At 36.6% G+C, this 144,179-nt stretch overlaps 4 protein-coding genes and 1 long non-coding RNA gene across 9 annotated transcripts; 3 read left to right on the top strand and 2 right to left on the bottom strand.

Annotated features, from left to right (window-relative positions):
- Positions 1-12,918: 12,918 nt before the first annotated feature.
- On the top strand, positions 12,919-20,348 carry LOC107794356 (uncharacterized). 2 transcript variants are annotated; one of them, XM_016616836.2, is made up of 12 exons: positions 12,919-13,611; positions 13,705-13,879; positions 14,731-14,814; positions 14,992-15,233; positions 15,996-16,227; positions 16,388-16,552; positions 16,839-16,970; positions 17,295-17,408; positions 17,947-17,994; positions 18,387-18,465; positions 19,474-19,530; positions 20,051-20,348. In XM_016616836.2, exons 1-12 carry the CDS (start codon positions 13,409-13,411, stop codon positions 20,107-20,109), a joined length of 1,590 nt encoding a protein of 529 aa, XP_016472322.1. In that variant the 5' UTR covers positions 12,919-13,408; the 3' UTR covers positions 20,110-20,348. The 2 variants fall into 2 exon arrangements, with proteins under 2 accessions (XP_016472322.1, XP_075088698.1); XM_075232597.1 differs by lacking the exons at positions 19,474-19,530; positions 20,051-20,348 and adding an exon at positions 18,651-18,837 and having other exon boundaries at positions 12,931-13,611.
- A 27,676-nt stretch (positions 20,349-48,024) lies between these two features.
- LOC107794357 (cold-regulated protein 27) lies at positions 48,025-50,729 on the top strand. 3 transcript variants are annotated; one of them, XM_075232596.1, is made up of 5 exons: positions 48,025-48,291; positions 49,285-49,473; positions 49,590-49,827; positions 49,914-50,029; positions 50,109-50,729. In XM_075232596.1, exons 1-5 carry the CDS (start codon positions 48,214-48,216, stop codon positions 50,193-50,195), a joined length of 708 nt encoding a protein of 235 aa, XP_075088697.1. In that variant the 5' UTR covers positions 48,025-48,213; the 3' UTR covers positions 50,196-50,729. The 3 variants fall into 3 exon arrangements, with proteins under 3 accessions (XP_075088697.1, XP_016472324.1, XP_016472323.1); XM_016616838.2 differs by having other exon boundaries at positions 48,026-48,291; positions 49,914-50,012; positions 50,127-50,729; XM_016616837.2 differs by having other exon boundaries at positions 48,027-48,291; positions 50,127-50,729.
- A 15,512-nt stretch (positions 50,730-66,241) lies between these two features.
- On the top strand, positions 66,242-78,254 carry LOC107817733 (uncharacterized). Of its 2 annotated transcripts, none has more exons than XM_016643602.2 (5): positions 66,242-66,412; positions 66,527-67,004; positions 69,681-69,876; positions 71,696-71,827; positions 77,839-78,254. In XM_016643602.2, the coding sequence occupies exons 2-5, from the start codon at positions 66,682-66,684 to the stop codon at positions 77,959-77,961; spliced, it is 774 nt and encodes a 257-aa protein (XP_016499088.1). In that variant the 5' UTR covers positions 66,242-66,412; positions 66,527-66,681; the 3' UTR covers positions 77,962-78,254. The 2 variants fall into 2 exon arrangements, with proteins under 2 accessions (XP_016499088.1, XP_016499093.1); XM_016643607.2 differs by having other exon boundaries at positions 66,301-66,439.
- A 16,398-nt stretch (positions 78,255-94,652) lies between these two features.
- Positions 94,653-98,107, bottom strand: LOC142170526 (uncharacterized). Its single transcript, XM_075232456.1, has 8 exons — positions 97,837-98,107; positions 97,506-97,745; positions 97,193-97,426; positions 96,951-97,097; positions 96,451-96,520; positions 95,761-95,890; positions 95,146-95,657; positions 94,653-95,065 (listed from the first exon to the last, which is right to left on the bottom strand). The coding sequence occupies exons 3-7, from the start codon at positions 97,212-97,214 to the stop codon at positions 95,616-95,618; spliced, it is 411 nt and encodes a 136-aa protein (XP_075088557.1). The 5' UTR covers positions 97,215-97,426; positions 97,506-97,745; positions 97,837-98,107; the 3' UTR covers positions 94,653-95,065; positions 95,146-95,615.
- A 526-nt stretch (positions 98,108-98,633) lies between these two features.
- On the bottom strand, positions 98,634-105,760 carry LOC107799950 (uncharacterized). The gene is made up of 3 exons (XR_012699753.1): positions 105,557-105,760; positions 101,045-101,160; positions 98,634-98,952 (listed from the first exon to the last, which is right to left on the bottom strand). It is a non-coding gene; the product is annotated as an uncharacterized LOC107799950 (long non-coding RNA).
- Between the last annotated feature and the right edge of the window lie 38,419 nt (positions 105,761-144,179).

The raw sequence follows: 144,179 nt of genomic DNA, 5'->3' as shown, positions 1-144,179 counted from the left end.
GCGATGAAGTTGTCGCAATTCCCATGCGACCAGTTGTTCGCAAATGCGAAGATCCAGCTTTCCTGAAGGGTTCGCAAATGTGAACCTTGTTTCACAATTCCCAACTTAGCAGAGGTCGGGGTTCGCAATTGCGAACCCTGTTCGCATTTCCCATACCTGCGACCTGCAACTTTTATACTTAGACGATTTTAAACTCATTTTCCACATCTTTTAAAAACACAAACTCCTTTGGGCGATTTTTCAAGAACAACTCTTCTTCCAAATCGATTGTAAGTTAATTTTTAACTCATTTCCTTCAATCATTAACATCTTTTAACATGATTTCAACTCAAAATCAATGATTTTCATGGGGGAAATTGGGTGTTTTTGGTAGAACCTAGGGTTTTCAAAAATTGGGGATTTGGACCTCGATTTGAGGTCCGATTTCAAAATAAATTATATATTTGGGTTCATAGGGGAATGGGTAATCTGATTTTGGTTCGAACCTCTGGTTTTGACCATGTGGGCCCGGGGGCGATTTTTGACTTTTTGGGTAAAACTTTAGAAAACTCATTTTCATGCATTGGGGTTTTTTCATTTAGTGTTTATTGATGTAATTAAGTAACTTGTGGCTAGATTCGAGCGAATTGGTGGTGAAATCAAGGGATAAAGATATAATTGAATCGTGAATTGTGTTCGAAGCATCGAGGTAAGTGTTTGGTTTAACCTTAGCTTGCGGGATTAGGAGTTGTGTCTATTTGCTATGTGTTAATGGTGACGAGTATCTATACGTCGGTGTCAAGCATGCCCGTGAGTCTTGTGTTATAAATTATTATGACTCTGTTGTGGTTTATTATGCCTCATATGCTATTATCGTCATTGTTCCCCTGCCGGGATGTTTGCTTTGATGTTAATGTTCCCTTGCCGGGATGTTTATTTGATAGTATTGTTCCCTTGTCGGGATGTTGTTGAAATATCATTGTTCCCTTGTTGGGAAGTTATTATGTTGATTTTGTTCCCTTGTCGGGATTCCTTGTGATTATTGTTGGCTTATAAATGGGAGCGGATGGTACGCCTACCACAAGATATAATGAAATGGGAGCGAGTGGTACGCCTACCACAAGAGTTAATGAAATGTGGTACGCCTACCACAAGATATAATACAATAGGAGCGGGTGGTACGCCTACCACAAGAGTTAATGAAATGGGAGCGGGTGGTACGCCTACCACAAGATACATGAAATGGGAGCGGGTGGTACGCCTACCATGAGATAAATGAAATGGGAGCGGGTGGTACGCCTACCACAAGATATGAGAAATGGAATCAAGTTGCACGCCTGCAACAAGATTGTCACACCTCCTTTTTCCGCACCCGAGGGGGCGCAGGGGGAGTTTTTTCCAATTAAAGGACAATCGAAACGGGATTGGTTTATTAATTTCAGAGTCGCCACTTGGGAGATTTAGGGTGTCCCAAGTCACCAATTTTAATCCCGACTCGAGGAAAAGAATGACTCCATACTACAGTCTGCGTACCAGAAATCCGGATAAGGAATTCTGTTAACCCGGGAGAAGGTGTTAGGCATTCCCGAGTTTCATGGTTCTAGCACGGTCGCTCAACTGTTATATTCGGCTTGATTATCTGATTTTATACAAATATGAACTTATGTGCAAATTTTAACTTTTTACCGCTTTTATAATTATTATTTTTAAAAGAATGTGAACATCATTTAAAACACGTCTTTGGACTACGTCACATGAAATGCACCCATAATCCGGAACACATTTTATTTGATGTTTTGGGATCGGGATTTGGGTCGCATGAAATGCACGCCCATGTTTAAGAAAGTAAATTATTAAACACGTGCCTAAAGAGACTATCGCGTTATTATTTTGGGAAGGCCACGAAATTCACTAAGCGGCCCTCCTGAATTCTAAGTAATTTAAAACAAGTATTTACTAAGGGCCCCGCAATTTGTATTTTTATTCAGCGAGGCTCATCTCATTCTTATTTTTTAAAGGGATTTGCAACGTCATGGAAATGTATCTCGGACACGCCACAATCAATGTGCCCGTGATTAGAGGCGTATTTCGATCCCGTTGAGATTTGGATTTGGGTCACATAAATGTGCACCCGAGTTTAGGGAGATAACATTATTAAAGGCGCGCCTAAAGCAACTAGCGCATTATTATTTTGGGTAGGGCCGTGAAATTTGCTAAATGGCCCGTCCCGGAATCTAAGTATTTAACGCATATATTTTTGTCAGGGTTCCGCAATCTGTACATTTTTTTTTATTTTTGGCGAAGCTTGTCCCGTTTTTTTTTATTTATTATTATTTATTTTTATTTTTATATTTTAAAAGGATGCCATTTTTACGCCTTTTGGCAATACTAAACCTTACGGCTTCTTTACAACTACAATCTCATAACTTGTCAAGATTTAATAAAAGAAGTTAAGCGAATGAGTGTTTCGGGCGTAGTAACAACAGGTACTAATACTAATTTTGTCCAAATAAACTAAGACAATGAAGGGACGAGCGAATCAACGTCAAACTGTGTCTTAGGACTACTAATACAACTAAATCAAATGACATCAAGTAAACAATAATAACATAACACAAAAATGAACTAAAATGCATACGGTGAAACATAAGCAGAAAATTATCATATCAATTGATATATTGCAACTTCGAACATTGAACGTAAAATTTCTTTATCCAATACATCGAGGCTTACTAACCTGAATAAACAGAAACACATAGAGCCATGGACCAAACCTCAACATCGACTTCAACGAACAAACTCGACGCGCCGGACCTCGACGAACAAAGACGACCTCAACGGACTGCACGACGACAGTGAAAGAACAACGATAACATGGCTGGTTGGTTGTCGCGTTTGGATAGTATAGCTGAAGCAGTGGTGTTTGGACGGTGTTCAGTGGTCGTTTGATCCACTGCTGGGCGTGAGGAAACGACGGGGAGACTGGTGGTGGCGTGAGGTCGAGCTGGAGGTTTGGTGATGTACGCCGGTGGTCGACGAGGGGTCAGCGGGATGGAGGTGGGCGATGGAGCCGGTGGTTTTGCTGGACGTGAGGAGGAGGGGGTTCGACTGGATGGGTTGTTGTCATTGGTCGTGGTCGCGGTGGACTGCTTGGGCAGTGATGACGAGGGTGGCGTTCGGACGGTGTCGAGGGGGCAGTGGTTGTTTGACGACAAGGGGGGGAGCTGTTTGGGGTGGTGGTTATGGCGTTTGTGAAGGGACTGAGGGAAGGTTTTTTCTTTAGGGTTTCTGCTTCTTCTTCTTTAAGAAGAAGAAGCGTGAACAGTACTTTTTCTCCAAAAAATTCCAAAAGTTCCCCTGTCCAAATGTTTTCATCCGTGTATTGTAATGGGTTTGCCCAGAAAAATGAGCCCCACGCGTGGTGGGGTTCGAGACTTATGTCCCCCACGCGTGGTGGGGTTCCCCATGTGTCCTGGACTCGGTTTATTATGGGCTAGGTCCGAAAATTAGGCCTAAAACCGGGTAGTTTGAACCCGAATATTATTCTTTTGCCCGGACCCGAGAAATAGGAACATGTTGCTTAACTAGTCCTATGTAAGCAAAATAACTACCAAAAATAAGACTAGTATTTAAACAAAACTATATCTTTTTAAATATTTTTCAAGATTTAAAATAGCTACAAAATATTAATGGAACTATTTTTTGTAATTTTCGTTTTTATATAAAGATAAAATATAAAGTAATATTTTTGCATTTTTTCCCAAATTAAAATGACTACAAAACCTTAATAGAATTATATTTTTTGTAATTTTCGAAATTATATAAAGTACAAAAATAAAGTGCAATTTTTTATTTTTTCAAGTTTATGAGGGATACATAAACTAAAATTTATATATATATTTTTTGTAATTTTTTCTTTTGCGAGAAAAATAAAGTAAAATTAGTCAAAATAGCTATATTAGTCCTAAATTAAATATTTAAGCTAAGAACGTAAAAATTCCCGGGGAGGGTCAAAAATCACGTGCTTACAAAGATGTGAACTGAAAGTGAAATCTGCCTTTGTTTTCCTTATCCTTGTTAGTAGTTGGATTTTGGTTCCCTATAATTCTCTTTATATTATGTTTTTACCTATTATTCCCCGAAGCATGTTTTCCCCCTCTCATCTTTACTTGTTTATTCCTATTTTACTTTCCATTGTATATTATATAACTGCACAGGTTTATTTGGTAGTCTGGTCCTAGCCTCGTCACTACTTCGCCGAGGTTAGGCTAGACACTTACCATGCACATGGGGTCGGTTGTGTTGATGCTACACTCTGCACTATGTGCAAATCTCGGAGCAGCTCTTGGACCATATCTTGGAGGCTTCCTTCAGTCCACCCGAAGATCCAAGGTAAACCTGCAGGTGTCCGCAGGCCCTGGCGTCTCCCTCTACCCCTATTTTCTGTTTCATTTTCTTTATATTTCGGAACAGTGTATTGTTGTTTTTCTTCAGACCCTGTATGTAGTTAATCCTAGATCGTATGTGACATTGTGGCACCAGGTTTTGGGTAATTGAGGTTTAAACATTTCTAATAGATACAGAGTTCAGCTATTTCGTTGTGTTCTTATGCTAAAATTAAATTTTCGCTGTTATTACGTTATCACTTTATGTTTGCTAAAAGGAAATAATTTGATAATGAAGAAAGTAGTTAAAATATAGGCTTGCCTAGCTCTTAGTATGCGCCATCACAACTCCCGAGGGTGGAAAATTCGGATCGTGACAATGTGAATCAGGCAGCTTTTGTTCGTAGGGCCCTCGACTCTTTAAGGTCCGACGGGAGCTTTCCGTTTTTCAAGTACTCGATATATTTATTCCTCCAATCCCAAGTTAAGCTTGTGGAGTTTATCTTAGCGTGACCTTCTTCGATCACGGATCTCGAGAGTTGAACGATAGTCCCCGAGCTGATTTCATCCTCCTCGATTGCGATCCCAGATTTGCGGGAGCATCGACTTCACTGTTCTGCTCGTGAGGTACGTGGTACAAGGTCCATTCTTTAAAATGGTGCAAAGACACATGTAGCTTATCCAAATACCTTTGCATTCTGTCCTCTCGAGCCTCGAAGGTTTTGTTTACTTAGTTTACTACCAGCATAGAGTCGCACTTGGCTTCAATGACTTCTGCCCCCAAGCTTTTAGCTAGTTCGAGACCTGCAATCATGACCTCATATTTGGCCTAATTGTTATTCAGCTTAGAAGTTCTAATGGATTGTCTAATAGTGTTGCCCGTGGGCGGCTTCAAAATGATGCCTAGACTGGACCCCTTCACATTTGAGGCACCGTCTGTGAAAAGGGTCCACACCCCCGATGATGTACCTGATTTTAACAAGAGTACCTTCTCGACTTCGGGTACGAGGGTTAGCGTGAAATCGGCCACAAAGTCTGCTAAAATTTGAGACTTGATGGTCGTTCGGGGTTGATATTCGATATCGTATCCACTGAGTTTGACGACCCATTTAGCTAATCGGCCTGATAGCTCGGGCTTATGCAAAACATTATGAAGTGGGTAAGTGGTTAATACATATATGGTGTGACATTGAAAATATGGTTTTAGCATCCTAGATGCGCTTATCAATGCAAGTGCCAATTTCTCTAAGTGTGGATATCTAGTTTTTGTTTCTCCTAAAGTTCGACTTACATAATAAACAGAAAATTGCGTACCTTGCTCTTCTCGAACCAGGACACCACTTACAGCGATTTCCGAGACTGCCAAGTATAAGTAGAGTTCTACCTTTGGAGTGTGAAGCAATGGTGGGCTCGAGAGATATCGCTTTAATTCTTCTAATGCCTGTTGGCATTCCGGGGTCCAGGCGAAATCGTTCTTCTTTATGAGTAGAGAGAAAAATTTATTACTATGGTCCGATGATCTCAAGATGAATCGGCCTAAGGCAGTTATCCGCCCTGTCAGCTTTTGCACGGCTTTAACGCTGTCTACGACGGTGATGCCTTTGATAGCCTTGATTTTATCGGGGTTGATCGCGATTCCCCGATTTGACACCATGAAGCCAAGGAATTTGCCTGAACCGACCCCGAAAATGCATTTCTCGGGGTGAAGCTTCATGTTGTATTTTCTCAGTATATTGAATGTTTCCTGCAAATGTGTCAAATGGTCCTTTGCATGCAGGGACTTAACTAGCATGTCATCAATATATACTTCCATTGATTTACCTATCTGTTCTTCTAACATTTTATTTACTAGGTGTTGGTAGGAAGCTCCTACATTTTTTAGACCGAAGGGCATTACATTATAACAATATATTCCATACTTGGTGATAAATGAAGTTTTTTCTTTGTCTTCCGGGTTCATTTAAATTTGATTGTACCCGAAATAGGCATCGAGAAAACTAAGGATCTCGTGGTCGGCCGTGATGTCGATCATGCGATCGATGTTAGGCAGTGGAAAAAAATCTTTGGATCATGCCTTGTTTCAATCCTTATAATCTACACACATCCTAAGTTTGTTTCCTGTTTTAGGAACTGCGACTACATTAAATAACCATTCAGGATACTTTACTTCCCAAATGGACCCTATTTTGAAAAATTTAGTTACCCCGTCCTTTATGAATGCGTGTTTTCCTTGGATTGGGGCCTTCTCTTTTATTTCACCGATCTAAACTTTAGGTCCAGGCTTAATCGATGTATTGTTATTTTCGGTGGGATCCATGTCATGTCTAAGTGGGACCAAGCAAAACAATCTATGTTATCAATAAGAAAATGAATAAGCCTTTTCCTGAGTTCGGGGGTTAACTCCATTCTCAGGTATACCGTTCGCTCGGGCACGTGCTTGATCAATATAACCTATTCTAACTTTTTGACCATTGATTTGGTGGCGTTGGAATCTTCGGGAACAATAAAAGTTCGAGGGGTAAAAAAATCTTCCTCTTCATCTTCCATTTCCTGCTTCTCCGATTCGGTCGAGGCTAGTGGCGGTGATTGCTATTTGGCTTCTTGTTTACCCTTGATGCTCGATCCTTCCAATATTGATAATGCCGAAATCGGTATTACTTCATTGACCACGAATATTTCTTTTGTAGCATGTTGTTCCCCGTACACTATTTTTACCCCGTCCGACGTCGGGAATTTCATTATTTGGTGGAGAATTGAAGGGGCTGCCCTCATGTTATGGATCCAAAGCCTCCCGATTAGGGCGTTGTACCTCATGTCGCTCTCGATCACGTGAAACTTGGTATCTTGGATAGTTCCAGCCACGTTCACCGGTAGGATAATCTCTCATTTAGTTGTTTCACTAGCCATATTAAAACCTTTCAAGACCCGAGCTGCGGGCACGATCTGTCTTGTAGGCTGAATTGCTCCACGACCCTCGATCGGATGATATTTGTTGAGATACCTGAATCCACTAAAACGCGGTTAACTTGAACTTTATTTAATAAGATAGAGATTACCAGAGCGTCGTTGTCCCTCTAAAACACGGTTGATATTGGTCTTTGTTCGATCTTGGCTCTCTGTCAATGTCCCTCTAATTTTTTGCGGCTAACCTGTTTGGGTGCAATGAACCGGATGGAGTTCATAATTAGTCATCCTCAACCCTGATCTTTGATTGGTATCGATTGTGTACATCTGCCCAAGTTACAACCGAATATTCGATCAGATTTTTCTTCAGCTGATGTGATGCTACCAAACTTCGTTCATTCAATCCTTCAGTGAAAGATTGAACGGCCCAATCATCTGTGACCAGTGGCAACTCCATGCACTCAATTTGAAATCGGGATACAAACTCCCTCAACATCTCATTATCCCTCATTCTTACTTTGAAAAGGTCCGATTTCCTTGTCGCAACCTTTATGGCTTCGGCATGTGCCATTACGAAAGAGTCTGCCAACATGGCAAATGAGTCTATGGAATTTGGTAGTAGATTGTGGTACCAAATCATTGCTCCCTTCGATAGGATTTCCCCGAACTTCTTCAATAAAATAGATTCGATTTCGTCATCTTCCAAATCGTTACCCTTGATGGCGCATGTGTAGGAGGTGACATGCTCGTTGGGATCGGTGGTCTCATTGTATTTAGGTATGTCCAGCATATGAAACTTCTTTGGAATGGGTTTCAGAGTCGCACTCGAAGGGAACGACTTTTGTACAAATTTCTTTGAATCCATCCTTTTCAAGATTGGTGGTGCCCCCGATATCTTATCTACTCGGGAGTTGTATGTTTCCATTTTTTTATCATTAGCTTTGAATTTCTTCTCTCCTGACTCAATTCTCTTGGTGAGCTCCTCGGGCATTTTCATTATTGCAGGATCAGTCCCCGATTCGTTACCATTCGACCTCTCTGGCACTGGCACGGTACGGCGAGTGATTTCTAGCTTGACCCTACTCAGAGTTCAATGTTGATTTTGTAGCTGAGCAATAGCGGCCTGCTGAGCTTGTAGCATCTCGAATATCACTTGGAGACTAACTCATCCGTCTCCTCTGCCTTGTGTATCTTGGCCACCAGATTGGCCTTCTTTGCGGACACTCCCTTCGGGGTCTGCGCGTAGGTCCGAATTTAAAGCAACGTGCGAACTGACATCGACTAGATTGGCAACAGGTGCTCCCCTGAGATTAGCTTGTGGCATCTCGGCTCCTAGGGCAATTACATTGACGTTTTCCCCATGAAACTCGAGACCATCGTCACCATGTGTGGGTGCGTTTTGTGAGTTTGACATGTTTTAACCTGAGAGCAAAGATACTTGACAAGAACAAGCGTAAAATAATGTGTGTTATCGGAATCAGCACCGAACAATCACTATTATCCTTAGCCCCACGGTGGGAGCCAAATGGTTTACCCTCAAATTCGGATAACAATTAAACTTATATTGTGGTTTTAAGGATATGTAATTTCATCCAATACCAATTAATAAGCAAGAAAATAAATGAATAAATTAGAGAATAAAATAAATCAAACCAGTATGCTAGCCAGGTCTCGACCTCGACTTGGGATAGTCTCGAGGTGAGATAGTAAGAATAGTAAATGATAAAGCAACTCTGATGAACAGTAAGTGAAACAGCAGGAAAGTAATGAATGTATATATTCTTATCAGTGAACAATGATGATGCTTACAAATGAATGGGGTCTCTCTTTATATAATAGAGGAGTCCTAAATAAGGTACACTTCTAATTATAGTAGGAAACCATATTATCATCTGATTAACCGCTGTAGATTGATCCGTTCCGAGATTCACGCCACGATCCTCGACCAATTGAGGATATCTCGCCTTTTTCGTTATCAAGCTATACCGATGTCACTCGAAGTCTGTCTTTTTTTGGCCGCAATCGATGTTGACCTCGGTCCGGACTCGACGTCCTAGCTCTTTGAGGTGACATTCCTATGTCGACCAAAGAATGAAATCGGGTAGCCCGATTTCTACCGTACACAGTATCAAAGTTTTTATTTTCATTTGTAAAAGCCTGAAAATTCAATCCCGAGTTGTTTTTGTCAGGTGAAGAACTGGCAAGACAAAAGTTTTGAGTATTCAAATCTGAGTTGTTTTTGTAAACAGTATACAATTGACACCCTCCAATTGTATTTTAAAAGTAAAAAATGAATGGTTTCTAGAAATTCATTTCTTGTTATTTGTGATCCTTATATTTAGCCTTTTTCTAGCAAACAATAATTAATCTATCCATTAATTTATAATTTTAAAGCATCAAAATCACAGTCAAATTATAAAACTAAAGAAATACAAGTTGGCAATACAAGCCACGTACGTTACAGATATAATAGAAAAGCAAAGTTGAAGCACGGAAGCTGGATAACAGAAAATATATAAATATGACAATACATCACAATCAAAACTCTAAGCTTTCCTAATTTAGCCAATTCACGTAAGGAAAAAGAGTCCGTATGGAGAGGTATATCGGTGTGTGTATATATGTATCATATGATAAATTACTTATCCGCATTTGGACATGGTAAATCAAACATCAAAAGCATTTAATAATTTGGTACAAATATTATAAGCGGATAGGTTTTATATAATACATGTATATACGTATATAAGAATAGGGCCTAATTATCAGTTATCGCAAAAGGAATAATTTCAGTTATAAAAAGATGGATCGAATTTAATTCAACTCTAAAAAGTAACTCATAAATTGAATATTTTTCAAGATCATATAAAAATACAATGGCTCACTATGTTAAATAATACGAGATATTCTAAAATACGCACGCCCAAAAAGAAGGAGACAATAGCTTAATTTTTCCACCGCATGAGACGCTCTTAACAATCCCACACACTTCAACACTCCTATTAAAAAAATATATATATATTAAATGAGTCATATTAAGATCTAACCCCTTGAGTCCATCTCTAGTTTTCACACAATCCATGATGTCCATTTTATGTCTCGGCATAAAGAGCTTCAACTCTTTTGCTTTGAGAGCTTGTTCTAACCCTTTAATATTCCAAGTGCACACAACTATGGAGGATCTGCCATCCTATGTACACATACAAGCCCTCCTCCCTGTAGTGCTAGGCTTTTCAATTCTTAGGACATCTCCGACCTTTATTTCATTTTTGGTTTTTATAATGGGAATTTTTCCATTTTAGGGACAACTTACTCCAATCATTCCCTCATTTTTCCGTCAAAAGAAAATATTCTTTTCTATATTTTTCTCTCTCTTCTATATTATATTATTATCTTTCATTTCAATTTACTTTTTAATTTCATTAAACAAGTTCCATCTTTTATTTTCATTAATTTGTAATTTTCATTAAAACAATTCCATAAAATTTTAAATAATATTATTTAATTTAATACTATAATGATTTTGGTGTATCTGGAAATGACATATCTCCCTACTAAGTTATTATGCTATTTACCGTTGTTTCAATTTTAATGCATTTTAATTTAATGTATTTTCGATTTTCATGTATTTCCAATTTTAATGTATTTTCAATTTTTACTTTTTAATTTTAGCAACATCTAATATTTTATATTCGAGCCATTCATTTTTTGAGATGATTATATATTTTTTGTACAATTATAACTTATAATAAAATTAACTTACAATTTTACATAAAAATAATAAATGCACGAAAATTAATTCATCAAAATTATACGCCAAAGTTAGGATGTAAAATTAATATTATAAAGATATTACATAAATATAATTAGGTATATATAAAGAGATAAATTAAAAGAGTTAAATAATAAAATATACATGAACAGTAATGGGAGAGATGAATTGTGTACCCCCATATTTGAGGGAACACTATTCATCTCCCATTTTGGGGGCAAAAATGAGGGAGGGTTGGAGCTTCATTACCCTTAAAAGTTGCCCCATTATGGGAAAATAGGGAAAGGTTGGAGATGGCCTTAGAGAAGTAAATGTGTTGGCATTCTGCTATTAGGATCTCTATGTGTGGTATCTTGAGCAACTATGGTTTTGCCTTTTATCCCTTTGCTATTCTGCCTTAACTCATTCTACTGTTAAGGAAAAGCTTCTTTTGCAGGCAAGGAAACATGTTGATGTGCCTCAAGCTGGGTAGTCCTAGAATCAGATCCTCTCAGCTATTTTTCCTGATCATTGCCTGGCACCTTTGCTTGCCAGACTAGTCCCTTCTTTCTATTTCTTCTTCTTTTCCTCTTAGCCACTTCCTGGTAAGGTTCTTCCTTAGTCTCTTAAGTTTTCTTCTGTAATTATCTGAATTATGGCCAAATTTTATACATTCTACACAAAACTTTAGTCTCCAATCATATGCCACCTGTTGTTAAAAGACACCAAAGGATGTATAGATTTTAATACACTCCGATATGGGCTGAGAGACATCTGTTTCAACCAATACTCGAGCATATGAGATCTTCTCCAATTCTGCAGTGAATATGTCTGTATACAATGATTTTCTTACTCCACTAGCCAGTTTGCTTAAAGCTTCAGGGGACCAATAGCCCATTGGTAGACCTGGAAACTTAACCCACAGTGGAATGGTGCTAAGGCACTCCGGATCAAAGTAGAAATTTATTTCCCTATTCTTCAATATGAAAGGTTTATTGTGGTATGTGTATGGGCCAGTATGCATAACTATACCTCTATCCTCTATCGTATAGAATTTGAAGATATAGTACCCTTCACCATGATATAATATTTTAGACTTTGTGACAAAGTTCCATACCGTTGTTACATAGTTGTCCATTGATCGAGTATATGGTGTATCACCAAGTACATATCCAATCAGGGCTGAATTCCAGAATTCCTCCTGATATCTGATGTCTTTTGCTATAATCTTAATCACCAGCTTACCATCCCTCATCGATAGAGGAACAGAGGTTTCCTCATTTGCAATCCACGATTTATTGACATGGCTCTCATTTGTCTCAATTTTATCCCTCACCTCCATAGGTGGTGGATGTGTAGCAGTATCAATTTTAGAGAACTGCAGTTGGCGAGGTGCATGGATTCCCTTCTTCACTTGCTCGTTCTTACCTCCCCTAAAAGGAGAATTCTGTTTGTTAATCTCAAGCTCCGCCTCAATTTCATTCTCCTCCTCAATTGATTGGAATTTCGAAGGGAGAAAGCTGCCAAACGTCAAGTGAAATTCTCCTCTATTGAATGCCAGTTGCCGGTGTTACCATCATCTTCATCAGTGTCGCATGACGGGTCCCCCTGGAGGCGGTGTTGGGTCATCTCTTCAGTAGACGGTATAGCAAAAAAAGAGACCTATTTCAACTTTTCGTATATGCCAGGTTTGGAAGATTCACACTTAGTTTTTTGTTGTTATTGTACATGATGTTAGGTATCCACTCTAGAGTCCCGACTAATTTAGTTGGTGTATGTAAGGTTTACGGAAAAGAATTTCCTATCAAGACCTCTCTTTAAAGGCGATAGTATCGGTCATGCTACAACCTCGATAGTGACTTTCTTGAATCAACGTGACTCATATGTTGAAGCGGAATGAAAGAAAGACTCATTCATCCGAGGTTGTAACACTACTGTACTAGAGAACTTTTATCATTGCCGTCTCTATCACTTTTTTCATTCCCAACAAATCTCATCTAACCCAATCCCCTTTAACAGCTAAGCCTCTGCTCATAACCCTCCCCCTCTTTTCTTTCTTCTTTCCTTCCTTGTATCGCCAGTTCATAGCCCACCAATTCTCTCTGATCTCTCATTGGGATTTTCACAAAACACAACTCTTTAACTCCTATACATACATCACCTGCTGACACTGACAGCTTTCCATTTCATTATATCTTCCTTTCTTTTACCCCCACCACCCCCAAAAAACCCAACTTTATATAACTGTCTGACACCATTCTTGTTCTACTACTACTATGAAACTTATACAAGAAACCCACCAATCATTTGGCTTTCTTTTTGCTTGGGTCTAGTTTTTTTGTCCTTCTATTTTGGATCTGGGGTAAATCTTGATTTTTTTATTAAATCAATGGAGGGTACTACTACTGCTGCTGATGGTACTGTAAAAATGGGAGCTTTACCCATGAATAAGCCTGATCGAGTTTTCAATAATTTGGAGCCTGAATTCACTGTTTCTTCACCTGTTACACGTCAGAAAGCTGCTGCTGCTAAGCAATTCATTGAAAATCATTACAAGAATTATCTTCAAGGCTTGCAAGATCGTAAAGAAAGGTTCTTTTTTTTTTAACAATTTACGTGCCACAGTTTACAAAATGTGTCTTTTGTTGCTTTTGTTTGACCCCTTTTTTTATTTTTTATTTTCAGGCGATGGACACTGCAGAGGAGGGCACAAGAAGCGCAGATACCGAGTGAGGAGCAAGAGAAGATGTTAAGGAATTTGGAGAAGAGGGAGACTGAGTTTATGAGATTGCAAAGGCATAAAGTTGGGATTGATGATTTTGAACAGTTGACTGTCATTGGTAGAGGTGCCTTTGGTGAGGTAAATTTTTTTTTTTTACAACTCCCAATTCTTGGATTTTACTTTAAAAGTGGCTTGATTCTGATCTTGTTTGATTAGAGTTACTTAGAGTATGCATTGGTTTTTCTATAAATGATTATTGAGGCTAAAGTTTGTATCTTTGTAAGTTTTCTCACCAAATTACCTTTAAAAAGTTAACTTGGCAGTTTCGTGATTTAATAAGATGATTCTATTAGTTGTACATCTTGATACTGAATATTCAACTTTTAAGGTTGTATCGTTTTTGAATGCAAAAGAATGCTTTTGCCTGAATTTTAATGGATTAAAATAGATCATTTTTCTGGTAAAATGAGAATCATGGAGTTATCCTCTGTAAAATCTGCATCAAACATTTCTTGGTAGTATGTTTTTTCAAGGCTTACACTTTGATAATGTAGCAGAGAAGTGTTAGTCCTGCTCATAGTGCTTATCTTCCAATGTTTCTTGATGCTACCAATTGGGAAATATTTGCTATGAGAACCTATTTTTTTCAATCTAATATTTATACTGCATCAGCCACTTATTTTAGCACTTGAATGTCGCTTTTTCAGCAATGGTCTCTGGTTTATTATAAGCTTTATATGTTTCTCCCTTACATTGCAAAGTTTGTGAAGGGGTGGAAGTCGGTCTTTTCCTTTAAGCTTAATGTCAAACGAAGAAGAACCATGCTTGTGTCAAATGTGCACTTTACATATTTAAAAAGTTCTATTTTCAATTAGAGTGCTCTTGCCTTTTGATAGCCACATACATGACACAGTCAATGTTCGTATTGGACATTGATGGAGCAGATTTCAGTAGAGTGATTTCTTAAGTTATCCAGTTCGTTAATGCAGGTTAGGTTGTGTAGATTCAAAAGTACTGGAGAAATCTTTGCCATGAAGAAATTGAAGAAATCAGACATGCTTAGCCGTGGACAGGTAACAAGTTAGAGACTGTTTTCTTCTCTTAGGGTTTATGAATATCTTGTGCTCATCAGCAATTATCAGTTGCCACTTAGTTGGACCAAAGGCCAATTGTGAGTTCCATGGTTAAATTCTATGTGTAAATTACTATGTTCATTTTTTTAATTTATGAAAGTTATACTGCAATTTTAGGTTGAGCATGTCAGATCTGAGAGGAATTTGCTTGTGGAAGTTGATAGTCGGTGCATAGTGAAGCTCTTTTATTCTTTCCAAGACTCAGATTTCTTGTACCTGATAATGGAATATTTACCTGGTGGTGACATTATGACCTTACTTATGAGAGAAGATGTTCTTTCTGAAGATGTCGCACGGTTCTATATTGCTGAGAGTATTTTGGCTATTCAGTCTATTCATCAGCACAATTATGTACATAGGTATTTGAACAATGCATTAAATAGTTTGCTTTATTGTTAAATCTTGCATGTTACGTGATTGTATTGCTATATCCTATAGGAGTGCCAGTAATACATAGGTACTTTTTGTAGGTCAAATAAAATGATAATGTGTTAATTTTTTATTTTTTTTGGTTAAAATGATAATGTATTAATTACTATTGTCAGAAAAGCGCCATGCTACTGTTGATATAGAATTTTCTTTTTCCAAATATCATCAAGTGGAGATGTCTAAATAAGCTTCTAATTTTCAAAAGCATTTCTCCTACTATGGCACTTATGTTAAAGTGACGTTTTAAGGTGTGTTCAGACACCCCAGCTTGGAAGTAGCACCTGCAGTTAGAACAGCCTTACATTTCCTCTTCCGCTATTCTCGTTCTTTAACTCAAGGGGTTGCTGAGAAAGCTTAGTGTAGTACAATTTTTTTCATTAGTTGAAAAATGACAACTTTCAATCTCCAGATTAATATATGTATTTATTTGACTGTACTCTGATTGTTGCGAGTTGTTTAGTTTCCCTTAAGTAGCCTTTGAGGACTTTTGTCCTGTCTTCATTTTCTTTAGGGATGTCAGGAATCAATGATCAAGCAAACATTATCATATTTGATTTAAATGTCTTGATCTTGCAATTTGGTGCTACAGTTTTTTGTTTGCTATCTGTTCTTTTGCATGTGCATACAGTATAAAGGTCACTCCACAATCATCCTCCAACATGCCGCTGATTCAGAATTTTTTTTGCTTTCAGGGACATAAAACCGGATAACCTTATACTGGATAGAAATGGCCATTTAAAGCTTTCAGATTTTGGCTTATGTAAACCCCTGGAAAATAAATACTCATCAATATTGTTGGAAGATGAAGACCTTACTAATGCGGAGTCCATTAACGGGACTGAAGGGAATTCTGGTGGTGATAGAGCTTCATGGCCAATGCCAAAGGAACAAATACAGCAGTGGAAGCGCAACCGCCGTGCCTTGGTATTCACGTACTCACATTCTAGTGCTGCACTTTTCCTGATTTTCAAGTTATAATTGTGTCAGCTTGCAAAATTAACATTCTTTCATTTTGCTCCTTTCAAATCGATTAATCCAGTCATTATTTAATTCAATTAACCTATGTGTGAAATATCTTCTGTAGGCATATTCTACCGTTGGAACTCTTGATTACATGGCACCAGAGGTTTTGTTGAAAAAAGGATATGGAATTGAATGTGATTGGTGGTCATTGGGAGCAATCCTGTTTGAGATGGTTGTTGGGTATCCTCCCTTCTGTTCAGAGCATCCAAGAATGACGGCACGCAAGGTAACTCTTCTATTTGTTGTTATGATGAAAATAAGAGACAGCGGGGGGCCTCTAGAATGATCTCCAAACTGGATTCAGACAGAACTCTGTAAACCAAGATTCCAAAAAAATCCTTTTTCAATGCAATCGGAAAAGATTGAAAATGAAATGCTTATTTTCTGATACTAATTGGACTTCATTTTCTGCAAAATGATTGTTTCCAAATTTTGCGCTACAGCATCTTTTTAGGTTTCACAAAGTATATTCATTTTGACGGGGTATTTCATATTTGTTTTTGTTGTATCAGATAATCAGTTGGAGAACATGCCTTAAATTCCCAGAAGAACCAAAAGTATCAGATGAGGCTAAGGATCTGATCTGTCGTTTATTGTGTGATGTTGAATCAAGATTGGGGACCGGGGGAGTGGAAGAAATAAAGGTACGTAACACTACTAAAGGAATGAAGTAAAGCCCGCCGAAAAATATGCCCCTTAAGTCTAGTATTTTTGTTTCACTTAAACGGATTGCGTACCTCCCTAAGATAGGGGTAAGGGGTAAGGTCTGCGTACACATTACCCTCCCCAGACCACTTATGAGATTTCACTGGGTATGTTGTTGTTAACGGATTGCATACAGTTGTTTTCCTATATCATTGATGAGATTAGTGTACTTTGTGTGAAATATCTGTTATGAGTATGGTGAGTGGTTATGCTTGGCTCCATGTTTGTGTCTGCTTACTACTAAAACTTGTGTCTGGTTTCAGGCTCATCCCTGGTTCAAAGGAGTCAATTGGGACATACTTTATGAAATGGAGGCTGCCTATAAACCTATCGTTACCGGAGAGTTAGATACTCAAAATTTTGAGAAGTTTCCTGAGGTGAGTACTTTTATAGATCACTAGTTGTACTAATTTGACTTTTGTAGGAAACATCTGGAGTAGTAGTTAGTAAAATCACTCTAACTCTCGTGACATTGTGTACTGCTAGAAACCAACTGTTTACCCTTTTGAACCAGAACGCCATATATAAGCTGGATATAATCTTCCTATCTTTATCTTTCACCTTTGGAGTATCTCTATTTTCTCTACATTTACCACATATCATGGACATGCTCTCCACCTCTCTTTCATTAGTAACTTCAGTATGACAATTTGATGTCACTTATGAACTAGGTCCTTAGAATTTTGGCATTTCTCAGTACCATTGAATATCTATAGACTCCTTTCGGCTTATTTATCAAAGCATGCATTTTCATTTCAATTCAGTCTACCATTTGTTCTTTTTATTCATCTGCAGTAATTCTCCAATTTTCCTCATCTCAATATTTCCATGTTTTTCTTTAAACATTGCTTCACTTTTATGTTAAAAAACATGCTTGCTTTGTTCTATGACTGTACTAACTTTTTCACTTTGTAGGTAGAAGATCCTTCATCAACAGCACCAAGAGTTGGACCTTGGAGGAAGGTAATGATTACTTGTTGGCAATGCATACTTCATCTCCCCCAAACTCCCGATCTCTTGAAAAATAGAACATTCAGGCGAGAAAATAAAACAAGAAGTTACAATATGATTGCTGTAGTGGATGTGATGCATTTCAATATGTGGAAGTTTTCTTCCGTGAGAATATAGTTGATGTGAATGTCCAAGTTCCTGTTGTATAGTGCATCCTGTAGGTGGGAGTAAATAATTTCTGGGGGTTCTCCTGTTTGCAATTTTAGCAAGTATTTTTCTTAATTATATCCTCTTCCAGTGTTTTGGTTCCCCATTTATTTCCCAATGCCATACATAGGAGATCCTATTTATATGGTTCCTTATGTAAAGATAAGTGATATATTTTGATTGATTCCATCATGTAGATGCTGACATCAAAAGATTCCAATTTCATTGGATTTACTTTCAAGAAATCGGATATCCTCAAATCAGCTGAAGCTTCAGGTGTGCTGCTGCTTTAAATCTTTAATTTTTTGGCTGCATCATCTCTGCATATTATCACTGCATATACACCATCTTTCTGTAGTACATAAGGGGTTTGAATTTACTTTAATACGATGAAGAAATACACTTAGCATACACTTCTTTTTTCCTGGCTCACACTGTATCTAAGAAGATTAAGTTTATAGAAGCAGATGTTGGTGCAGTATGCTTCCCCAGCCTTCCAAATTATTGCTAGCTTGGGCAAGAACAATTAGGTATCTGTATGCTAGGACGTGATGCTCTGTTGCGGATCTGTGGGAAAGGGCTCTTGGAAGGGGAACTTGAATTAGACATAGGAAAGCATGGAACACTAATGAACATCCCTTCATAAGAAAGGAAACTCCATATGGTATTTGGGATATCAATAATTGATATTGATGCATATAAAAGCCTAGAATGAGATTGATCATTTGTTGCTCTTTTGGCCATGGCATATTTTGGCAAAATAATTCCCAACGTCATTATTGAAATGGATATGACACGGTGAGTAGTTAACTGATATTTATCTGTTCACTTTTTTTTCTGGGTCAAAAAGGCAAGTCGATCATTCATTACTACGATCCAGCACTAATCAGTAAATAAGAATGGATATACCCCCGTACAAAGGTAGTGAAACAACTAGCCAGCAGTTAACTGAGAATTAATTGTTCACCAAGTACTGAAAGAAGTGAAGTTATAGGGACGGTGTATTAGTGGTTAGTAACTTAGGAATCCAATGGCAGTCTTGCCCCCGCCCCTCCCTGCAAATCTGAAATGTCTTTAGTATTGGTATCAGCTCGAACATGTGATAGAAGAGCTTAAGTTATGGACAATTTGTGCTAGAAGATAGTCAAACTTTTCGTGCCTGGTCTTTCAGGTGTAAGTTGGTGTCAGCATTTTATCTAAATGCTTTTTGTCAGAAATGCAAAACTTTTCTGTAACTCTTATTTATTTGCCTCGAATTTTCATAGACACATCTTAATTATGCAGGTATAGATATGAGTTCAAATGGACATTCAAAGCCTCCCTCATTGGTGTCCTTATTTGGTATGATAAATTTTCTTGCATATCATGATTTTCATAACATTGGATGAGATCTGAACCATTACAAGCATCTGTTAAACCCAAGTTTTCTACCTGAAAGGTTTTTGATCTAGATAGTTTCATTTTGTAAGCAAACAAAAGGTTAAGGACTAATTTTGAGGAATATCTCTGAGGAACAAATAGAAGGGTACTATCATATCTTCGTTTAGGTTGATCTTGATGCTCAACAGTCTCTTGCAGCAATGCAGGATAAGGCTGCGTACAATAGACCCTTGTGGGCGCAGGAGCTTAGTGCACCTAGCTGCCCTTTTTTTTTCTTTTTTTTTTTTATCAAGCTTGAACTGTAAATGCAACATTTTTAGTTAGACTAAGTGATGATAATCACCCGACACCTTTTTCACTAAGTAGTAATTTTTACCTTGCAAAGTGGTCTACGTATCAGGAATAGTGGTATATTCATGTCTCATCGTGTACAAATACAAATACACGTAGTCATTCTGCCTTGCTTATTGCATTATTGCAGGTCGGATAGATTTGGAAGATACAATAGAAGAGGACCAAAAAGGAGAACAGATTTTATGAGTCCAATTGCTTGTCCTCCTCCTCACTGACAAGATCCGGCAAATTTCCTTTGTACAAAAAGAGAATAAACAATAAGCTTTAATTTTTTACATAATTTTGTGTTTTTTTATTCTTCTCTAATTTCGGCTTTACTAATCTGATTATTATGTAGTGGTAAATGTTTAATGTACATACACTGTAACAGATACATTCCTTGATTTCTATCAGATTATATTAATGGGGAATTATCAGTTTGCTAAGACTACTTCAATTATAGTGTTGTGAACTAAGATCCTTTTATTTTTTTAATCGTTTTTTCCTAACAAATATATTGTTGGTAAATGATTTCTCCTGTTCTGATTGATGAGATAATTAATATTTGGATTAAAACAACAATTAAATCAAATTATTTGTCTCTCTGATTGGATCTGCAATTTCTACTGTATAGTTCAAATCTTATGCCTGTGGTGGTCTTCTTTATTTTCACATATCCATATTGCTAAGGGGTGGTTTGGTTGGAAATAAGTTATCTCAGGATTAATTATTTAGAAATTAGTTATTTCACCCTCCCATAGGGATAAGAAAAACACTACAATCACGGGATAACTAATTTTGGGATTAGTTATATTACTATCTAACTAAATATGGGATAAACTCATCTCAAATTTAATCCCAAAATTAATTATCTTTTATCCCTAGTACCAACCGAGACCTAAAGAAATTAAGACGGAGGCAAAAATATCTATGTTAAAAAGAGGAATAATATCTAACTCATAAAATCCAGGATATTTATGGAGGCACTCAACAAGTAATAGTAGCTGAGATATATATATTCTGAAGATCGGAATATGCTTTACTTCCTTTCACATGGCCCATCGTGCCTGACATTGACTCTTTAATCACATTATCATTACGTTTCTAACTTCTTGTCTTAAAACTTAGGCAATTTTTATTTATTGCATCATTGGATATTTTAGTGGATATTTACCAACAGTTTTGATTGCACAAAAAGAGAATTCCTCTTTCTCCTAGTGATACGAAAGAACAAATTCTATTTCCGTATTTCTTTTTTAAAGCTGTTGTGATTTTGTTTTTCTTGATTCAATGATCTATCGGAAATGGTTAAGAGATATTTGCGTACACACTATTCTTATACATTACAGCTCCTACTGCTCATGCAACCTGTAGCTAAGACCCAATTCCAGCCCAATCTCACGGAAATAGTTGAGAGAACTTCATTTATAGTCCATCGGGCAAAACAAATAGCATCCGGTAGCCCAAAATTTCAATATGCATTTTATAGCCCAAAAATAATTCTAGTGGTTAGCCATCGAACTATGTATCTGCACCACATGCCTTCAAAGCTCTTCATCAATGGCCCTAGGTTTGTCCCTAGCCTACAACTCCAATGGGAAACCCTTTTCTCCAACAAATTCCAGCTTCAGTTTGTCAGCTCAGCAATCAAATCTTTTCTTTCCTTTGAGAAAAGTAGCTTCCTTTTCACAACTCCAATTCTTACTTTCTCAATTTTCAATTAATCATAATGTAGATTTTCCTCTCTTTTCTTGTAGAAATATAGGCGGCAGAGTCGGGCCCTATTTATCGTTGGTGGGTTAGATTCCGGCAAAAGTAATATTCAAGGTATCCCATAACCTCCAGCATAACAAGTTCATAGTAACAACAATACACAAACAAACACAGGTTCACTGGAGAAATAATTTCCGGCCCGAAATGGTTTAGCCGGAAAACTTCACGGTCGTTGGAAAAGCTATATACCGACCAGATCTGCCGAAATTCAAATTAGCAAGCAAACCATCTTTCAGATCTAGATTTTTATAATATCAAAATCCCCGAAACAGTAACTAAAACAAGAAGAAAGAGTCGCCAGATTTAATGGAGGGTCGTCGGTGTTTGAGTTTTCGTCCAGATCTAAAATCAACGAGATCGAGCACAATGGGTTAGACTGACTGGGTTTTGATTTCAATTTCACGATAAAGTTCGGTTCTTCCATCCAAGATAAAGCGTCCCTTTTATGTTTTTACAAAGGTGCAAGTCGTTGGGTTTCTACTTGGGTTCAATCTGATGGCTTTCCTTCTCTCCTTCTTCCTATTTATTTACCTTTTTATGTTTTTGAATCCATTAATAGAAAATCATTCTCAATTGTGTTATTTTGTCCAATGTAGAGATAGACCATGTATTAAATTTTTAGATTGTATTAGACCGGAGAGCAATTTTTTTTTTTTGAATATTGGAAAGAAAATCTGTCACTATACAAAATATATACAAAATTTGTCACTATACAAAATTCATACAAAATTTGTCACTATACAAAATACAAAAAAGATACAAGATAGACTGTCACTATACAAAAAATATACAAAATAGACTGTCACTATACAAAAAATATACAAATAGACTGTCACTATACAAAAAATATACAAAATAGACTGTCACTATACAAAAAATATACAAATAGATTGTCACTATACAAAAAATATACAAAATAGACTGTCACTATACAAAAAATATACAAATAGACTGTCACTATACAAAAAATATAGTATAAAATAAACTGTCACTATACCAAAAATATACAAAATAAATGTAACTATACAAAATATATACAAAATAGATGAAACTATACAAAATATGTACAAAAAAGACTGTCACTATACAAAAATACATGATACACTCCAAATACACAGTGTGCACACATTACACATACAAAATTGTATATAATTTATATACACTATGTTTACATATTAGAAAATACACATTATATACAATTTTGATACATTGTTCAAACAGATTATACATTCACGATACAAAATACATTTGGGGTACACAAATATATACACTTTAGATACACAAGCACACTCGAGATAGGCTCAATATACACCAAGGATACACTATCGTACTAGGATACAATATTTATACATTGCAAAATAAATATTTATACATTGCGCCAGGCAGGGGTCGAACCTACGACCTTCAGCTTAGGAAACAGGCGCTCTATCCACTAAGCTACAGGTGCTTATGTTGTCATACTCATTCCTTTCGGCTACTATATGCAATACTTTTGGGCTGAAGGGCCATTTTTTGTAAGTAGGACAAAATATGGGCTATTAAAATTTTCAGGAGCTATAGAGGGTAGTTTTCCCAATATTAATAGATGACTTGTTATTATAGGTTGGAATTCACTAACAATGAAAAAAAATTAACGTATTAAATATGCATAAGTTTTTTAGTATTAACTCGGTTCTGTAGTCGCCATTTCTTGTAAAAAATAACACGGTATAGCAGTTTTCGGATTGGTCATTCAAAAATAGCCAGCGTTTACCAAGTCAATGAAAAATAGCCACTATTTTGCTGCAACAGAGACCGGTCCAGCATAATATACTGGAGTTCGGTGCACCTGTGTATGAACTCCAGCATATTATGCTGGACCGGTATACTTTGCTGGCTCCAGTATAATATACTGGAGACTGGAGCACCGGTGCTCCAAACTCCAGTATATTATGCTGGACCAGTATACTTGCTGGAACTCCAGTATATTATGCTGGAGTTCTAGTGTACTTATGCTGGAACTCCATCATATTATGCTGGAGTTCCAGCATACTTATCCTGGAACTCCAGTATAATATGTTGGAGTTCAAGTATACTTATGCTGGAACTCCAGCATAATATACTGGCGTATTTTCCGGTTTTTGAATAGTGTTTTCACTCAGATTTATCTTTACATGAAAAGTGGCTAAATTTCGATTACTTTTGAAACTGGGCTATTTTTGAACGATCGTTGTAAATCTGGCTATTTTTGAATTTCACCCCCATTTCTTATTAGAATCTCATAGGCACAATTGTTGAATTAACAAAAATTCAATGTCAACCTACATTTTAAAGAACATTATGAAGTGCAATGCAGTTTAAGGTATTGTAGTTGTAGCAGATTATCTATACCTTTTTTTAGGTTATTCACCCCATGCTTTAGTAGAAATAACATGCCTTCAGCGTACGTTAGTCAGACGTACGCCCACCATGGTTATGGCTCGAGGGAGAGGACGAGCTCGCGGAAGACCTAGGTTGCAACCTTTAGCTGGTATCAATAAACCAGTTGAAGCTCTCATGCAACTAGAGAAAACACCAACAACTGAAATAGTAAAATCTCTTGTTCCATTGGATGATGCAGGGATGAAACAACATGAAAGTGAAGTGATGATACAACGGTCTGCTAAGAGGTTGGATCTGAGTATTAGTCCAACATTAAGCAGCCAAAAAGACAAATCAACTAGGAAATTTGAAGATCTAGCGAGTACAAGCAAATCTATACCAGATGTATAACCAGTAATTGAGAAGAAAGGGACAACAGAAATACGGACCTTGCTATTTGCAGGTAATTGTAGCTCTGAGAATGGGTTAAGGTTGTCTTACATTCCCCCTAAAATTGTTGATGAAAAAATGGTGTGCAACTAGAAAAAGAGGATGTTGATAGGGAAATTCTGAGATGGAGATGTGCTTTAATTGTGTAAGTAATTGGGGAAACTCCGGGATATAACTATATGCATAGATTTGTAAAGTAGAGCTGGAATAAAGTTGCAGAGCCAGTGGTGTTTTACCATGAAGAAGGCTACTATGTAATCAAATTCCAGTCCATATATGATATGCATGAAGTCCTCTATTCCGGTCCCTATACAGTTAATAACAAGCCTCTTATCCTGAAACCATGGACTGTGAATTTTGACTTTATAAAGGAATTCCTCACTGAAATTTCTCTGTGGGTGGTGTTATCAAACCTTCCTATGAATTGTTGGGGGCTCAATCACTGAGCACAATTGCAAGTGCAATAGGAAAACCTTTGTATGCAGATGAATGCACTTCCAAGCAAAAGAGAATCTCCTATGCACGTATGCTAATTGAAATCAATGTTACTCGTCCACTTTCCTCTAGTGTCACTGTGTGGGAACCTGATGGGAGACAGTTTGATCAGGTGATAGAGTATGACTGGAAACCAGAATTTTGTGAAGTATATTTAAAAATTGGCCACTCTTGCAAGCAAATTAAGGCAGAGCAACACCAATTTGAGCAGCTTAGAAGGAGAAGGAGACCAAATGACAATGCATAGCCGGCTCCACAAACAGGACCACAACCAGTGGTAAAGGTGATCTAAGAATGGAGAACAAAGAAGACTGCTGAGGTTAGGGAACAATCTATTGAACTATCAGAAGCAAATAAACCAACTGTAGAGACGTATGATAAACAAGTGCTTGAGCAAGGACAATAACCTCTACCAAGATGTGAAGAGCAGACAATGGTAAGGAGCAAGAAGACTTACAAGGAGGACCAGATACCTCAAAGAAGCCCTAAACTGAGCTGTATCAGGGAGTTTCCAACTTTGACTACCAGTGTGCAAAGAGGGAGTACAACAATAGGGAAATCGGGTGGGAATGAGACTCAGAAATGCTTGCCTACAGCAGATAGTGGACCTCCTATAATAGCATAATGACCTAGGTAATGTAGAATGTTAGAGGAATTAATAAGAGATATAAGCAAAAAGAGCTAAGGTTATACTTAAAGAATAAATACATAAAACTAGTTGGTCTACTGGAAACTAGAGTTAAAGAAACCAGAGTCAATAGGGTTTTCAAAAATATAGTACTAGGGTGGGCAATTCAGTGCAATTACCAAAGTGCAGCGAATGGAAGAATATGGATTACCTGGGATCCTAGTGTGTACTGTGTGGATATTGACAGAGTAGAATCTCAGCTAATCCACTGCCTAATTAAGGGTCGGATGGATGGTTTTGAAATATATTTTACATTAGTATATGGCTTTAATACAATGGAATAGAGGAAGGCTCTATGGACAAGTTTAAATAATATTTCTGTACATATGACCAAGCCTTGGATAATAAGTGGAGATTTCAAGGCAATGTTATACACACAGGATAGGTTGTATGGGAATCCAGTCACAATGAATGAAATGGTTGACTTCTCAAAGTGCATTCATAACCTTTTTTTGAATGAGTTGCCATGGAAAAGAGAATACTATACTTGGTCGAATAAACAATAATGAGCTGACAGGATACTTAGCATGATTGATAGAGTACGTGGCAATGATATGTGGATGATGAACTGGGGCAATGTGTGCACTAAGTATGGCAATCCATTGATATCTGATCACTCACTTATGTTACTCAATATAAAATCCATAAGGCTCAATATTAAATCACCTTTTAGATTCTTTAATGTGTGGGCAACTCATAAGAATTTTGAAGCAATGGAGGAGAACATATGGAAGAGGAGGGTGGCTGAGGATAAAATGAAGGACATCTGGAAAAAACTCAAAGCCCTTAAACCATTGTTCAGAAGGCTTAACACTGAAGAATATAAGGGCATAGCACAAAGAATTGAGAATTCTAGGTTAGAGCTCATCACAGTATAGGAAAAGATGCAACAACACTACGCTGACAACCTACTAGAACAAGAGAAGCACACACTACAACAGTTAGAGAAATGGTCTTTAATTGAAGAGAGCATTCTGAAACAAAAGTCAAGGGTAAAATGGATCACTCTAGGTGATGCTAACACTAAGTATTTCTCTGCTGTTATGAAAGAAAGAAGCCACAGGAAACAGATTCTGGAGATTACAACTATAAATGGATAGAAGCTAACTACTCTTGATAGCATGAAAGAAGAAGGTGGCTGAGGATAAAATGAAAGACATCTGGAAAAAACTCAAAGCCTTTAAACCATTGTTCAGAAGGCTTAACACTGAAGAATATAGGGGCATAACATAGAGAATTAAGAATGCTAGGTTGGAGCTCATCACAGTACAGGAAAAGATGCAACAAGACTACACTAACAACCTACCGGAACAAGAGAAGGACACACTACAGTAGTTAGAGAAATGGTCTTTAATTGAAGAGAACATTTTGAAACAAAAGTCAAGGGTAAAATGGATCACTCTAGGTAATGCTAACACTAAGTATTTCTCTGCTATTATGAAAGAAAGAATCCACAGGAAACAGACTCTGGAGATTACAACTATGGATGGATAGAAGCTAACTACTCTTGATAAAATCAAAGAAGAGTTTGTCAACTTTTATAAATATCTGATGGGCTTTTCTGCTAGTTCCTTGCCAGCAATCAATAAAGAAATTATGCAAAATGGTCCCAAGCTCAATCATGATCAACAGCTCAACTTAATTGCAGAAGTCTCAGATGAGAAGATATATGAAAGTCTATGTGACATACATGAGGACAAGGCTCCTGGGGTTGATGGCTATAATTCATGCTTCTTTAAAAAGGCATAGCCTAAATTAAACAAGAGATAGTGCAAGTAGTCTAGGAGTTTTTCATTATTGGTAGGCTCTACAAAGCTATTGTTAGTTTGTATGAGTCTACCAAATAGTAGAGTACCTGGTTCTCTATGGTTGTACTGAGAATGCTAATAAAACAGTAAGTAAATAAGACACGGAATTTTTATGTGGAAAAATCCCAACTCAAGGGGACAAAAACCACGACCTACACCTGTAGGCTTTCAACTTCACTAACTTATAAACACCTATTACAAGACACCTTGTAATGACTCCATTACAAAGAATTCAACTCAACTAACTTGTGATACTCTTACCACAAGCCACTTTGTCATTCTTTAGTTACAAAGACTTTGACTTATGACTAAACCTAATCACAACATAAACTCAGAGAGTTTGCGAATTTTACAAGAGGGTTCCTAATCAACGCTTCTGGCTAAGCAATTTACAAGCTACAATAAGAACAATCAAATTTACAACTCAACTAAGGACAATAAAATACTAACTTTAGGAACTGGTCCGTAGTAGCGTTTAATTGTTCTTCAAGCTCGTGAGAATTAATTTCTCAGTTTTGCAAAAGGCTTGAATGAGAAATTAAAGTGTTCAAGTGATGTTTTGATATAAACTCATTGTTGATATACCTTGATGACATCACTTGAAATGATGTAAGCACTTTAGTTGGTCAAGGAATAAGTGGCCATTGGAAACAGTGTAGTGCAGGCAGAAATAGTACAGGCAGTCACGTCGCTTCCAGCTGTGTCCAATTGACTTCATACTGCTATTAGGGAACCACAAGGGTATCAGGTCCTTGTTTGGTTTTCTATCTCCTGAAGCTATAGTAGTTCACATTTAGCTGGACTCCATTAACTTGCAGTGTAGCCCAAGTGTGTCAGGTTCCCTGTCTGGTCCTTGTCAGTAAGCTTGTTAGATCATCAAAATATAAGACAAAGACATTGAAAACTTATCAATTTTCCCCTTTTTGATGATGACAAACTTACATATTGATAGTGTGTATTTAGAGAAGGAGAACCAGATAAAGTAACAGGAGCTCACAAGTTCCCCCTGACTTTATGCCTTCTTTGAAACTTATTTATTTAAGAACCAGATAAAGTAACAGGAGCTCAAAAGTTCCCCCTGACTTTATGCCTTCTTTGAAACTTATTTATTTACTCCCCCTTTTGGCATCATTAAAAAGACACAAGCAGGCAAACAACATAAAGAAGTCTAGCCGAGCTAACTCATGCCACATATGTGCATACAACATGATAGAGAATAAAATTTAAAATTCAAGCAATGAGATAATAAAAGAGGATAGATTTTATATAGATAAAGATTTTATATGCCTTTGCTTAAAAAGCAAAGGCAATATTGGACTGTTAAGACGGGAGCAGTACTATTTCATCCCAAACACATAAAAAAAACATCTGCCAAAAAAAGCTTAGAAGAACATTCTAGAAACTGGTCACTAAAGGGGTATTTAGGGGGTGATAAGTTATGGTACTTTGAGTTTTGATGATTTGCCAAACAGTCTTGAGGAACCAGTTATGATCAGCTCCTTAGGTTCGGTTCTCATGGGGAATATGGTTGATTCGTAGGGGAACAATGTGGAGATCTGGTTCTTATGGGGAATATCAATTCTAAGTTTGTCGTCATAAAAAAAGGGGAAATTGATAGGTTACAAGTACCTTCGGTATAAGTACTTTACTTTATGTTTTTATGATCTAACAAACTTACCATCCAAAACCAGATACAGAACCTGTTACACATCTACAAGACCTTGAGATCACAAATTTCCAAGTTGGGATCTAGCGTGGGATATAACTCAACTCTTCATAGAGGAAGGAACAGCTGAGGAAAGTTACTGCCTGCACACGCTACTGTACAGGAACAGTGCAGTAGTCAATTTTCTATGGAAGACTTTTTACCTACCTTTCTTACATCATTGTAAGTGATGTCACACACATATAAATACCATCAAGGAAGGTAAAACAACTTACTTCATGAGAGAACCAAATAAAGGACCTGAAGCATGCCTGGTACAATCATTCAAGTTAATCGACTCAAGATAATCTGGACAGTGTGCTTTAGATTTACAAGAACCAAATTAGGGACCTGATACCTTGGTGTTCCCCTGACAGAAGTATAAGTCAACAGTACAGCTGGAAAGCAATTGCAGAAAGTGACTGCCTGCAACAGTGCCGCAGACAGTGCAACAGTCACTTCCCATTGAGAAAAGGCATGTACTAATCAAGATTTGACATCACTAAGGTGATGTATTTTGTAACATAAACCTGGTGCAAGACACAAGGCATCCCTCTCCAAGACTTGCAAAATCAGAAACGAAAATATTCTCTCAAGTGCAAGAACAACCTCTCTCAAGAACAAAACTGCTTCAACCTCAAGGACCGGATCCAAGATTGAAGATATCTGAAGTCCTTAGGTTTGTTGAGTCTTTGTTATTTGTTCTTCATTGTAACTCCTATCTTGCTTTTTAAAAACTGTTCTCTCGAGTTTATGTTGTGACTAGGTTTAGTCATAAGTTAAAGTCTTTGTAACTAGAGAGTTATAAAGTAGCTTGTAATAGTTTATTACAAGTTAGAGTGATTGAAGTCTTTGTAATAGAGTTATTACAAAGTGGCTTGTGGTGAGAGTACCACAAGTTAGTTGAGTTGAATCCTTTGTAATAGAGTCATTACAAAGTGGCTTGTAATAAGGGTTTACAAGTTAGTGAAGTTGAAAGCCTACAAGTGTAGGTCATGGTTTTTGTCCCCTTGAGTTCGGATTTTTCCATGTAAAAATCCTCTGTGTTCTTTACTTACTGTCGAGCTATTGCGAGAAGGATTAGAGAACCTGATTTCCTATACTGGTTGATTTTACAGTCTATTACTTACAGTGGGAGATTATAGAGAATCTAGTTCTCTATACAGTGAACTTATCTTGTGTCTCATTTACATACTGGTTCAGTAGTTAGCACTATGGGAACTGATATAGGACCAGATCGCTATACAGTTTAGTTTATTAGTGTTTTCAGTGGAAACTCATAAAGAACCCAATTCTCTAAACAGTCTGGTGGATGCTTAGTTTCGAACAATTGGTATCAAAGCAGGTTCTTTCTAAAAGGTTAACACCTAGAAAGGATCTACATGGATGCTCCACCAAACCTTGAGGAAAGTTAATCAACCAATAGACCACAAAGATTTCAGAAGACGGTTCGCAAAAATAGTGGGATCCCAAAGAAAGGAAGTTCGAACAGGAATTTCAAAGGAAATGATTGTTGTCACATGTGCAGAAAACTAGGGCATTTCATTAAAGACTGCCCATTTCTGAAACAAGAGCATTGCAAAAACAACGCTAACAAAGTAGCAAAAAGGGACCTGGTTCCTAAGAAATGATTCAGCCGAAAAATGCAGTTGACAATGTTGTGAAGCAAGCTCTTGCTGCATGGGGAGACTCCTCCAATGAATCAGAAGAGGAACCAGATGCAAGAAGCAGCTCCATGATGGCAGTACAAAATGAAGCAAAGAAATATGATTCGTTGTTTGCATTGATGTCTTATTCCGATGAGGATGAAGAGGATGACAATGATGAGGAAAATTTCAGGGATGTATAGAGAAATCTGAAGTCCTACTCTTCGAAGAAATTGATGTCAGTTGCAAATGTTCTAATTAATACATATTATAGTTTTGTTAATAATAATGATGCCCTAATCATAGAGCTAGTAGATGCTGAACAATCTAGAGATGAATTGATGGCAGTGGTTGTTGACTTGAAAGAAACAATAGAGAACCTTAGCAAAGAAAAGAATACTCTAGTAGAGAAAATTGCACCTACTGAGCAAGAAAGGGATGATAAGGAAGTTTCCATTGAAGATTTAAGGCAACAAGTGGAAGAAGTAACTAGAGAACACAACTTGTTGAAAAAGCAAACAAAAAATGGATGGACAACACTAAGAGAGAGGAAGTGGCTAGAGAGGCTCAACTTGAGCTTGAGAGTGAGCTTAAGGAAGTTAAAACAAGTCTTGTTGTTGAGCTTGAAAAGAATAGACAACTTCAGGAGGATTTAAAAAGGATTAAAAATGATCTTGATAAGTCACTTAAATGGACCTGGTCCCCTAATGTAATAATGTCTATGTACAGAAGTAATGGTGGAAATAGGAAAGACATCGGGTTCCAAAAGGCTAAAACCTCCTATAATACCCATAGGAAGTATGTAACTGTGGCTGATAAGTTGTGCACTCACTATGGTCAAACTAGTCATTACAAGGACTCTTGTAAAGTTAAAAAATAGTCTTTGCAGAAAAACAAAGTTTTTGTTAAAAAAAAGCGTACTAATGAGGAACCTGGTTCCCTGAAAAGAAAATATGTGCTGCCTGCATGGGCAAAAAAAAGTTTGATCCGCCCATTCTATCATTACAAGGGACCCAAGCTGGCTTGGGTTCCTAACTCTAATCATTGACTTAAGTGTACAGGGAACAGTGAAAGGGAGCAGTCAATAGTGGCACATGGATAGCGACTGCTCGAAGCTCATAACTGAAGAACAAATGATTTCCTTTCACTAAAGGCCCTGCAAGGAAGGAGCGTATCCTTTGAAAATAGCAAGAAGGGATACATTCTGGGAGTTGGAAGGATCGGGAACAGTATGAATCCATTGAACAGTAGAGTACTTGGTCCTCTATGAGATTTTGCTGGGTATTTCCCAAGTTTGTGACAAGGGGATCTTGGCTGTCTGAGGGTTGTTAATGATAATGTTGAGCTATGGCACAGAAGTCTGGGTCATGCAAGTTTAACGCTGCCGAACAAATTAGACAAGAAGTACCTGGTTCATGGTTTGCTCAAATCAAGCTTCAAGGATCACAGGGTGTGAGATGCATGTGTAAAAGGAATGCCAATCAGATCCTCTTTCAAGCCCAAAGAGGAAGTTAGTATCTCAAGGACACTTGATCTCCTCCATATGGATCTATGTGGACCTATGGGGATGCCAAGTAGAGGAGCAAATAGGTACATATTCTCATCAGTATGGATGATTACTCCAGATTTACATAGGCCTTGTTCCTCATAATCGAAGATGAGACTCCAGCCGACATAGAGGAACCTAGTCCCTCAATCATATTATCTGAAGCAGAAAACAAAGTTGTGGATGCTGTACATGGAACTCCAGCTGCTAAGAAATTAAAACCAGATCAAAGACAAGAAACTCATTTGCCTTCTCAGCCTTTCTCTCTCAAATAGAGCCTAAGAATATCAAGGAAGCACTGAAAGATGTTGACTGGATTACAGCTATGCAAGAAAAACTCCGTCAACTTGAGAGGAACAGTATGTGGAACCCGGTTCCACGACCTGCTGACAGAAATGTTATAGGAGCTAGGCTCCCCGTGCTTGGTGTGAAAGATCTATGTTGATGGAATCATCTTTGGAGCAACAGTTGACTCCCAATGTGAAGAATGTGCATAACTCATGGGAAGTGAGTTAGAAATGAGTACGATGGGGGAACTGAATTTCTTCTTAGATTTACAAGTGAAGCAAGAAGCTGCTAAAGAGATTTGACATGGAGACATCAAAAATCATTGACACTCCCATCGCCACAGCTACTTGTCTAGACTGGATGAACCTGGTTCCCCTGTAAATTATACCATGTATAGAGGTATCATAGGGTCACTTCTGTAGCAGACCATATATGGTTTTTAGTGTGGGTTTGTGTGTCGGGTTTCAATCCAATCCAAAGGAATCTCATCTGAAAGCTACCAAGAGAACCCTAAGATATCTCAAAGGGATGCAGGACCTGGTACTCTACTATCCCTCAGTTGATAACTTTGACTTGGTTGGATATGCTGATGCTAATTATGTTGAATATCTGGTGGATTGAAACAACACATCTGGAACAACACATTTTCTGGGTCATGCTTGATCTCATGGGGTATAAAGAAACAAACAGTGTGACTCTTTTTATTGCTGAAGTTGAATATGCGGTTGATGCTTCGTGTTGTGCTCAATTATTACAGATCAAGCATCATCTTGAAGACTTTGGTGCATTTATAGCTTGAACCCGGTACAACACAAGAGGACAAAGTGCATTGACGTGCACATCACTTTTGAGGGATAATGTTGAAAAGGTTCCGATTTGTGAGAAGTTCAGGAAGATGAAGGATCAGGTAGCAGATATCTTCACCAAGGCATGGAGCAGGGAACATTTTGAAAGAAATCGTCTGGAGTTGGGTTGATCAAACTCAACTGAGGACCTGGTCCCTCGATGATTAGCTATGTTAAGAAGGAAAGGTATAATGCTAAAAAGTGTTTTTCGGCGATATCTAACTCAAATCTATATTGTTACATGTATACACATATGGCAGTTTCAAGATAAAAACAAGTAAGAGTGACATTGCACTTCTAGGAGTCTTTGCTCATAATTTTCAAAAACCGTACACATTTGGTACTTCAGTTGTTTAAATTGTCATATTATGTATTGTTGAAACTACTGTGCCGTTATTATAATTACTCCACTAATTTGGTACTACACCTATATGTTGTTCTTGTTATTATTTATGCTGTGTTGCCCAAGTGGCCTGAGTTAATGTTGCTGAACTTCTTTTTGGTTGTGATTCTTCTGTTATTCTTTTCGATGATTCCAAAAGGGAGAAGTTATATAGGTGTGTCAACATATAGGTGTGTCAACATGGGGGAGGAACAAAATCGAATTGATATGTTGTGTTGTGCATGAAAGATGGCTCTGCTTCGCAGGGGGAACGTGCTGATAATATGTTAATTCTAGCTATGATTCGCAGGGAAACATATGAGGAATCTGGTTCCCAAGAGGAATATTAATTTTGGGTTTGTCATCATCAAAAAGGGGAAAATTTCTCTAAGTTACACTATGTCATGTTTTGATGATGACAAACATTCTTAACGTACTGGATACGGACCAGATGTGATCAGTGCAGATAAGGAACCTGATTCTTATGGGGAATCATTCTGGGTTTGTCATTCATCAAAAAGGAGGAAATTGATAAGTTATGGTACTTTGAGTTTTGATGATTTTCCAAACAGTCTTAAGGAACCAGTTATGATCAGCTCCTTAGGTTCGGTTCTCATTGGGAATATGGCTAATTCGTAGGGGGAACAATGTGGAGATATGGTTCTCAGAGGGAATATCAATTCTAAGTTTGTTGTCATCGAAAGGGGGGAAATCGATAGGTTACAAGTAACTTGGGCATAAGTACTTTACTTTATGTTTTGATGATCTAACAAACTTACCATCCAGAACTAGATATGGAACCTGTTACATATCTACAAGACCTTGATATCACAAAGTTCCAGGTTGGGATCCATCGTGGGATATTACTTAACTTTTCAGAGAGGAAGGAACAACTGAGGAAATAGGTCCCTACTAGTTCCCGAGGAGACTGCATGAAGTCAACTCTCCAGCAGGAAAGTTACTGTCTGCACACGCTACTGCACAGGAACAGTGCAGCAGTCAACTTTCTATGGAAGGCTTTTTACCTACCTTGCTTACATCATTGTAAGTGATGTCACACACATATAAATACCATCAAGGAAGGTAAAACAACTTACTTCATGAGAGAACCAAATAAAGGACCTAAAGCATGCCTGGTACAATCATTCAAGTTAATCGACTCAAGATAATTTGGGTAGTATGCTTTAGATTCACAGAAACCAGATTAGGGACTTGACACCTTGGTATTCCCCTGACAGAAGTATAAGTCAACAGTACAGCTGGAAAGCAACTGCAGAAAGTGACTGCCTGCAACAGTGTAGCAGATAGTGCAGCAGTCACTTCCTATTGAGAAGAGTCATGTACTAACCAAGATTTGACATCACTAAGGTGATGTCTTTTGTAATATAAACCTGGTGCAAGACACAAGGCATCCCTCTCCAAGACTTGCAAAATAAGAAACGAAAATATTCTCTCAAGTGCAAGAACAACCTCTCTCAAGAACAAAGCTGCTTCAACCTCAAGGATCAGATCCAAGATTGAAGATATCTTAAGTCCTTAGGTTTGTTAAGTCTTTGTTATTTGTTCTTCATTGTAACTCCTATCTTGCTTTTTAGAAGTTGTTTTTAGGAAACCCAAAATCCGTAAACTCTCGAGTTTATGTTGTGACTAGGTTTAGTCATAAGTTAAAGTCTTTGTAACTAGACAGCTATAAAGTGGCTTGCAATAGTATTATTACAAGTTAGAGTGATTGAAGTCTTTGTAATAGAGTTATTACAAAGTGGCTTGTGGTGAGAGTATCACAAGTTAATCAAAGTCTTTGTAACTAGAGAGTCACAAAGTAGCTTGTAGTGAGAGTACCACAAGTTAGTTGAGTTGAATCCTTTGTAATAGAGTCATTACAAAGTGGCTTGTAATAGGGGTTTACAAGTTAGTGAAATTGAAAGCCTACAAGTGTAGGTCGTGGTTTTGTCCCCTTGAGTTGGGATTTTTTCACGTAAAAACCCTCTGTGTTCTTTACTTACTACCGAGCTACTGTGAGAACAATTAGAGAACATGATTCCCTATACTGGTTGGTTTTACAGTCTGTTGCTTACAATGGGAACTTATAGAGAATCTGGTTCTCTATACATAGGGAACTTATCATGTGTCTCATTTACATACTAGTTCAGTAGTTAGCACTATGAGAACTGATATAGGACCAGATCGCTATACAGTTTGGTTCATTAGTGTTTTTAGTGAAAACTCATAGAGAACCCGGTTCTCTATATAGTCTGGTGGACGCTTAGTTTCTAATAGGGGGCACTAGGTGTAGAGGGCTTGGAGGCTGCAGCAAGTGTTTGAGAACTAGGTCTATTCGGGCATTGGCCGACTTTTGCTCATTGAGCAGTTTTGCTTTCAGGTTCTCTACTTGCGCCCTGAGAAAAGCATTCTCTTTTGTCAAACGAGTTACTTCATCATTTGACACCGGAACCCCTTGGGTTTGCTGACCTTCTAGGATTGCATTCCTAGCCTTCAACCAGCGAATCTCCTTAGTTGCACTATTTTGAGCATTAATGAGTTGTGTGACGGTTGATGTGCTTCCTACCCCCCATTCTTTTCTATGAACTTGCATTCTTCCAATATTGTCTATGAGAAAGTCTGCTTCTTAGTTCCTACCTTTCTTTGCCCCAACGGCACCTCGAAGAACTTAAACACTCGCATAAGTAGAAACCCGTAAGGAAGGCTATGATTACCATCCTTTAAGGTTGATACTTTTTGCATATGTTTAATCATAATAGCAAGCAGGCTTATAGGAGTAAAGTTATCCAGTTAATCCATCAAAAATAGGTTAGACTTAGAAGTCATGGACCTCATCTCAGCACGAGGCAAAAGAACTTTGTTTACCAATGCGAAAAGCAGTTGATAAAGAGGGAGTAATGCCTTCTTGTGGATCTGGTACCTCTTTTGGTTCGCATTGTCCTTCACCACGGCATTTCGGAAATTACATTGACACACATCCTTTACACTAGACATACCAACTGTAGGGACTTTAAGAATTTCCCCAAGCAACTTTACGTCGAACACGATATCTACTCCATTCACCAAAGCACAAATGTTGGTCTTAACGGGAAAGAGGCTAGCAAAGAAGCTTTGAACTTCATCCTCATACACCTTAGGTTAATCTATTTGGAATAGATTCCCCCATCGTTGAAACTCAACCATTTCAAGAACTTGTCGCATACCAGCCATCTCAGAGATTGCTGGGTCAAACATACGACCCAGCATAACCTTTTGGTGCCTTAGGCATTCTGAAATGGAACTGCCTTCACTCCTCAGTCTCTTCACAAAACCAGGTTCCTGAACAGTTTCAGACTTGCGTTTGCCGAACTTCCCACCACTTGATTTCTCTTTTCCCTTAGACTTGATTAACACATCCTCATCGGACATCAAGGACTCACTCACAACATCCTTCACCTTGGAACTGGGGGTTGAAACTCTCTCTACTGAAGCAGGCTTCTTCTTCTTCTTCTGGGACCATCTCACCAATGAACTAGGTTCCTCTGGTGTTTCCTCTTCCACTTCTACCACAGGGACTACTTCATCACATACGGGCACATTCTCTTTCACCAACCTCCTCCTTTGCTTCTTACTACTTTTTCTGCTCTTTTGAAGGGTAGAGTCGTAAGCCACCTTAGCTTGCAACCTGGTAGTAGGTCTCTTGGTGGAAGACTCAGGAGTGGACACCACCCTTCGCTTAATTATGAACGCATCAAGAGACAAGTTGTCTAAATCCTCCTCATCACTGGACCTCATCTCATGAGCTTGAATATCTAGAGGCGCAACAACAAATGTAGGAGCAAAACTGTCCTGGGAATGAGAACCCTGACCTGGGTCCTCCGGAGAGGGATCAGGTGCCTCATGTGAGGGCCCAGTAGTTTCTGCTAGTGCAGCGTTCTCAACAGTCACTATGGCTCATTCTTCCCCATACCCTGTACCTCATTTTTCTGAGAAATTATCTTATGAAGGACACCGTCAGTAGATACCACAAAGATAGTTACATCAGTTACATTTTCTTCCTCAATCGGCACCACTGCCACTATGGAATCTATAGTAACAATGGCAGAACCCTCTACGACCTCATGGCTTTGACCTTGTTCTCCACTTGTTCTTTGATTAGCGGGAACCTCAGAAGATAAAGAGGATGGATCAACAATTTTAGGGGTTTCTGAGATGGAGAGAGACGGGGAATCTAGGTGAGAAGTGATTTCAGCGGGGAGAGTAGGAGTGGTTATAAAAGACTCATAAGGGATGGAAGACTCCATAGGTTTTTCAATACCATGGATGACTGAGGCAGGGATGTCGGAGTTTGTATCAACCATTGAAAAGATGGAGTGAAGGTACTCTAGGAAGTTCTAATGGAAGACTTATGGTTTATGGAGAAAAGAAGAGGGTTTTATTAAGGATGGATAATTATGAAGAGAGATAGGGATTGGTTATGAAATGGTGGTTGTGCGCGGAGAAGTGAAACGTTTCAGAGGGACATAGAATGATTTGACGTGAAGAGACATGACCGCTGGATCTGAAAAGGTGGATGACATGGCAGTTGTGTTTTGTACCTTTTTAAGACGTGTATTAAAGAATGTACAGAACTACTCACCTTTGGTACAAGAACCAGGTTCTTGACTTGTTATTTGAAAGTATCAATCCTCTTTTATCATCCATGTACTGCATTTACAACTTCTATACTCATCATGCGTGTTTACCTGCAACAATATTGAAGTGAGTTAGACTTGGCCAGAAAACACTTTTAGCTAATTTTACCTGAAGGTAATTTTCATAGCTAAATGATGAGGAATTAGGTCCTTAATTGGGCTTTAGCATCCCCAGCTTCACTCTGTTTCTTTCAAAATGTTCCCTACTTAATGCTTTGGTGAAGATATCCTCAATTTGGTCTTCTATGCTACAAAATTTCATACAGATCAACCATTTCTCCACATTATCCCTCAGAAAGTGATGCCTCACATCAATATGCTTGGTCCTTTTGTGTTGAACTAGATTCTTTGCCATGTTGAGTGCACTGGTGTTGTCATATAGAAGGGGCACACTCTCAGTAAGTACCCCAAAATTTTCCAATTACTGCTTAATCCATAGAAGTTGAGCACAACATGATGCTACAACTACATATTCTGCTCCAGTTGTTGAAAGAGCCACTGAATTTTGCTTCCTTGTTCCTCAAGAGATGAGACATGATCCTAGAAAGTGAGCCATTCCAGAAGTGCTTCTCTTGTCCACAAGATAACCTACATAGTCTGCATTAGCATATCCAATGAGATTAAAACTGTCGCCTAAGGGATAATAAAGAACCAGGTCCTGTGTTCCTTTAAGGTATCTCAGAATTCGTTTGGCAGCCTTCAAATGAGATTCCTTGGGATTTGTTGAAACCTTGCACATAGTCCCATACTGAAGACAATATTAGGTCTACTGGCAGTAAGATAGAGAAGAGATCCAATGATGCCTCTATACATGGTTTGATTCATAGGAGATCCAGTTTCATCCATGTCCAGTCAAGTGGCCGTCGCAATGAGAGTATCTATCACCTTTGATGCTTCTATGTCAAACCTCTTCAAGAGCTACCTGATGTATTTTTGCTGACAAATGAATGTACCCTTTGAGGACTGTTTTACATGAACACCCAAGAAGAAGTTCAGTTCCCCCATCATGCTCATTTCAAACTCACTTCCCATGAATTTTGCAAATTCTTCACATAGAGACTCAACTGTTGCCCCAAAAATAATATCATCAACATAGACCTGAACAATGAGCAGGTTCCTTTCTCGTTTCTTTAGGAACAAGGTGTTGTAAATTTTTCCTCTTTTAAAACCATTTTCCAAGAGGAACTTTGACAGCCTTTCATACCAAGCTCGAGGAGCCTGTTTCAACCCATACAATGCTTTGTCCAGTTTAAACACATAATCAGGGTGTTCATGACATTCAAACCCTGGAGGTTACTTCACATAGACTTCTTCCTTAAGAAGTCCATTCAGAAAAGCACTTTTGACATACATTTGGAACAAGGTGAACTCCATATGAGATGCAAAAGTTATTAGAATTCTAATAGCTTCCATGCAAGCGACCAGAGCAAACATTTCATTATAATCAATCCCTTCCTCTTGATTGTAGCCTTGAACCACTAGTCTGGCCTTGTTCCTTGTGGTATTTTCATGTTCATCAAGCTTGTTCCTGAATACCCACCTGATTCCTATAATGGTTCAATCTAAGGGTATAGGTACCAGGTGCCAGACATTGTTCCTTTCAAACTAATGTAACTCATCTTGCATGGATGTCATCCAATCTGCATCTTTCAAGGCTTCCTTGATATTCTTAGGTTTTATTTGGGAGAGAAAGGCTGAGAAGGCAAGTGAATTTCTGGCTTTTGACCTGGTTTGTACTCCGGAATCTAAAGGGGTAATTATGTTGTCAAGGGGATGAGAGCTTTTGTGTCTCCAGTTAGACGTCTGAGGTTCATTTGTAGAGAATGTGGGTACATTTGACTAGCTTTCCTGTGTTCTTCTCTCGGGTGCTAGTGGAGTACCCTGAACTGCGTCAACCACTCTTTATTCAGCTTCAGTAGTTGTAATTGAAGTACCTGGTTCCATTGAAGATGAGGCAGTATTGTCTTCACTCAGCTCTTTTACTTGGCTTATCATATCTGCCTTTTTCATTTGTCATGTCAATGACTTCACCAGGGACTAGCAAGGGTTCTCCATCTTGATCTTCTTCAACACTCTTCTCAAAGGATGGATAAGACTCATCAAAAATAACATGAACATTTTCCTCAACAGATTGAGTCCACTTATTGTACATCTTGTACGCTTTGCTTTGAGAAGAGTAGCCCAGAAATATTCCTTCATACCTTTTGGCATCAAATTTACCAAGCTGATCGTTTCCATTATTGAGAACATAACATTTGCATTCAAATGTTCTTAGGTGAGTCAGCTTGGGTTTCCTTCCATTCAGCAACTCATATGGGGTTTTGTTCAGGGGTGATCTGATCATGCACCTGTTCACCAAGTAGCAGGCAGTGACCACTTCAACCCAGAAATTTTTTGCAATTCCACTATCGATTAGCATTGTTCTTGCCATCTCTTCAAGAGTTTTGTTCTTCCTTCCACTACTCCATTTTGCTGGGGAGTTCTGGGAGCTGAGAAGTTGTGAGTGATGCCATTTTCATTGCAGAACTCATCAAATTTGGCATTGTCAAATTCTGTTCCATGATCTGATCTAATGCATGCGACTCTAGACTCCATCTTCACCCGATTTTCTTCACAAAGGCCACAAACACCTCAAAGGTTTGATCTTTAGTTCTAAGAAACAGAGTCCATGTGAATCTGAAGTAGTCATCCACTATCACAAATGTATCTTTTTCCTCCCCTGTTTTGTACTCTCATAGGACCACATAGGTCCATATACAAAAGCTCGAGTGTCTTTGAGATGCTCACATCCCTTTTAGACTTAAAAGAGGACTTCACATGTTTTTCTCTAGCACATGCATCACAAACTGTTTGCACCTTGAACTTTGACATGGGCAGACCATGGACCAGGTCCTTCTGAATTAGTTTGTTTAGAAGAGAAAAGCTTGTGTGCCCCAATCTTCTGTGCCACAGTTCAGCATCATCATCAACAACTTTCAGATAACTTAGATCACCACTTTGTAAGGACTCAAAATTAGAAACATAGATGTTCTTGTATCTCTTGTCCACAAGTACCACTTCACTAGTTACCAGATCAGTAACTGTATATACCTTGGACAAGAATTCCACCTTGTTTCCTTTATCACAGATCTGAGAGACCCTCAAGAGACTGTACTTAAGTCCATTGACATAGTACACATTTTCAATAGAATGAGTGAGTGACTTCCCAGCTTTTCCAACTCCAAGAATGTGCCCCTTTTTCCCATTGCCAAAGGATACACTCCCTCCTTGCAGGGCTTTTAGTGAAAGAAAGTCCATGGTGTTCCCAGTCATGTGCTTTGAACACCCACTATCCATGAACCATTGTTGACCGCTTCCTTTCACTATTCCCTCTTTGTCGTCATCATCTTCATCATCATCTGATTGGGCCATCAAAACAAAAGTTGAGTCGTATTCATTTTACTCACTTTCAACTCCCATCATGGAACTGTTGCCAGCATCAGTTTCATCTTCAGACTCACCAGAGGAATCCCCCTATGCTGCAAGAGCCTGTTTCACCATATGGTCAGCAGATCTCTTTCTTTTGAAGTCCTTGAGAGGAATCGGGTTCCTCTTAGCTGCTTTCTCAGGGTTGTACTTGGAAAATTCTTACTTCAAGAGAGGACAGTCTTTGATAAAGTGTCCAAGCTTTCCACACTTATGACAGAGATCATAGTTTTTTTGGTTTGCTAGAGCTGCCCCTTTTTAACATTTCTCCATTTCTTCTGACCATCTTCTGAAATCTTTTGGTTAAGTAAGACATGTCATTGTTTTCCTCAATTGAGTCATTGATATCATCTTTGAGTACCAGGTTCTTTTCTTTCACTGTCTATCTTCCTTTTCATCTCGAGGTCTTTAAATTTCCAACCAGCTCTTCTATGGTCAGCTCTTGCAAGTCCTTTGATTCAGTAATAGCATTCACCTTGCTTTCCCATGGGCTAGGCAGAATACTGAGGATTTTCCTCACTAGCTTATTCCTAGGAATGGTTTCACCAAGTGAGTGTAATCATTTATGATGAAAGTGAATCTTGTGTGCATATCTTGAATAGATTCATCGTCTTTCATCCTGAAGAGTTCATACTCAGTAGTGAGCAAATCGATCTTAGATTGTTTTATTTGGGTGGTTCCCTCATGAGCTGTTTGCAAAGCTTCCCATATCTCCTTAGCAGTGTCATAAGTGGAGATTCTATTGTATTCTTCAGATCCTATTCCACATACCAGAATCTTCTTGGCACGGAAATTCTTCTCCACAGCTTTCCTGTCTGCGTCAGTGTATTCTTTACTAGTTTTTGGCATTGAAAATGGAAGTTCTTCCAGTACCTTTGTTGGAACATAGGGACCGTCACATATGACATCCCATTACTCAGAATCCTCAGCCATAATAAAACCATGCATTCTTATTTTCCACCATCCATAGTATTGTCCATTGAACCTGGGTGGTCGGTATGTAGATTGACCTTCTTCAAAATTTGGTGGAGCAGCCATAAGGATCCTTCCTAGGTGTTAGCCTGATAGGAGGAACCTGCTCTGATACCAATTGTTAGTTTGTATGAGTCCACCAAACAGTAGAGTACCTGGTCCTCTATGAGGTTGTACTGAGAATGCTAATAAAATAGTAAGTTAATAAGACACGGGATTTTTACGTGGAAAAATCCCAACTCAAAGGGACAAAAACCACGACCTACACCTGTAGGTTTTCAACTTCACTAACTTGTAAACACCTATTACAAGCCACTTTGTAATGACTCAATTACAAAGAATTCAACTCAACTAACTTGTGATATTCTTACCACAAGCGACTTTGTCACTCTCTAGTTATAAAGACTTTGACTTATGACTAAACCTAGTCACAACATAAACTCAAAGAGTTTAAGAATTTTACAAGAGGGTTCCTAATCAATGCTTCTGGCTAAGCAATTTAGGAGATACAATAAGAACAATCAAAGTTACAACTCAACTAAGGACAACAAAATACTAATTTTAGGAACTAGTCCGTAGTAGCGTTTAATTGTTCTTCAAGCTCGTGAGAATTAATTTCTCAGTTTTGCAAAAGGCTTGAATGAGAAACTGAAGTGTTCAAGTGATGTTTTGATATAAACTCATTATTGATACACCTTGATGACATCACTTGAAATAATGTAAGCATTTTAGTTGGTCAAGGAATAAGTGGCCACTGGAAATAGTGCAGTACAGGAGAAATAGTGCAGGCAGTCACGTCGCTTCCAGCTTTGTCCAATTGACTTCGTACTGCTATGAGGGAACCACAAGGGTATCAGGTCCTTGTTTGGTTTTCTATCTCCTGAAGCTATAGTAGTTCACATTTAGCTGGACTCCGTTAACTTATAGTGTAGCCCAAGTGTGTCAGGTTCCCTATCTGATCCTTATCAGTAAGTTTGTTAGATCATCAAAACATAAGACAAAGACATTAAAAACCTATCAGCTATAAATTGCACAGCAATCACCCTTGTCCGTAAAGTGAGTAACCCAACAACAGCAAAGGAATTCAAACCTATTGCTTGATGCACTGTCCTATATAAGATCATATCTAAAATACTATTAAATAGATTGCAAAGAGTAATTGCTAGTGTTATAAGTGAAGCTCAAGCAGGATTCATTCCTGGGAGGAAAATAACAGACAACATAATTCTATCCCATGAGCTTGTTAAGGCATATACAAGGAAGAACTTCTCTCCAAGATGTATGATCAAAATTGACCTAACAAAAGCATATGACTCTGTGGAATGGATTTTTTTAGAGCATGTGATGGTAGAACTGGGATTTCCTAGTAGGTTTCAACAGTGGGTGCTAGCTTGTGTGAAAACAGTGAGCTACTCTATAATTATAAATAAGGAACCTTCAGAGCCATTCCCATCAGCTAAAGGGTTGAGGTAGGGAGATCTTGTGCCTCCTTTCCTTTTTGCAAAAGGGAAATCAAGGAATGCAACTGTCTTCAAAATGGTATATGCTAAGACAATACACATGATTTGGAATGAGAGTAATCTCAGAATCTTTGAGAAACGTAGCAGGGAAGTAGAAGAGTTAGCTAGAACTATTGCATATGTCTGTAATGTGAGGGCTTCTACTCAAACTAGAACACTCCTACAAAAGCTTAAATTTTGAGATAGAAGTAGACTAGCACATAGGACTTAAGGATTATCAATGTATGTACAGGTGTAGATAGGCATTTTAGATGAGACAGGGGGCTGAGATAAAAGCCAATTGTGGTTTTGTATAACCAATTGTGGTTTTGTAAAGTTACATTGGTGATTAATGGAAAATGTTTAATTACCAAAAAAAGAAAGGTACTTGTAAGTTTCTTAAATATTGGTGGTAGGGGTAGGCCCGTGGAAGGGTGGACGCTAGCAATAACAACAACATACTCAGTTTAATCCCACATATTTGAGGAGGAAAATGTGCATGCAAACTTTTGAAGATAGAGAGATTTTTTGCAATAAATCTTGGTGATATTTAAATCTTGTACCACCACAAAATAAAGTTGCAGCTAAAACTGTGACTTTTTATATTTGTAATTACCATTTAGTTAATTTAACTGTACATTGTTCTTAATTATGCACCAAGAGTACAAGCAATGTGGAGGAAAAAGTGAAACTAGCACGGGCTAGTCAGTTTCTGGACTGGTAATTAAAAAATAGCCAGTGTTTGTCAACTCATTGAAAAATAGCCACTATTTTACTAAAACACGAAAAATTCCAGTATAATATGTGAGATTATATAGCTTTTGCGTATAAACTTCCAGCATATTATGTTGGAACTCTAGCACACGGAAAGTTTCAACCTAATATGCTGGATTATGGAGTTGTTGCAATATTTTCTATTTAGTCGGCACTCTTGTCTGTCGAGTACTTTTAGTAGTCTTGCTCTTCCTTCCTCCATTGCTGAGGTTAGCTCTATATTTTTGTCATGTACTTTTTCTCTCTTTCTAATTCTAAGGATTAAGTATTCTGCTAACATAACAAAAAAGAAATGAAAGTAGGGAATAGGACTAAGCTCTAACCCTTTTGTTCGAAATTTCTTCGTTTGTACTGAACCGCTTGCAGAATCAAATCCTCTTCCACAAATTCGAATAGAAGCCCTTAGTGAGGGAGTTGAAAAGAGCCGAGGAGTCCTCTGTTTTCGGGGGCAAACAACACTCCTCCAAGAAGAATTGTGCTATGCCCCCCCGATCCCTATAGAGCGAAAGAGCTGTCTGGTGATTCCCGTTTGCCCTACACTTCAGAAAAAGTAAAATCCCTGGAATTCTCTAATGCCGAGGATTATGTCTGAAAAACTTCGTATTGCGATCTCCGCTGACGATCCCTTTTGACAGGTATTCTTTTATTTATTTGTAGGTTTCTCTACTTCAGGCTCTTCCGAGGGCCTTTGTTTGAGGTGAGGTTCTATAATTTGATATAAACTTCTCGCATATTATGTTAGAACTCCAACACAACATAAAATTTTGACACATTATACTGGAAGCTCATATGTACAAAGTTCGAATTCCAGCATAACATTTTCAGATTTTAAAGGATGTTTTTGTTCAGATTTTATTTTTATATAAAAAAAGTAACTAAATTTTGATTATATCTGAAACTATAATTATTTTTCAATTAACAATTGTAAATCTGACATTTTTTATTTTTTGTACGAACAATGAATGAAGGGCTATGAGACGAGGGAAAGAGACTCTTCAAGCAGTAAATGCATTCAGGGATAAAGAGATGTAGTTGATATACATATGGTGCATAGACTTTTAAATACTACCAAATAGGCGTAATACATACGGAGACACTTAAAGTTGGCACGATCTTTCATTTAGACACCTGAACTTAAGAGAGTTCCTATTGAGCACGTACGTTACATGAACTTTGTTCCAATTAAACACTTCTTGCTGAGTTGGCACATAAAGTGAGTTTCACCCAATATGAGCGCGTGAAAAGCCCAAAAAACAGATTTTTTTTTGTTTTTTTATTTCCTTCTTCTTCTTTATGTCCACCACCATTTCCACCATTGCCTCCTCCACTTTCCGTCATCTTCTCCGACTCATTTTCCTCTTCTTCTTTCGAATCCCATACCAGATTCAAATTCAGCCGAAAACGAAAAGGTGAGTATTTGTGATTGGAAGAAAACAAAAAGGATAAAGTGAAGAAGAAGAAACCTAACCCAGCTGCCAGAACTGAAATGAAGAAGAAGCAGAGAACTGAGACTAAAATGAAGAAGAAGAAGAAGCAAAATGAATGGAAATAGCTTGAACTTTTCCAGTGAAAGCCAAGAATATCATTGTGCTTCAGCAAACCCAAAATGAACCAATTTCACTCAAATCTTCACCAAATGATTTAAAACTTGAAATGAAAACTCTAAACAACATCAATACCAAACCCCAGTGATCAATTCAAACAAACAACCGCAAAATCAAAAGACCTAAGTTCGTCTTCTTCGTCGAACAATCAGTTCAAGTTTCGAAGATGTTGGTTGCTTCTTTGACGGCAAAAACGGAAGCATTTTTGATGAATTTTGTGCTGAAACTAACGATCTTAGCCCGACCTTCATCATCGGGTATGTACTGATCCAGCTCCTGTATGTCGTTAACTCTAATGACGTCGTCGATCTTTCTAACGGCAGCATCACTGTAATAATAGGTAGTATTATACACCTTCTTCACCGGATCCGGTGTGTATCCTTTCACCGTTTCTTTGCCGGAATTAATGAAATCCCAGATTCCCATTTTTCCTTCTTGCTACTTACCTCGGAAACTAGGGAAGACTAGAAAAATGGTAATGGTAGTACTACACTGGAAAGGGGAGCCAACTTTTGTGCTTTTTCTGGCAATGTGGCCTAGAATTAAGCCAAGCCATGGTTATGGGAGTACTTTGTTTTGCAGATGAGATGGAAAGAAAGGGGTGGGGGTCGTTGGGGAAGATGACGGAGGGGAGGGGTGGGTTGGTAATATGTTTAGATCGTTTGTTTAGGGCTAGTTATTTGTATTTTAGTGGAAATAACACTATATAGCTGAGGTGGACAAATAAAATGATGTGACACGATTTATAATGGCTACTTTTGCCACGTAGACGGAGATTGCAGAACACGCGCTTGATTAATTAATAAGCCAGCAAAAAACGTGTCTTATTGGTATGAGAATTGCCTAGGAAACATGTCTAATTGGAAAGAGGTCTAGTTTAAGTGTCTAAGTGAAAGATAGTACCAACTTTAGGTGTCTCCGTATGTATCACGCGCCCTACCAAATAAGAAAGAAGGAATCACATGGTCAAAAGATAGGAGTAAAACTACGTCGTTTAAGTGAGAACAGGTTCCCTACTATGGTATGGGCAGTTGAGAATAACTCCAGGAATTGAATAAAGACAAAAGATATTTTCTGGTTGATGTATACCCTGTTGATATTTTAGTACTTTAAAAAAATATCTCATGGACCGTCTCTGAAATACTTTAAGTTGACGTGTTCAGTTTGACACATGTAAAAAGCGGTGACAACTGAGCCTCTCTTTTTTGTAGCAAAAGTTCCTCCCTTTTTTCCCCTCATTTCATTCACAATATCACAATATAAATACTAATAACTGCAATTTTTTTTTCTGTAATAAATTCTCTTGTAAAAGATTAAGGTATAGGTTCTTTTTTTTTTGGGTCCTCAAATAACAGATAATGGAAACTTCAAGAAAAGATATGAGTCATAAGATTTCAAGAAAGATTGATGAACATGAAGATATTTTGGCTATGGAGGTATATCTTCTGTTTGATCTAAGCTCAAAGAACTTTAATTTGGGTTTTTATTTATGTGATTATTATGAGTAGGTTTTCTGTCTTTTTATCAACTGTATGTATATATTGTGTTAATCTGGTGAGTTGATATTTACTATTTTTTGATTCAAGGGTTTATTTAGTTAGTAATTAGATCATTTTCTAGAGACAGGGACAGTAAAATGAATTTTAGTTATTTTCGCATTATATCCCTTATTAGGGATAATATATGTTTTATCTTTTTATTCTCTTTTTTTCCTCCTTGGATGGACAGTGCCCATAAAGATATATCAGTTAGCTTAATCAATTGATATATCTGTAGTAAGGCCAGATAAAAGCATGATTTTGCATCAAGTTCAAATCGAATTGTTAAATGGAGACAATAACTAGATTGTAAAAAGTTAATTTTGTGCGCTTAATACAAGCATGTTAAATTGAGGAAAATGAATATTAAGTAGTACTCCCTCCATTCCGGACTAGGCACGAAGTTTAAAAAATAAAGAAATTTGTTTGAAACTTATGGTCCAAAACAAATCATAGAAAATTGTGTTGCTAGAAATGATTTCACTAAGAGTAAAAAGGCGATATTTTAAGTTAAATTGTTACGAAATGTAGAAAGACCGATAAAAAAAACATGAAGTAAACTGAATCTACCTCCTACCTGCCTTTCTTGTGTGATTGCCTTGTCTTTTATCAATTGACAATGATATTATTATATGCTAATTGTGCACTTAGAATATGGGAATGAGTAGAAATAATGTTAAGCATATGCTTTTCCAATTTATCTCAGCCCTCATTATCATGTTATATGTGCCTTTAGTGCTAATTGCATGATTACATTATGTGATCATTCTTGAGAGTTCAAAATAAGGACGTACACGCCCCCTCCTTGGTTGTAGAAGGCAATGTACAAAATTAACAAGCAAAGTTGGGCTGGAAAATATGATTCATTAAGTATTCGGTTTCTCATTTCAGGAATCTCAGCATCCTCGACCAAAGAGCATAGAATGGACCGATGAGAAGCATAGTTCGTATCTCAAGTCAATGGAAGCATCCTTTGTCGACCAATTATATGGTTCACTAGACTTAGTTGGTTGGCATTCCCAAAATGACTTGTCAAAGTCTAAATCCTCAAGGCAAAAGCATGCCAATCCTTTAGGCCAGGTTCGATTTCATTGAATGTCAATTCTATTTAATCAGCTTTTTCGTTCTTAGTTTGTTCTGCTGCTCTCAGTATCTGATTTCATTCCTCTCGTTTATGCCCTTTTTTTCTGTATCAGTATAAGGTGTTTCAAGATGGTTGTTGGACCAAAATTGACTTCGGGAAAGACGAGCCACAGCTAAATAAAACAAATGAATCTGGTACCGTATTAGCAAGCCCCTGGATTAAACATTACAAATCTCAAGGCACACATCAAATGAGAGTAAATTCAAATCTCCAGGGGAACACTACCTTAGTGAAACAGAATCAATCGCCTGCATCTGACTTTGGTTCGTCCCGTAAAAATTATGTTACAGGTAGCTGAGATTTTCAACCCCAGCACATGTGATTAATTCTCCGCTCTCTTTGTCAAGTCATTAATATTATTCTTGTATCATTTCAGAGGTCATGGATCAAAACTTTGTTGATGAAGATATCGAAGAAGGAAACTCTAGCAGCAGGGAGCACAGCACAAAGCGGACAAAAATTTCATTACGTGCTGGTACGAGCAGCGATCAAGTAATGAGTTGGACCAGCTAATTTGAAGTTCTAAATTACTCGGTGACATTATACAACATTATTTATCGACTAATCATAGCTTAAACGGATCATTCAGGTAGTTCCATCTCACGCGTTCTCAATGACTGATGATCATATTGCGGATCTTCTGGATTCAACGGAGTAAGTCTTTGACTTTCAGAGACTGTGATGACACTAACCTCTCTAACCAAGAATGACGAATGGAACTTGAAAGAAGAGCATTTCCCTATTTTCGGACTTTAGGAGTATTAATGAATAATACTGTTAAAGTGATTCTGAAAGCATTTTGTTGGTTGGGATTGAATTGAGATGTGCTTTTCTTTAATAGTTACATCAAGAATGTCTGCCATTGGCCTCTTTAGAATTATTTAGGTTCCAACTTTTACCTGAAGAACAAGCTGGCTACCAGGTGGCTAGCAGGCTAGGCATCGCGTTTCAAAGCGTTGCAATAGGTTGATCAACATTTTGCTATTTTGTGCCTGAAGGCTAGTGTTCAGGTGGTCTTTATTTGTTTATTTTTATCTAGATGTTGGCAATAGTAGCCGTAGAATCTCTATAATCCTTGTACAGATTTTGGGAAAAAATGTTTGAAACATTTATTACTTCTCAATTTCTCATTGACCACTTTGATTGATATAGCATTGCAAGAATATTAAAGCAGAGCTTATTGTTTGTTTGACTCTGTTAATTGGTTCTAAATTAAGTCAAAGCCTTGTTGCTAACTTGCTATATCTTGTTGATGCTCTTACATGCTTTGCCTGGTTCTTCTAGCTACAATAGTCAACAGCAACAACATACCCAGTGGGATTTTACACGTCGGGATACAATGTATGTTGTCTTTACTCTTACCTTGTGTGAGCTAGAGAGGTTGCCGATAGGCCCTCGGTTCAAGAAAAGAATATTTTGAACAAGTTTGAAAAATGGAGCTACAATAGTCAGGTTCATGAAAAATGCAGGTTGATGTTAAGAATGGTTATCAAGCTAAAATACTATTACAGTAAAGTCGTGAAACTAAACACAAAAATAATTTTTTTCTCCTATATTTTTATAATCGTTGGAAATTCATCATCTCAGCAGCTCAGAGAATTGCAATAAGCTGCCACATAAGATAAACTTACCCAATAGGCTACAATATAATCATGTCAACAATACAACAAATTCTTACCAATGAACAGTATACGTCTAATCACCGCCACATTTTCTCCCATTTCTTACAGTCATTTAACAAATATTTCTCCATTTTTACTCCATTTAAACTGGAAGCTGAAGTTTATTAGCAGAGACAAAAGTGTTTAAGTTGAATATAACTATGTGTTGATTACGTGTCGATGTGCTTAGAGTCCGAAACTTTTTTGATGCTTTTTTGGACAAAAAACACATTTTTAATGTTAAAAAAAAGTTACATAATACTGCGAATTATTAAAAAAAAAAATCTTTTTACCTAATTCGCAGTACAATACTGCGAATTACTAAAAAAAATAAAATTTACCTAACTTAATCGCAGTACTGTACTGCGATTTCTTTATTAACTTGGCCCCACCATTTCTGTATTGCGAGTTCCTTAAAAGGAAGAAATGATAGAGTAGTAAACCTGAAAGCTTAAGATTTGAAAAGGAAAAAAAGGATCTTCCCCATTATTATATATGACTTAGAGGGAAGATTATAATATGAGTTTAAAAGGTATTATCCTTTCACAGTAATGCTCATGTTAATGGGATAAGATTTGAAATAGATTTGGTTTGAGGAAAGTAGGAAAAATAATTTTGTGAGTAAATTTCTAATGAGTTTTGGAGAACATCTATTATTATTTTTTTAGTCAAAATCTAGACTTTGATTGTTTCCATTTTTATTTTTATAAAATATGGTGAAAGGGTGACCCCCCTATTTTTGGGATTTTTTTACTGTATAACTACCTACCAAGAAAAAATAGCCGACAAATTAATAATATATATATATATATACAAACTATCAAATATAAATATTTTTAACGGAACAGTCAATTGTATAATGTACTAACTATACAATATTGGGAACTTTGGGACAGTCAATTGTATAATAACTAACTATACCATATTGGGAACAGTTCCCAATAATGAATACGTTCCCAATAAAGAGGTGGAAGATTGTGCCATTTAGGTAAAAAAAATTTTTTTTTACTAATTCGCAGTATTGTACTGCGAATTAAGTAATTTTTTTTTTATAATAATTCACAGTATAATACTGCAAATTGCCTGGGTATATGCTTTTTGTCCAAATAAGCATCAAAAAAGTTTCGGATTCGATGTGCTTACTTATCATAATACGTGGCAGCTTAGTTGTTACTTCGGCGCAGAGTTGATGAATATTCAGCAATTTACATTTAGGCCTAAGAATAATTAATATGTTTTCTCTTTTACACCCTCTAGTTTTATTAATTCCTTAATTATATGAACATTCCTAAAATTAACTCTAATTAGAGCTCCTCACGCCTACTTCTAGCCGCGTTTCACACGTTTGAATCTTTTTTTTTTTTTTGGTTGATAAACTAGGAATTTATTTCATAGGAAATTACAAACTACAATAGTTTTGATCCTGTGGATCATTACAAAAGGAGGATAACCCATGCATAGCATGCTGGTTATCAAGTTTGCTAGGTGCCTACAACCATGTATAGAAACAGTTTTAACATGAACATCTCCCACTTTGTTCGCCAGCATTCTGGTCATGACGTAAGTTGGAGGATTAACTAGACGACAGAGTTTATTGATACTAGGAAGCATGGAAGCATGCTTTGCCAAAAGGTGAGCCACTTCATTGCCTTGACGGAAGTTATGCTGGATCACTACCGTATCCATTCTAGAGATTAACAACCTGCATGAATTAATGATAGTCATAAGTTATGCAGTCGTTGTTAATATAAATAATTACCTGTATGGCGTCTGTTTCCACTTCTAACGGTTGCAGCTTCATTTCATGAGCAAGATATAGTCCTTGATAGAGGGCTTGTAATTCGATTTGGATGGGTGAATTTGCATAAGATTTCATTTGAAATCCTAGGACCCAATCCCCACTAGAGTTTCTAAATACTCCACCTACTCATCCATGTGTACCCCTCTCTTTGAAGGCCCCGTCTATATTTAATCTATACCAACCTCTACGTGGTGCTAACCAACCAAATTTTACGTGAACCTGTCTATCTAGATTAATCTCACGGCCAGTTAATAGTTTGTATTAGATGACTTGATTTAATATAAAGGTTATAGATAATTCTTTTGATGTGTTATTTATGTTATTGTTGTTTCTATTTAGCCAGATATTTCAAATGACGAATGGGAATATGTTAGACCAAGAGATGTGGTTATTGGATATGATTGGAGCTAATTCTTTAAGGTAGTTTAGCCAGTTAATGTTGTTTGGGCAATTAATTACTATACCTAATTGTTGCCACAAGTTTTTTGCCATGAAGCATTTCATAAATATATGGTTAATATCTTCAGTATCCTTTCGGCAAATTATACACAGATTGTTAATATTCATTCCTATACGTGCCAGATGATATCTGCAAGGTAATCTATTATGGTGATAAAGCCACATGAAGTATTTGATTTTGTTAGAACAATTAAGTTTCCAGATCCAATTAAAATTATTTTGTGTAGAGGGTTTTTTGTCAATGAGGTCATAGCACGAAATTGTTGTGAAGGTGCCTTTATTGTTCATATCCCATGTTAAGGTATCCTTCTTAGCTCTCGGGTCAATAAAGATGGATATAATCTTTTCTTGTATATCAGTATGAATATTTAAGGATATTTTTCCCAAGTCCCACATGTTGTTAGAAAAAATATTCATAACTGTTAGTTCAACTTCATGTTTGTTGAGGGGCCCCCTGACATAACTCCTAAGATTATTACAGTTGGGAATCCACTTAGTTTCCCAAATGTTTAGGGAAGAACTTTGGTGGATAGACCATGCTAATCCTTGTTGGCAGATTGACCAGCCTATTATAATGCTCTTCAAGATAAAGGAAGTGTTGAATTTAGAGTGGTTACCATATTTGTTGATGATAACGTTAGCCCAAAGGTTTAGTGGATTATTTGTTAATCTCCATGCTAGTTCAGCTAGTAGGGCTAAGTTTTTTGTTTTATCTTTTTTTTATACCCAATCAATTATAATCCTTTTTATTAGTGACCATATCCCAACTAAGAAGATGTAATTTCTTTTTAGTGTTAGTAACCCCATTGGAAATTCCTTTGTATTTTATCAATTGTTTTGAGTATTTTTAGGGTAGGAGAGCATATTGCATGTAATCGGTTGGAAGGCTTGATAGGGTGGATGAAATGAGAGTGGCTCTCCCTGCTAAGTCCATACAATTTATTTTTCAGCCTGAAAGTCTAGCACTCATGTTATCAATGATGTGTTGGTAGTCATTATGTGTATGATTCTCATTAATTATCGGAAAACCTAAGTATTTCCCAAAGGAAGTATTACTTTTGATACCTAAGCCAATGGAGATGTTAGCAATACAGTCTTTAGTACAATTTTTGGAGAAAATAATTCTAGATTTATTGTAATTGATATTTTGCCCAGATATTTCACTAAAAAAGTCAAGACCTTTACGGATCGTGGAGCATGTTTTACTATTTGTTTTCCCCATTAGAACTAGGTCATCTACAAAGAATAAATGTGACAAGGGAGGCCCTTTGGGACTTATGGTATTCCATTACGTGATGTCAACTTGGTGGTTTATATACCTAGATAACATTTTCATAGATAGTATAAAAAGATATAGTGACATTGGTTCACCTTGCTTGATACCTCTACTAGGGGAGAAGTAGTTTATTTTTGACCCATTTGGTAGACTCCTAGAGTACTTGTGGTAATGCCATTATTAGCTTTGATATCTTGGTAGGGAACTTAAAGTATAATAATGTTCGGTAGATAAAGGACTATTCCAATTTGTTGAAAGCTTTTTCTAAATCGATTTTAACTAACATATTTCCAACCTTTCCACTATTTTTTTAAAAATGGTTAATGACGTCCTGAATAATAATAGTATTATCACTAGCTCTTCTATTTTTAATGAAACTTGATTGGAGTTGACTAATTAGTTTGTCTAGGAAAGGTTTTAATCTATTTATAACTATTTTAGTGATAATTTTATAAATAGTACTGCACAGGCCTATTGGTCGGAAGTTATTTAGATTATTTGCTTTGGGAAATTTTGGGATTAGATACAAGTATGTGGTATTTATTTCAGCGGGGATTATGTTTTCAGAGAATACTTTGTGGCAGAAGGTTCGGACTGAATTACATACAATATGCCAATATTTCTGATAAAAAAGGGTGCAAACCATCTGGTCCAGGTGACTATAGGGCTTATAGGTCTATGTTGTCAAAGCTAGTGGTACTTAGTCTAATATTAGTCCAATTTGTTAAAGAGTGGTTTGTAGTGACACGACATTGAAATAGCCATGTGTATAAGCTGGAAAATCTTTTTGGTTGTCGATCCAATTACCTTGAGCATTTTTAAAAATGCTGATATGGTTTTGTCTTTTCCTATTGGATGTTAATATATGGAAAAAATTGGTGTTTGCATCCCACCGTTAAGCCAGTTAATACGAGATTTAAGTTTCTAGTAATCTTCAAATTTCAGGATACAATCGTCTTCATTTGTTAGGGATTGTTCTAGATCTTTGTAAGAAATGGTTATGTCCATAATTAATGGAATTTTGGATACCTACTAGTCGTGCTAGGATCCTTTTTTTATTTTTGAAAATGCTTCCAAAAGTTGATTTCCCCCGTACTATAATATTTTTTATGAAAGCATTTGTAGCGTCTAGGAGATCTTTATTGATCCAGTTTGCGGCTACCATACTGGGGAATTCAGGATAGGTACATCAAATATTTTTCAACCTAAAGGGCCAGTTAGAATTGTTGTAAGGGTTAATTAGTTTAACTAGTATAGGGTTATGGTCGGAGTATGTTTTAGGAAGGTGGCTGACTGTGGCATTTTGGGAATGTTTGTAGCCATTTTTCATTGGCAAAAACTCGATCAAGTCTTTCTATAATAAGGCCTTTTTTTCTTCTCCTATGGTTAGACCATGTAAACTTGCATCCCTTAAAACCTATATCAATAAGGTTACACTTATTAACGTAGTTCCAAATTTTGGATGATCTAGCTAATTTCATAGGTCTACCTCCTATCTTTTTACTACTATTAAAAATATCATTAAAATCTCCACCTATCATCTAAGACCCCTTGTAGTTTTTAGAGATGGAAATACGGTTCTCCCACATTGTATCCCTATAGTTAGACTTAGTGCTGGCATATATCGAACTAAATAGCCATTGAGATTTGGTAGGTCGTACCTGAAGCATTGAATGGATTTCTTGTCCTCTTCTAGTAAAGTGATGCACATAATGAGGTTATGATTATAGAGGATAGCCATATCACCTGCTTGACCCTCTATTGGTACCTCTATTAACTCCGAGAAATTAAAATTATTGAGTAATGTTGCATGGGTTGTCATCCTGGTTTCTAGTAAGGCTACCATGCATGGTCTATAAGTATCGATGAGTTCCCTGAAATTCCTACGGAAATCATCATTTCTTGCTCCCCTTACATTCCAGAAAATTATACTAGTGAGCCTATTCATTTTTGTTGGTTGATGCTGGTTGGTGTTGACTTCTAATTCCACAAAGTTGTGGTTTCTTCTCCTTGATGGCACTAGTACCACTGCTTATTTCCTTGCAGTTGGATCTTGTGGAGGTCGTATGTGCATTGAGCCTTTGTACATCATGCTGGGGCATCTGAAGATGTACTTCTTGCTCCACAGATCTAGGAAGAGAAGTATTTTTACTTCGTTTAGGCTTGAAATCTCCACAATCGATTCCATACCTTGTTGTGGGAGTTCTTCCTTTTCCCCTATTAGATTCTGATTTGGTTCTTGTGCGTTGTGTATGGCATCGGGGTGCATGTTGATTGGGCTGTTGTTCACTGGATATGCTTCTTCCTTATTTGCATGCATGTTCCAGACCATAAATATTGGGTTTAGGGTCGTGTTCTCCTCCGGTGAAAAGAAGGGGAGGTTTATTGGTAGGTTCATTAGAAAGTGTTGGTTGGTAACTTGTGGGATATTCCACTGAGATTGCATAGTTTGTATCAGTTTGTGGTTCATATTGGGGGCTAAGGGATTGAGTATGTTGTTGATCACATTTGGTTTGTGTAATTGTTCATGGCTAGATGCTTTCCCTCCGAGATAAGTTGGGCCAGATAACGTATTTTTTGGATTATTATCACCATTTCTTGTCCATTGATTTGGATGTTAAAGGTGATGGCATGGCCCAGAAGCCCCACTTCTAACCATGATGTTGGTTGGTAATTCTGTGGTTGAGAGGGATATGTGAAGAAGAGTGGTTGATTTGGTAGGTGAGGCGGGAGTGGTGGAAGATTGTCCATTGTTTGATTCCATTGTTGATGAAGGATATGGACTAATCCGAATCTCCGTCTCGCAGTGAATGATAGTCTTGGCATTTTTAGTGATAATGGAGTCTATATTTTGGTTTTTGATAGTAGGTGATGATGATGAGGTTATAGGATTACTATTATCCTTAGTAGGATCAATTTGCATGGAAGATGAGTGGAGTAGCGTATGGATTTTAAGGAGATCATTAATAGATTTATCTTTTGCCACATGTTGAATTTTTTCTTCCATTTGGCAGTGGGTTTGTATATGCATGGCCAAGTATTTTTTGGACTCATTATGGTTTGGGTTGTTGCTAGTATTGTTAAGAAGTATGCTGGATAAGTTAGTAGGAGAAATTAGTTTTTTAATATTAGAAGAGTTGGTAGTAACATTTTGGTTTAATAATTTTTGTTCCAATGATTGAGTTCCAATTTCCAATGTTTCTCTAGTTGGCTCACGTGTAAGGAATTATCTTTTGAAGGTGTTTATCTCCGTTTGCACGAATTGGTTGTCATTTAAACCATTTGTTACTGAAACAGTGGTTTCATCACAAACTATGTGTAAGTCTACAAGGTGGCCAAATTTGTTAGACATATCTATGTCTGTTTGGTTGGATTAACAGGTTTGGAAGGAGCATTTTTTTTATCAGAGTAAGGAATAATAGCAGGTTTTTTCAATGTACCTAAGTTTTTGGGTATTAAAATACTTACCTGTGCCAGCATCAAATATTTTTACATTTATACCTGTTGTAGCAGGGTTGGTTGGTGATTTTGAACGTGTATTGAACACCTTCCTTTTGGTAAAGGATACTGTCTTCCAATCCCCTTTGTCTATGTCCCGTGCACTGGAGGCTCGAACGTCTTTTTGTGAGTTGGACTTGGTAGCTTGCAATTTTGAATATTCACACTTGATGAGATCGTGACCTAATCTTCTACAATTTTTGCACAAAAAATTTTCTCCTTCGTATAGGATTTGTTATTTATAGGATCCAATAAAGATGAAAAGTTTGACAGGTGTGTTGCGGAAGCCAAATGTATAGAGTGTGAATAAGTCACAACTACTATACCAAAAATTATGACAACCACCAAATAATAAATAAGACAATAAAGCAATAATAAAGGGAACACCAGAATTTACGAGGTTCGGCTAATTTTGCCTACTCCTCGGACACAACCAAATATTTTATTCCACTCCAAAAATACAAGTGAAATAATACTAAAGAGAGAAGATACAAATGCCTTAAACAGATGAGAAGGCAAATGAGAGGTGTTTTTCAATCCTAAACATTAGGCCTTCTTTTATAGGGGAAAAATCCCCCCAAACTTAACTCCCAACCAATGTGGGACTTTGGCATTTTGCCAAACTTCAACAAATCTCCACCTTGGCAAAATTCCACATTTTCAATTCTCTCTCAATAACAAATTTTGGTTGTGTCTTCATCTTCAATCTTCAGTGTTCAACAATGTTGATCAAATCCAAACAATGTTGAAACTTGACCGCAGTCACCACCTTTGTCAGCATATCAGCAGGATTCTCTGTAGTATGAATTTTCTTCACCGTGACTCCACCTTCTTCTATGATTTCTCGTACGAAATGATACCGAACATCAATGTGCTTCGTCCTTGCATGATAAACTTGGTTCTTCGCTAATTGAATAGCACTTTGACTATCACAAAAAATTGTGATACCTTTTTGTTCAACACCAAGCTCCTTTAGCAATCCTTGAAGCCAAATTGCCTCTTTCACAGCATCTGTAATAGCCATGTACTCTGCCTCTGTTGTAGACAAAGCAACTGTTGACTGCAAAGTAGACTTCCAACTAACTGGTGCCTTTGCAAAAGTAAACACATAACCAGTAGTTGATCTTCGTTTGTCCATATCACCCGCAAAATCTGAGTCACAATATCCAACTACAAACTGATTGTCTTCCTGCTCAAAAACTAACCCGACATCTACAGTATTATGAATATACCGTAGAATCCACTTCACAGCTTGCCAATGCTCCTTCCCTGGATTGTGCATATATCTGCTAATAACTCCAACAGCTTGTGAAATGTCAGGCCTTGTGCAAACCATTGCATACATCAAGCTACCAACAGCATTTGCGTATGGTACCTTTGACATATACTCTCGTTCAGCTTCATCCATTGGCGACATAGTAGTACTTAGCTTAAAATGGGAAGCAAGTGGAGTACTAACTGGCTTAGTCTTGTCATCTATGCCAAAACGTTGAAGTACTCTCTTCAAATATTCCTTTTGAGATAAACAGAGTTTCTTTGAACGTCTATCTCTAATTATCTCCATGCCAAGAATTTTCTTTGCCTCACCCAAATCCTTCATCTCGAACTCCTTCTTCAGTTGAATCTTCAACTTATCAATTTCTTCCGAATTCTTGGAAGCTATCAACATATCATCAACATATAGGAGAAGATATACAAAGGAACCATCTTTAAGCTTGTGCAAATACACACAATGATCGTATTTGCTTCTCTTGTACCCTTGCCGCAACATAAACTCGTCAAATCGCTTGTACCATTGTCTAGAAGATTGTTTCAATCCGTACAACGATTTTTCAAGTTTGCACACCATATTTTCTTTTCCAGCAACTTTGAATCCTTCTGGCTGAGTCATGTAGATTTCCTCCTCCAAGTTTCCATGTAAAAACGCAGTTTTTACATCCATCTGAACTAGTTCCAAATCCAATTGTGCTACCAAATCCAACATAATTCTAATGGAGGAATGTTTTACAACTGGAGAAAACACTTCATTGTAATCAATTCCCTCCTTTTGAGCATATCCTTTGGCCACCAATCTTGCTTTGTAGCGAACATCTACTTGGTTAGGAAATCCTTCCTTCTTTGCAAATACCCATTTGCACCCAATTGCTTTCTTTCCCTTCGGGAGATTGGCCAATCTCCATGTATGATTCTGATGAAGGGACTGTATTTCATCATTCATGGCAATCCTCCACTTATCTTCTTCTGAACTTTGGACAGCGTCTTTATAAGTAGTAGGAACATCATCAGCTACAATTGAGGTTGCACAAGCAACCGTCTCTATGAGACGAACAGGTTTCGTTATTGTTCTTTTTGGCCTGCTGGTTGCTATTGATTCAAGTTGTTGTTGAGATTCCTGAGTTGGAATCTCCTCTACTGGCTCTCCTTCCAGAGGGTAATCTTCATTTGTTTCCTCCTCTGCTTCTTGTGTAGGAAAAATAAATTTTCCCTCAAACTCCACCTGCTTAGAAGCACCTTCATTTTGTTTGGTATCTTCTGTTACCTTATTTACCATAGCAAATTCATCAAAGGTAACATCTCTGCTGAATATTACTTTCTTTGTCATAGGGCACCATAAGCGATATCCTTTGACTCCAGAAGTAATTCCCATAAAAATAGCCTTCTTTGCCCTTGGATCCAATTTTGACTCCGTCACATGATAATATACAATTGAGCCAAACACGTGCAAAGAGTTATAATCTACAGCAGGTTTTCCGTACCATTTTTCAAATGGTGTTTTGCCATCAATAGCAGCAGATGGTAGACGATTAATGAGGTGACATGCATATGTAATTGCCTCAGCCCAAAATTCTTTGCCCAAGCCAGCATTGGACAACATACACCGTACCTTCTCCAGCAAGGTCCGGTTCATACGTTCTGCCACTCCATTCTGTTGTGGTGTATGTCTAACAGTGAAGTGTCGGACGATGCCATCATTTTCACAGACCTTATTAAAATGATCATTTTTGTATTCACCTCCATTGTCTGTGCGAATACACTTGATCCTCCTGCCTGTTTGATTCTCCACCATCGTCTTCCATTTGAGAAAAATTCCCAGCACTTCATCTTTGTTTTTCATTGTATACACCCACACTCTTCGAGAAAAATCATCAACAAAGGTTACAAAATAGTGCTTCCCACCCAATGAAGGTGTTTTGGAAGGACCCCAAACATCAGAGTGTACATAATCCAAAATGCCTTTAGTATTATGGATCACTGTACCAAATTTAACCCTTGTCTGTTTCCCTTTGACACAATGCTCACAAAACTCCAAGTTGCAAGCCTTTACTCCTTTTAACAATCCTTGATCTGATAGAGTTTTCAAGGATTTTCCTCCAGCATGTCCCAAGCGCATGTGCCATAGCTTGGTTGCTTCTGCCTCTTTGTCGTCACTGGATGTTACTGTCGCTGTCCCAATAACTGTACTGCCACGATAGCGGTACATATTATTATTCTTCCGATTAGCCTTCATTACCACTAGTGCACCGGAGCATACTCTCATCACTCCATTTTCTGCAATGATTTTGAACCCTTTTGATTCTAGGGCTCCCACAGAGATGAGATTCTTCTTCAAATCCGGTACATATCGAACATCTATCAATGTTCTGATCATTCCATCATGGTTCCTTAATCGTATTGAACCAATGCCATATGAGGTAAGAGGGCTGTTATCCGCTGTGTGGATGACTCCATATTCTCCTTCTTGAAATTCCATGAACCAGTCCCTGTTGGGACACATATGATAGCTACAAGCCGAGTCCATCAACCATATGTCTGATGATGTTGATGACTCTGTTGTAACTAATGAGAAGTCTGAATCATCACAATCAGCTACATTTGAATCCATAATGGCCTTTCCATTGTTATGTTTGGCCTTATTCTTCAACTTCGGACAGTCTTTCTTCCAGTGCCCTTTTTCTCGACAAAAGGCACATTCATCTTTGCTGGGTCTGGATCTTGACTTGGATCTTCCCTTCTTTGTCCTCGTTTGATTTTGAGGACGACCCCTCACAAATAGTGCTTCTCCTTCTCCGCCCTTCTGTTTTTCTCGCTTTCTTTGTTCATAGCTGTACAAAGCCGAACAAACTTCTCTGAGAGAAACTTCGTCATTTCCATGGAGTAGAGTAGTTTCAAGGTGCTCGTACTCATCAGGAAGTGACGCCAACAACATCAAGGCCAAGTCACCATCATCATAAGTTGTATCCATATTTTGCAAATCTGTAACCAACTTATTGAAACTGGTGATATGTTCATTCATCGTGGTACCAGGAACATAGGTGAAGTGAAACAATCTCTTCTTCATGTACAATTTATTTTGACTGTTTTTCTTCAAAAATTTATCCTCCAGTGCTTTCCATAATTTACTTGCAGAAGTTTCCTTTGTGTATGGATATTTCTGCTCTCTAGCAAGGTAGGATCGAATGGTACCGCAAGCAACACGGTTGATAATTCTCCAATCTTCTTCTCCAATAACATCTGGTTTCTTTTCTTCAATGGCCAGATCTAGCCCTTGTTGAAAAAGGACATCTAGAACCTCGCCTTGCCACATCCCAAAATGTCCGGACCCGTCAAATATTTCGACCGCAAATTTCGCATTTGACACAATTCTTGTCATAAGCGAAGATGCCAATGATGACGTATTGTTGACACTTGATGTAGATTCTTCTTGTTTATTGTCTCCCATCTTTGACACAAATATTATTTAATAGCTGACGACACAAATCAAGATTATTTCCTTTCTGGTGTGGAAGATCAGACTAAGCTGCAACCACAGAGCATACTCAGACAGAACCTTGACTCAGTTACCAAGATAAATCTTTTCTGATGTGGAAGATCAGACTATGCTGCAACCACAGAGCATACTTAGACAGTACCTTGGCTCTGATACCAATTGTTGCGGAAGCCAAATGTATAGAGTGTGAATAAGTCACAACTACTATACCAAAAATTATGACAACCACCAAATAATAAATAAGACAATAAAGCAATAATAAAGGGAACACCAGAATTTACGAGGTTCGGCTAATTTTGCCTACTCCTCGGACACAACCAAATATTTTATTCCACTCCAAAAATACAAGTGAAATAATACTAAAGAGAGAAGATACAAATGCCTTAAACAGATGAGAAGGCAAATGAGAGGTGTTTTTCAATCCTAAACATTAGGCCTTCTTTTATAGGGGAAAAATCCCCCCCAAACTTAACTCCCAACCAATGTGGGACTTTGGCATTTTGCCAAACTTCAACAAGGTGAATCCATCGGAACTTCAACACATAACCTTCCATATCGACTTCTTAGTGTTGATGATGTGCATGCATCAATCCGTAGTAGTTTGACTATTTTATTTCCAATCTTTTGTAATATAACGCCATCATAAAACTTTGTTGAGAGTTGAGGTAATCGTATTCATACCGCTGAATATAGTTGTTTGGATTCACTTGTCACAAATTGAGGCTCCCATTTTTGGACCGATAGGAAGAATCCATTGATGAACCATGGACCATTATTCAAGGCACGACTCATATTTTCTTTCTTGTTAAATTTTACTATAAAGTAATCCGCTCCAAGATCCATGAGTGTGAAATTTTCAGTAGGTTTTCGTATCTCTTATATTTTTTCTTTTTATGTAGTAATGGAGGATACGTTTACTCATAAGTTTAAGAATGAGTGAATGTTTCCAAGAATGATAGATGCATTGGAGATCTTCCATTAATAGGCTGATTTGTAATTATTCACTAATTGCATCCATATCTTGCGTATGAGGGTGAGCCAGTTCTAAGTCATCCATTGGGGAGTCCTATGGTATGGGTTGAGTGTAGGGTTCCCCTTGCTGCATGGATATGTGAATTTCCTCTGAATTCACTAGTAGCATATCCTTGAAGAAAGGTGTAGGCTTTTGATGAGATGGAGAGATTGGGGTAGGCTGTGAAAAGATCCCTATACCATCCTTATTATTATGGTCTCTGTGATTTTGAAGGATGTCTGATGGTTTTGGAGAAATCTGAGGTTTGATTGGTGGAGTGTGAGAGATTAATCATAATTTTAGTAGCATTAGTTTTTAGAAGGTGAAGATGAAGAGGACTAGAGAGAAAGTAGAGCTTCTCTCACTCCACATTTGAATCTTTATTATACGTAGTTGATATACATTTTCTCAATTATTTTAACTATTGATTGTTTGAGCTTCGCCTAATGCACGTCATAAAGGAAAATAATTTATTCAAAAATCTCTCACGGCTTTCATACTTTTCTACACTTAAAATAACATAGCAATACCTCTATTTATAATAGTATAAAATTTATTTTACTAAAAACATGAAAACTTATTCCTATATTAATATGACTATGGATCCTAATTACATATGAATCAAATAAATTTGCAAATATCAAATCTTAAACAATTTTAATTTTCCATTACAACTTTGAATTAGTTTGCCAACTAGTCAATAGAGAGCAAGAAGTGTTAGATGATATTACAGAAAGGGACCGATAAATTGTTTGTTTAGATTTCTAAGATATGATTAAGATTTAAGTTAAAAGTTAAGGAACGTGATAACATTATTTTAAAACTTGTATACCTTCTCTGCGTTTGCGCTATATTTCGCTTGAGTGGACAATTATAACTTTCCAGAGACTCAAAAGTAATAGGCAATCATGTCCAAATGAATTTCATTTCGTAGGGGCTCTTCACAATGTAAAGAATTAAAATGGAAAAAGGCATCTATTCACTCTGTAACGAAATTTACCAAACATGAAGTTGAATTTAGGTGACGTGCTCAATTATAAGACAGTTTGATATTTGGTTTATTATGGAAAAATTGATTGTGTCTGTATATTTTCTTCATTTTTATTTTTGGAAACCAAAGGTCAAATTGATTTTTCTTTCATTCTTTTATAGCTCTTGCCGTGGTAAAGCTGGGAGTATTAGTATTAATTCTTTGGATGGGTTGTCAAGCATAGGCGAATTCAAGACTTAAAATTGACTAACTTGAGCTAAAATCCTTAGCACTAAACTCATTATACTTTTAAATTTAGTAAAAATTTTTAATATATAAATCTATTTTCGGCATTAAAAAAATAATAAGTATCGACTCTTGTTTAAACTTTTATTGAGAAAAGGGGACCCTTGTTTAAACCTCATTTATAGCCTGTTTGGCCAAGCTTATTTTCGGCCAAAAGTGCTTTTTTTTTGCCAAAAGCACTTTTGGCCTCAATTTGAGGTGTTTGGCCAAGCTTCGGGAAGGAAAAAAATGCTTTTGAGGAGAAGCAGAAGCAATTTTAGAGAAGCAGAAAAAAGTAGTTTCTCTCCAAAAGCACTTTTTTGAAAAGCACTTTTAAGAAAAATATACTTAGAATCAGTTTTTTAAAGCTTGACCAAACACTAATTGCTACTTAGAAGTGCTTTTCAAACTAATTAGCCAAACACAAACTGCTTCTCACCAAAAGTACTTTAGAGAAATACACTTTTGAAAAAAAAAAATACTTCTCAAAATAAGCTGATTTTTGCAGCTTGGCCAAACGGGCTATTAGACCGTGCTGGCTAATTTTTATCCGCGATACTAATCAACAATCTTATTTCTTCAGACGTGACAATTTCAGTTCTATCCTTCCATTAAAAATATGCTCTTCTCCTGTTTCTAGAAAGGACTTGTATATGCAATTGCTACAATGGAAAATGAATTTTAAATATATTTTTATTTGTTTGTTTATTTTTTTAATAAAACTATTCTTTTTAGAAGAACTATATATATATATATACCAACTAAAAAAATTAAACAATGTACTCGGTCGGATTCTTTGTGTAACAATACTTTTTTCTTTAAGGCAACCCAAATTGACCAAGCTTTTGAATGGATATCCAAATTAACTAATCGAAGAATAAGTGCCTTGTTTAATGGAAAAAAGAAGGAAGGAAAATAAAAAACTAAGAAATCGAAAAATCCCCTAAAAGAAGGACACGAGTCCCAAAAAACTAGAGGAGAAAAATCACAGGTGGAAGGGAAGGCTTCCATCGCGTCACGGACAAGTATAAATAAATTAACTAAATACCTTCCTATTTCGTTTTCTGCCTGCATCTCTATATTCACATTGAATCATTCCCCTTTCTTCGTTTCTCCTCCTAAATTTCTGAATTATCCGCAGTTTGGTACGTTCTTCTTCTGCTTCAATTAGGGTTCGTTACCCATTCCACCTACAAGTTTTTTTCTTTTTTTTTTCCTATTGTTTATTGCTCAGCTAAATTATATGTTAATTTTCACAGATTAGGTCAAGAATTCATTTATCATTATCAGCAATTCCAATATTGTTTCTCTATGAGGGCATCCGATTGTGTCCGCCTTCGATTCTAATTCCATCAGAAGCACCAAAAAAAGGAATTTTTAAAGTATTTTTGTAATTCTAATAATTGCTTCTTCAATGCCGTCGTTTGTTTCAACATCGAAGGCAATTAGGCGTTTAGTTACGTATCGGAACATATTTAAAAGGACGGGAGTTGATAATTCGGGTTGGGGATTAGGGAATAATGTTCAAGTTCGATGCTTGAGTGGCATTGCTGGTGTTCCTTCACTTGCTCCGGGTTGTTATGATACTGGTACCAAGCTCATTAAGCCTTCGTCATCATCGTTGGGAGAAGTTTATAGGATTGGGCCTTTAATTCAAAGCAGAGGATTTTTAGGCTGCGGTGATGGGGAAGAGGGGAGTATGTTATCCAAAATACACGAGGAGAGGCGTGTCTTGGGGTAAGTCCTTAATTACAATTTGCAGCTTTTATGATTATCGATCATGATTTATTTTAGTATTAGTAGAATGGAATGATAAATTTGAGTTCTTAGTTCATTCGTTGTGTTTAGATATGCTATGTTAATACGATGATTTTTATTGTGACGAACGAACATACATCCAATGCTAAGTGAAAATTATTTTAGAAGATGTAAAGTTTGAACTATTTTTTTATTTTTTTATTATTGATGTAATGTTTGTGTTTTGTGACTTATTTTTTTTCATTTCCCCCTTTTTTAATCTTCTCTCCCATTTTTGAGAAAAATATGATGGTGAGCAAATAAGTAATATGTGTAAGATACATATAGATATAAATCGATAAACATGGGCAAAACCTAAGGGATTGTATGTTCAGTCTGGACTACTACAAAGGGAAAACTGAAGTTACAATTATTTAACTTCATCTGCTAATTGGCTAGATCAATGCATGGAAAGAAAAGTGGGATGAAGGAAGAAATAAAGATACAACCTTTAAGTTTTGTACCAATTGAGGTTAATGGAAGGAAAAGAAGAAAAGTAAAGGTACAACTTTCTAAACTTTGAGTACCAATTAGGTGAGGTAAGGTGAATGAAAAAATAAGGAGAGTAAAGAAGAAAAGTAAATCCCTTAAGCTTTAAGTATCAATTTTCATGAGAGGTGAATGGAAAGTAAAGAAGGAAAGGGAAGAATAAATGTAAACGGTACAATTATCAAGGGATTAAGTACCAATTATGTAAGGTGAATTGAAAGAAAAGAAGAATAAAAAGGTAAATACAACTCTTAGAATTTCTGAGTACTAATTGGGTAAAGTGAAAGAAAAGGGAAGAAGAGAGTGAAGTATTACTTTGTGATAAACTTTTTTTCCAAGTACATTGTGGAGCGGCATGGTCAGTGAGGATTCACGTATCCAATCCCAACTTGCTTGGGATTGAGGCATAATTGTTGGTGTTGTTGTCTTCTCACCCTTCTCCAAAGAAAGTATTCCCTTCAAGACATAACTTATTTATCCTACCATTTTCCCAATTTTTTTTACTTCGTATTTTCTTCTGCTACCAAACGAGAGGAAAACAATTCCATGTATTTTTGTTCTTGTCATTAGCACATCCAGGTTCCAAGCGTGATCTTTACATTGTAAAATTGTACTGAACATAGAAAAGGACAACCTGTAATTAGTGTTGACACCAAATCGAGAAGTTACTTTAGGGTTTTTGAGGTTTATTAGTACTATAGCTATGCCTAGTAGCGTGTGTATGGTAATGTCGTATAGCTCCTTATTGGAAAAAGGTAAGTAATGTCGTATAACTCTAGTATGATCCTTGTGATACATTTAGATGATGATGCATATCATTGAACTCGTTGGGGGACTGCTTATGTTGGTATGTTGTATGCTCTGCTTTTCCGTCAAACTGTCTAGATAACTATATTTAGGGCTACAAACATTCTTTGAAGCTTTGACACAGTTTGTTCAACCACTATCATAATTCTTATATCCAGCACACCTTTTTGGTTTATTGGTGCAATCAATAATGTCCTCATTTGATGATCCACAATCCTGTACCATCTGACTTCTCAAGAATAAAGAGAGATCTCAGGAGAGTACATTATTTTAAGTTGTAGCTACAATTGTCTAGAAAACATGCCTTGTCAACATAGGCCAAAGGTTTTCTTGCTCCTTTGTTTATTATTTTTCTCAAGGGCAGAACCAAGTTTTTTGCCATCCTAGATCGGCCCCGCATGTACCAATAGCAATTCAGACCACCTCTAAGCCTTGCCCTCCTAACCTATTTTTGTACGAGCAATCATCTTAGAGGAGGCTATTTAAAAGAGACCCATGTGATTAATTATTTCCTGAATAGTCCAGAAAGTACAATTGTTATTCGCTTACCCTTTGGTAATACATTATGCTTATAAAAAAAAGTCTGTTACCCTCAATTACAGTAAGGGAGCATAAGAATTTTATATTCACACAATTTCACAAGAAATGAAAGTAAATGGTGGTATTTAATGGGAAACAGGTAAAAGAACAAATGAGATGTAACAGACGTGGGAAGGAAAGGCCCCATTTTCTGTAATTTACATGACGGATAAGTAGTGAAAGGAAACATAATAAAATAACATACTTACGTCTTTGGTTAGAGAATAATGAAGACCGAATTAAAAACCATTTATTTCCAATTCCTTAAGTCAGCAATTTACTCCTCCTGCTTAAGAATTAATGAGGATGCACTTTATGGGAGTAGGACTTGATCTCAGCATGTTTTTACTATTCAAACTTTTTAATGGTTAAAAGAGTATGGCTGTTGAAGAGTCACTCTTTGCTTTCAAATTTTTCTTGAGCTACAGGAGGGAAAGGATAACTTCCATACTTTCACTACTACTTACTATATGAAACACAAGAAAACGTAGGCATTTCAGCAAGTAAAATTTTCAGCAGAGTTGATGATTCGCTCTGCGTGCTCAGTTTTCTCTCTTCTTCTTTTGTGAAATTTGGTAGCGAATTTGGTTTGATTTTCATCTGCTAGAGATCCATGCTGATTACTCCTTCTAGATAATTATCTTCATTTCAAGTCCTGAAACGCAAAACTGTCTTTCAATCCCCTACCGCTATCAGAGAAGTCATTGGACTTGCAATGATAACTTGTTTCATTATTATTAGTTACTCTCCAGAGCAGTTATATGCTGTGGTTGCTGCTGTTGACTTGTATGAAGATTTCCTCCCCTGGTGTCAAAGGTCGGAGATTTTAAGACGCCATCCAGATGGATCTTTTGATGCTGAGCTAGAAATTGGCTTCAAATTTCTCATTGAGAGTTATGTGTCTCATGTGGAACTAACCAAACCAAAATATATCAAGGTAACATTGACCCATGAATCTATATTTATTATTATTTTTAAATTTATTGTGGTTAAGCATTTCTTTCAATCTAGTTCGATGTTCTTTCTTTTAAAATGTTTTAGTTACTGTTTTTCTTACAATAACTATTCTATGTATCATCATGAATTGTTATCACCTGGATCTTAGTAAGATCAATGGTATCTCCATTCTTGAAATCATGCAATTACTAGAGTGGAGGGTACCAATCAAGAGTTAGTTCATTTGCAGATATGCCTTCTAATTGAAGCTACGAGTGTCAATGGAAGGAGAAAAGCATAACTAAAAAGCTGGCGTTGAATTTATTCTTGAGAAGTTGGACTTTGATTGGGGAGAGTGTAAAAGCTAGTAAATTTACAACTTCAGAATTCCACATCTTTTTTGGGGACAACTACTATTTTAAAAGGCATTATTTTCATAAAAAAGCATTATTTTTCAAATTCATGGCTTAGATGAGGTAAGGAAGTTTTGTAAAAGGACTTGCAATCTTTTGGAAACAATTCAGATATAGCAAACTATCCATATAGGCGATTCTAACTAGTGTGATTCCAAGCAGCTGGATCAAGGTTTAGTTATTGTTGGTAAACTTAGATTAGGCCCGGTATTTGGCAGGAGCTTTTATTTTGGTTAGAGATTGTAGATCAGTGTAGGGAGACCTAGCATATGTATACCTTGAGATTTAGAGAACCCTAATTTGCCTTGCAAAACTAAGATTGGGTACTGGAATGGGGAAAAAACCCAAATGAAACTGATGGGATATTGATGATTCATATGGGCGACTCAGCTAGTTTTGAATTGAGGTTTAGTTATTGTTGTTGTTGATGTACTGTTTAGAAAATATGCGGTATGGTGATAGAATCCCAATTTGTATGGCGAATGAAGGAGAGTGTATGCTAACAAAATGAGACATCAATGGATTTTGTTAGCTCCCTGGTTCTAGAGTGACAGTGTAAAGGGGCTAGCTGCAATGCTACTTTTGTTCTTTTGTAACTTTGCATCTTCTTGACGCCTTTTGAATAAAACATCTTACTTCATAAAAAATGAGACATTAAAACTCGAAGAATCATACAAAACAGATAATTAGAAGTGTAGAAGAGCATGCTAGAAGCACACATAGAACTGATAAGAGCAGAAAGATTAAGCATAGTTTTACATATTTTAAAGGTAGGTTAGAGGCAAGATGGCTTCTCTTCCTTTCTGCGCGTCATTTTCCCTTTCTCTGCTTGTTGTTTCTTTGGCATTTGGGCCTTGGTTTTTTTAGGGCTTCATTATTACTATGAAGTCTGACTTGATATCACATATAATTAATTTTAACATCTGAACAAGATTTTCAAGAAAAAAGAGCAAAAAATTGGGAACTTTTCCTATCTGTGTCTTGGCGTTATACACTTTCAACAAGTGGCAGAGTGTATATTGGGGGAAAGTACCGAAAGAAGAGGACACGGCTGGTCATGCATCCACCAAAAAACCATGGCTCATTCTTCTTATGCCATTAACAGGTGTCTTGTAAGTAGCATGTTGATGATAGGGATTTAAATTAAGGTGGCGGGAGGGTCACAATGATTTGTTACTTGGTCTACTTTTTGGGGTTCTCGGATGAAAGGTTACTATCCTCTATTATATATTTTAAAACAAGAATTTAAATGTACATGACATATCAATTAGGTTCTAAAACTTTAGGATATAGGTATCATCAACGAGTATCTATCCGTTTGTTCAAGTAATCTGGATGGTTTTACCTCTAATGACCATTCTGGATTATCTAATTCACCTTTCTTTCATTTTTTTTTTATTGTTGCAGACAACTGCTACTGATACTGGCCTTTTTGATCATTTGATTAACATCTGGGAGTTCAACCCTGGACCAATTCCAGGATCTTGTAACCTTCACTTTTTGGTGGATTTTAAGTTTCAATCTCCGTTGTATCGACAGGTAAATGTTCCATTTCGATATATTACAATATTTGACATCTTAGCCATTTTACTATGTGAGTAACAATATTCAGAAGATACTAATTACACTGCTGCATATTGGAAAACTTTTGGGGTTTGCTTGACTGAGGTACACTAGGTGATTATCTTATTGTATTGATATAGACCTTCCTTGTCCCTTATTCCAAATTAATTCTTCAGTTAATTGTTCTTCATTTGCTTGATGCACTAAAGAATCAAACCACATGAGTTCGGGGGTTGAAAATATCATTTCCCTTTACTACACGGAATGCATTTTGAACATCAAGTAAATCACTTTTCATACTCCTATCTCTCTGTAAAAATAATCCACTAAGGGTGTTTGGTATGAAGGAAGATGTATATGTATTCCTTGAAAAATGTTTTCCTTGGAAAATAAGTGATTTTCTTATTTTCCAGTGTTTGGTTAAGTAGCAGAAAATATCTTTGAAAAATATATAATGTACGCAAAACACTATATGAGACGAAATGGGTAAGGGCAGGGGAGGATGGTAGGTTGGGGTCTAAGGGCCGGAGTGGCGGTGGCTATGTTTGGAGGGGTGGGGGGAGCGGAATAGGGTGGGGAAGGTTGAGAATTTTGGAAAATGTTTTTCCTCGTTTTGGTAGGGAAGTCATTTTCCTCCAATTCGAAGAAAATGAGCTCATGAGGAAAATGTTTTCCAAAATATTTAGGCCAACCAAACATGTGAAAATTGGAAAACACACCTAAGGCTTCAATCTTATGCCTCCTAAATTTATATTTTTTTTTTGATAAGATAATGGATTTTATATAAGGCATCAAGAAGATGCAAAATGTACAGTGCAGTAAAAAACATTGTTAGCTCTATTACAAAAGGCCTAATCTAAAGTTAAGGAGCTAACAAAGTCCAAAAAGGCTTCCGGGGAATTTACAGGTGAAAGGTTACTCCAGCTACATAAACTTGCTAAGCATCTAGCCTTAAGTATGTAATTTGGAGTAGAAATGCCCTCAAAACATCTTGTGTTTCTCTCAGTCCATATACACCAGAAGATACAAGCTAGGATCATCTTCCAAACTTCCCTGATGGATTTTCTGACCTTCCATGAACTCCAGCTAATCAATGCATCTTTTACACTTTTAGGCATAACCCATTTGAGACCAAAAGCTGAGATGAACATGTTCCATATGTCAGTAACTGTTGCACAATGTAACAAAAGATGTCTATTGGTTTCAATAGCCTGTTGGCACATATAGCATCTGTTGACAATGTGAAAGTTTCTCCTAGTGAGATTGTCCTGGGTGAGGCATGCTTCATATAAGGCTATCTAGCTAAAGCAAATCATCTTTGGTGGTAACTTAGTTCTCCAAATTAACTTCCATGGCCGATTGACTACCACTTCATTCTGATCACAAAGGGAGAGATAACCCGCCTTTACAGAGTATTTGCCATCTACTCTATCACCCCAAATGAGACTGTCTTGTGCCTGGTCGTTGGTTTGGAATGACCCAAGCCTCTCCAATAGATTGAGTAGATCCTGTATCTCCCAGTCTTGCAAGTTTCTTCTGAATTGAGGGTTCCATGTGTTATCGGCTCTGTTATTTGAAATTGTTGAGTTTTTCCAAGTGGATATTGAATAGAGGGCAGGAAATTCAACTTGTAGTGTGGAGTCCCCCAACCATCTATCTTCCCAGAACTTGATATTTGCTCCATTGCCTACCTTGAACCTACAGTTGTTGTGAAATTCCTCCCCTAGCTTGCTGATATATTTCCAAGGGCCTACTCTAAATGGTGTTGTAGATACATTAGTACACCAATGATTCTTGGTACCATGCTTTGCAGTCACCACCTCCTTCAAAAGGACTTGATCCTCTTGAGAATATTTCCACAACCATTTCATAAGCATGCTCTTATTGTGGATTCTGAGGTCTCTAATACCTAGACCACCTTGAGATTTAGGTTGAGTTACTTTTTTCCATTTCACCAGGTGGAATTTGTGGCTTTTGCTATTTCCTTCCCAAAGAAAGTTCCTCCTGTATTTATCAATCTGCTTCAGCACTTTTCCTGGGATGGGAAATAGGGACATAAGGTAGGTGGGTAGGTTGTCCAGGACACTGTTGATGAGTGTGAGTCTGCCTCCCATAGAAAGGTATTGCATTTGCCAATTAGCTAGCCTTCTTTCAATTTTGCCTATAACTCCACTCCATATATCAGTAGACTTGAATTTGGCACCAAGCGGTAGCCCAAGGTATGTGGTTGGTAAGGTACCATTATTGCAGCATAGTATGTTAGCCAGGCCCTCTAGATTGGTTACATTATTTACTGGGTAAATGACACTCTTCAACATATTGATGTGTAAACCTGAAAGAGCTTCAAATATAAGCAAAGTTAGATTTAGATGTAACACTTGAGATTCTTCAGACCCACAAAAGATGAGGGTATCGTCCCAAAGATGAGGGTATCGTCCCATATAATAGATGGGAGACAGACACAGTGTTCCTAGGACTGATACCAACTTCAAATCCTTTGCACCATTGTAAGTTCCTGGCTTTGTTCAGCATGTTACTCAGACCTTCCATGGCTATGATGAAGAGAAATGGGGAAAGAGGGTCCCCCTGCCTAAGTCCCTTTTGGGGAGAGAAGAAGCCAATTGGACTTGAGTTAACCAGAACAGAGTATTTCACAGTTTTAGTGTAGAATTTCATCCATTTAATCCATTTGTCGTCGAATCCCATTTTCCTCAACATCATAAAGAGAAAGTTCCAGTTGAGCTGATCAAAAGCTTTCTCTATATCTAATTTGCACAATAGACCTGGTTCCCCTGATTTGAGCTTCCAGTCAAGGATTTCATTGGCAACTAGAGCTGCATCAGTGATCTGTCTACCTTTTATGAAGGCATTTTGCTGTCCAGAAATGAGCTTCCATATTACATTCTTCAACCTTTCGGCCAGAAGTTTTGCAGCTATTTTATAAACACTTCCTATTAGACTTATTGACCTAAAGTCTCTTAGCTCCACAGCTCCCTTTTTCTTAGGGATTAGAGCAATGAAGGAGGCATTGCAAGATCTCACCATCTTGCCATTCTGGTGGAAGTGGTTCAAGGTGTCAATTAGGTCTGACTTGATGATGTCCCATGCACTTTGGTAGAAAGCCATTGTGAATCCGTCTGGTCCAGGAGCCTTATCAGGAGCACATGCTTTGATGGTAGCTCGGATCTCATCTTCTGTGAAGTCTTTTTCTAGCTCAGCTTTTTCCTCTTCTGTAATGCTTGCCAATCCCTCAAAGTTAGCAGTAGGCCTCCCAGGTTCATTGCAGTAGGCCTCCCAGGTTCATTCTCAGAATAAAGATTTTGGTAGAATCCCAAAATTTCATCCCTAATCTGATCCTTCTCCTCAATTAAGTCATTGCAAACCTTGAGTTTATCAATGTTGTTTTTCCTTCTGTTGGAATTAGCTATCCTCTGGAAGTACTTGGTGTTTCTGTCCCCTTCTTTAAGACAGAGTCATCTGGACTTCTGCCTCCATGAGATCTCTTCTGCCAATGCTAAATTCTGGATTTCAGTTTTAAGTGCGACCAATTTGGAGAGTTCAGCTGAAGATAGAGCCCTATTCTCTGCAGCTTGTTCCAATGCCAACAGATCATTCAAGGCATTGGTTCTTTGAATTTCTACATTCCCAAATACTTCTCTATTCCAAGTAGAGATATCTTTCTTGAGCATTTTAAGTTTTTGAGTCAAAATGAAGTTAGGGTTGCCATTAACTGTGTAGCCTTGCCACCCCCCCTTAACTTTATCAAGAAACCCCTCAGCTTGTAACCACATGTTTTCAAATTTAAAATAAGAAGGGTTTACCTCCCAATCTCCACTCTCCAGCATAATGGGCTTGTGGTCTGAGATGACATTTGGAAGTACCATCTGAATCACCTTCCTGAAGGTGTCACTCCAATCGTTTGCTATAAGAAATCTATCAATCCTGGAAGCCTGGTATATGTTTTCACCCCTGGACCAAGTGAATGAAGCACCTTGAAGAGGAAAATCATTAAGACATAAATCATCAATTGTTTCAGAGAAGCTTTTCATTGCCTTAGACCTTCTGCTGCAATTTAGCCTTCCATGTTCATATCTGCAGACATTAAAGTCACCACCAATCACCCAATGCTCATTCCATAGCCCTCGAATAGCTGCGAGTTCATCCCAAAGCACTTTTCTTTCGGGATTTGTATGTGGGCCATAGACTCCTGTAAAACACCATCTGAAATCTTCATGAACACTTTCCAACATGCTAGAAATTGTATAGATTCCCTGATGAAGTTCTATGCAATTCCAGCTTCTCCTGTCCCATATTATCACCACTCCACCCCTGCTATCGCTAGCAGGTAATCCACTCCAACCAGCCCATCTGGTGCCCAGTAACTGTTGTGAAAGCCCATCTGACCATTCATCTATTTTTGTTTCCTGAATACATACAATATCAGCTTTCCCGTTCTTAATTAGAGACTTCAAAGTTTCCCCTTTTTGCTTTCATTAAGCCCCCGTACGGTTATCTCTCCCTTTGTGATCAGAATGAAGTGGTAGTCAATTGGCCATGTAAGTTAATTTGGAGAACTAAGTTACCACCAAAGGTGATTTGCTTTAGCTGGATAGCCGTATATGAAGCATGCCTCACCCAGGACAATCTCACGGGGAGAAACTTTCACATTGTCAATTGATGCTATATGTGCCAACAAGCTATTGAAACCAATAGACATCTTTTGTTACACTGTGCAACAGTTACAGACATATGGAACATGTTCATCTCAGCTTTTGGTCTCAAATGGGTTATGCCTGAAAGTGTAAAAGATGCATTGCTTAGCTGGAGTTCATGGAAGGTCAGAAAATCCATCAGGGAAGTTTGGAAGATGATCCCAGCTTGTATCTTCTAAATTTATATTTCACGGCCTGTGACTCATCTATTACCACCACAGTAGCAGAAGCATGTCGCTCAATATTTACTACCTACCTTCTATTTCTGCAAATCCACATTGTTTGTCTACTTTTGCCACGATATAAGCTGATGCATCAAATCATAGGACTAAAAGGAAGTATATGGAGAAGGATGGAATTTTTGCGGCTGTACTCTGATAAGTTGCATTCTGTTTTTCTATTGGGTCACTGGGGGTAAGCGGCTGAAAATGGGCTTAAATTGTGAGCATCAGTATCATAAGTTAATGTTGGACATATGGGATTAATTTCCTTCTGTGTTGGTTATGTTATATCAACTAATAAAAGCTGATGGTTCCTTCGTTTGGTAATGTTTTGGTGCTTGATATCGTTCTTGCAGCACAGTTAGACCGTTATTTCACTTTATTTGTAGTGCAAAGCTTCTTAAATTCATTAGTTTATCTAGTAAGTATTGTGTTTCATTTTCCTCTTTTGATGGTTACGTCTGATAAAAGTCACTACATATAATCCATCTTTTTGATACTATTTTGGTGCTCGACACCATTTTCATCTTTTTGAGGCGCTAAGCCATTTCAGTTGTTGTCTTGATGGTATGAAGCAGATGGATCCCTCCTTCAGCTCCAACATCCTTCCCATTCTTTTCTTCTGGGAGTGAATTTATAAGAGGATTTAGCACTTGTTTACAGTAATCTGGATGATGTTCCACCTATTTATATTTTGTTTGTTTGGTTTGATAAATCAGGGTATAAGCCAATTCTCTCTTCCAAGTTAGTAACCTCAGCTACCTAAGTAGTTATATACTTTATTAAGTACTGTACTTGTGAATTTTTATTTGAGTGGGTACTGAAAATTGAACTGTTTAGGCTGGATATGGTATTTGGCTAACTAGAGGCACCTCAACAATGAAAAATGAGATTGCTGAATTTACTTAATGGAGTTGATTTTGCTTTTGCTATAATTTGTACTAAAGTTTGTTTGGGAGTTTCAGAAACCCTGCTTTTATTTTTCAGTTGATTGATTAAGGTGCCTTATCTTAACTTACTAACTAAAAGCCATGGGGGCATTGTTCTTTTACAGGTAGCAAACATGTTTTTTAAGGAGGTGGTCTCTAGACTAGTAGGTTCATTCCATGATCGTTGCCGTATAATATATGGACCAGGGGTTCCGGTTCATGAAAATACATATCAACAAAGGGTGTGAAAACTGGTGTATTGTTTGTTGATGAAATGAAAACATGAGGGGCCAGTTCAATTTTCCAAGTGCCAGTTGGTCCTATTGCATTCTAATTCTTGAGTTAATTCAAAACTTGAGAAAGTGCTGATTCAGCCTCCCTGGTATTCCCAATTTTCTCAGAATTACTAAATTTACTTCTTTTGGTTTCTTCTGGCGGGAATACGTTGGGCCCGGAAATGTAACTGTTCTGGTTATGCCATTTCATTGTATCATATTGCCTCAACTATTACTTGAATCAGTTCATAAGGTATTTTGACTAATGTTTTTAGAAGCTTCTGTAGAAGGATAAATATTCCTTTAATTTACATTAAAGGTACAGGGATGCTATCGATCAATGTAACATACACCGTACTCTTATTTATGAAATTTAATAATTGGGCCTAGCTAGTCTTGATAAAAAAGGGCGATGTGCACAAATAGTCACTAACAACACCTGTCTTTATTTTAAAGGCAGTGTTTTAAATGTCTTTAGTCTTTAGCCACTGGTTTAATAAACTTATACCTGACTGGATGAAAATACCCTTCTGCTACAACTTATACCTACGCTTTTATTAACGATCAGCAGCAGCAACGCTAAATTACTTCACTGTGATCGTCGAAATTGCAGAAGATTCTCTTCCGATTTCAAACTATAGAATTCAACATTCTCATCCAAAAATCGATATATATATTTACAGTAAGTTATACTTTTATGTGTTTCTGTTGATTTTTATTTCGTCATAGTTATACTTTTTCCAATTTCTATTGATTTTTATACAGTAAGTAGAAATTTGATATTTTTGTTTGAATTTCTTGATTGATAAAGTTAAGGACATCGCGTCCTGTGATAATTCTATAAAAATTGAGCACATAATATTAAGGACATAGTGTCCTGATTTTGCAAATTGAATTGAAAAAGTTAAGGACACAATGTCCTTAACTTTGTTGCTGTTCTTCTGTATATTAAGCACATATTGTCATAGTTTTGCAAATTGTTTTGCAAATTGTTTTGAAAAAGTTAAAAACACTTGGTCCTGAACCTTGAGTTTCAAGTTGAAAAGTTCAGGTGTCCTGAAATTTGACTTACATGTTCAATATTTAAGGACAGTTGGTCCTTAACTTACAGTTATTAGTTAAAAAGTTAAGGACAGGTAGTCCTTAACTTCAAGTTTCAAGTTCAAAAGTTAAGGACAAGAGTCTTTAAGTTTGACTTGCAGGTTCAAAAGTTAAGGACAAGAAGTCCTTAAGTTTGAATTACAGGTTAATTCTATAAAAATTGAGCACATAATATTAAGGACTACCTGTCCTTAACTTTGAAAATTGAATTGAAAAAGTTAAGGAGACAATGTCCTAAACTTTGTTGTTGTTATTCTGTATATTAAGTACATACTGTCATAGTTTTGCAAATTGTTTTGAAAAAGTTAAGGACACTAGTTCCTGAAGTTTGAGTTTCAAGTTGAAAAGTTCAGGACACTTGGTCCAGAACTTTGACTTACATGTTCAATATTTAAGGAGAGTTGGTCCTTAACTTACAGTTATAAGTTAAAAAGTTAAGGACGGGTAGTCCTTAACTTTGGGTTTCAAGTTCAAAAATTAAGGACGGGAGTCCTTAAGTTTGACTTGTAGGTCCAAAAGTTAAGGACAGATAGTCCTTAAGTTTGAATTACAGGTTCAAAAGTTAAGGACGGGCAGTTCTTAAGTTTGAATTCCAAGTTCAAATGTTAAGGACACTTGGTCCTTAACTTGGTCTTGAACTTACAGTACCTGTTCTTAATTATACAAGGATTGCATTATAAAATATGTCCTGAGTTTCTCATTCTCTTGACTTGCAGGATGGAAACAATATGCATTATAGTTGCTTTTAATGGTAGATGGACTGAAGACTATAAATATCTTGATCATCAAACAAAGCTTGTTCTAGTACCTGAGGCAATTCGGTTTGAAGATTTCATTAAACTGATCTTTGAAGTTATTGAATTGGATAGACATAAGTTTGAAGCAGTGATATGGTTTGATATCAACCTTGGAACAAGCAAGGGAATTCTTGTATCCAAAGATTTAGATCTTCACACATGTATAGAGTTACTAAAAACTCATTCACTCTTCAAGGGCTGTCTTTTCATTATTGATATTTCGGAAAGAGTTTTTGGATCAACAAGCAACGAACATGTCAACACAGAAACTCAACATGACAATCAAAACAAATGCCAACAAATAATGGAAATAGATATGGTTGAAGCTCAAGCAATAACTGAAGAGGTGCTTCAAACACATGTCAACAGAGAAACTCAACATGACAATCAAAACAAATGCCAACAGATAATGAAAATAGATATGGTTGAAGCTCAACCAATAACTGAAGAGGTGCTTCAAACATTTGATTCTATTCAAGTAGAAGAACAAATCATTATAGAGATTGACAACGAACAAGCTTTGGGTATTCAAGTCTTAGAGAGTGCACCGGTAATCGAAGAAGTTGCTGAAAAACCTCTACTCAACTAACTAGATGAAGATCAAATTTGAAACAAAAAGAATCCCCAACTACGATATTAAGAGAAAATGCTTCGTTGGATGAAATAAAAGTGGGATCAGTATTTGACAAAAAGAAGAGTATAATTAACTATTTTTTGAATATAGCAATTAAAGGACATTTTGAATTCAAGGTTGTTAGATCAAGCTCAACAAGATATTCGTTGAAATGCAATGATGATAGGTGTGATTGGTTTGTGCGTGCTTTCAGAATTAAAGATTCAACACTTTTCAAGATAGTAAAGATTGATAAAAAGCATGATTGCTCTGTTAACACTGTGAAAGCTGATCAAAGGCATGCAACTTCAAAGTTGATTAGTGGTTACATTATCGACAATCTTCGAGACCCAAGGTTTGAAGTTACACCAGCTTTTGTCATCTTAGAGATGCAAAAATTGCATGGACTAGACATTGGGTATCACAAGGAGTGGCGTGCTATTCAACTTGCTTCCGTTTTAATAAGAGGAACTCCCGAAGAGAATTGTGAATTATTGTCTTCATACTTGTATATGATGACAAGTAAAAACCCGGGAACTTATACTAACATAAAGATAGACGACAACAACATGTAAACAGTCAAAAAAAAGTTTATTAGTACGTTTTATAAAATTTGGGACATGCTGTCTTTAACCAGTTAACTTTTGAGTTGTAACCAGAAGTTCAGGACTGGCTGTCCTTATCTTTTGAACTTGTAATTCAAAGTTAAAGATTGTCTGTCATTAAGTTTTGAACTTTGTACTCAAATTTAAGGACTGCATGTCCTTAACTTTATAACTTGAAACTCTAAGTTAAAGACTGACTGCCCTTAACTTTTAACCTTGTAATCTGAAGTTCAGGACTACCTGTCCTTAACTTCTGTTAACCTTGTTTTATATTGTATTTTCAGGTTTCTTTATATGTTTTATGCATATTGATCATCAATATCTGGTTGGAAACATTATAGACTAGTGATTGCTGTTGATGCAACTTTTTTGAAGTCAAAATTTCGTGGTGTTTTAGTGATTTCAGTTTCAAAGGATACAAATAACCAAATTTTCCCACTAGCCTTTCGAATAGCAGAATCTGAAAATAATAATTCCTATGAGTGGTACTTTAGTCAGCTTCGCAATGCAATTGGGAGCCGTGAGAATTTAATTTTTTTATCAAACAGGCATCAAGCTATTGCATATGGCAATGCAAAGGTATATCCTGAAAGCCATCATGAGATTTGCATCTATCATTTGGAGCAGAACCTAAAGCGAAGGAAGGTGAAAAGTGAGGTCATAAAACTTTTCCAAAGTGCTGCAAGAGTATACAGGCGCAAAGAATTTGATCTATACATGTCAGATATAGCAAAAGTGGATAAGAAGACTTATGACTACTTGATGGAAGAACCACCGGAAAGGTGGGCACGTTCTTGTAGTCTACGACGAAGATATGACATGCTCACAACAAACATAGTTGAGTCAATGAATTCTGTCCTATTAGAAGCAAGGGAGATGCCTATATTAAGAATGATGGATTTCAATCAAGTGAAGCTACAACGTTGGTTTTATGAAAGAAGAAATGAAGCAGAAGGAACTTTTTATGATGTTTCTTGTTGGGTAGAGGAGGAATTGAAGAAAAAAATAGATTTAGCATTACTTTGAATGTAAGTATTATGTTCTATGTTTACCTTATGATTTTAATATAATTTAACATAATGTACTAACTTATAATTTTTCAACATTGAAGGTCTTCCCTGTTGATTCATGGCGTTCTAGAGTTGAAGAAGAAGGAATAACTTTCTTGGTAGACTTGAACCAAAGAACATGTTGATTGTTTTCAGTTTCAATTCGATGAATTACCAGTAGGACATACTGATTCTTGGATTGTACCAGAGAGTGTTAAGTCACAAATTGTTAAACCTCCAAATTTCAAAGTGCCACCAGGTAGAAGGCAGAAGAAAAGACATATTCCAGCTACCGAGTCATCAAAAATAACATTCAAATGTGGTCGTTGTAGAAGATTTGGTCATAATAGAACAACTTGTATATATTCTCCGGCAGTCCATCCATTTTCAAGAAAGCATAGAGAATAGTAGATATATCCACTTATGTTTATCGACTCTTTTAATTTTTTGCTATAAATTGGATTCATTTAGATTATTCTCATTTGAGCAGATGTCTGAATTTTCAAAATTTCTTTCTGCTTACTTTCTTTTTGTTTCTTTTGAGTTCAAAGATTTAAAGTTAAGGATAAAAGTCCGTAAGTTTGACATGCAGGTTCAAGAGTCAAGGACATGAAGTCCTTAAGTTTGAATTACACGTTCAAAAGTTCAGGACATGCAGTCCTTAACTTTGTGTTCAAAGTTCAAAAGTTAAGGAGAGGCAGTCCTTAACTTATAGTTCAAAGTTCAAAACATAAGGACTGTCTGTCCTTAACTTTGAGTTTCAAGTTCAAAAGTTAAAGACAGACAGTCCTTAACTTATAGTTCAAAGTTCAAAACTTAAGGACTGTCTGTCCTTAACTTTGAGTTTCAAGTTCACAACCCTTAAGTTTGAATTACACATTCAAAAGTTAAGGACAGGCAGTCCTTAACTTTGAGTTCAAAGTTCAAAGGTTAAGGACTATCTGTCAAAGTTAAGGATATGAGTCCTTAAGTTTGATGACCCAAAGGGTCATCACCTGTTTTTTTATCCATTCCGAGCTTCCGAGGCCTTGAAAACCTCATTTGCAGTCGTCTCGATTTGCGTGCGCAGTCCGGGAGCGTAGCCGGAAGCTCAAATATGAAATTCTGTGAAAATTTGCTAAGTTTTGATATTAAAATGAATAAATTTGACTTCGGTCAATATTTTGGGTAAACGTATCCGGACTAGTGATTTGACGGTCCCGGGAGGTCCGTAGGAAAATATGGGACTTGAGCATATGCCCGAAATCGAATTCCGAGGTCCCAGGCCCGAGAAATGAATTTTTGAGTAAAATTATTTTCTGAAAAAATTTAAGGAAAATGGAAATGAAATTTGATTAGAAAGTGATAGTATCAGGCCCGTATTTTGGTTCTGGCGCCCGGTACAGGTCTTATATATGGTTTAAGCACTTTCTGTAAAGTTTGGTTGAAAACAGACGTCGTTTGACGTGTTTCGGACTCGAAATGGAAAATTTGATATTTTATGAATTTGAAAGAATTGTTGGATTTTAAAGCTTAATTCGTGCTATATGACGTTATTTTGGCGATTTGATTGCACGGTTAAGTTCGTTGGATGTTGTTGAGTTAATGTATGTGTTTGGTTAGGAGCCCCGAGGGCTCGGGAGTGTTTCGGAGGTGTCTCGGAGTGATTTCGGACTTAGGAAAATTGCAGAAAATTGCAGAAATAGTACCCGTGAACAGTACCCATGAATAGTACCCCCGTGAACAGTACCATGAATAGTACCCCGTGAACAGTAGCCCATGAACAGTAAAAATGCGTGAACAGTAACCCCGAAAAACATTCTTGGCTGAATGTCCCATTTTCCATTTTTAGCAAATTGGAGCTCGGGGAGAGGCGATTTTTGGGATATTTTCAGAAAAACAACGGGGTAAGTGTTCTTAACTTAATTTTGGTTAGATTACCCGAATCTATTACTAGTTTTGACATTTAATTGATGATTTTAGTTGGGAAAATATTGAAAACTCTCTTGGTTTAATTTGAAGATTTGAGGGTCGAGTTAATGTCGGATTTTGGTAAAATTGGTATGGTTGGACTCGTGGTTGGATGAGGTTTCATACTCCGTAATTTGTGTCGGGTTCCGAGACGTGGGCCCCACGGGCGAATTTTTAGTGCAATTTCGGATTTTAAATGGAAAATGTAGCATTTCATATGGAATTAATTCCTATAATTTTTATTGACTTAATCGAATTATTTATGACTAGATTTGAGAATTTCGGGCACGAATTCGCGAGGCAAAGGCTTGTTGGAATTTTGAATTGGTTGCAAAGCGAGGTAAGTATTTGGTCTAACCTTAGCTTGAGGGAATAGGAGCTGAGTCTTAATTGCTACTTGCTATTTGTCGAGTACGACGTATAGGCATGGTGACGAGTATCTATACATTGGTGTCTAGCATGACCGTAGGTCCTTATATGACGAATGTTCGAATTTGGTTATATCTTCCATTATTAAATGATGGCTTCTATATGTTGTGAAGTGCATGTGAAAGAAATAGTGATATTTAATATTTGAGGAGCGTTGGCTCAAGTTATAAAATGAATTACTAAGTAAGAAATGAAAGAAAGAGAAATAATTATTGAATTATTCCCTTGCCGAGATAATTGTGGAATTGTTGATATATTCCTTGCTGGGAATTTTATTATTAATTGTTGTGCCCTTATTGGAATCCCGATTATTATCCAGTTTACTTCCTTGCCCCTTATCTGTGATTGTTGTTTGGGTGAGGAAGAGTGATAAAGCACGAAGGGTGATGCCGTGTATTGTTTGATATGGTGAAGAAAGAGTGTGAAACACGAAGGGTGATGTCGTGTCGTACGATGTGCCATCCGTACTGATATCTATTGATTATATTGTGAGGAAAGAGAGTAAAAGCACGAAGGGTGATGTCGTGTATTGTTTGATATGGTGAGGAAAGAGTGTAAAGCACGAAGGGTGATGCTATGCCGAACGATGTGCCATTCCGTACTGATATCTATTTATTATATTATGAGGAAAGAGAGTAAATGCACGAAGGGTGATGTCGTGTATAGTTTTATTTTATATATTGCTTGGGTGAGGAAGAGAGTAAAAGCACGAAGGGTGATGCCGTGCAAATTGTTGATTCCTTTTGATACTTGTTGATATTATGACTTTGTTGTCTCCTTCTTTTATTGAATATTTCTATTTGAAACTGTTACCTCCCCACAACATGTTTCCCCTCCCACATTGATTGGTTGCTTCCAGTACTTCCTTTGTTGTCTATATATTTATATACTTGAACTGCACATGTTTATTTGATTGTCTGGTCCTAGCCTCGTCACTACTTCGCCGGGTTTAGGCTAGGCACTTACCAGCACATGGGGTCGGTTGTGCTGATACTACACTCTGTGCTCTTTTGCACAGATACAGGATTCAGACAGCAGCAGTAGCGCAGATGTGAGCAGTCAGACTAGTGAGACACCGAGGTAGCCTTGCAGGCGTCCGCAGGCTCCGCGTCTCCTCTATTTATTATTTTAGTTTGTTATCTCATTGTATTCGAGACAAACAATTTATTATTTTCTTTCAGATGATTGTATTCAATATTCTTAGAAGTTCGTGAGTAATGTGACACCAGTTCTTGGGTAGAGATTTATGTTGGATTCCGCATTTACATTCAGTCACTTTAAATTAAGTCTTCTGCATATTTATTTAATTCAGTCTTTTTTTATGTTATTACTAATATTTGATAAAAGAAATAATTTATAAAAGATAAAATTAGTTAAGAGTTAGCTTGCCTAGCTCTCATTAGTAGGCGCCATCACGACTCCCGAGGGTGGAAAATTCAGGTCGTGACAAGTTGGTATCAGAGCTCTAGGTTACATAGGTCTTACAACTCACGGACAAGCTTAGTAGAGTTTGAGGGATTGGTACAGAGACATCTGTATTTATCCCCCAGGGGCTACAGAGTTAGGAAAAACTTCACATTGTTCTTTCTTGTCGTGCTGTTTTGTTTCTCAATGCTAATTGAATTTCTACTCTGTTCGTTCGCAGATGGCGAGAACATGCACTTCCTCATCTACCACTCAGCAGCCCGAGCCCCCAACAGCATCTCCCACGAGGGGCAGAGGGCGAGGCCGTACTAGAGGCTGAGGTAGGGGCAGAGCTCAGCCCAGAGCAGCAGCACCAGCGGTGGAGCCTCAGGTTGACTTTGATGATGAGGTTCCAGCCCAGGGAATTTCGGTGGGCCCAGCTTAGGTCTCAAAGAGGTTCATTGCCACCCCAGTTCTTCAGGACGCTCTGGTCCGATTGGTGGGCCTCATGGAGAGTGTCACCCGAGCGGGTTTGCTTCCAGTAGCACCAACCACTTCTCAGGCTGGAGAAGGGGCTCAGACTCCTGCTATGCGCACTCCGGAGCCAGTAGCTCCCCAGGTTCAGGTTCCATTGGTTCAGCCAGCTATGGCGGTTCAGCCGGGTGTAGTGGCTCAGCTCGGCGATGGAGCGGCTATGTCCGCCGATGCCTTGTGGATATTGGATAGGTTTACTAAGCTCTTCACTACCACTTTTAGCGGTGCATCTTCTGAGGATCCCCAGGATTATCTAGACAGCTGTCATGAGGTTCTTAGGAACAGGGGCATTGTTGAGACCAATGGGGTTGATTTTGCTGCATTTCGCCTATCTGGATCCGCCAAGACTTGGTGGAGGGATTATTGATTAGCCAGGCCAGCCGGGTCGTTATCTTTGTCATGGGAGCAGTTTTCAGCGTTGTTTCTGGAGAAGTTTCTCCCCGTTACTTAGAGAGAGGCCTATCGGAGGCAGTTTGAGCGCCTCCAGTAGGGTTCCATGACGGTCACTCAGTATGAGACCAGGTTTATTGATCTAGCCCTCCATGCTCTTGTCATACTCCTCACCGAGAGAGAGAGAGAGAGAGAGAGAGAGGGCGATGAGGTTTATTGATGGTCTTATTCAGCCGATTTGTCTTTAGATGGCCAAGGAGGCCGGGAGTGAGATCACATTTCAGGAGGCGGCCAATGTAGCCCGCCAAGTCAAGATGGTTCTGTCACAGGGAGGTTGTCATGGGTCAGATAAGAGGCCCCGTTACTCAGACAAATTTAGTGGTACCTCGTCTGGAGGTAGAGATTCGTATGGCAGAGGACATCCTCTCAGGTACTTCCAGTCAGCTCTCCAGGTTTCCCATGGTACTTCAGGTGGTCGTGGTTCTCACACACACTATTCTGATCAATAGCCTTACAGTGCACCACCAGCTCCTATCGATGCACCGCCGCTTCAGAGTTTCCGCGGTGGTCATTCAGGTCGACAGGGTCAGCAGCCGAGAGCTTGTTACACTTGTGGTAAACCAGGTCACATTGCCAGATTTTGCCCTCGAGCACCGGGTAGTTCTCAGCATCAGAATTCTCGTGCCATGGTACTGGCACCAGGTGTTCCACAGCCCGCCCAGCCAGCTAGAGGTGGGAGTAGAGGTGGAGCTCAGACCGCCAGAGATGGAGGCCAGCCAGTAGCAAGCCGTCCCAGAGATATGGTTTAAGGTGGTGGGGCCCAGCCCTGATGCTATGCTCTTCCAACCAGGCCAGAGGCTGAGTCTTCAGATGCAGTCATTACATGTACTATTCTAGTTTGTGATAGAGAGGCTTCAGTGTTATTTGATCCAGGGTCTACGTATTCGTATGTGTCCTCTTATTTTGCACCGTACTTGGTTCTGCCTAGTGATCCACTGAGTATTCCTGTTTATGTGTCTACACCGGTGGGTGATTCTATTGTGGTCGATCGAGTTCATCATTCCTGTATTGTGGTGATTGGGGGTCTTGAGACCCGTGTTGATTTGTTGCTTTTAGATATGGTCGACTTCGATGTTATATTGGGGATGGACTAGTTATCACCTTACCACGCTATCTTGGACTGTCATGCCAAGACTGTGACCTTAGCCTTACCGGAACTGCCCCGTTTAGAGTGGAGAGGGACTCCTGGTCATTCTACTCGCAGTGTTATTTCGTATGTGAAGGCTCGACGTATGGTCGAGAAGGGGTGTTTGGCTTATTTGGCTTATGTTCGTGCTTTGGATGCTTATGGAGATATGGCTTTGGTAAAGATCTGCTTAGCGTGTGCTTTCTTGGGTGCTACTTAGAATAGAGATAGTCAGACTCTAACTTGAGAATGTTATAGCGCTGTGAAATAAGGACATTCTGATCGACCCGATTGGCTCTCATTCTGGTTTGGCGGAAAGGTGAAAAGCACTAAATCTTTCTTATTCCAATGTTGAGGTCCCCTCCATTGATTCTGTGCTCGTGGTTCGCGAGTGTCCTGAGGTATTCCCTTCAGACCTTCCGGATATGCCACCCGATAGGGATATTGATTTCTGCATTGATTTGGCTCCGGGCACTCAACCCATTTCCATTCCGCCATATCGTATGGCCCCGCCAGAGTTGAAAGAGTTGAAGGAGCAGTTGCAAGACCTACTTGAGAAGGGTTTCATTAGACCCAGTGTTTCACCGTGGGGTGCGTCGATGTTGTTTGTAAAGAAAAAGGATGGTTCGATAAGAATGTGCATTGATTACCGGCAATTGAACAAGGTTACAATCAATAATACGTATCCACTACCTAGGATTGATGATTTGTTCGATCAGCTTCAGGGTGCCAAGGTGTTTTCCAAGATAGACTTGAGATTTGGCTACCATCAGTTGAGGATTAGGGCATCCGATGTCCCTAAGACAACTTTCCGCACTCAGTACGGACATTATGAGTTCTTGGTTATGTTATTTGGGCTGACAAATGCCCCAGCAACTTTCATGGATCTGATGAACCGAGTGTTCAGACCTTATTTGGACTTGTTCGTGATAGTCTTTATTGATGATATTCTGATATATTCCCATAGCCAGGAGGAGCACGAGCAATACCTTAGAGTGGTTCTTCAGACTCTGAGGGATAGTCAGCTATATGCTAAGTTCTCGAACTGTGAGTTCTGGCTGAGTTCAATTGCATTCCTAGGTCATGTTGTATCAACAAAGGGTATTCAGGTTGATCCGAAGAAGATTGAGGCAGTCAAGAACTGGCCTAGACCAGCATCAGCTACAGAGATTCAGAGTTTCTTGGGATTGACAGGCTACTATCGTCGGTTCGTGGAGGGGTTTTCATCCATTGCAGCCCCGATGACCAGGTTGACCCAGAAGGGTGCCCAGTTCAAATGGTCAGACGCGTGTGAGGCAAGCTTTCAGAAGCTCAAGACAGCTCTGACTACGAGACCGGTATTGGTTTTGCTCACAGGTTTAGGGCCTTATATAGTTTATTGTGATGCTTCTCGTATTGGGCTTAGTGCAGTGTTGATGCAGGGTGGCAAGGTCATTGCCTATGCCTCGCGATAGTTGAAGATTCATGAGAAGAACTATTCGGTTCATGATCTAGAGTTGACAGCCATTGTTCACGCATTGAAGATTTGGAGTCATTACCTGTACGGTGTGGCATGTGAGGTATTCACGGATCACAAGAGTCTTCAGTATTTGTTCAAGCAAAAGGAGTTGAATTTGAGACAGAGGAGGTGGTTGGAGCTGTTGAAAGATTATGATATCACTATCTTATATCATCCGGGAAAGGCTAATGTGGTGGCCGATGCTTTGAGCAGGAAGTCGGTCAGTATGGGCAGTCTTGCTTATATTCCGGTCGGTCAGAGGCCGCTTGCTTTGGATGTTCAGGCCTTGGCCAATCGATTCATGAGGTTGGATATTTCTGAGCCTAGTCGGGTATTAGCTTGCACGATTGCTCGTTCTTCATTATTGAGGCGTATCCGTGATCGATAGCTTGATGATCCCCATTTGTGTGTCCTTAGAGACACGGTGCAGCGTGGAGGTGCCAAGCAGGTGACCTTAGATGATGATGGAGTTTCGAGATTGCAGGGGCGAGTTTGTGTGCCTAATGTGGATGGGCTTCGGGAGTTGATTTTAGAGGAGGCTCATAGCTCCCGGTACTCTATTCATCCGGGCGCCGCGAAGATGTATCATGATTTGCGGCAGCATTATTGGTGGCGTAGAATGAAGAAGGATATTATTGCATGCGTGGCTCGGTGTTTGAATTGTCAGCAGGTTAAGTATAAGCATTAGAGACCTGGTGGTTTGTTTCAGAGGATTGAGCTTCCCGAGTGGAAGTGAGAGCGAATCACTATGGACTTCGTTACTGGACTTCCGTTGACTCGGAAGAAGCTTGATGCAGTTTGGGTCATTATTGATAGGCTAACCAAGTCAGCGCATTTCATTCCTGTGGCAGTCTCCTATTCATCCGAGAGTTAGCTGAGATTTATATCCGGGAGATTGTTCGGCTTCATGATGTGCCGGTATCTATCATTTCGGATCGAGGCACGCAGTTTACCTCGCGTTTCTGGAGAGAAGTTCAGCGAGAGTTAGGCACCCAGGTGCAGTTGAGCACAACATTTTATCCTCAGACGGACGGACAGTCCGAGTGGACTATTCAGATATTGGAGGACATGCTCCGAGCTTGTGTTATTGACTTTGGAGGTTCGTGGGATCAGTTCTTGCCTTTAGCAGAGTTTTCCTACAACAACAGCTACCAGTCGAGTATCCAGATGGCTCCTTATGAGGCTTTATATGGTAGGCGGTGTCGATCTCCGGTTGGATGGTTTGAGCCGGGAGAGGCTCGGTTGTTGGGTACAGATTTGGTTCAGGAGGCCTTAGACAAGGTCAGGATCATTCAGGATAGGCTTCGTACAGCTCAGTCCAGGAAAAAGAACTATGCAGATCGTAAGGTTTGAGATGTGGTTTTCATGGTTGGTGAGCGGGTATTGCTCCGAGTGTCGCCTATGAAGGGCGTGATGAGATTTGTGAAGAAGGGCAAGCTTAGCCCTAGGTTGATTGGTCTATTTGCGATTCTTGATCGAGTGGGAGAGGTGGCTTATAGACTTGCATTGCCGCCGAGTTTATCATCCTTGCACCTAGTGTTTCATGTGTCTATGCTTCAGAAGTATCACAGCGATCCATCCCACGTGTTAGATTTCAGCACTGTCCAGTTGGACAAGGACTTGTCTTATGAGGAAGAGCCAGTGGCTATTCTAGACCGGCAGGTCCGTTAGTTAAGATCCAAGAGTTTCCCCTCTATTCATGTTCAGTGGAGAGGTCAGCCTCCTGAGGCTTCGACCTGGGAGTCCGAGTCCGACATGTGGAGCGGTTATCCTCATCTATTCCCCGACTCAGGTACTTCCTTCTTCTGTCCGTTCGAGGACGAACGGTTGTTTTAGAGGTGGAGAATGTGACGACCCAAAGGGTCATCACCTGTTTTCTTATCCATTCCGAGCTTCCAAGGCCTTAACAACCTCATTTACAGTCGTCTCGATTTGCGTGCACAGTCCGGGCGCGTAGCCGGAAGCTCAAATATGAAATTCTGTGAAAATTTGCTAAGTTTTGATATTAAAATAAATAAATTTGACTTCGGTCAATATTTTAGGTAAATGTATCCGGACCAGTGATTTGACGGTCCCGGGAGGTCCGTAGGAAAATATGGGACTTGGGCGTATGCTCGGAATCAAATTCCGAGGTCCCAGGCCCGAGAAATAAATTTTTGAGTAAAATTATTTTCTGAAAAAATTTAAGGAAAATGGAAATGAAATTTGATTAGAAAGTGATGGTATCGGGCCCGTATTTTGGTTCTGGCGCCCGGTACATGTCTTATATATGGTTTAAGCACTTTTTGTAAAGTTTGGTTGAAAACAGACGTCGTTTGACGTGTTTCGGACTCAAAACTGAAAATTTGATATTTTATGAAATTTGAAAGAATTCTTGGATTTTAAAGTTTAATTCGTGGTATATGACGTTATTTTGGCGATTTGATCGCACAGTTAAGTTTGTAGGATATTGTTGAGTTAGTGTATGTGTTTGGTTAGGAGCCCCGAGGGCTCGGGAGTGTTTCGGAAGTGTCTCGGAGTGATTTCAGACTTAGGAAAATTGCAGAAAATTGCTGAAAATTGCAGAAATAGTACCCGTGAACAGTACCCATAAATAGTACCCCGTGAATAGTACCTATGAATAACACCCCGTGAACAGTAGAAACGCGTGAACAATAACCCCGAAAACATTCTGGGCAAAATGTCCCATTTTCCATTTTTAGCAAATTGGAGCTCGGGGAGAGGCGATTTTCGGGATATTTTCAGAGAAAACAACAGGGTAAGTATTCTTAACTTAATTTTGGTTAGATTACCCGAATCTATTACTAGTTTTGGCATTTAATTGGTGATTTTAGTTGGGAAAATCTTGAAAATTCTCTTGGTTTAATTTGAAGATTTGAGGGTCGAGTTGATGTCGGATTTTGCTAAAATTGGTATGGTTGGGCTCGTGGTTGGATGAGGTTTCATACTCCGTAATTTGTGTCAGGTTCCGAGACGTGGGCCCCACGGGCGAATTTTTAGTGCAATTTCGGATTTTAAATGGAAAATGTAGCATTTCATATGGAATTAATTCCTATAATTTTTATTGACTTAATTGAATTGTTTATGACTAGATTTGAGAATTTCGGGCACGAATTCGCGAGGCAAAGGCTTGTTGGAATTTTGAATTGGTTGCAAAGCGAGGTAAGTGTTTGGTCTAACCTTAGCTTGAGGGAATAGGAGCTGAGTCTTAATTGCTACTTGCTATTTGTCGAGTACGACGTATAGGCATGGTGACGAGTATCTATACATTGGTGTCTAGCATGACCGTAAGTCCTTATATCCCGATTATTATCCAGTTTACTTCCTTGCCCCTTATCTGTGATTATTGTTTGGGTGAGGAAGAGTGATAAAGCACGAAGGGTGATGTCGTGTACTGTTTGATATGGTAAGGAAAGAGTGTAATGCACGAAGGGTGATGTCGTGCCGTATGATGTGCCATTCCGTACTGATATCTATTGATTATATTGTGAGGAAAGAGAGTAAAAACACGAAGGGTGATGTCGTATATTGCTTGATATGGTGAGGAAAGAGTGTAAAGCATGAAGGGTGATGCCATGCCGTACGATGTGCCATTCCGTACTGATATCTATTGATTATATTGTGAGGAAAATGAGTAAAAGCACAAAGGGTGATGCCATGTACAATTTTATTTTATATATTGCTTGGGTGAGGAAGAGAGTAAAAGCACGAAGGGTGATGCCGTGCAAATTGTTGATTCCTTTTGATACTTGTTGATATTATTACTTTGTTGTCTCCTTCTTTTATTAAATATTTCTATTTGAAACGGTTACCTCCCCACATCATGTTTCCCATCCCACATTGATTGGTTACTTCCAGTACTTCCTTTGTTGTCTATATATATATACTTGAACTGCACAGGTTTATTTGATTGTCTGGTCCTAGCCTCGTCACTACTTCGCCGGGGTTAGGCTAGGCACTTACCAGCACATGGGGTCGGTTGTGTTGATACTACACTCTATGCTCTTTTGCACGGATACAGGATTCGGACAGCAGCAACAGTAGCGCGAGTGTGAGCAGTCAGATTAGTGAGACACCGAGGTAGCCTTGCAGGCGTCCACAGGCTCGGCGTCTCCTCTATCTATTATTTTAGTCTGTTATCTCATTGTATTCGAGACAAACAGTTTATTATTTTCTTTCAAACGATTGTATTCAGTATTCTTAGAAGTTCGTGAGTAATGTGACACCAGTTCTTGGGTAGAGATTTATGTTGGATTCCACATTTACATTCAGTCACTTTAAATTAAGTCTTCCGCATATTTATTTAATTCAGTCTTTTTTTATGCTATTACTAATATTTGATAAAAGAAATAATTTATAAAAGATAAAAGTAGTTAAGAGTTGGCTTGTTTAGCTCTCATTAGTAGGCTCCATCACGACTCCCGAGGGTGGAAAATCCGGGTTGTGACATTAAGTTTGACATGCATGTTGAAAAGTTAAGGACAGGCAGTCCTTAAGTTTGAATTACACGTTCAAAAGTCCAGGACAGACAGTCCTTAAATTTGTGTTCAAAGTTCAAAAGTTAAGGACAGACAGTCCTTAACTTATAGTTCAAAGTTCAAAACTTAAGGACTGTCTGTCCTAAACTTTGAGTTTCAAGTTCAAAAGTTAAGGACAGACAGTCCTTAACTTATAGTTCAAAGTCCAAAACTTAAGGACCGTCTGTCCTTAACTTTGAGTTTCAAATTCAAAAGTTAAGGACATGAGTCCTTAAATTTGACTTGCAGGTTAAAAAGTTATGGACAGACAATCCTTAAGTTTGAATTACACGTTCAAAAGTTAAGGACATGCAGTCCTTAACTTTGAGTTTAAAGTTCAAAGGTTAAGGATTGTTTGTCCTTAACTTTACAAAATTTAAGGATAGGAGTCCTTAAGTTTGACATGCAGGTTCAAAAATTTAGGACATACAGTCCTTAACTTTGTGTTTAAAGTTCAAAAGTTAAGGACAATTGGTCCTTAACTTTGAATTTGAAGTTCAATTACACTTAGTCATGAACTAATACTAACAAACTCAATGGACAAATCAACACTTGAGAGAAACAAAGAAATTAATAACATGATGCCTTGATATTACTTTTGAAATTGTAATTTTGCATAGCTGTGACAAAAAATTATGCTAAGCAAACAAAATATAAGTGACTTTTGAGGAATTTACAGAATATTTCAGAAGTTTTCTAAACTTGCAGAATTCATATAGATTCTTTACAGCAATTTTATACAAAAGATCAGCCACAACTAACTTTCTTTACAACTAAACTACAACCCCTTTGGACATCAAGTTTCATTTTCACTCTCATAATCATCGCCAACATTTTCTGGTGGTGTATCATAACCAGAATTTCTTTTCCACTCACCATGTGCCCAAAGATTTGCGGCAAGTTCTTTTCTAAAGTCTTTTATGTCTTCAGGTTGGAATTTCTCCACATCCTTTCCAATCATCAACAACTCCACATATTTGATCAGGAATACACCACAATCAGTCCTAAGAAAAATGTAAGATATGCAGTGAATAACAATAAATCTAAAGTACATATAAATAATATAACAAATAACAACACGTACGATCCAGAGTAGTGTGGTGATCTTTGCCACTGAATATCAAATTTGTTGAAGGCATTTCCAAAAGACTTGTGATGTTTGTCAAACTGTGAGAACTTTAGCAAGTGGGGGATCATGTGTTCATATATTTCCATGTGATTCATTCCTGCCTCATATGGCTCATTATATATGGAATCGTATACATCAATCTTTTTCTGATTCAAGTCCAATACCCCCAAAAGAAAGTGTGTCACAACATTATCATCTTCTGAAGGAAGCCGACATGGAAAAAAGATTTTGTCAACCTCTGAACAAGCAATTCCACATCTACGACTGTCCCCCCATACATATGGTGTCAGAAACAACTAATTATCACCAGCACACCAAAAGTCATCAGTAGCATCTTCACTGAAATCCTTATACACAAACACCATATAGTTATCAAAAAGAATATCAGTAGTTGTGCAACGAAAAGGATGGTCGCGAGGGTGGTATCACTCCTTCTTTCTCAGATAATATAGGGCAATGTCAATATGCTTCATAAAAAGGCAAAAAATAAAATAAATCCATCAGTCATAAAATAATTATAAAGTGATAAATTAAGAATAAAGAAAATAAATGCCTTGCGAATTATCTAACCTTATCATCAAGTACAAAGCTACTATCTGAAAGCTCAAGGAAGAACATTTTGCTACTGATTTTTTGATGATACAATTTGTATGGATTCTTTCTCACACCATTATTATCAGCATATATATTAGTTTGTCCCCTGAAAATTTTAAAAATATCAGAGTTAGAAGTTAGTCCTGAACTTAGCCTTTCAAGTTGAAAAATTAAGGACAGGCAGTCCTTAGTTTTGAATTACAGGTTCAAAAGCTAAGGACACTTGGTCCTGAAGTTTGAGTTTCAAGTTGAAATTAGACTTACAAGTTTAAAAGTTTAGGACACTTTGTCCTTAACTTTGAGTTCAAAGTTCAAAACTTAATGACTATCTGTCCTTAACTTTGAGTATCAAGTTCAAAATTAAAGACAAGAGTCCTTAAGTTTGACTTGCAGGTTCAAAAGTTAAGAACATGCAGTCCTTAACTTTGAATTACAGGTTCGAAAGTTAAGGACACATGGTCCTGAACTTTGACTTACAATTTCAAATGATCAGGACACTTAGTCCTGAACTTTGATTTCCAAGTTGAAAAGTTAAGGACACTTGCTCCTTAACTTTGATTTTAAAATTCAAAAGTTAAGGACACTTGGTCCTAAACTTAGACATACAATCACAGAAGTTAATTTAGCAATTTCAATATCAATACTGAAATACATTAAGGTACTTACTCTGTTTTGCGACCTCTCCTTTTCTTCTTGCCCAACCGCACAATGAATTTCTTCAATAATTTTGCATCATCTGTGGCATAATGAAAAATACACCTATGAGTATATGTTGATTTTATCCATCCTGAACTCTTGGGAGTATTTTGATTGTCTTCCATCGATGTTCCTGTTTTTCTTTCCTGATCAAAAAGAGATTTCAACTGCCAACTAAGCTTCTTGTTCCTTTTACCTCGACCAAGCTCTTATTCAACATTTCCTTCAACTCCATAGATAAACCCCCATCAATGCTCATTTGTGTACTTGGAGGAGTAGGAGTAAGAATAAAAAAAGACGGACCATCATAACCAATACTATCTCTCTTTCTTTTCCTCGTATATTGGTTAAGAGCTTCATAATTGTTTTCCTCTACAAGAAACACTATATATATATATATATACCTCGAGTCGTCAAATGAAGAGACAAAATTTCAATTATGAATATAATATTTAGGACACAATCAATACCTGTCTTCTTCACACTGCCTTCTTGTGTTTTTTCAACAGACAATTCAGCTAACATATTGCTTGCATCATTTTCTTTATCTTCCAACTGCACATTTTCTTTATCTTGCAATTGTTCTCCATGTTCTTCAGTTGCAAGTTCACAAGATTCTGCAGAATATTTACAAGAGCTAACACAATTAGTACTTGTTACTAATCTTTGATTAAAACAAACATGTATAAAATTTAAAAAAATACTGTCTAACCGTTTGCAATAGTCAAGATCATCCCAATTAAATCATTATCTTCACTAACATTTTCTTGGGTTCAAATATTGTCGGTAAGAGAGGGAGGTGTAGAGAGATCACATGTTCCATCTATGCATTTGGAAATAATCTCACTTCTGCTTGTTCCTTCGGTATTTTCTACGTCTTGAGATTGTACTCCACTTTTCTCTTGATACTCCACTCCAGCTTCTTCCCTTGCAGCTTCAAAAGATTCTGTAACATTTGCAATTAATACCCATTCTAATAATTCACTAAAACTAACATTCAATATATAATGAAAATTTTATCTAACCTTGATTGGCACAAGTTTGAACTCCAAATTTCTCTTTATATGACAGAGGTGTAGACAGGTCATATGTTCTTTCTAAGCATTTTCATACAATCTCACTGACACTTGTTCCCAATGGACTTTCTAAATCCTCCTAAGATTGCAATCCACATTTACAAATTTTTTCTGTTACTCCTGTCTCATTTGGATTTTTCTGGTCTTGACATTCTCCTACATCTTCAACTTCCACTCCATCAATAGATTCTACAAATATTTGTAATCACAAAAAAGTTTCTATGTATTACGCTATTGAATATAAATTTCAATGAAAAAAAATTCAAAATCTATATCTAACCTTTCCCAATATCAGTGACGTTCTCAGTTTCATCATCTAGATATGCATCTCTAAAATCGCTTTCATACTGAACTTCTGCATGCATATCCATATCATCACGTTCATCACCACCTGCATCTTTATTGATTGTAACAGTAGGCTATGTACTACGACAATGATCATCAACTCCATCTTTAGTAATTGGAACACTAGATTCTCTTTCTATGTTCCTTTCATCAGGTTTCACATAAATCTTCAACAAAGTATCAAGCTTTGTTCCTAGACTTTTCTTTAAATCCTGAGAAAGAAAGTAAGTTAGATAGTTAAGGACAGGTAGTCCTAAACTTCAAGTTACAAGTAAAGAAGTTAAGGACATACAATCCTTAACTTAGAGTAACAAGTTCAAAAGTTAAGGACATGACATCAGTCCTTAACATTGAATTCCAAGTTAAAAAGTTAAGAACACTTGGTCCTGAACTTCAACTTTCAAATTGAAAAGTTAAGGACACTTGATCCTGCACTTCAAGTTTCAAGTTCAAAAGTTCAGGACCACTTGGTCCTAAACTTCAAGTTGTAAGTTCAAAATTTAAGGACACTTGGTCCTAAACTTCAAGTTTTAAGTTCATAAGTTAAGGAGAGGCAGTCCTTAACTTATAGTTTTAAGTTCAAAAGTTAAGGACACTTGGTCCTAAACTTCAAGTATTAAGTTCAAAAGTTAAGGACAAGCAGTCCTTAACTTATAGTTTTAAGTTAAAAAGTTAAGGACACAAAGTCCTGAACTTAGACTAACTGAAATTAATGATATTACCATGATTTCATTCTCAAATTCTGATACAGCTATTTTCTGATTTATTCTAGTAACTTCAGCTTGCAGATCCTTCTTAAAACTCTCTGATAATCTCTAAATCAAAAAACATAAAAACAAAAAAGTCTTGCAAGCAAAAAATAATCAAATAAAAAACTAATGCTATTCAAAGGCAGAAAACTTACTTTAACAATTTCCTTAAGCATGGCTTCATCAAATTGTGTGGAAGAAGGCATTGAGCTTTGATCTTCAGAAATTGGCTCTTCCACACTAATAGGCTCTGTATCTTCTTGAACATGAATAAATGGTGACACCTCGATCAACTTATACAACTATAATATAACAAAAAATAAACATAACTTTTCAGAACTATAACAAATAAATAAAAAAATAGCTAGTAATTAGATTAACTTACATTTTCATTATGGAAGTATTTTTTACATAGAGAATCATACTGTGGAGATTTCATTTCCGAATAACATTACATCCAAGGATAACCAAATTCTTGGAAGTTCACAAATTATTTTTCCTTGAAAATAGGAATTACTTCCATAATCCAAACACAAAAGGCAAAAGGAAAGCCAAGTATAGTGTAGCTATCCTTGTCTTTATATTTGTCTTTCTCTTTCTCATTCTCATTCTCATTCGGCTTCAAACAACTCTTCAATGATTTTAGTAAAGTTTCATAAGAAAGAGAGCACCGGTTGAAAAAAGACCAGAGTTCATCATCGTCTACAATTTTCATTATCTGCTCGGACACATTCCTATTCTTCCTCTTGCCCATCAAAACAGATTCAACAAAATAAATTATTGCCAAATTCACAGCATCATCATCGCTGCCTACAAATTATGCAGTTGTACCATGTGGGTGACTGGTAATAAAATTAAACAAATCACCCAACTCAACTCTATCCTTTCCGGGGAAATAAATTTTCGAAAGCCTATTCTCTTTTTCATGTAAACCTTTTATGTCTGGTGAGGAATAACACTTTAAACCAGTAATTATATGAAATGCGTCACGTGTAAACTTAATTTCACGGTCAAAAACCTTGAATGTCATCGAATCAGGGCCATTATTTACAATTTCTGAAAGCAATACACAGTGAATAAGTTTACCACATAACTTCACACTTTCTAATCGTAAAAAGTTTCCGAAAATACCATCCCTCAACTTCTTCCACTGTCTGTTTGACAAAAAACTTTTGATTGTTTTCTTATACTGTAAATCTCCTTTCCAATAGATCATAAAATTACGCCAAACATCAAAATCGAACATACGATCTCCTTCCATTATCACACGACAAAGAAGGAAAAAGAAAATAAAGATTAGGACTTACAGTTAATTGGAGGGACTTGGTCCTTAACTTCAAGTTTCAAGTAAAAATGTTAAGGACAAACAGTCCTTAACTTAAAGTTTCAAGTTGAAAAGTTAAGGACAATAGGTCCTGAACTTCAAATTCGGAGTTCAAAAGTTAAGGACACTTGGTCCTTAACTTCAAGTTTCAAGTTAAAAAGTTAAGGATAGACAGTCCTTAACTTATAGTTTCATGTTGAAAAGTTAAGGACAGACAATCCTTAACTTATAGTTTCATGTTGAAAAGTTAAGGACACTTGGTCCTGAACTTCAAGTTTCAAGTTCAAAACTAAAGGACACATGGTCCTTAACTTTGAATTCCAAGTTCAAAAGTTAAGGACACTTAGTCCTGAACTTTTAATTACAAGTTCAAAAGTTAAGGATACTTGGTCCTTAACTTAGAGTTACAAGTTAAAGAGATAAGAATAGGCAATCCTTAACTTATAGTTTTAAGTTTAAAAGTTAAGGATACTTGGTCCTTAACTTAGAGTTACAAGTTAAAAAGATAAGATAGGCAGTCCTTAACTTATAGTTTCAAGTTGAAAAATTAAGGACACTTGGTCCTGAACTTCAACTTTCAAGTTCCAAAGTTAAGGACACTTGGTCCTTAACTTCAAGTTTCAAGTTAAAAAGTTAAGGACACTTGGTCCTGAACTTCACTTTCAAGTTCCAAAGTTAAGGACACTTGGTCCTTAACTTCAAGTTTCAAGTTCAAAAGTTAAGGACACTCAGTCCTTAACTTTGAGTTCCAAGTTCAAAAGTTAATGTCGTTTGGTTCTTATCATTTATGAACATAGTTAACTAAAAATTCAAAAACACAGTTAGCTTATGAATTCCTACGACTATATTTATGAAATGTCCTTACATAATCAAATATATTGATTGAACCACAAACACATTTCACATTTCAATACCAAAAAGTTCTGAATAACAGCATCACAAAAATACGCTACTTCTCCGACACTGAATCAACTTATAATGATCATTTTTGAAATTTCACACATACTTGACACATCATTGATCGCGATTATACATATACAAAAAAAAAGGAATAAAAGAAAAAAAATTACCAGTTCGATCGTTCGATGCAGAGAAGATGACAGAGAAGATGAAGAAGGAGAAAGATTAACTGCAGCTCGTTTGCATGCGAGGATGATACAGATGCTGAGAACACACGAAACTTGCCCTGAAATATTCGCTCTCAAATTTTTCCTCTTCTGAATGAATAAAACAAGGGTTTGGGAATATAAGAATTGAAGAAAGGGTAAAACTGACTTTTTCCTATTAGTAGTGGCTTTTTTTGCTGAGCATTATAATTAGTGATAAAAATTAAAGACCCCCTTAATTAATGGCTACTACACACCATTTTTACGATAAAAAAAGAATAAGAATTACTGGGCCTAGCTCAACAGCAATCGGTTCTTTTCCAGTGGAGTGAGCTCTCTTGTACTTACCCCCAGTTGGGATGTATGTGTTTCTAGAGAACAAGGGTTTTGTGGATGAAGGAAGTTGGATACTTTTTGACTTATGAAGCCATGACAAATGTTGTTTGTCCCTTTTTATAATAAATGTGAAATGAGAACTTGATTTAGTTTTACGGATTTTGGATCGTATATCTCAACTCAAGGTTGCAACAAACTTATGGTTGCAGAAATTCCATGTTAATTTTATATAGTATTTCTCAGTCACTAAGTTGCTCTTTCTATTAACTGTGAATTGGAGTTAGTTTGTGGACTTGGGAGCATATATTCAAACTCAATGTTACAGCAATTGACAGTTTCATGAAAACATTCAAGATATGAGTTTCACACTTTTAGTTTCCCGAGGGATGGATGCCCCTTTGTATTTAGTATATGATAAAATCACTAGATGATGCAATAACAACATCTCTATTGTTGAGAGACTCTAGTTAGTAGTTATAATATCTTGAAAACTTAGTGTAAGGTGCATTAACTTAGAAATAAGAATGGTTAGCCTATGTTCATTGCATGCTTTTAAAGTGGGATTAGATAACTTCTGGTCCTTAAGATCTTGTTGATAGTGAGTTTTAATCTTTGCAGTTGATTCATCCAATAATAAATGTTAAGAACATGAAATTCTGAGTGGAGTTAGTTACTACACTTGTTCCTGTTACATCCTGAATTTTGAGTTACCGGATAATAATTGAATATATATATATATATATATATATATATATATGACAAAAAGGTAAAGCTGGATTTGAAGAGGAAATGTGATGTATTGAAATATCTTGGCAATGAGTTTGAGACTCTGTTCTTTCACTTTCCTGCTGTCGACGCCAGTCTGAGTTTTATTTTTCTTAACTAGTTTCTTTTCTCTTTCTAGTGCTATATCTACTTCAAATTCGTCTGGTATTACTTCTACTGTGCTTTCCGTTGTATCGTCTATTTCCTTTTGGGTAGAATAATTATAATTATTAAATCTAATTGAGGTTTCTCCTTTTGAGTTTGTATACATTAAATGCGATTCTGGCTTAAATTTTTTGGTTTTGCAAAGTCTTCTAAATTCCATTCTAGTCCAGCATATTCTTCTGGATTTATTTTAATAGGCTTTATTAGTTTTATTCCTTTATTTCCCATTACCTCGACTACATCGTCTACTTTAATTTTGAATCTTGTATTACTACTTGTTGCCATTTTTCCTATGAAACCTACACATATTAATAAATTATTTTCATTGTTCATTTCTTCATATCCTTTAGTCTGTATTCCTATTTTAATATTTTTTCCAAATTCTGCTAAATTTATCATAAAATCTGGGCTGATATAAAATATTCCTCCATTATTTGTCATGTCTACTTCTGTTAAACCTAGTATGGATTTCTTTTAATCTGACCATCTGTCATCATATACTACTACTAATACCTTAGTTCCTAAGTTTTTTCTAGTTAATCCTTTTAATCCGATTACTATTAATCTCATATGCATTAAATTCCTTTTATAGTTCTTTATTTGTCTTACTGAATCTGGGTTTGTTAAATTTATTGTAGCAACTTTACTTCCTATAGCTGATAATTGTTCTTCTCTGTAATGTCTATATAGTTGAGAATTATTTGAAAAATACCCTGTATTATATAATATTTTTGGATTTAGTAACCTTAGTTGATTCTGCTGAAAAATCTGTATGTCTTTGTCTATATCTATTATTTTATCTAGTTTCTGATTGTCATCTTGTTTTTTTCTAGTTATGATTCTTGCTAAAATATTATTACCTATTCTATTATCTGAAAAACTTACTCTTGATCTTTCTTCGTTTCTCCCACCTGGAAGAAAGTCCATTTTTGTGGTTTTCTTATTTTAATTCTATCTTTTTGTGGTGTTATTTCAACTCTTTTTAATTGTTCTATTAGATCGTCAACCTTTTGAATTTCTGTTTTTATCTCTTTTTCTTTAATAATTTTATCTAGTTTTTATTAATTTCTAGAAGTAATATTATTAAAGTATTATTTTGTTTTATTATTATTTGATCTGCCTTTCCTTGAGGGATATAACTAGTTAGTCCTTCTGGGTTGGGTTGAATTCTTTCTGTAAGTTTTAATGCTTCTTCATATATTGGATCTAATTCTATATCACTCATGAAAGAGCGATTTCCTTTATTTTGTCTATTTCTTCTTTTAAAACATTTATCTCACTTTTTAGTACTTCTACTTGATCTGTTATTCTTTCTATTAGCCTGGTCGTTTGTATTTCTAATTCTTGAGGTTTTTCCGTAATAGCTTTAATTAATTTTTCTATTTCGTTTTTCGTAGGTATTTTTTCTAGATTAAACTTATTATTTAAATATTGTATTTTTCTGTCTATTTCTAGTTCTTGTGATTTTATGAAGTCTAAATTTTGTTCTAGTTTCTCTAGAGTCTTTTTCTGTTTAATTTGTAATGCTTCTACTAGTTCTAGTGTTCTTATTAAATTTTTATTATTTTCTTGTGTTTTTTCTCCAAAATTTATTATTAAATCTACTATTGTATTGTATTGTTTGTCTTCGCTATGTAATATATGTTCTCCACTGCTAAAATTACACTTAATTACCGTATTATCTTTTACTATTCTATACTTCTTTTCTGGATATATTTTTAAATCTAAATATTCTAGGTTTTTTAAGGTAGCAATATTGTATATCCTAAGGGTATCCAAATTTGTCTTTTCTTAAAGAACTTTATTCTTTGATTTTGTGAATATATTTCTCCTTCTATACTTTGTATTTCCCACTCTAAAGCTGATATAGTTTCTAAGCTAATACTTCTTTTAATTATATAACTTTGTTCTCTATTTATTTTGGAATATGATACTTCTATTTGTTTAGCTAGTTCTAGAGTTGATGATAGTAGTGTTTTAGTTCCTTTTAGTATTTTCTTTAGCTCTTCTTTTCTGACTATATCTCTTCTTAAAAGCCAATAGTTAAAGGCTATTTCTTTGGCTATAGGATGTTGTCTTAACATATGGTTTTACCCTAGTGGAATATATTTTATCTTATTTCTAGTTGTTTGAATATAATTTTTCTCCTCTTGTATTTCAATACTTGTTCTTTCTATTTCATGCAAAAAGGAAATTTTGAAAATCCTCGGTATTAAAAATATCTAATTCTAATTCTAATATTCTTATATATTTTTTATAATTTCTAATGGTCTTATAGCTAATATATATCATATGGTGACGGTAACTTATATATTTGGAGAACAATAATTGTTTCATACACTGTTTGGTCCAAGAAACTTCTTGCTCTGATACCAGAATAAAGGGGGATTAAAAAACAATAAAATATAAAGGGGGAGTTTTTTCAGGTAAAATAAATATTGTCTAGTAGTATATTCTTCTCCTTCTTTGAAACCTTCTTCTCTGATAGTGGGAGTAGATTGACTGATGATATCTGAATATTTCCGATATTAGGTATAGTTGTTTTCTATATTTATCTAAACAGATTCTGTTATTTTGTTCTAGGTAGATAAAATGTACTGCTAGATCTATTATAGAATAGAATTCACTATCTATGTCTATTATAAATTCTTCTAAATTTTGAGTAAGGCTTCTAGCAAAACTTTCTGGATGAGGGTAGTTGTTGCGGTTATTGGACATTAATAGTAAAAATTCTTTGCAGTTAAATCTTATATTTGTGAAAATCCTACTCGGTACTCTCTCTCTTTTATTCTATAGACTTGTAAAGTTAACATATTAGCTAAATTATGAACTGATATTATCCCGTAACTTTTTTTTTACTCTGTTCATCTCTTCTTCCCAATCGTTTAAAGATTTTACTCTTTTCTTAACTTCTATTTCTTTAACCTCACCCGGCCATAGTTAAACACTTATACCCTTCTTTATCAATTGGGTTTTAACCAGTTTTTCCTAGAAATTTACAGGTTAATCCATCATATTTGTTAAGAAATTGGGAAGTTAACCATATACTAAGAGTGTTATATAATAATTTAATGTACAAACATAGTGTTAACTAACTAATAATTATAAGAACAGTAAAATACAAACTAATTAACAATCATAAATTTAGTAAAATACAAACTGGGGTAATGTTTATCAGAAACATAATTTAGATAAAGATGAATAACTTACATGCTTATAGGAGAGAGATTTCCCTTTCGGGAAACCCGAAAACCTTACTGAAAACTTTGAAAATTACTTCGTACAAGCTGATGAACTTATTTTTCTTACAAGCTTAGAGGAGAAGGGAAAATTACTATATTATACATAGAGGTATTTTACAAAGATGGTTGAGAGTTTTTGGATAGTTTTTGATGAGAGGATGGGTTTTTTCGAATGGTTCTTGTTTTTCGAATAATTCCTTTTCTCTTCCTTCTTCTCCTTTTATGGATAGAGAGTTTGAGTCGGACTTGAAAATTGGATTTCAAAATGTTTTAGGAATCCGTCTATCAAGCTTCGCAGGGTACAACTTTGGGCCCCATCTGCACGTTGCTTTGTCGAAGATTCCTTTTTTTATGCACTATTTTAGTCCACTCAACTTTTTTGGCTTGTCTTTTAGTGTCATTGTCTTGTCACATCTTATGTCATCTTTTTATCTCCGTCTTTTAGCACAACTGTCTTCTTTTCTGGTACAAGTCTTTTCTTCGTCTTGTCTTTCTTTCCACGTTTTCATTATTGGTATGGTCTTCTTTTTGTATTGTTGGTCTTGTTCTTTGCCCTGTTCTGATGGTTTTATGTATCTAGATTATGGATGGCTTCTGAGTCGAAACTCATACCAGAATCATAATCATTCGGGTCTGGGGCATCTTGATAATTTAGATAGTCATTAGTTTCTTCAGAACTTTGTTCCCTTCCTGAATTTAATCTCGGACTTGGACTTGGACTTGGTTCCGTTATAGGACTTGGACTTGGACTTCTTGGACTGAGACTTGGATTTTTAACTATATGCTTGTCTTGTTCTTCTTTTTCTTAGAAAAAATTCTCTAATGTCTGTTTAATTATTTTTTTTATTTTCTCATTTTTTTCCCTTTTTGATATCACTCCCTTTTTCTTTAGCATTTCTCCTTGCGTTAAGGTCTTTGGTAATCTTCTTCTTGATGAACCTTCATCTTCACTTTTTGGCAAAGTGACAGCCATCAACGGATTTGATTTGTCTTTACCGGTTACCGTTTGAACCGGACTAGCTGTATCACTATCCGATACAGTGGATCTTACTGCATTCATTGGGGAATGCACACCCGTCTCATCCATTTTTGTTTGAGATGGAGAACTCTTAGGACTGTTCATTTCTGAATCTGGTTGTGGTATAATCTGAGTCTGCGAGGTTGTCTGTGATTGTGTTAACTCGAACTTCAATGCTTGTATCCTGTGTTCTAATACCTTTACTTGCTCGATGAGCTTCGTCTTTTCTTGTGTCAAGATGTCATTCTTTTGGTTTAATCGTTTAAAAGCTTCTGTCATTGACGAGCAGTGATCGCAAAATATTATTTTACCATGGTCTTTTCGGATGTTGTATTGAGGGGTTTTTTCTGGATTTTGTCTTAGAGCTGGGGTAATATAGTAATTTGGTCCTAATACTCCTCTTGCATAATCTAATGCTTCAGTAAAATCATTAAATCCCTTAAAAAGAGGTTTTTCTATGTCTTTAATGGAATCTAATACTTCTAACCATGTCTGAAAAATACCTTTTGTTTTTCCATGTATAACTACATAATACTTAAACCTTTTGTCTTGAATTTTGTCTGTAAAATATTGGCCCAAAGTGTTAAGTGCTGCTATAAAATATTTAGTGTCTTTCTTATTATATGATATCCATAAGTTATCAATTAAGCACCTTTGGGGTCTGTCTATGACACATTTTGGTAAAATTCTAAAAGACATATTAGATGGTGGAAAAAATATAAGACTATATTTCCCAAAATTTATTCTTTCTAGATTAGTCTGTTCTAAGAAAGATTGTGGCTTAAAATGGAGATTACCTAAAACTGTTTGTAAATATTTGTCTAAGGGTGAGGCTTGAATGCCCTTCCCTTTGTCTGTAGTCTTTGAAACTGCTGGTCTCATGTTGTACATACAAAATATGTTTTGTTAATTGATCATAATTTTAAGTCTACTTAATTGATCTGCTAAATTATTATCTTTTTCTTTAATATGTTCAAAAACTAAGTTATATATTGATATAGTATCTATAAAATTTAACCATCTTCTTCTACTGCTATTTTTTGATGAAACTTTACTATTGCTTCACAATCAGTTCTAATTGTTACTTCTTTTTTGTTTAATATGTATAATTTAAAACTATTCAATCCATAGATTACTGCTAATATCTCTGCATCTATGCTACTCATATTTCCCTTTTCTTTATATTTTTCACTTTGATAAGCACATATTTTTTCTGTATTTTTGTCACTATATTTATTTGGTTTTGCTTTTAAAACTGCTCCCCATCCTTCAAAACTACCGTCTGTTTCTATAATTAAATAGTCTGTTTCTAATGGCATGTTTAAGTCGGGGATATTCCTTATCTTTTCTTTAACTTTTTGTACTAGTTTAATGTCCTCTGTGTTAAAGTGTTTTTGTCCTGTAGAGCCTGTCTTAGCATATAATGGCCCCGCTATTTTTCCTAAATCTTTTATAAAATTTCTCGCATAGTTCACTATACCTAAGAATTTTTGTAATTCTTTGGTGTTATCTAGTTTATCTGGCATTTCTAGGGTCTTTTTAGCAATATGGGGTTGTAATTTTATTTTTCCATCCCCTAAAATTACTCCTAGAAAGTTTATATAATTTTTGCATAATTCCATTTTCTTTTTACTAATTATTATTCCATTGTCTACAAATAATCTAAATACAGTCTGTAGATGTCCTAAATGTTCTTTAATATCTTTACTAAATACTAATATATCATCTACATATACCAAGACAAATCTCTTATATTCTCCAAATATATTATCCATTTTTCGTTGGAAAATTGGTGGAGCTATCTTTAATCCAAATGGCATTACCAACCATTCAAAATGTCCTTCTGGGCAAGTAAATGTTGTCCATTCAATGCTTACTTTGTGCATTTTTACTTGCCAATATCTCGATTTACAGTCAAATTTACTAAATATCTTTTTTCCTTATATTCTATTTATTAATTCTGTCTTATCTGGTAGCTTATATCCATCCGTTCTAGTGTTATCATTAAGTCTTTTGTAATTTATTACCATTCTTGCTTTTCCTCTTATTATTTCGCTATGATTTCTGACCATAAAAGCTGCCGACCTATGCTTAGAGGTAGATCTTCTTATTACTCCCAAATTCATAAGTTCTTTAATCTGGATTTTAAAATCTTCTAAATCTTGGTTTGTAGCTTCTATTGATGCTGTTTTTATTATATATTCTGGATTAATTATATCTAATTTACACATTACTTTATTATTTTCCCAATGTTTTAAAGGTTTTTCTCCTATTATCTCTATTTCATCTAATATCTTTATTATATTATCTAAATCCTTTTCGTTTTTTATTATTCCTATTTTTTGTAATCCTGTTTTAAAATTGTATAGTTCTGTTTCTATGTCTATTAAGGTATAATCTTTTTCTAATATATCTCTATTTTCATCTTCTTCTAATATTAGGGTTTTAGATTCTTTTAAGTCTTTACAACAAGTATTTTTATCTTTGCAATCTTTCCAGCATTCTTCTTGGTTTTCTAAGTTGTTCTGGCTTGCATTTAGTCTTGTTCTTATTCTAGTTGCAGTTTCTATTGTTTGTACTGGTGTTTGTGTAAGATTTTTAAAGAATATTACTCCGTCCCTACTTATTAGACAACTACCATTATTATGTAATATAAAACTTAATCCTAATACAAAATCTACGTTTATATTTAAATCTCTTACTCAAATTTTATCTACTTTATAGCTTGGTTTATAAAAATCTAAGCATGAATTTATAAAACTAATCTGTGATTTATCTATATAATGCTTATATATATTATGAGTTCCATCCATTTGCATGGCTGTAACTGGTTTATCTAAAGTTTTTATCAGATTTGGGGGAACTATTCTTTTATTTATTATGCATCTTGTGCATCGAGAATCTACTAGAGCTAAGGTTTCTATTTCATAATCTTCTATTTTAATTCTTGTTAGGATTTTTATTGTACTTAACCTTTTATCTTCATTACATATGAGTGCATCATAATTTTCTATACTCATTAGTTCTTCTTCTACTGTTGTTATACTTTCTTTTATATCTTCTAATATTTCTTTTCCCTTTTCCATTTTCTGTATTCTTTTTTCTAATTCATTTATTCTGGCTTCTAATGTCATTATTCTCAAGTTTATTGTAGGATTACTTGTCTCTTGATATTTTTCTTCTTTATTTATTTTTGTTTCAAAATCCTTTTCTATACAAGTTATACATCCTTCTAAATAGCATAGCTTACATTTAGCTCTTTTATTTCTACTAGGGTACCATTTACATATAAAACATTGGTTACTATCTAACCTTTTATTTCTATTGAAATTATGGGCACATTCTTCTGATATATTTGCAAGATTATTTTCTTATAGATTTAGTCTTTCTAATCCCACTTCATTTATTAGATCGTCTTCTTCTGATTCTGAGGTGTCAATCGGGGTGTTATATATATATATATATATATATATATGACAAAAAGGTAAAGCTGGATTTGAAGAGGAAATGTGATGTATTGAAATATCTTGGCAATGAGTTTGAGAATCTGTTCTTTCACTTTCATTTTCCAACAATTATGCAGAATAAGGGTCCATATAATCCACAAAGTAATAATAAGTGAAAACAAAGACACATGCCAATTCAAGATCAGTCAAAGTTTCATTCACATAACTGAGGTCAGTTGGAATGAAGGATCTGTCAAAATCTAAAATAACTTTTGGAGCCCAATTATTATTATTGATTTTCTTACAAGCTAGGAAAAAAGAATTTCAAAATTAAAATATACTGATTCCCATAATATCCCATTTTACCAAGAACACTATCCATTCCAATAATTCATTCACTTTCGGAGATCCCTCCAGTTGAAAATTGATTGCAAAAAAAAAAAGTATGTGCTGTGGCCCTAAATTTTGCAATCTCATTGATCAAAGTGGACTTCATGGGATCCTCATATCAAATTAGATTTTCACTTTCAACCACAGAATACTCCCCATTTTTTTTAATTTTACCCTTATGATAACATCATTTTATTATCCTTTTCTTTTTTCTTTTTTTCACTTCAACTTTTTATTCGATCAATCAAAATCATGATCAATATATCCAATATTTTCTACCATACAATAAGCACATTAAAGCATTCAATGAGTGCACATTATTTCTATCTTTTACCTTTTATATGTTCTTTGGTAGTCCCCCTTTGTCTTTATCTGGCTGCGGCATGCATATGAGCCTGGAAAATTTAGGCAAAAGAAAAAAAGATACCAAAGTCATGCTTTATCTTTGGAATATGACGAGGTGATAGTATATAAAATGACGTTTTCTCCATATCATTTTTCTTTTATAGCAATTTCAAGGGGAAAAAAGGGGTTGATAAAGGTTTGCGGCTTGAGAATTAACACATATCATTTTTGTCTCGACATGATTTATATATTCATCTTGTTCAAAATTATATTATTCTTGGTCATGAAAATGACGTAGATTTTGAATTCTATATACCATATTTAACAATTTTAGTTAAAAAATTAAAAGATCTTATTCATGCAACTCCATGCAGTATTACATGTATTTCGTTTTTCTCGTCTACCTTTTGGTGCACAGTGAACTGCCCTTAACAAATTGTAATACTTGTTTTAATATCGAAGGAGATATTGCATTTCAGTTTCAATAGGAAGTGGAATCCTAAATTAGCCATGTAAATGATAAAATCCCAAATTAGCCAAATTGGGAAACTTTTTAAAATTCTTGTGGTGAATGTTTTTGTAATTATTAAATTTCATGGGACCCCTACTTTAGTCTCTTAATATTCTTTTTGTTCTAGAGTAGATTTCGACATATCAACAACAAAGTAGAAAACTTGTTTTCTACATATCCTCGGCTCAAGAAAGTAGGGTTTTATACGTACAATTTTATCCACATTGATATCTCAAGATTTAAATTTTTTTTCCCAGTTTAATGCTTTTCCCAGCCAGCACAATGAATTGATTTTTTCCCTCAATTTTTCATTCTTGAATGGAAAAAGCTCATGACACTTAAAAATTACTATGATAGATCAATCAGTCTATGGTTTCCTAATGAGTAAGAATTTGATTGTCTCTTTGGTGGAAACAAAAGCAGATAAAATAAATCATGATTATGTACCTATAAACGACAACATATATAGAGCTTCTAGTATATATATTTAGCATCATAAAGGGATCCGATTAATATCTTCAAGATTTTAATGATACATGTGAAGAAGAAAACTACGAATAACTGAAGCAGATGTTGGGGTTGAAGTGTGGTAGTGTGAATGGAAAATGAGGAAAGAAGGTGAAAAGACAACTTTGGCTTTTGCACTTTTTCCCTCATTGGTTAAAGATAAGTATTTTGTTGGGTATAAATATAGAAACACTTCCTTAAGCTCTTAAAAGGAGATAAGAGGAAGGGGCCTTGGCTGTTGTTGTCGCTCGGTTTCGACTTCAGATGATTGATTGACTTAATTTTTTGGACCAACAAAATAAAATTAATTAATTAAATATAAATATTTTATATTAATATTTTGAGTGACCATTATTTGTAACGGTAAATTAAATTAATTTCCGTCTTTAATTTTATTTTAAATATTCCCGCGTTAGAACTTCCTGCAAGTTCTAGAAACAGCCACCAGAGAGGCTGCATTTCACGAATAGCCACTTGTAGTGTGAACATCCACTTTCACACCCTTTCAATCTAGAAATCCGTTGGCTATAAATAGGTAGCCATTTCTTTAGAATTAGTTATCCTGAAATCTTCTGATTCATCTCATTCTTCTTTCTGCATCATTACTTTCAAAACAAAGTAAGTCGGTCGTGTGACTTGCACCATAATTTTGAGTTCGCTGATAACTTAGTGATTTGAGGTGCCGCTACCGCTAAGTTGGAAGTTCCGTTCTATCCTGGGAAGAATTTATCCGTTAACCTTGGGCAACAGTGAGGGGATAAGATTCTTTAAGGACACACAAGAAATTTGTGTGCTCGGGACATAATACTGCCAATTTCTGTTCATCTATTTTTCTGTTTTTGGTCACTTATAAAATCAGAGTTTCTAACAAGCTTAATGAATCTTATTTATATATATATCCTTGTTGTTCTGATTTTCAAAGTGACTGAGGAAACTAAAACCTTCGTGGTTTTCTACTCCTAATGTTACTGTTTTTAGAGATTAAAAATTTGTGGGATTTTTCTACTTCTAATCAGTTTGAAGAATAATCTCTTCACTGTGTTAAAATCAGTTTGAAGAATAATCTCTTCACTGTGTTGTCTTGGGTTGAAGAATTAAATACTTCGTCACTTACTCAATTTGTTTGTGTCATATTGACAAAAATGACTAACTGAGAGGAACAGATTGATCCGGTTGTGACTGTTACTACTACCACAATATCGGGGATGCCAGGTCCTAGCCGTCCTACTGCACCTGCAACGGCTATGCCACCAGCGGAAAAGCCGGGAAAATTTTCTGGTGTTAACTTTAAGAGATGGCAGCAAAAGATGTTCTTTTATCTGACCACTCTAAGTCTTCAAAGGTTTATTAAAGAGGATGTTCCAGTCGTGCCTGAAGGAACCCTGACAACGAGCGCTTCCTTGTTACTGAGGCTTGGAAGCACTCTGATTTCCTGTGTAAGAATTAAATTTTAATTGGGCTGGAAGATGACTTGTACAACGTTTATAGTAACATTGCAACATCAAAGGAACTGTGGAATGCATTGGAAAAGAAATATAAGACTGAAGATGATGGACTTAAGAAATTTGTGGCTGCCAAATTTCTAGATTATAAGATGGTGGATAACAAATCTGTGGTATCCCAAGTTCAAGAACTTCAAGTCATTATCCATGATCTCCTTGCTGAAGGTATGATCCTAATTAATACTTATGTTAAGAGTATTAATTACACTGTTATTAACAAACTTTTCTTTGAAGGTCATAAATGAAGCGTTTCAAGTTGCGGCATTTATTGAAAAGCTGCCTCCGCTGTGGAAGGACTTTAAGAATTACTTGAAACATAAGCGCAAGGAGATGACTCTTGAAGACCTTATTGTTCGTCTACGGATTGAAGATGACAACAAGGCTGCTGAAAGAAATCTCGTGGAAATTCAACAATAATGGGTGCAAATATTGTTGAGGAAGCTTCAACGAGTAAAAAGAGAAAGAAGTCGTCTGGACCAAAGAATTATCCAAGCAAGAAGAGGTTCAAAGGTAATTGCCACAACTGTGGAAAGTTTGGACACAAGGCTACTGAATGTCATGCACCAAAGGACAAGAAGAAAAGTCAAGCAAACATGATTGAGAAGAATGATGAAATAGACGACTTATGTGCCATGCTTTCAGAATGCAACCTAGTCGAACATCCTAGAGAATGGTGGATTGATTCAGGAGCAACTCGACATGTTTGTGCTAACAAGGAGTTTTTTTACTTCTTATGCTCTCGCTGGACCCAACGTGACAGTGTTTATGGCAAATTCCGCTACTGCAAAAATTGAAGGAACGTGCAAGGTAGCTTTGAAGATGACTTCTGCAAAGATTGTGACTTTAAAAGATATTCTTCATGTTCCTGAAATGCGGAAGAATTTAGTCTCGACATCACTTCTAGTCAAGAATGGCTTTAAGTGTGTTTTTATTTCCGACAAGGTTGTAGTTAGTAAGAATGAAATGTATGTAGGAAAAGGTTACATGACTGAGGGCCTTTTTAAACTCAATGTAATTACCATTGATATGAATAAAATTTCAGCTTCTTCTTACTTGCTTGAGTCAGATAATTTATAGCATAAACATTTAGGCCACGTCAACTTCAAAACTTTGCGAAAAATAATTAATTTGGAAGTATTGCCTATATTTGAATGCAATAACTCGAAATGTCAAATATGTGTGGAATCAAAGTATGTTAAGCATCCTTATAAGTCAGTTGAAAGGGATTCAAATCCTTTAGACTTAATCACACGGATATTTACGACATGAAGTCAATACCATCTCGCGGTGGGAAAAAGTATTTCATAACTTTCATTGACGACAGTACTAGATATTGCTATATTTACTTACCTAATAGTAAAGATGAACCAATAGACGCATTCAAGCAATACAAAAATAAAGTTGAAACGCAATTAAACAAAAAGATCGAAATGATAAGAAGTGATAGAGGCGGTGAATACGAATCTTCTTTTGAAGAAATATATTTGGAATAAGGCATTATTCACCAAACAACTGTCCCATACTCGCCTCAATCCAATGGGATTGCGGAAAGAAAGAATAGAACTTTAAAAGAGATGATGAATTATTTGTTGATAAGTTCAGGTTTACCCCAGAACTTGTAGGGGGAAGCTATTCTTACAGCTAATCGAATACTCAATAGAGTAACCCATAGCAAAACACTGTCCATTCCATATGAACAATGGAAAGAAAAGAAACCCAACTTAAATTATTTCAAACTGTGGGGGCGTTTAGCAAAAGTGCAGGTTTCTAAACCAAAAAAGGTTAATATAGGACCGAAAACAGTTGATTGTGTTTTCATAGGATATGCTACAAATAGTAGAGCATATCGTTTTCTGGTGTGTAAATTAGAAATCCTGACATTCATGTTAATACAGTGATGGAATCAGATAATTCTGAATTCTTTGAAAATATATATCCGTATAAAAAGGAACATGAATCATTTGTGAAAAAAACCAAACTACCCCGAGAAGGAACTAAAAAAAGTACAACAAATGAGGAAGAACCAAGACGCAGCAAGCGCCAACGAACATCTACTTCGTTTGGAGATGAGTTTGTGACGTTTCTATTGGAAATGAGCCTCGTACATTTAAAGAAGCCATGTCGTCTTCGGAATCACCATATTGGAAAGAGGCAGTCAATAGTGAAATAGAATCTATTTTGGGCAACCATACTTGGGAATTGGTTGATCTTCCTCCTGGAAATAAACCGTTAGGTTCTAAGTGGATTTTCAAAAGGAAAATGAAAGCTGATGGCACTATTGACAAGTACAAGGCAAGACTAGTTGTCAAAGGCTATAGACAAAAGGAAGGTCTTGACTATTTCGACACATACTCACCGGCAACAAGGATTACATCCATACGGGTGTTAATCGCTTTAGCCACTGTGTATGATCTTGAAATCCATCAGATGGACGTTAAAACAGCTTTCCTAAATGGAGAGTTAGAGGAAAAAATCTACATGGAGCAACCCGAAGGGTTTGTGGTTCCTGGAAAGGAAAAGAAGGTTGTAGACTTGTTAAGTCTCTATATGGACTAATGAGTGTGATTAATGAGTGTGATAAATGTGTCTACATTAAAAACACTCTAAACAAATAGTCATTGTTTGCCTATATGTAGATGATATGTTGATTATGAGTAATGACATTGCCAACATAAATGCTACAAAGCGTATGTTGATTAGTAAATTTGATATGAAAGACTTAGGAGTTGCTGACGTAATCTTGGGTATTAAGATACAAAAGACTCCTGAAGGTCTGGCTTTGCCTCAATCTCATTACATCAAATCAGTACTTGACAAGTTCAAGTATTTAGATTTCAAAGTTTCCAAGACCCCAATAGACGTAAACCTTGCTCTTAAGAAGAACAAAGGACGAAGTACGTCTCAACTGGATTATGCACGTGTGTTAGGATGTTTAATGTATATCATGAATTGTACTCGACCGGATATAGCTTGTGCTATAAGTAAATTGAGTCGATACACGTATAATCCAGATCAAACTCGTTGGATGGCAATCAAACGAGTTTTGGGATATTTGCAATATACCTAAGACTTTACTTTGCATTATACTAAGTATCCTGCAGTTACTGAGGGATATTGTGATGCAAATTGGATCACTGGTTCAACTGATTCTAAGTCCACAAGTGGATACATTTTCACAATTGGTGGAGGAGCGGTACCTTGAAAGTCGTCCAAACAAACTTTACTTGCCCGCTCTACAATGGAAGCTGAATTTGTAGCTTTAGACAAAGCCGGTGAAGAAGCTAAATGGCTTCAGAATTTCATGGAAGATATTCCATTTTGGCCAAAGCTATTGACACCAATCTGCATACATTGCGATAATCAATCGGCTATAGGGAGGGCTAGGAATGTCATGTATAATGGTAAAAACCGTCATATACGACGAAGACATAAAACCATTAGACAACTGATCTCTAGGGGAATTATGGCAATTGACTATGTAAAGTCAAAAGAGAATGTATCGGATCCGCTTACAAAAGGCTTAACTAGAGAGGTAGTTGAATGGTCATCGAAGGGAATGGAACTATGGGGCCGAGGACAAGTGACTCATGGCGGTAACTATACCTAGAAGACTGGAGATCCCAAGATCTAGTTTCAAGGAGATTAAACAAAGTTGTGAGTAATGGTTCAACATTGTCAAATTAAACATTTTTGGTCCATTCTCATGATGAGACAATGTTCAGTACCAAGGATAAAGCATTGTAGCTTTTTAATAATTATCTAAGTTTGATATAGTGAAACTATCAAACAGTGTACATCTATGGGATTACACGTTTAGAAATTACTTATGTAAGTGTGAAGTGAAAACCGGTTCAAGGAGAATTATGTAAGGCCAATTCTCTATGCACTTATGAAATCAGGCGGTGTTCATGGCTAAAACGAACACAACAATGAGAACCAAAAGTTGGATAAGGATTAATTGTGTGACATATGTTGTCTAGGTATACACTAAAGCTCAACAGTTCAAAGATATCAAATCTACCGATTGACCGAGTATATCCGATATATGCTCACTACAGAAAGTTTAAAGGGAAACCTACTTATCCCGATGCAATTAGTCCTTAGTTGCGAATCACATAAAATTTTCGTGCATGTTCATCATTCCCCATTCATGTGGGGGATTGTTGGGGTTGAAGTGTGGTAGTGTGAATGAAAAATGGGGGAAGAAGGTGAAAAAACAACTTTCGCTTTTACACTTTGTCCCTCATTGGTTAAAGACAAGTATTTTGTTGGGTATAAATATAGAAGCACTTCCTTAAGCTATTAAAAGGAGCTAAGACGAAGGGTCCTCGCGTCGTCGTCGTCGCTCGCTCTGCTCGGCTTCGGCTTTGGATTTGGTCAATTGATATGATTGATTGACTTTATTTTTTGGACCAACAAAATAAAATTAATTAATTAAATATTAATATTTTGAGTGACTGTTTTTTGTAACGGTAAATTAAATTAATTTCCGTTTCTAATTTTATTTTAAATACTCCCGCATTAGAACTTTCCCGCAAGTTCTAGAAACAGCCACCAGAGAGGCTGCATTTCACGAATAGCCACCTGCAGTATGAACAACCACTTTCACACCCTTTCAATCCATAAATCCATTGGTTATAAATAGACAGTCATTCCTTCAGAATTAATTATCCTGAAATCTTCTGATTCATCTCCTTCTTCTTTCTGCATCATCATTTTCAAAACAAAGTAAGTCGGTCGTGTGAGTTGCACCATTATTTTGAGTTCGCTGATAACTTAGTGGTTTGAGGTGCCGTTACCGCTAAGTTGGAAGTTCCGTTCTATCCTGGAAAGAATTTATCCGTTAACCTTGGACAACAGTGAGGGGATAAGATTCTTTAAGGACACACAAGGAATTTGTGGGCTCGCGACATAATATTGCCAATTTTTATTCATCTATTTTTCTGTTTTTAGTCACTTATAAAATCAGAGTTTCTAACAACAGATATATGGAAATGATCTCTTAATTAATCTTGAACGTGTTGTTCTTGCAAGAATTGCGTTCTGCATATGATTCACCTTATTCAGAGGCGTATCCAAGATTTTAAGAGCATGAGTGTTTGACCAAAATGTGTCAAGTTTTTTGTTAAACCAATTAATGAAGAATTAGATCGTGAATTCTAGTTAAACATAATAAATTCTAGATCTATGATTGTAGGGAATCAGTAGGATGAGACCATGTTCGAGAGCAATAAATATCAAGTATTAGTTCAATAATTGTTAGTGAATATAGTAATAGAAGCATGCAATAAATGTAGGTAATGACAATAAATGTAACAAGGAGGAATTTATCACCCAAATATTAGATGACTTGGGTGATTCTTCTTCCTGACAGCACGTGGAATAATGACAAGTAAGGATGAATAAGGAATCTTTGGATCTTGTAAATAAAGAGTGAACAACGTATGTTGAACAATGTAGCCAGTGATCAAGACAAGCTTTGGTATGTTCTTTATAGTCAACCATTTACAATGTATTCTTATCAAAAGGTGAAGATCCCCCTTTTGTTCTTTATCTCTTCTTATTTATAAGGGATATCCCTAAAAAACCCCAAAAAAGTACAACTGAAAGAATATTCAATATAATATTCCTTCTTTCTATTCTAACTTATCCTACCTTTGCTTTTATACGCCCGTTGCTCGACCTTGGCACTAATCTCTCTTAAGATGACTCTTCACCCTTATACGGTGGTCCGTTTAATCCTCGACCATGTCCATTTTCAGCTATTAAGTCTAATCCAAATTTTGACCAATACAATGAGTGCATTACTATCTTTAGATAAATATATATGATTTGACAATATAAATTTTTTTAGGATGACCTAAGTTGACGAGCAAACTCTAATTAATATTATTAGCATTATTTATGTCCTCGACGAGTTTTCATACTTTGAAAAATATCAATAATAACATCAGTAGATACAAATTTTAAATATCTTACGTTATATGTAACAAGCTAAAAATCATTAAAATCTTCATCCATCCTATTACGTTGATCTTTTTATATACTTTCATTTTTTTTTTGTGAATATGTGATTTGCATTATTAGTTTTTTATTATAATGGGATTTTAAGATTAATTTTGTTAACTTTTTGCTGGCACTTCATTTGTTGACAAAATATAAACTTTTTTTTTTGAGAGATTAACCTTTCAATTTGAATTTCTCTCTTTTTTAACGAATACTTACAATCTTGATAATATCCACGCTGAGAAAAAGATGGGATCACAGTATCATATTTTATGAAATATTTTAGTGAAAGCTTTCTTTTTAAAGAATAATTTTAGGTCGAGTAACCAAGAAAGAAAAAAAAACAATAAAGAAATTAAAAAAAATTAATTAAAAGGCCTAATGGAGCAAGCAAGGATCAAACCCTGAGCTTTAGGGCGTAGGTGCACTCATTGTCTGCTAAGCAAAAGTGCATACTTGGACATGAGTTCACACGTACTTATTTAAGAACAATAACAGCAAAAATACAGGTGTTATACTCTCACCATTTAAAATTAGAGGATGTACTTTTTTCTTTTCGCTTGTTCTAAAATAAATTATATTTCTAAATTTAGAAATAATTCAACTCTCCTCTTTTTACCCTTAATGAGAAACTTTTATAACCACATAAATATTATGGCCCCACAAAGTTTTTATCCCTTAAACTTTTAATACCACAAATTTCAAAAGTTTTTTTTCTTAAACTGTGTACCGAGTCAAACTGCCTTATCTAAATTGAAACGGACGGAGTAGTATAATTTAGGGAGGGGGCATGGATACACGTAAACTCACCCCTCCCATATATCCGCCCCTGACCTTATTTGTTTTTGGGAAAATTTCACATTAGAACAATTGGGCTTCATACTTTTCAATTTTATAGCCCATATTTTAATTTACAACCAACTAGCCCAAAAATAATAAACTAGGATTCAACATCCAACTCCAATAGACTCTCAAAATTACTATTTAATTTTTAAAAAAGATTCCTCAAGCTTTTAAATTTATTTTCGAATCAGTAATTGTGACTCAAATATTAATTCAACAAACCAAATTCATATGAGTGGTGAAAATTAGATTTTTAACAAGCTTAAATAAGTGGGTTTAAATTTCGAATTTGATTTTGTGAGAAATTTGGAGTGTGTGTTATTTAGACTTGTTAGAAATAGTATAAGGAGGTTGTATATAAAATTTGAAGTCATTTAATGGAGATTTGTACTGGTTTTGATCAAGAATTGCAACTGAAAATCGTGTATGAAGTTCGTCTTCAAACACTTGTATAAAGGTGTATAAAAATGTATAATAGTGTATAAGGTGTATTACTACACTCATATACACTAATATACAAGATTATACATAATTATACAAAAACTGACTTTGTCTTCTTCCTTACGTCTTTTCTGAAATTTAACTCAAATCTTGCTCAAATTTACTCCAAATCACTTCAAATTTAAATTTTGAACTCCTCTTGATATTTTCAATCAATTGGAACAACACCCAATCCAAATAACTAACAAATTAAAAAAAAAACATTTTCAAAATCAAAACTTTGAATGGTCTTTAATGGTGGACTTCTATTCTTTAATTTTCTTACACTGCAAGCAGGTGACACAAGAGGAGAAACAGAAAATACACGGTCCCTTGAAGCATATGTAGAAGATGTGAGAAGAAGAGAGAGTGAAAGCAATGGTTGTGAGAACATAGATTTAACTTCATAACTTTTAGAAGCAATGATTGTAAGAACACAAATTTTGAATTTGATAGTGCTTACAAAATATGTACAATGTGAGTTAGATGAGGTAAAGTTTAAAAATATGGGCCATTTTTTATTATGGTGTGAAGTTATGTGTATTTTCTTGTAATTTTTTCTTTATTTTTTTGCCTAATCAATAAGCTATTTTTCAACCTCAACTTAGTCTATTACTATGTAAAACTCACACAAACGAAATCTTTATATCCAGTGTATCTAATGAATAATAAACCAGTAAGAATATGGATATCGTCTTGAATGTTAGTGAAGGTGAGAATCTTGGTTTGATATGGTAGAATCTGGATTCGTGTAGCTTTTTCTGTAGCTATATAGTACTTCCCTGCTCTATTTCTTAGAGTTAACAAATATATACCATGTCCAATGCATGAACTTGGAACAGTGACATGCACTCTCATTTGTACAATCTCCGTACCTACTCTGATTTCCCCCTCGTGCTCAAAAGCTATGCCGACACTCATTTTTGGCCATATACCTTTGATTGCTCTATTCAATAATAATAACAACAACAACTTCAATAAAATCTCACAAGTAAGATTTACGAACATGAGTGACTCGACTATAAGGCTAGTAAAGCAATAGTTTGGGGCCCGATTTTTTGGGGGCCGCATTTTTTCCTTAAAAATGTATTATATATGTCGGGTTTTATTAATTAAAACAAAAGGGTGTGAATGAAAAATAATAGGAAAAGAAATGGAGGGAAATGAAATTTTGAATTAGTCCCTTTTACAAAGGAAGTTTGTCCCTTATTGGACAGGAAGAGGAAAATTCTTGTGCTTATATATAGAAGCACTTCTTCTAACTCTTAAAGAGTTGAGAAGAGAGCAAGCCTCGTGTCGTCGTCGTCGCTCGACTTCTGCTTCGGCGCGACATTATTTCTAACGGTCAAATTCGCGACCAGCCATTTCGTTTAACAGATATTCTGTCGAAGAGATACCTCTTCAATCAAGCAGGCACCTTTGCACCTGTTGAGACTCAATTCTGTTGGCTATAAATAGAGAGGCTCAGCCTCATTGTTCACCACCGAAATCTGAAAAATCTCTCCCATATATTTTCTGCATCTACATTGTTTTTCCAAAGCAAAAACGTAAGAATTTTGTATGATTTGCTCCGCCATTTGAGTTCGCCGAAGTTCTGTGATTTAAAGTGCCGCTCTCAAAGAATAGTATTCCGTTCTATCCTGGGAGGAATTAATTCGAAACCTTGGGCAACTGTGAGAAGATTAAATTCCTTAAGGACACACAAGAAACTTGTGGGCTCTGAATTTTTCTGTTTTGTTTTCATAAACTAACGTTTTTCTAGTTTTCTGATTTTGAATACAATGGGATAACAAGCTTAGGGAATTTAATATTTATTTCTATATTCATCTTACTTTCTGGCTTGGGAGACTAAAATCGTAGTGATTTTCTACTCCCATTTTGGAGACTAAAATCTTTGAATTTTCTACTCCAGCTTGAGATTAAAGTCTTTGTGACTTTCTACTCAATTCGAGATTAAAATTCTTGTGTTCTTTTACTCGATTTTTTGTATTCGGTTTGAAGATATAAAAATTTCACCGAGATACTAATTCTGTTTGTGTCAATTCCTTTTATAGAAAAATGACAACAAGTACAAACAACAAAATGGTTCTGTTGGAATGACTACTGCTACAATGGCTATGACGTCTTCAAGTCGCACAATGCCTGCACCGGCAATGACATCGGCAGAAAAACTTGGAATTTTTTCAGGCGTGGACTTCAAACGCTGGCAACAGAAAATATTCTTCTACATGACCACTACAGTGCTTTATTAGCGAGGACGTTCTAGTCTTGGGAGAAGAGACTCCGGCTAATGAGCAGTTTGTGGTCACGGAGGCATAGAAGTATTCTGACTTCTTATGCAAAAATTATATATTGAGTTTTTTGGAAGATGGTTTGTACTTCATTTACAGTCTCATGAAAACTTCAAAAGAGTTGTGGAACGCTCTTGAAAAGAAGAACAAGACGGAAGATGCTGGACTTAAGAAGTTTGTTACCGCAAAGTTCTTAGACTTTAAAATGGTTGACAGTAAGTGTAACGACCCAATCAGTCGTCTCATGAGTTACCACTCTGTTTTTTCCATTTCTGCTTCTTATTACTTTGTTTATCGGTTCTATATGTGATCGGGTTGGTTGGCTCGGGTTCGAAGAGGTTTTGGTAAGGTTTGAGACACTTAGTCTCTTTTGATGAAGCTTAAGTTGGAAAAGTCAACCGAATGTTGACTTATGTATTGAAGGGCTCGGATTTGAGTTCCGATGGTTCGTATAGCTTCAGGAGGTGATTTGGGACTTAGGAGCGTGATCAGAATGTGCTTTGGAGGTCCGGAGTAGATTTAGGCTTGAATTGGCAAAACTGAAATTTTGGCATTTTTCGGTTGATAAGTGAGATTTTGATATATGGGTTGGAATGGAATTCCGGGAGTTGCAGTAGTTCTGTTGTGTCATTTGGAATATGTGTGCAAAATTTTAGGTGATTCGGACTTGGTTTGGTAGATTTTTTGATTGAAAGTGTAATTTAGAAGATTTTGGAATTCTTAGGCTTGAATCCGATGCGAATTTGGTGTTTTGATATTTTTTGAGCGTTTCGAAGATTGGTACAAGTTTGAATGATGTTATGGGATATGTTGGCATATTTGGTTGAGCTCCCGGGGGCCTCGGGTGAGTTTCGGGTGGTCAATCAGACCATTTCAAGTTATTGGAAGTTGCAGAAAACTGCTGTTGGGTGTTGCAGACAATTGGCCTTCGCGTTCGCGAGTAGGCCCTCGTGTTCGTGTGAAGTTTAGCAGGTGAGACTGAAGAGTTAGCCTTCGCAATCGCGAGGGAGCTTACGCGTTCGCATAAGAGGAATTTGTGGTCAACGTCAGTTTGTGCTTCACGAACGCGAGGCTTTGACCGCGTTCGCGAAGAAGGTTTTGAATGCGTGGGCAGAATATTTAAATAGCCATTGTCTACGATTTTGGGGCTAACTTCCACCATTTTTGAGCGATTTTAGAGCTTTTTGAAGAGGATTGAAGAGGGATTCAAGGGGGAACACTTGGAGGCAAGATTTATGGACTTAATACTCGATTCTAAAGTGAATTATACCTAATTAATCATGAAATTTAAGCATAATATTGAAGAACTAGGGTTTGTAATTGAAGACCTAGAATTTGGGATTTGAGGGGTCGTTTGTGGTCAGATGTTGATGCTTTTGATATGAATGAACTCGGGGAGTGATAATGAGTCTATTGATGTAATGTTTATCGGAATCCGAGACGTGGGCCCAGGGGTCGGGTTTGGCCAATTTCGGGATTTGTGTTGTAATTTGATTTCTTTCGAATGGGATTTGTTCCCTTAGCATATTTTGATGGTTTTGCACTGATTTTGGTTAGATTTGGAGCATCCGGAGGTCGATTCGAGAGGCAAAGGCATCACGGGCTAGAGATTGGACCGGATAAAGGTGAGTAACGATTGTAAATGTTATCCTGAGGGTATGAAAACCCGGATTACACACCGTTGTGCTATATTGAGGTGACACACACGTTAGCTGACGAGCGCGGGGTCGTGCACCGTTGGGGATTGTGACTTAATCCATCCTGAATGACTATTTTACCGCATATTTGACTGAAAATTGTTTGCTATCATCATGTTTTGAGGGGTTGGTGTTGTTCCATGATATTGCCTGAGGGGCGAATTCTGTTGACATTGTGCCCGAAGGGCGAATTTTATGTGTTTATATGTTCTAGATGCTTTTCATTTAAGTGTTTAAATGTTAAAAAGGTGTTTTAAAGAAGCTTATTCTGAACTAAGGTGTCTTTATATGTTTTCACTATTTCAATGTCTTTACTGGTTTATACTACTTCTTTATAGCATATTGATGTACTTTTACGTGATTTCTTATCGCTCAGTCTTCATTTATTATTATTACTCACTGAGTTAGAATACTCACTTTACTCCTTGCACTCCTGTGTGCAGATTCAGGTGCTTCGGGTCCCGCTTGCGAGTGTTGATTTCTTCCAGCTCAGGCTTATTTGGAGATTCACTAGGTAGTAGCTCCGCATTCGCATCCCAGTGCTTCTCCCCCTATTTTATTTTCTCTGTTTTAGTTCTGTAATAGACCATGTAGACTTTTACTGTCTTTAATTGGATAGTAGATGCTCATGACTGGTGACACCTCGATGCCGGGCTATGTCTGTTCCGCAAATTGTTCCGTTTCACCTTATTTTGGGATTATTATTATGTTAAAAACTTAATTTATATTATTTTAATTGCTTAAAATAAATTGGGAGTGTTTCGGCTGGCCTTGTCTTCACGAGAGGCGCCATCACGACCGGGTCTGGGTTTAGGGCCGTGACAGTAAGTTAGTCATAACTCAAGTTCAAGAACTGCAAGTCATCGTTCATGACCTCCTTGTCGAAGGTATAAATCGAATCAATATTTTTATTAAAGATATTGATTATATTATTAATCCTAAATCTATGATTGTAGGTATGGTCATAAATGAAACATTTCAAGTTGTGGCATTTATTGAAAAGTTGCCTCCAATGTGGGAGGACTTTAAAAATTACTTGAAATATAAGCACAAGGAAATGAAATTGGAAGACATTATTGTGCGCCTAAGGATTGAAGAGGATAACAAAGCTGCAGAAAAGAAGTCTCGTTGAAATTCAACAATAATGAGTGCAAATATTGTTGAGGAAGCTTCGATGAGCAAAAAGAGAAAGAAGCCGTATGGACAAAAGAATTACCCGAGCAAAAAAAAATTCAAAGGTAATTTCCACAATTGTGGAAAGGTTGGACACACGGCTGTTGAATGTCGTGCACCAAAAAAGGACAAAAAGAAAATCCAAACAAACATGATTGAGAAGAATGATGAAATATACGATCTGTGTGTCATGCTTTCTGAATGTAACCTAGTCGGAAATTCTACAGAATGTGAATTGATTCGGGGGTAACCCGTCATATTTATGCTAACAAGGAGTTGTTTACTTCTTATGCTCATGTTGGACCCGACGAAATAGTTTTTATGGCAAACTCCGCTACTATAAAAATTGAAGGAACGGGCAAAATAGCTTTGAAGATGACTTCTGGCAAGATTGTGACTCTAAACGATGTCCTTCATGTTCCTGAAATGTGGAAGAATTTAGTCTCGACATCATTTCTAGTCAAGAACAGATTTAAGTATGTTTTTGTTTCCGACAAGGTTATAGTTAGTAAGAATGAAATGTATGTAGGAAAATGCTACCTTACTGAGGGACTTTTTAAACTCAATATAATTGCCATTGATATGCATAAAATTTCAGCTTCTTCTTACTTGCTTGAGCTAAATAATTTATGGCATGAACGTCTAGGTCACGCCAACTATAAAACTTTGCGAAAAATGATTAATTTGGATGTATTGCCTAAGTTTGAATGCAATAACTTGAAATGTCAAATATGTGTGAAATCAAAGAATGTTAAACATCCTTATAAGTCAGGTGAAAGAAAATCAAATCCTTTAGATTTAGTTTACACATATGTTTGCGACATGAAGTTAATACCATCTCGCAGTGGGAAAATGTATTTCATAACTTTTATTAACGACACTACTAGATATTGCTATATTTACTTACTTAATAGGGAAGATGAAGCAATTGATGCATTCAAGCAATACAAAAATGAAGTTGAAACGCAACTAAACAAAAAGATCAAAATGATAAGAAGTGATAGGGGCGGCGAATATGAATCTCCTTTTGAAGAAATATGTTTGGAATATGGCATTATTCACGAAACAACCGCCCCTTACTCACCACAATCTAATAGAATTATAAAAAAAAATAGAACATTAAAGGAGATGATGAATGCCTTATTAGTAAGTTCTGGTTTACCTCAGAACTTGTCGGGGTAAGCTATTCTTATAGCTAACCGAATACTCAATCGAGTTCCCCATAGCAAAATGCAATTCATTTCATATAAAAATGGAAAGGAAGGAAACCCAACTTAAAGTATTTTAAAGTATAGGGGTGTTTGGCTAAAGTACAAGTCTCTAAATCCAAAAGGGTAAAGATTGGATCAAAAACCGTTGATTGCGTTTTCATAGGATATGTAACAAATAGTAAGGCATATCGTTTTTTGGTTCATAAATCAAAAAATCCCGACATTCATATTAATATGGTAATTGAATTAGAGAATGCTGAATTCTTTGAGAATAATGTGAGTTGTCTAGTGAAAAATCTAAGTGACTTCTGAAAAAAGCAAAGGAAAGTACTTTTGATGAGGAAAATCCAAGACGTAGTAAACGTCAAGGGAAAGCTACTTCCTTTGGACCAGATTTTCTGGCATTCTTATTGGAAAATGAGCCTCAAGCGTTCAAAGAAGCAATGTCTTCCTCGAAAGCACAATATTGGAAAGAGGCAGTCAATAGTGAGATAGAATCTATATTAAGTAATCATACTTGGGAATTGGTTGATCTTCCTCCAGGAAACAAACTTTTGGGTTCTAAGTGGATTTTCAAAAGGAAAATGAAAGCTGATGGTACTATTAACAAATATAAGGAAAGATTAGTTAAAGGGTTTAGACAACAAGAAGGTCTTGATTACTTTGACACATACTCGCCGGTAACAACGATTACATCTATCCGGGTATTAATAGCGTTAACCGCCGTGTATGGCCTTCAAATCCATCATATGGATGTGAAGATAGCCTTCTTAAATGGAGATTTGGAGGAAGAAATTTATATGGAACAACCTGAAGTATTTTTAGTTTCGGGAAAAGAAAAGAATGTGTGTCGACTTGTTTAGTTACTTTACGGACTAAAACAAGCACCAAAAAAATGTCATGCGAAATTTGACCAAACAATATTGTCAAATGATTTCAAGATCAATGAGTGAGACAAATGTGTTTACATTAAGAGTACTCCAAATTAAATAGTCATTGTTTGTTTATATGTGGATGATATATTGATAATGAGTAACGATATTGCTAACATAAATGCTACTAAGCGCATGCTTACTAGTAAGTTTGATATGAAAGACTTAGGAGTTGCCGATTTAATTTTGGGAATTAAGATCCTTCAGATTCCTCAAGGTCTAGCTTTGTCTCAATCTCATTTATTAAATGGTACTTGAAAAGTTTAAATATTTGGACTTTAAAGTTGCAAGAACGCCAATTGATTTAAACCATACTCTTGTAAAGAATAAAGGTCAAAGCAAGTCTCAATTAGAATATGCTTGAGGGTTGGGAAGTTTGATGTACATTATGAATTGTACACGACCTACTATAGCTTGTGCGATAAATAAGCTTAGTCGATACACAAGTAATCCCAACCAAGCTCATCGGTTAGCAATAAAACGAGTTTTGAGATATTTGAATTATATTGCATTACAATAATTATCCCGCAGTTATTGAGGGATATAGTGACGCAAATTGGATCACCAAATCAGCAAAATCAAAATTCACAAGTGGATATGTTTTTACCATTGGTGGAGGAGCAGTGTCTTGGAAGTCGTCCAAACAGACATGCATTGCCCTCTCTACAATGGAGTATGAATTTATAGCTTTAGACAAGGCCGGTGAAGAAGCTTAATGGCTCCGGAATTTTTTGAAAGATATTCCATTTTGGCCCAAACCTTTGGCATCTATATGCATACATTGCGATAGTCAAGCGATTATAAGAAGGGATGGAAGCCTTATGTATAACGAAAAATCTCGTCACATACGACGAAGATATAATACCATTAGACAACTACTCTATAGCAGAATTATCACAATTGACTATCTAAAGTCAAAGGATAATGTATCGGATCCACTTACAAAAGGCCTAACTAGAGAAGCGGTTGAGAAGTCATCAAAGGGAATGAGACTATGGCTGAGGACAAGTCACTGTGGCGGTAACTCTACCTAGAATATTGGAGATCCCAAAATCTAGATTCAATGAGATCAAACAAAGTTATTAGTGATGATTCAACATAAATATTTGGTTCATTCTCATGATGAAGACAATGTTCAGTACCAAGGATAAATCGTTAAGGTTTTTAATGGTTTCTAAGTTTGATACGGGGTATATCAAATAATGTGTTTACGAGATAACACGTTTAGGAATCACCTATGTAAGTGTGAAGTGTAAGACGCTTCAAGGAGAATTTTGGAAGGCCAGTTCTCTACGCACTTTTGAAACCAGGCGGTGTTCATAGCTGACACGAACACAACAATAAGAACCAAAGATGGTTAAGGGTTGATTGTGTGACATATGGTTGTCTAGGTATACACCAAAGTTCGACCGTTCAAAGATATCAAATCTACCGATTGATCGAGTATATCCGACATATGTTCACTATGGAAAGTTCAAAGGAAAACCTACTTATCCAAATGCAATTAATCCTTACTTGCGAATCACACAGTTTTTTCATGCATATTTTTTTCGGATAGTCATTCCCCATTCATGTGGGAGATTGTTGGATTTTGTTAATTAAAACAAAAGGGGTGTAAATGAAAAATGTTGGAAAAACAAAATGGAGGTAAATAAAATTTTGAATTAGTCCCTTTTACAAAGGAACTTTGTCCCTCATTGGATAGGAAGAGAAAAATTTTTGTACTTATATATAGAAGCACTTCTTATAGCTCTTAAAGAGTTGAAAAGAGAGCAAGCCTCGCGTTGTCATCGTCGTCGCTTGCTCGGCTCGGCTTCAGATTCGGATTTGGATTTGGATTTGGACAATTGATATGATTGATTTATAATTTTTTGGACCAAATTTATTTTCTATTTCTGTCATTTAATATTTTCTTTCCTAATATTTTTGTGCGGAAAAATATTAAAATCGCGACATTATTTTCAGTGGTTAAATTTGCGACTAGCTATTTCGTTTAACAGATATTCTGTCGAATAGATACCTCTTCAATCGAATAGTCACCTTTGCATTTGTTGAGACTCAACTCTGTTGGCTATAAATAGAGAGTCTCAGCCTCATTTTTCACCACCGAAATTTGAAAATCTCTCCCCTCTATTTTCTGCATTCTGCATTGTTTTTCCAAAGCTAAAACGTAAGCATTTTGTGTGATTTGCTCCGCCATTTGAGTTCTCCGAAGTTCTGTAATTTGAAGTGCTGCTATAACAGAATATGATTTTGTTTTATCTTGGGAGGAATTAATCTAAAACTTTGGGCAACTTTGAGGGGGTTAAAATTCCTTAAGGATACACAAGAAACTTGTGGGCTCAGAATTTTTCTGTTTTGTTTTCTTAAACTAACGTTTTTCTAGTTTTTTGGTTTCGAATATAGCGGGATAACAATATATGTATTATTTAAAAAAATGTGTGTATATTTAAATTTAAAAAGTATTTTTAGAGCGAAAGTGCAATAACTTTAATGTGAGGATCTTTGTAATAACTAGAGAATGAAATAATTTTTAATAAATTATTTCCTAATTACATGGTTAGGGTAGCTATTCTTTTTGCCTCATTTATGTCCTAACAACTAATACAGACCCACATTATTATTTATATATTTATCTTTTCATTCTCTCTTTTACTAGTCTTATCTCAATATTGAAAAGTCTCTCAATCGACAATTTATATATCAGCTTATCTTGCTCAATAGTTTCTTACCATGTGATTTCTGCTACTATCTATTGGCTCTTGTACTTCGATTATCTTATTTATCTGTGATAGCTATTGCTCCTTTTTAGACTACTTTATCATGACTTATTCGCTTTCGTTACTTTCATTTACATACTACATTGAATTGATTGTCCTTATCTGACCTTTTTTTTGTCATGCTTTTTCTTGATCTGAGAGTCTTTCGGAAATAACCTCTCAATCTTTCAAGGTGGAGGTAAGGTCTGCGTACACTCTACCTTCTCAGACCCCTCTTTGTGGATTTTCACTTGGTATGTTGTTATTGTATATCAATTTGTCAAATTCTTGAACCAATTTTGTTATTTTACCTTTATTTTATACTTTTTCATTGAAAATTTGACGTTGATATTCTTACTTAGGGCCTCTCTCTAATATTTGACTTTAGGCCCCCAATTTTATTGAGATGGCTTTGTGCAGAGGGTAGTGTGTACATAAACTTTACCCCTACCCCGAAGGAATAGAAAAGTTGAAAATTTGATTGCTCTATTTCTTCGCTTCATTTTAGATGATGTATTTTAACTAGGCACGTTAAAAAAAAACTTGTAATGATTTATAAATATTTGTGGTTATAAATTTTTTGACATGAAAGTTCAAATTATTTTATCATATAGTAGTAATATGCAAGTTGCGGTATGGGCTTGTGCCTATATATCTCGAGGAGTGCTAATTGTGCTTATCAAGAAAGGTTAAAGGCCAGTTGTATATATATACTATATAGTTCTCTTTAACGTCCATTACAAGTTCAATCAAACTCACTAACTTTAATTAAAATTTTATATTTGTCCTTACAATTAGCAAAACTATGTCATCAATACAATAAACTCATATCAACGCACAATATACGAGTAACCTCTTTAATTTCCCTCATTTCTTGTAATCACAAATGACGTATATAAGTCAGTCAAAAAATTGATTACACATCAAGGAAATAGAGCTATCAGCTATGGCTTGTCTGTACATGTTAACAGGGCAGATTTAGGCTCTTCTTGTGATGTACGTAAACTCATGATATTTCTGTCAAACTAAGTATTTTATATATATATATATTATAAAATTAATCTATTAATCTCGTTCTTTAAAAAGATTGAATGGTATAAAAGGTACTCATTTCTTTTCTCTAAAGAAAGAAAACTTTCCAAAAACCATATCATTCGTATTTTGAAAGTACAATAAGTAACACCTTTCCAATATATTGTATCCTATAGAAGACACAACGAATACTAGACCTACTAGCCTTTCCAATTTTCTACATGACTCAACTTCCTGATTGAGCATGCATATCTACAGAAGATACACATGGAGTGAAAGATCTATAATAGCCTTTCCAATTGTCAACTTAGGATTCTGCAAGCAAGGACCCCCATCCCCCCACCCCCACCCCCACCCCCCAAAAAAACCCTTTTTATGGTTTTTGGTAGGTATATCACTAATGTCATTAAATTAAAGGGTGTACGCAAAAATAATTTCACAGATATATTATTGCCTTTTTAATTAATAGTCAAAATTGTCACTAAAACATAAAATTTATGCCCCATTTCCTACTATCTCCAGTATAAATTACTTATATACTGTATGTACCAATCAAATATATAGTATTGAAAGCAATTTAAAAGTAGTTCACAATGAGTCTTATATTTTATCCAGTTTCATTGTCTGCATGAACTCACTGTATTGTACACAATAGATGTATCTAACGAGTTTAATTTTTATATACAGGACGTGTAAAAAAAATTTATATTATTAAAATTTAAAGATAATTATCAATAATCATTCATAAGCAAAACTAAATAAATTTTTAGTAATAAGTGAAACTAAATACCTGAAAAATAAATTAGATAATTCACTATAACATGTTAAATCTCCAATTGTGTCACCTCAAAGAGCTATAAAATTACCCTCTCCTTCCCATTTTATATGAATGTATTTCTATTTTGGAAAATCTCAGAGTTTTTCTTAATTTGATTATAATTGTCTCAAATTCTTTTTAAATATTTTAAATTATTAACTATTTTGACGTATAGCAATTTTAAGTAATTTTCGAATATATAACTTATTTTTTCATGCACCCGAATTCCTTAGCATAAATTAGAACAGAAGAAATTGTACAGACGCGGAAACCTTACATCTGTCCTCTGCAGGAATTATTCAACATTTACATAAAAAAATGTACTAACGGGGGAATAAAAGCAAATGAAACCCCACCATTTAAGCATCAATAGTTACTTGAATAAGGAATACTAGCATTACTTTTCATCTGAGGAATCAAAGAGCAGCATTAATACAGATGAGAGTACGTGAGGGTACAATTCTTTGCTGTCGAAATATGAGTATAGTCAAGTACACATGAGCAAATAAAATATCGACACATACCTCTCTTTCCCAAATCAATAGTGAAAAACAAAGCTTCCTCAAAGGAGATCTTCTGCCTAATAATCCGATCATATTTGGAAACTCCAAACAGTTCGACATGACAAAATTTGTTTCTTGAACATTGCATTGGACGACACGTACTAAAAAAAATCATTCTTTTCTTTCATGATTGTTTTCGTGGAACTTTGTTTCCTGTCTTTCTTGCCCGCATTTTATGTTTTCTTGTTTGGGTAGAGAAAAGTGTTGAACGAAATTTTATGTCTTGTTTGGTTAAAAGAAGACTAGTTATTATTACCAGGTCGATTTTATTGGGTGTGCCAGCAAAGTACGGAGTAGTTACTAGTTACATGCAAGATATACAATGTTCATAATGGTATGAGATTATATTTTTTTGGTAAAAAATCGTGTAAACTTGGTTCAAGATAGATCACATCATGTTAAGAATTTTTGTAGATTGGCCTTAGCTATGCCACACTAAACGCAATGAATATGTAGATCGACGGAGTAATTCTCATACTGCGGCGCATGAAGAGAATAGTGATGGCATGGAACGGGCAGGGTTTATTGTCTTCACCCGTCGTTTGGAGGAGAAGCACACATCAGAAGAAGTCTGGGCTTTAGTGATCATAAATACTCAGATGATGTGAGATGTACAAAGTAAATCTCCATAAAATTCATAAATCTTGGATGTTCATGTGGTATTTAACTAGTTTGTTAGAGAATATTGCGTGAGCAAAATAAATCCTACGTTAGAAGTTCTTAAGAAAATAAGAGATACGTATATGGTGCGGTGATACTCTAAATTGCCTGAGGAATTTTTGGGAAAACCGTGCAGACTAGGTAAAAAAATAAAAATATCATATCATGTGTTAAAGTATTTTTGAATTGGATATGCCCCCCACACGGTCAAGAATATCAACACATCTTACATGTAACTTCTTTTTCACATAAACTTTTAATGTATAGAACTTTATTCGCACATTTAATATATTTATATTAATTTACATATATGCACGAAATCATTTAAATATAATGTATATTAGCGAATTCTAATTATCCAATACAATTTGATATAAGATCTACAATTTGCCATTATGTCGCAAATCGCTCCAACATTCACATAAGCTTATATATAGTAAGTCCGGATGAGAACTTCATAGTTATGAAAGAGTGGTAAATAGCATACATTTCTACACTCAATTCTGTTTTTTATATGTGCTTAAGTTTGGTGATTAAGCACCAGCAGGAACCCTAGCTACGAGGGAGAAGTGAAGGAAGGAAGAAGGGAAGAAGAGGGAAGTTGTCTGAGAGAGAAGAAAATGAATGGAACAGTAAAATCGTAGTCACATTCTGATTGCACATCTCTTACATTATATACACACAAACACACATACACACACACGTGACTTAACAACTAATATAACAAACTAACTAAGCAAGCATCTCATTAACAACTAACTACCTAACTAATCAACCATACATAAATAGACTAAACTACCCTCATACTCAAGTCACTCCTTTCTCCTCAACACTCCCCCCTCAAGCTAGGTGGTATGAAGACATCAAATACCCCTAGCTTGGACATTAAATAATCATGCTGTACTCTGGTTAAGCCCTTGGTTAGAATATCTGCTAGTTGTTCGTTAGTTGCTACATATTCTGTTTTCACTAGCCCATTCTGTATCTTCTCTCTTATGAAATGACAATTGATCTTAATGTGTTTGGTGCGTTCATGAAACACTGGTTGGCAACTATTTGAATTGCTACTTTACTGTCTGTGTGAATATTCATAGGGAGATCAACTGCTACCCCAATATACTTGAACAAGACAAATATCCAAATCAACTCTACCACAATTGATGCAATGTTCATGTACTCTGATTCTGCAAAGCTCTTGGAGATAGTACTTTACTTCTTTGACTTCCAGGACACTAAGGAGTCACCATACTTGATAAAGAAGTTAGTTACTGATTTCCTAGTGAGAGGGCAGGCTGCACAGTCAACATCACAATATGTTGTGATAGTGTTCCTCTTCTTACTAGACAGTAGTATGCCTTGTCCAAGCTGCCCCTTCACAATTCTGACTACTCTTTGTACAACTTCCATGTGAGACCTCTTTTTGGTTTCTGCATAAATTAACTTAGTGTCTTAACATTAAAGGCAATATATGGTCTTGTGACAGTCAAGTAGAGTAGCTTTCCTAGTAGCCTTTGGTAATTTCTGGGGTCTGCCAAGATTTCATCTTCTGTGCCATTGAGGATGCCAGTGTGTTCATCATATTCCTTAGTAGTCAGCTTGGCATTGGCTTCAATAGGTGTAACTGCATGTTTGCAGCTCTCAGTCCAAGTTCAGAAACGAGCTCTAGTGTGTATTTCCTTTGATGCATTAGGATGCCTTGTTGTGATCTGGCAAACTCAATGCCAAGTAAATATTTCAACTCTCATAAGTCATTCATCTTAAAAGACAGTTGGAGCTTGGCTTTGATTTCACCTATTAGTGTCAAGTTAGGTCCAGTGAGAAGCATGTCATCCATATAGACAAAAATGATTACATTCTACTTGCATGTCCCTCTTACAAATAAAGAATGATCATGTTGACTATGCATGAAGCCTAAGTGCACCGGTGCTTCAGATAGCTTAGCATTCAACTGTCTTGGTGCTTATTTAAGACCATACAAGGATTTCAAGAGTCTGCATGTTGGTCTGCTCTCCCCCTGACTATGAAAGCCTTGTGGTAGATTCATATATATCTCATCATGCAAGTCCTTTTAGAGAAAACCACTGTACACATCCATATGATAAATGTGCCAATACTCAGATGCAGGAACAACAAGAATTGTTCTGACTGTAACCATTTTAACCATTGGACGAAATATCTCCTAATAATCAATGCCCTCTTGCTGACTATGCCCCTTGGCCACAAGTCTAGCCTTGGACCTTTCTGCCTCTCCTGAGGCTTTGTATTTTACTTTGTAGATTCACTTGCAGCCAATAGGAACTTTTCCATCAGGTGAGGAGACCACATCCCAAGTATGATTAGATTCTACGGCAGCAATCTCAGCCTGCATAGCATCCACCCACCGAGAATCTTTAATAGCTTCTCCAAAAGAAGTAGGTTCCACTATAGTGGAGAAGGCAGCTAGATAAACTTGATACCTAGGAGAGAGCCCAACATATGATACATAATTGGCTATAGAGCAAGGCAAAGACTTGTTCCAGGCATAGAGACAAATTCTTTCATCCAAATAGCAGCCTGTTTGGTCTTTAAGGATCTTCTCAAACCAGTGAAATCCTGAGAAAGCAAAGAAGATTGCAACACTTCTGATGCTAGATGGTCCTGTAGAGATGAGTCCTGCCTTGAGTTACTAGCTGCATAACTAGAGTTGATAGGAGTGGAGGCAAGAGAATGAGGTGAGTTGTGTTCTTCATCATAAGCAGACGACATCTTATTGATAATATATACAGCTGCAAGAACACAATGACCCCGGTACTTAATATGGATGTTAGCCTGAAATCCTAAGGCTCTAGTTACCTCCAGTATATGCCTGTGTTTCCTCTCAGCAACTCCATTTTACTGAGGAGTATAAACACAGGTCTTCGGATGGATAATGCCATATTTCTAGAACAAGGTGTTGCATAAAGAATTAACAAACTCAGATTCATTGTCAGATCTAACTGCCTTCATGGTTTTGTGAAACTGAGTTTGAACAAACATAATAAACTGTGCAAGTACAATACATACATCATACTTTAGTTTCAGAAGAAATAACCAAGTCATTCTGGTGAAGTCATCAACAATTGTCAAAAAATACTTTTACCATCAGAAGTTACATATTTGTAAGAACCCCAAACAACTACATGAATTAGATCAAATACACCAGTGCTCTTAATACAACTAGTAGGGAATGGTAAGCTGGTTTGCTTAGCACATGGGCATACACTGCATTTATTTTAAGTGTTAGTAATACTTGCTAGTTTAACAGGAAACGGTTTTCTGAGAGCCATACTAGAGACATATCTGTCACACCCCCTTTTTTAACCACCTTCTACTAACTCTCTTAAATAAATAAAAGGATTTAGTAAAGCTTGAAAAGGGTTTTCTAGTTAGAAAGTAACAAAATTGTGTTTAAAAGGAAACAACTCAGAGTCGCCACCTAAATAAAAGAAACTTAAAAGAAGAAAAATTAAAGTCCTAAATTATCCTACGCTACTTCTTCTACTATGTTCACCACGGCCTCCAATTACATTCACTTTGGGGCATACCCCTGAAATAAAATATATACAAATCCCTCGGGGCATTCCCCGGATAAACTTAACTACAGGAACGACCTGTTGCCTTAAAACTAACAAAAATCCTAAGGCTTGCCTACCCAAGTGTGATCGGCCTAAAACATGCTCCTAGCGAGTGATGTAATAATAAAATTAATAGATAATATATAAATAAACAAAAGAGAACTAGATAAGATGAAAATTCAACTCATGCTCAAATTCAACTGATTCTATTCAAACCAAACCCACGTCCCATCTTGTGCAATTCCAATATTTACACCAAAGTCTCCATTTTTAACATACTAATTATTGATAACAGTGATATAAGCACGCAAACTCAAAGATCAAGCGAGATTCACATTTAAAATTTCAACATGCAATAATAATCGAAATGAATTAGGGGTAAGATGAGAAATGGACCTTAAGGCTTGAATCGCCAAAACTCATCGGACGAACAAGACCTCTTGGACCCAACTCGAAATCTCGAAAAATACAAGATCGTCAGAACTGTAGTTAGCACCAATGGAGGTCATTGGAAATGACATTCTCCATCCAGCCAAGCGAATAACGATATCCAATATATATCCCATAAACACGGATCTAACAGTAGCAAACGGCAGCAGCGGTGAATCCGAATCCGACCAAGCGACTCAAACATATTCCATTAGATGAAATCAAATTCAAAGAAGAAGAGGAAACACATTTTTATATAGATCTTCTGGTCTCTTTTTGTTTTGAAACGTAATTACAAACTAATAGATCGGATCAGAGATACTATTTATTACATGTATTTTTCTGAAACCTTCAAGAAAACAGAGAAGGAAAATCTCTCAAAAACTCAGATTATTTCATCACTAATTTCTCCTTCTCGCTACTGTTGCTATTCCGTGAATGGGTGTGAGTCGCCGTTGCTGGTTTTCGCGAGTTTAGGTGATGGGTGGTTGGTGTGACGATTTTCCGGCAGGTTTTGGTCCTTGGTTGACAGAAGCAGGGGTCTTTGGTTCTGAGTTGGTGGCGTCGATAATGGTGGCGTTGGGGGTACACGGCTGAAGCCTAGAGATGACGAAGCAAAAGGGGTTATTTGGTTGCTGCTATGAGAGCCGGCGGCGACAATGGAGATTGGGGGGGTCATTTGGGGCTGATTGACGACGAGTTTCAAAGGTTCTTGGCGGAGTTCCGACGGCTATGTGTGGTACAAAAGGAGCCGCTGGATCATTTTTTAGTTCAAGACTAGGAATTGAAAACTTGGGTTAGGGTTTCTGTAATTGGGTATTTTATATGAAGGTGGGAAGGGATGATGGACATTGGATTAGAAGGAAATAGATGGCTAGGATTAAATCTTGCACATAAATGGGCTAATGGGTTGGGAAGAATGGGCTAAGAATAATTGGGTTTAAGTTAAAAGAAATGGACTCACACCTTTGGGCCTACAAATTTTCTTGTTGGACAAAGACAAACTCAAAAATCCTACCAAAATATTAATTAAACTTAGTTAAGTAAATAAACAAAATTTAAAAAAGAAACTACTTTTTTGTATTTTTAAATGTTATAACAATAAAGAAAAAATAAAAAATAATAGGCTAAAGTCATGATAAAATTAAGATACCATGAATAAAAATATACTAATTGATCTTAAACGAAAGATAAAAATATAGAAAAGCGATAAACACGATAAATAAAACTATTTTATGTTTTTTTTATGTCTTAGGACTAAAAGTAAAAAGATTAAAATTATATTAAAATAAAGTCAAGTAAATATTTTAAAAATATTAAAATACTAAAACTAACTTAAAATTTGTGTGGGTCAAAAATTACGTGCTTACAGCTACCCCTCTTTGCTTGGAAACACGAAGAGTTTTTGGAGCAAAGAACAATAAGCAACGTAATTGATTTATGACCCGACGATTATTCAAAAGAAAATAAAGGTGGCTAAAAAGATTGTGATCGAGCCCTGGTATCTGAGTTGCCTACATATCCTTGGCTATAAAGGAATCAGGCTACGTGTAGTTCAAAAGTGAGAAGGATGATGGAGTACCGAGGTAGAGAGTCGAGTGAAGTGCCGTCGAGGTTCTGGTCCGCGGTTCCTGCAATTACATAAAATATAAAAGGAAAAATTACAGCAAAGTGAAAGAAAAATACAAGATCCTATCTACTTCTTGTATTGAATCTTCCTTGAATCTCTATTTGATCTTCAACATGAGACTGAAAAGTGGACCCTGTTCTTCAGGCGGGCTCCTGATGCTTCTTAAATTTGCGAATTGAAGTAAGTCTGAAATGAATTCCCTTGTTCTCCAGGTGGGAGCCTGATTACCAACAACTTGAACTATATTCCCTCGTTATCCAGGTGGGCGCCTGATTACCAAAACTCGAAACTGTATTCCCTCGTTATCCAGGTGGGTGCCTGATTACCAGAAACTTTAATTGTATTCCCTCGTTATCCAGGTGGGCGCCTGATTACTAAAACTTGAATTGTATTCCCTCGTTATCCAGGTGGGCGCTTGATATTGCAACAAAACAGACAAAACAAAAGAAATTTTTCTGCCCCAATTTGGGATCTGGGCATATTTGTGAGTGTGAGCACGTGATTTTTGCTTCACGGAAACTACTCCAAAAGAAATCGAAAAAGAAATAAAACAAGTTACCTTCGGGTATAATTTTGAGAATTTGCGTGACGTTTTAATAATTATTCTGTTCGTAAATGCTCGTCTTGCTATAATTAAAAATACAAAAATACACGTTGCATGGATTTAGGAATTAGTGGTGCATTTACGAATTAATTACCCATAATTTGGTTAAAAGAAAATCACAAAAAATATGCATGTGTATTTCTTGTCATTGTGTGATTTTTTTTAATATTGTGTGTTAATCATTATAGGTGTTAAATAATATATGTGTAATTTTATTTTTGATTTTATAATTTATTTAGGATTTTTTGTTTAATTTTGATAATTAAAAGAAAAGAAGGAAAATGGGTGAAACATGAAGGAAATCGGGATTGGGCCACCCTAGGTGGACCCAAATCCGGGCCCAAAGCAACCCCACACCCGGTCCAATTTGGTCAAGCTTCCTGACGCCTCAAACGGCGTCATTTTGGTTCCTTTTTATCGGAGCCGTTGGATTAAATCAATCCAACGGCCAGGGTCTCATCTTCCTTACCCATTCCCTGAACCCGACCCGTTGCCTGGTTCGAGCCGACCCCCCTACTTAACCAAACGACGCCGTATCGTTTAACTCCCCTAATCCTGGCCATCGATCTTGAGTGATCCAGCGGCCAGGATTAAACCACACACACCGTATATAAGGCCCAATCCATCACCCCACGCCCCAAACCAAACCCCCCGCCCACTGTTCACCTTCGTCCCAGAACCCCCCCCTCTCGAACCCTAGCCGCCTTAGGATTCCCCCACCGTAAACCTGGCAACCACGGCTCTGATGACTACCAAAATAACACCCCTGATGCACCCAACCACCCTGAACACGAATCCGTTAACCATTTACCTCGAATCACCCTGCAGCTTCTCGAATCTTCAATCGAAGATTCGAGCAAAAACCAGATCTACACCCACCGACCCCAAACTCATACCACAACACCTCCTGACCTTCCTCACACCCTGAATGACCTTGGTTCCATTCGAATCTAACCAGAAAGGCTCGAACCCTTAATTCGAGCCCCTAGAACCCTAGAACTCAAATCTAGGGGGTCTGTCCAAATCAACAAAAGGATCGGGGTCTAATAGACTTTAACCGAGGTGTTCTCAGTTGAGAACACTTCGATTAAAGTCTATTCGACCCCAAATATGGCCGAGTCTGAGTTCGAGCTTGGGTCAGTTTTTATTTCAAATCCCTGAGGTAATTTTTTGTCCTTTCTTTTGTTCTCCTATAAATTCTATCTGTTTTTCATGTTTAGTTTGGTTTGTTTCTGATTTTCTGTCAATTCTGTGAACCCTGAGAAAGTGTTTAGTTTGTTTTGGTGTTTTATTGATTGCCTGCTATATATTATAGCTTGTATAGTCGTTTAAATAAGTGTCGTCAATTAATTTGTTTGAAATTAGAGGAAAACAAGACAGTAGCTCATTAATACCCTCCATGTATGTTTTCCAGGACAGTAATTCATCAAAATCTATATGCTAACTTATAATGAACCTTTGGAATATGTTCAGTTTTGTCTGTGAATTAGACTACTCATTCATTCAGTAACATCATGATTTTCATAGAAGCCTGTTCATTATTCATCACTGCTTCGAGCTTAGCCTGTTGGCTGTTGTCTTTTGCATTTGTTGGCTCTGAGTTGGTCAGGATTGGCTCCCAATATGACCAACTCATACCATTTGATTAGCACCCCTGTTTGTGATCTGATTTTTGAGTTGAACTTAGTTTAGGAATTGGATATAGCTGTAGAAACCTAACATGAATCAATGTTAGGCTTAAGCTTATTAGCTAGTAGTCAGTGATTAATTGAATTTAGAGGGGTTTATATACTGACTATTAAGGGTTAGGGTAACACAGTAATATGCAAAGGGTTAAGGGGTAATTTTGGGAGTTTAGTAACATGTTAACAGGCTGTAAAGCTGGGGACTGCCTAGGGGTCATTTGTTAAACTTATTTTAATGACAAGAGGGAACAAAACAACAAGCATGGAATTAAGTGAATATTATAATACACCCATGACTCTTGATTAAAACAAACAGGACAAGCATGGGGAACAATATAGTGGGGATCAAGAAAAGACATTTAGGCATGGGGAATTAAAGGGTATGGGCAGAAAAAGGCTGAAGGGATCAAGGCAGCCTGGGGGCTTGCCATTTCTGGCTTATAAATAGGCTGATTTTTAGAGTTAAGGGTTGGACAGTTAAGTTGAGGGCTGGACAGTTTTGAGTGTTGAGAGATAAAAAGAAAAAAAGCAAAAACAAGGCTGGACTTTCAAACCTTGAATAGGTCAGCCTAAATTTAGAGTAATAGAGAGTTAAGAGTGTGCTGGATTTTTTTCAGAGGCTATTGTTTTCTGCATATGTTTCCTTCTCTGTTTAGCCTGTATTTGTTGGGACACTGCTGGGTTTCAGCTTAGTTTTTCCTGGTTTCTCTGCTGGTTCAACACTGTTTCAGTTGAGTGTTTTGGGGTTTTCTGGAAGTTCACCGGACTTCTGTTTGGTTTAAATCTGCTGTTGGTTTCTCCTACTGGGTATTATTGGATTTTGCTTTGCTGGGCCTGCTGTTAGTAACAAAAATCTGACTGCTGGGGTTATGTTGCTGTTTTTCTGTTGCTGCTGTTGTTGTGTATGCTACTGCTTCCACTGATCATTCGTCTTCTTCTTTTGCTTTCCTATACCAGGTACACGACTGATACACTGTCAATGTAAGCTGAAATTTGAAGCATGAATACAAAGAAAATTGGAAGAGTTGAAGTTATTTCGAATTAGCTTTAGAAATGTACTGAAAATTGGTTATCTGCATGATAATTTACTTTCTCTAATAGAACTATGTAGTTAACTGTGATGTAACTGAACCTTAATATACATATCATTTAGTTGGAAAACTCCATGTGTTGCTTATAATTAAAAGGGATTAATGTTGTAGTAGACATGTTCTATTAGTTCATTATTGTTTTGTCAAGAAGCATGTTAGGTACCTAATAGTTACTTCCTTAAACAAATGGCCTATTTTAAGTTGGTAGGAATATGGCTTGATTAAGACAAGCAGTACATTGCATTTCAGCCCCCCTTTTTATAAATGTCAAACATATATAGAATAAGTTGAATAGGCCCAATTGGCATGAGGGTGGCCCAGGCCGAGTTTCACGTTATGCACATTGGGCCTGGGCCCGTAATATCTAAACGACTGCCCATATACGCGTTCATGTTCGGATTTTGCAAATCATATTCGGAACCCGACTATAACTAACTTGTAAGCATGTAAATAAAGTTGAATCGTTCTTCTTCTTTCATTATTAGAGACAAACTCAATAGAAAACATAGCCACTATAGGACGAACTTCTAAATAAAAATGAGACGAGCCTCGCCAAATAAAACGCATAGATTGCGGGGCCCTCACAAAATGTATGTGTTGATTCCTTAGAACTCGGGGTAAGTCGTTTAGCGAACTCCACGACTTTACCCAAAATAATAATACGCTAATCGCTTTAGGTGCGCATTTTAATAAATCTTACCTTTTTAAACTCGGGTGCACATTTATGTGACCCAAATCCAAATCTCAACGGAGTCGAAATGTGTCTTTAATCACGGGTACGTTGATTGTGACGTGGTTTGAGATGCGTGTCCATGACGTTGCAAATTCCTTTTAAAAAAAAAATATAAGAATGAGATGAGCCTCGCCGAATAAAAATACAAAATCGCGGGGCCCTCAGTAAATATTTGCTTTAAAATTGCTTAGACTTCGGGATGGACCGTTTAGCAAAATTTCACGGCCCCACCCAAAGTAGATGATACGCTAGTCGCTTTAGGCGCGCCTTTAATAATTTAATTTTCTTAAACTCGGGTGCACATTTATGTGACCCAAATCCAAATCTCAACGGAGTCAAAGTGTGTCGACGACCACGGGTACCTTGATTGTGACGCGGTTCGAGATACATTTTCACAACGTTGTAATTCCCTGTAAAATAATAATAATAATAATGAAAGCGGTAAAGAGTTAAAATCTGCACATAAGCTCATAATTGTATGAAAAATCAGATAAACAAGCCGAATATGACAGTCGAGCGACCGTGCTAGAACCACGGAACTCGGGAATGCCTAACACCTTCTCCCGGGTTAACAGAATTCCTTATCCGGATTTCTGGTTCGCGGACTGTAATACAGAGTCATTCTTTTCCTCGATTCGGGATT

The sequence above is a fragment of the Nicotiana tabacum genome, chromosome 16 (assembly GCF_000715075.1).
Source record: "Nicotiana tabacum cultivar K326 chromosome 16, ASM71507v2, whole genome shotgun sequence".
Lineage (NCBI taxonomy): Eukaryota > Viridiplantae > Streptophyta > Magnoliopsida > Solanales > Solanaceae > Nicotiana > Nicotiana tabacum.
Note: the sequence above shows the minus strand (reverse complement) of the source record. Positions and strands in the feature narration are given on the sequence as shown.

Bases quoted from the DNA above. Each gene is read 5' to 3' on its own strand.
- LOC107794356 (XM_016616836.2), top strand. From the start codon at position 13,409: ATGGAGGGTACTACTACTGCTGCTGATGGTACTGTAAAAATGGGAGCT. The intron at 13,880-14,730 runs GTAAATTTTTTT...TCGTTAATGCAG, and splicing joins GTAGAGGTGCCTTTGGTGAG to GTTAGGTTGTGTAGATTCAA. The intron at 14,815-14,991 runs GTAACAAGTTAG...CTGCAATTTTAG, and splicing joins ACATGCTTAGCCGTGGACAG to GTTGAGCATGTCAGATCTGA.
- LOC107794357 (XM_075232596.1), top strand. From the start codon at position 48,214: ATGGAAACTTCAAGAAAAGATATGAGTCATAAGATTTCAAGAAAGATT. The intron at 49,828-49,913 runs GTAGCTGAGATT...GTATCATTTCAG, and splicing joins CCGTAAAAATTATGTTACAG to AGGTCATGGATCAAAACTTT. The intron at 50,030-50,108 runs GTAATGAGTTGG...GACTAATCATAG, and splicing joins CTGGTACGAGCAGCGATCAA to CTTAAACGGATCATTCAGGT.
- LOC107817733 (XM_016643602.2), top strand. From the start codon at position 66,682: ATGCCGTCGTTTGTTTCAACATCGAAGGCAATTAGGCGTTTAGTTACG. The intron at 69,877-71,695 runs GTAACATTGACC...TTATTGTTGCAG, and splicing joins CCAAACCAAAATATATCAAG to ACAACTGCTACTGATACTGG. The intron at 71,828-77,838 runs GTAAATGTTCCA...GTTCTTTTACAG, and splicing joins AATCTCCGTTGTATCGACAG to GTAGCAAACATGTTTTTTAA.
- LOC142170526 (XM_075232456.1), bottom strand. From the start codon at position 97,214: ATGATCTTGACTATTGCAAACG. The intron at 97,098-97,192 runs GTTAGACAGTAT...AATATTCTGCAG, and splicing joins GATCTTGACTATTGCAAACG to AATCTTGTGAACTTGCAACT. The intron at 95,891-96,450 runs GTAAGTACCTTA...TAAAATTTTCAG, and splicing joins AGGAGAGGTCGCAAAACAGA to GGGACAAACTAATATATATG.